This window comes from Saccopteryx bilineata, chromosome 3 (assembly GCF_036850765.1).
Source record: "Saccopteryx bilineata isolate mSacBil1 chromosome 3, mSacBil1_pri_phased_curated, whole genome shotgun sequence".
In the NCBI taxonomy this organism is placed as follows: Eukaryota; Metazoa; Chordata; class Mammalia; order Chiroptera; family Emballonuridae; genus Saccopteryx; species Saccopteryx bilineata.
In genome coordinates this window covers 190,169,138-190,313,316 of record NC_089492.1, presented here as the reverse complement: position 1 = coordinate 190,313,316, position 144,179 = coordinate 190,169,138, and the positions used below count along the sequence as shown (strand labels likewise).

At 42.4% G+C, this 144,179-nt stretch overlaps 1 protein-coding gene across 2 annotated transcripts; it reads right to left on the bottom strand.

The window, feature by feature from the left end:
• Nucleotides 1-64,360: 64,360 nt before the first annotated feature.
• LY86 (lymphocyte antigen 86) lies at nt 64,361-134,460 on the bottom strand. Of its 2 annotated transcripts, XM_066268427.1 has the most exons (5): nt 134,309-134,460; nt 94,793-94,879; nt 93,499-93,627; nt 72,242-72,294; nt 64,361-67,711 (listed from the first exon to the last, which is right to left on the bottom strand). In XM_066268427.1, exons 1-5 carry the CDS (start codon nt 134,433-134,435, stop codon nt 67,628-67,630), a joined length of 480 nt encoding a protein of 159 aa, XP_066124524.1. In that variant the 5' UTR covers nt 134,436-134,460; the 3' UTR covers nt 64,361-67,627. The 2 variants fall into 2 exon arrangements, with proteins under 2 accessions (XP_066124524.1, XP_066124525.1); XM_066268428.1 differs by lacking the exons at nt 64,361-67,711; nt 72,242-72,294 and adding an exon at nt 86,608-86,711.
• Between the last annotated feature and the right edge of the window lie 9,719 nt (nt 134,461-144,179).

Genomic DNA, 144,179 nt, shown 5'->3' with positions numbered 1-144,179 from the left:
GTCTGACAAATACGCTGTGATAGCTGCTTCCCAAGAAAACTCTTCCTTGACAACCTGCATCATCCCCATTGATCAACCTCCTTCAGAGATAGAAATTTTACTTAAGAAACTGAGGGCATGCCTGACCTGTGGTGGCACAGTGGATAAAGCATTAACCTGGAACACTGAGGTCGCCAGTTCAAAACCCTGGGTTTGCCTGGTTAAGGCACATACAACAAACAGTCAATGAACACTTAAAATGAGCAACTATGAGTTGATACTTCACTCCCCCCTCTCCTCTCTCTGTAAAATCAATAAATAAAATATTTTTTTAAAAAGAGAAAGAAACTGAGGGCATATCAACTGCTAACACCTGAGTCTGATAAAAGAAATAGAAAATAAACTGAATATTTTATCCACTAAGATGAGCTGTGGAGACACTCAGATGGTCACTTGGTCTCTATTTGGTTCCTCACCTGAAATTTTGTCCACAGCTCATAGGATCATACATCATGGCAAAGGAAATCTTAAAGGCATCCTCCACATGGGTGGGGATGCTTCTATCCTCACTCATATTGAGCAGGTAATCTCAGCTTTCCCTGTGCGTCAGAAATGCAATCCTGGTGAAAATGTAAAGATGGAGCAAGGATGATGGCCTGTTCCCTCTGTCCTTAGCAATTGAAAGTGCTCTAGAAGCCAGGCTCAAGAGATTGAGAAAGGCTTAGGAGAAGGTGGTGTTTGTGGGGCATACTGAGGACTGGAAAGCCTTTACTGAATAGAGATGAAGAAGGGACATTCTGGCCAAGAAAAGGCTCCATGTCCAGCAGGCAATAAAAACTGGGCTATGGGATCAGGAGAGCTTTGGGTACCAAGATGAAGATATAGGAATGATCTGCTTAGGAGTGATGAGGGACGTGGTTACGGGTTAATGAGTTGGCTCGAAAGGCAAAAAATATAGCCTACTTTTTCAAGAAGTGAAAGAATGGAGAAAAATAAGATAATTACTTAGGAGTCAGTAGGGTCATACAAGTGCCTAAAAATAAGTGTAATGGTGATATCCTTAATGTATTAAAATATATATTGAGCTTGAGTATTTTGCAGGCACTGGGCTAAGTACAACCTTATTTGATACTTTCCCAGACCTGCGAGATGGGTGCCATAACCATTTTTATGTCTGATGAAGAAATTAAAGCTCAGAAAGGTTAACAGGAACTTTTAGGATACAAAGCAACTTGAACTGTCTTTTATACACTGTGGGTGGAAATACGCAATAGTCCCTTCTTATTCACAATTTTGCTTTCTGTGGTGTCAGTTACCTGTGGTCAACCATAGTCTGAAAATATTAAATGGAAAATTCTAGAAATAATTCACTAATTTTCAATTGTGTGCTGTTCTGAGTAGGATGATGACATTGCACTGTTCTGTTCCATTCTGCCAGGCACCTGAATCATTCATTTTGTCCAGAGTCTCCACACTGCATACATTTCTCACCCATTAATCCAGTAGTAGTCAACCTGGTCCCTACCTTCCACTAGTGGGTGTTCCAGCTTTCATGGTGGGCAGTAGCAGAGCAACCAAAGTATAAATAAAAAGATAGATTTAACTATAGTAAGTTGTTTTATAAAGATTTCTTCTGCCAAACTTAGCGAAAATCCGACATAAAGTACTTGGTAAGTAATTATAATTATATGCTTTAACTTGCTGTAACTCTGCTTTATAAATTTTATAAAGTAAAGTTACTTCCCTACTTTTTAAATCATCATTACTGTGGAACCGGTGGGTGGTTACAAAATTTTACTACTAACAGAGATACAAAAGTGGGCGGTAGGTATAAAAAGGTTGACTACCCCTGCATTAGTCACTTAGTAAGTCTGATGATCAGATTGGTAATCAGAGGAAGAGAGAGAAAGAGAGAGAGAGCATAGTCACAGAATTTTTTAGTAATTATTTTTAGATTTTATTCATTTTAGAGAGAGAAAGAAAGAGAGAGAAAGAAGAAGGGAGGAGCAGGAAGCATCAACTCCCATAAGTGCCTTGACCAAGCAAGTCCAGGGTTTCAAACCAGAGACCTCAGTGTTCCAGGTCAATGCTATATTCACTGTGTCACCACAGGTCAAGTCATATTCACATAATTTTATTACGGTATATTGTTGTAATTGTTGTATTTTATTATTAATTATTGTTGTTAATCTCTTGCTTTACCTAAAATATATATTTTCAACTTTGTCATAGGTTAATCTATCTAGGAAAAAAACATGGTATATATAGTTTGGTGCTATCCATGGTTTCAGGCACCCAGTGGCGGTCTTGGAATGAAAGCATCAGCTGTGGACAAGGAGAGAGTACTATAAATTGGTACAATCACCTTTTTTAAATGGTTTGGTTTTTTTATACAGTATATATATAAAGTCAAACATACACTTACCATAAGACCTAGCATTTGTTCTCTGAGGAATTTATTCTCTCTAAGAGAAATGAAAAAAAAAAAGTGCCTACAGAGGCACCTGACCACTAATGTTCATAACGCTTATTCATAGCAGATCCAAACCGGAGTGAACCTAGTTGTCCTTCAGTAGGTAAGTGGATAAACAAGGTGAGTATATCCATACAGGGAGTCACTGTTTAGTGATAAAAGGGAACAAGCTGCAGAGATATGAAATCACTGTGGGTGAAATGTAAAGGCATACTATGAGAAAAAGATGCCAGATGCACAGAGTATGTCCTGCAGGGTTTTAATTATCTAAAACTTTTGAAAACACAAAACTAAGCTCTAGCAACAGGCAGCGGATGGGTTGCCACCCAGGGCTGAGCATGGAGAGAACTGTCTGGCGAGGAGCCTTACAGGAACATTTCTGAGGTGACTGAAATGTTGTACACCTTGATTGGGAGGCTAGTTAGAAGGTATATATTTGTCAAATAGGAGCATTTTATTGTATGCCAATTATATCTCAATAAATTAATATACATTTAAAAACAAAAAGAAATGAGTCATATGGAAAAACTTTAAAAACAGATCGCAGGAAAAAAACCCCAAATTATGTTAAAAATAATAAAACCTTAATCGCCCCCCATCCATGTAAATGCATGATGAAGGGTCCAGAAAGATGGCGACAAAGTGGTAACTGAATGCTACCCAGGGGGATAGGGGTGAGATGGAGGGGGGCTTTGCACTTGGGGTAAGTATAGTTTCACTCTGTGTTGTTAGGTTTTAATAGTCAGTATGTATGTAATGATTGTCTACTGGCTTTTTGAAAAGAAAATATCACACACATACACACTCACACAAACGCGTGCGTGTGTGCACTTTCTAATGAAACTGAACCCAGTCTGACCCCAGAGCTGGAAGCTTGGAGTCACTAGGTGTGGGGCTGTGCTAGGAAGGAGGACCAGAGGTCACTTCCCACCAGCTCCAGGGCATAGGACAATGAGCTGAAGGGGCATGGATGGTCCAGCGGCCACCTTGTGTGTCCTTCTGGGTTCGGGTCATGGTGGTGGCTCAGCAGGTCATGTGCAGCATAATCCAGTGTGAAGGAATGCCTCTCATTCTCCCATAATACTTGGCTACAAAGCCAAAATAATTGTGAACAAATTTTTCTTGTTTATCTTTGGTAAATGTTTTCTAATGACAATCAAATAATCCAGTGCTCTCTAGATCAGTGGTCTTCACTGGGGGCAATCTTGCCCCTCAGGGAACATCTGGCAATGTCTAGAGACACTTCTGGTTGTCAGAACCTGAGGGACGTGAGTGCTCCCAGCACCTAGGGGGTGGAGAGCAGACTGCTGATATGGCACAGCACAGCCCATGACAAAGGACTATCCTGCCCAAAGGGACAGCAGGGTGAGGTCCAGAAATCTGGACACAGACAATGCTGCTGCTACAACACTCTCTACTCTCATTAAAGAAATTAGAAGAAATCTTCCAGTTTGTTTTAGTAATGGAGGGTGATTTTTATAGTAGTGTTTTGTCTTTAAATGTTATGAGCTGTGGTGTGGAAATAGAAACAGAAGTTGTCTTTCTGTCTTGTTTCTGGACAAAAGCTGGTCTTGGGAAAATATACATGAAGGATGACTCTGGAAATTTAGGGATCATTCTGGGAGATTTCAGGGGGCACAGGGCATTGGGGCACAGGGCTAGGGATCTTACATGCACTTGCCGCGTGTCTTTGGGAGTACTGCTCTCTGGGGAGGGGAGCATACGTGTCCTCAGCCCCCCTCTGGCTCCAACAGTTTTCACTTTCTAACAAGTCCATGCATGAGTCAGTTTGGAGCGTTGCTAAAGCACAAGAAATGTAATGGAATAAGGAAGAAGAAACCAGGATGGCCTGCCCTTCCACTCCCAACATGTGCTCCCCTTGTGACCAGCTTCCTCTTTTCTTCTGAGAAAGGAGGAGGGCAGGCAAGCAGGACAACTGGCGGACTGGGGGTGAGGTCTCCTGTGGGGAAGGGTCCTGTGAGAATGGGAGGGGCAGAGGAAAGTCTAGGGTGTTTGTTTTCACAGTGGCGTCCAGGGGGACCCATGGCTTGTAAGTATTTTTTTTTTCCTCCACCAGGGGCGACGCTCTGCCCACCAGGGGGCGATGCTCTGCCCCTCCGGGGCGTCGCTAAGCGACCAGAGCCACTCTAGCGCCTGGGGCAGAGGCCAAGGAGCCATCCCCAGCGCTTGGGCCATCTTTGCTCCAATGGAGCCTTGGCTGTGGGAGGGGAAGAGAGAGACAGAGAGGAAGGAGGGGGGGCAGGGGTGGAGAAGCAAATGGGCGCTTCTCCTGTGTGCCCTTGCCGGAAATCGAACCCGGGTCCCCCGCACGCCAGGCCGACGCTCTACCGCTGAGCCAACCGGCCAGGGCCCTTGTAAGTATTCTTAAGAAAGAAATGGTAACTGGCCTCTGACATTTTTTTTTTTAATAAATTTTTATTAATTTTAATGGGGTGACATCAATAAATCAGGGTACATATATTCAAAGAAAACATGTCCAGGTTATCTTGTCATTCAATTATGTTGCATACCCATCACCCAAAGTCAGATTGTCCTCCGTTACCTTCTATCTAGTTTTCTTTGTGCCCCTCCCCCCCTCACCCTCTCCCTCCTTCCCTCCCCAACCCGTATCCATCACACTCCTGTCCATGTCTCTTAGTCTCATCCTTATGTCCCACCAATGTATGGAATCCTGCAGTTCCCAGTTTTTTCTGACCCACCCACCCCACTCCGTATAATGTTATCAAGATCCCACCATTTTGTTGTAAATGATCCAAAGTCATTATTTCTTATGGCTGAACAGTACACCATGGTGTACATGCACCACAACCTCTCCATCCAGTCTTCTATTTTTTTTTTTACAGTGATTAAAGCCTTTAAGCAAACTCTTGGCCAATACAGCAAGAATCCATAAAAGAGTAGTGTTCTTAACATGTTCACCAAGTTCAAGTTGGCACCAACACCATTCCAGATCCCTGCAAATGCAACCCAACCCCAGTTCAGTCCATTAGGAGCTGTCACAAGGAGCAAGAGTTCAGGAAAAGTCCACCTCCAGGAAAAGTCCGCATGGCACTGGAATTGTTGTTACAATTCTATACTTTGCAGCTCACATCCAAGTCCCAATGATCACTGCTTCTAGCTGGTAATGATTCAGGTAGACTTGAAAAGCCATCTGCAGCATGTGTGGAGATGGAGCTTCTCTTCTCCTCTGCCTGGAGAGATGAGACCAGGTTGCTTTTCCCTGGAGCTCTGTGACTGTGGCTTGGTAAAGAGAACCTTGGGATACACTAAGCTGGGTGGCAAAGGCGGCCTCTGACATTTTGATGTCATTCTTTGAAAAGATCTATGTTTTATTTTTTCTGGGATAAATTATAGCTCACTTTTGGTATTTCTTATTAGTATAACTCCAGAAGCTGAGTTTTTTTTTTTCTTTCTATTTTTATGAAAAGGTTTGAGTGTTTTTGTTGTTTTCAGGAACAAGTAAGACTAGGTGATTTATTTATTTATTTAACTGAATTTATTGGGGTGACATTGGTCAATAAAATCATATAGGTTTCAAGTGTACAATTCTACAATATGTACTCTGCACAATGCATTGTGTACTCACCATCCAAAGTCTAGTCTCTTTCTGTCACAATTTAATCCCTTGTTCCTCTTCTACCTTCCCCCTAACCTTTGCTCTGGTAATCACCATACTGCTGTCTATGTCCATGAGTTGTGTGTGTGTTTATTTATTTTTGCTTAATCCCTTTAACTAAAATAGGTAATTTAAAAATATATATACATAATAGGTCCTGGCCAGGTGGCTCAGTGTAAAAACTGTGATATTTTTAAATATAATTGTCAAATTTACGAGACAAGCATCAAGAGTGAGTCTTAGACAGATGTAACAGAGGGAATCTGGTCACTTTTAAACATCGACTGGACACACCAGGGGTCATGGGCTCAATTCCTGGTCAGGGCACGTATGAGAAACAATTAGCGAGTGCACAACTAAATGGAACAACTAAGTAATACAATGAATTGATGCTTTTCTCTCTCTCTCTTCGTCTCTCTCTGTCTCAAATCAATGGAAAAATAAAAAATATATATATAATCAATTCTTTTTATAGGAAATCTATGCACATGGTAAGAAATCTAAATATTAAAAGATATGTAGTGAAAAATGTCTTCTTCCCAGCTCTGAAACAGATAATCCTGTTTTCTTCCCAAAATGGTCTTGGGGGGACTGAAGCAGCTGGGGAGTTGCTGTTTTAGGGCCATGAACACCAAAGCAAAGAGACTCATTTCTTATGACCGTTCAGGAAAGGAAGACAGGGACACCAGCCTGAGGCCAGACGGAGAGCATCCAGGAAGATGACATCCTGTTCTGGACATTCATTGGATGATAAACTATTACACACAATCTAGGTAGTTGTTCTGCTGCTTTATTGATAAAAGAGGAGAACAAAATCAAGGGATAGGAACAAGGCAAGAAACTGAGGTTTTTGGAGTTGTAGGCTTGAATTTTAGTTGGTTTTCTTCTCAAATAGCCCATTCAGGTATACTAGCCGACCACTTCAGTCCTTCCTTGTACGTCATCAGTTTCAGAGTAAGTGGCTGCCTGCTATGGTAACACAGTAACAGTACAGGAAGTAACACAAGCTAGATAGAATAAGATAGGGTTCATTGATTGGTCTTTCGTGTTTTCTTAGAACTCTATTTTTTCTGTTTGTTCCAAGCAAGTTCTGGTTTGGACAGAAAGTGTGGTCCCACCGGTTGTGGATACCCCCGTTTGCCCAGAATAGTCTTATTGTACTTACCTTGCATCAGCTTTGAGTCTCTCTGGAGTCCCACTCACTGTGGGTCTGCTGGGGTTCTGTTCTCATGGGGCACCATGAGCACTACATATGAATAGGGCAGCAAGGAAGAGTGACATGCATATTGTGTGTATCTTCTCTGCTCATGTGCATGCCCCACTGTCCTGTAGAGCAGTGGTCCCCAACCTTTTTGGGGCCATGGACTGGTTTAATGTCAGAAAATATTCTTTCACGGACCGGCCTTTAGGGTGGGATGGATAAATGCACAAAATAAAATTATGCAACCGGTGTAAAAACTGTGATATTTTTAAATATAATTGTCAAATTTACGAGACAAGCATCAAGAGTGAGTCTTAGACAGATGTAACAGAGGGAATCTGGTCACTTTTAAAAATAAAACATCGTTCAGACTTAAATATAAATAAAACGGAAATAATGTAAGTTATTTATTCTTTCTCTGTGGACCGGTACCAAATGGCGCACGGACTGGAACCAGTTCGCGGCCTGGGAGTTGGGGACCACTGCAGTAGAGCTTCATTCACAAGACATAAGTTCAAAGATAAAACTATTAAGAATTTCAAGATGGTGATAGTAAAGCATTAAGCCAAGTATGGGGCCCCTCTGAGTCCAGGGCCTGGTGAAAGTACACAGATCGATGGATCGTGAAGCAAGCCCCACAGCTCTGGATCTGAAACCAGGACTGTGGAGGGGTCTTGAAATGATGAGCTGAGTTATCTGAGGCCAACACCAGTACCCGGAAGATGGTAGAGCCAGAGCTGGAAGGAACTTGGTTCCTGATGACATTGCTGAATCATGGTTTTAATCCCCTTTAAACTTGTTGGACTCCACTCGTCCCTTTAATCATTTGAGATAAAAATGTCTTTTCTTTTCTTTTTTTTTATTTTTATTTTTTTTATTAAATTTAATGCAGTGACATGGATAAATCAGGGTACATATGTTGAGAGAAAACATCTCCAGATTATTTTGACCTTTGATTGTGCTGTATACCCCTCACCCAGAGTCAAATTGTCTTCTATCACCTTCTATCTGGTTTTCTTTGTGCCCCTACCTTCCCCTACCCCCTCTTTCCTTCCTTGCCCCATCCCCTCTCCCCCCAGCCGCCCACCCCCGTTGCCATCACATTCTTGTTCATGTTTCTGAGTCTCATTTTTATGTCCCATCTATCTATGGATTCATATAGTTCTTAGTTTTTTCTGATTTACTTATTTCATTCCGTATAATGTTATCAAGGTCCATCCATGTTATTGTAAATGATCCGATGTCATCATTTCTTATGGCTGAGTAGTACTGCATAGTATATATGTACCAAAGCTTTTTAATCCACTCGTCCTCTGACGGACACTTGGGCTGTTTCCAGATCTTCCCTATTGTGAACAATGCTGCCACAAACATGGAGGTGCATTTCTCCTTTTGGAGCCGTTCTATGGTGTTCTTGGGGTATATTTCTAAAAGTGGGATAGCTGGGTCAAAAGGCAGTTCAATTTTTAATTTTTTGAGGAATCTCCATACTGTTTCACTTATTTATGCATTCACTATTTATACCTTTGTTGTTATTTTAGAGTGTACTCTTTCTACTTACAAACAAAGTTTGCTGTAAAACAGTGTGCTGTGTCCTAACGGCCACAACCTCATACCTCTCGTGTTTACTGTATCCTTTGATTGCATCATTTTCACTGTGCTTGAGTTAATCTAGTGTTGTTTTGTTCATCATATCCTGCAAGTATACAAAAATCTACTGCATTATTGTCAGAAGAGGCCAGATTGAATGATGGACCTGGAATAAAATTAAGTGACTAAGGACTGTAAAAGTGGAAGGTCAGTGATGGTTATTGCAGTCAGGCATGCCCCACTCCACCATCGCTATGACCTTGAAGAACAAAAACAAAGTGACAGAGCTGTTAAAAGATCTGCTTCCTTGAAGGCAGTGTGTCAGACAAAAATTTCAGAAGGGCCGCAGGCATGGAGAAACTTCTAATGACCTGGATTAAAGACCAGATACAGAAGCCCATCCTTCTCGCACCATGATGCTAATGTCCAGACCAAAAAGTTTGCAATGTTGAAAGAAAAGGTTGGACTTGACTACAATGTTGACTGCTAGCTCTGGGTAGTTTAATCATTATTCATTACATAATGTGCAAGTAAGTGGTGAGTCTTGGAGGGCTTGTGAAGGCAGCTGAAGAATTTATGGAAACTCTAGATAAACTGATTATGAAGGAAAATTACTTGCCAGAACAAATACACAATATGGATGAAATGTCCCTATTCTAGAAACAGATTCCTGAAAGGACTGTCATCGATAAGGCAACCAAGTCCCTGCCAGGTTTCAAGACTTTTAAGGACAAGAAAACAGTCTTGTGTGGGGGCGATAATGCAGGATGCTAATGGAAACCCTTTGTGATTGGGCCCAGTGAGAACCCAGGGCCTCCAAGCATAGTAGTAAGTACACAGCCAGTGTCCTACAAGAGCAAGCAGGAGTCAGGGATGACCCAGCTCCTCTTCCAAGATGACTTCTGAATTGCTATGCCAGAAAAAATGGAGAAGAATTACTTAGAGATTAATATATCTTCCAAGATTTTGCTTATTGTTCATAATGCTCCCAGACATCTGCCTTCTATCAGTAATATTTATCCCAATATGAAGTGGTGTTTCTCTCTCCAAACACCACTTCTTTGATCCAATCAATGGGTCAAGAAGTTGTGGCGGCATTTAAGGCCTAAGATCTGTGGACCTGTTTGCAGGCTGTAGCTGCAACTGAGGAGACACTGAGAGGACACTATGCAGTTCTGGGAAGGACCACAGTGTCTGCAACTGTGTCAGGACCTTCCTTGGGCTTGGGGTGATGTTACCAAGGATGGACACTCAAGAGGTTAGTTCATGACTTCAAGAAATTTGCAAAAGATCAGGAGGTTGCAAAAATTAACAAGGCTGTGATTGGGATGGCAAACAGCCTTCACCTGGGTTTGGATGAGGACAGCATGAGGGGTTCCTAGAGATGGTTCCTGGGGAACTGACTAATGAGAATGTGCTAAAACCGGAACAGGAAGGCAGAGCTGAAGAAGAGACAAGAGAAAAGAAAAATGGTGGAGAAGAAAGAGAAGAACCCTTAAGAAAATTCACAGTGAAGGTTTTAGCAGAAGTTTTTACAGACCTTTAAAAACTCCTATGAATCCCAACACCAAAAGGTTTTCATTAATAGAGATGTTTATGGTGCATGATCTACTTACAAGGAAATTGATGATGATAAAAAAAAAGTAAACCACCAGGAACGTATTTCTGAAAAGTGACGCCTCCTCAAAGAAAAGCCTCAGGCAGGTCCTCCAGGAAGTCTTCCCAAAGAAGGCATGGTTATCACAGAAGACAAGAGCTCCTTGTGTTTTGTGCCTCTAAAGTCCTTCCAGTGGGACCTGGAGGTGAAGACAGGGATCGTGATGGTCCTGGCCCTGTGTGGGTCTGGGCTAATGTGTGTGTTTGTGTCTTAGTTTTTAACAACAACAACAAAGAAATTTAAGAAGTAAAAAACTAAAAATAAAAATAAATAGAAAAAAAGCTTATAGAATAGGGTCTAAAAATTATTTTTGCACAGCTGTACAATGTGGTTAATGTTTTAATCTGTTTTTATACAAAAGAATAAAAAGTTTTTAGACAAGTTAAGGTTTCTAAAGTAAAAATGTTACGGTAAGTTAAATTTATTATTGAAGAAAAAAATTTTAAATAAATTTAGCATAACCCAAGTGTACCATGTTTATGGAGTCTATCGTGGTGTACAGCAATGTCCTAAGTCTTCACACTCACTCACTGACTGCAATGCCAGTGGCCAAGGCCAGGCAGGTTCACATTGGACTTGGGCAGATGGTAGAGAAACCGTGGAGCCAGAAAGCACTGGGCCATTCCCATTTAATAGAGACTCGCAATGTGATGAGCAACAGGCATGGGAAAACTGCTTTTTAGGCAAACAAACAGCAAAAATGGTCCCTCACAGTGGAGGGCAGGCAATCTGCAATCTGCCATCTGCCCTGAGCACAAGCACCCATAGCCTTACATAGACAATACACACATGGTGGTGCCACGTGCTCACACACTAATCAAGCAAAGTGCTTTCAGCTGGTAAACCAGCAAGCACTGGTTTACATAACCAGTGTTATGGAAAACATAACAGAGCTGTTTTTCCAATACTGACTCACTCAGACCAACTTCCAGTCCTGCAAGCTCCATTCTTGGTAAGTGCCCTCTACGGGTATGTAACTTTTTAAAAATCTCTTATACTGTATTTGTATTGTAATTTTTCTATGTTTAGATATGTTTAGACACACAAATATTTACTACTGTGTTACAGTCACCTACAGTATTCAGTACAGTACCATGTTGTACAGGTGTATAGCCTCGGAGCAATAGGCTATACTATATAACCTAAGTGTCTTGTATGCTGTACCATCTAGGTTTGTGTGAGTGCTCTCTGTGATGTTCCCACAATGTCATTGCCTATCGACATATTTCTCAGAATATATAGCCTCGTTAAGTGATGCACGACTGAACTGAAAGTTGGATGTCATTATTATCAACATTCTCAAGTGCCTGCCATTGTTTGACTCACAGATGTTTATGGCTGGAAAAGTCCTGTAGAGGTTACCTGGTCTAGCCCTACAGAGAGGTAATTGAGATGAAGGTATGATTCGCTCAAGATCAGCAGCTACTGTGGACCTGGGATTAGGTGTTTTGATTTCCTGCCCACCCGCACCCCACCGCTCTCTTACTGCTCACGCTAATTTATTGCAGGTCCTGTTTCTACAGCCTCCTCTAATTGGTTTATGTTCACATGCACTCTCCTCGGGATAAGATTACACTTTTTCCCCACATTACTTCCCTGTCCTCTCCCCTTCTCCCCTGATGATATAGAACGGCTGTGCTGAGTCTCCAGCTGAAACCAGTTAAAAGGCACTTCCTGCCAAGTGGCTTTCACCCAGGCAGTGGGTCTGGAGAGCTGGGTATTGAAGGAGGGCCTTGGGTGTATTTTTTCTAAGATGTGTTACCCATCAGCCTTGAGCTAATTCTGTCAGGCTCAAAAATGTGCCGAAGTTACTCTGTAAACACTCCCAAAGGTCAGCTTTAGAGATTTAGAATATAGCCCCTTGTAGTTCTCTAACTGTGCTCCAAGGAACCTTGATGTTCCTCAGGAGGGTCTTCCATTTGACCTCCAAAAGCAGATGGGCTGGGAGCTGAGCAGACCCAGATGTAAGCCTTTCTCCCCCGGCCCTGAGTTACTTTATTCAGTTGGGGGCTCTGTGTAAGATTTCTTGTGAAAAAAGAGTTTTGATGCTATACAATGTTTACAACTGTGGATCTAGTCCAGCGCTCTCCTTTTAAAAATGAAGAAAACAGAGGTTCAGAAGAAGAGAAGACTGTAATTGCTCTGTGCAAAGCTACCCAACTCATTAGTGACAGGAGCAGGGCTGGAACCTGGTCAACACTCCCCCAGTGCCTTGCAGGGATGAGCAGGCCCGTCTAAGAAGCAGTATTTTTGGTTTGATTGGGAGGCTGAGCTATTGGAGCCAGCTCTCCAGTGGCTGCTCATCTGGGAGAGGAAAGGGGGAAAAAAATCAATACTTTCTGAGTGACCACTCTGTAACAGACACTGAAGGTGTAGACATTCATTCAGAGCAGTCACTGAACACCACTTATGTGCCTGCCACTCAAAACAGGTCCTGCCCCTGCTTGTCCCTTGAATTCTTTCATGTAAACCTCACACCTAGGCAGCAGGAAAGGCTGTAACATGTTCCAGGGTGAAACTGCGGGGGTAAGTGACTTATAGGTTAGCACAGTGGGTAAGTGATAGAGCCCTATCTGAACTGACATCTATTGAACTCCAAATCCACTGTGCTGGGCCATGTCATGCCCTAACACACTGGTGATTTTTCTAAAGGCTCAGGAAGTCAGCAGCTGCCAGTTGTACGTGAGCCTTCCAAATGCTTGAAACTCGGTCAAACAAACAAGGACCTCAAGTTTTCCCTTATCTACTTGGTAAGTGGTAAATCTCACTCCGTGCCTTTGTACAGTGGAGTTCCCTCAGAGTCTTGATCTATCTCCCTAGTCTGACTTCCATGGCACCCACATGCAGCCTAGCCCGTCTCCTGCTGACAGTGGAGAACATTGCTCATTCAGCTGTTTGGTTTCAGACTGGGTCTTGAAGCAGCTGTCCCTTGGGGATATGGGTGAGGCCAAGCACTGTGCCCATGAACATGAGTGATGGGGAGATAACAGTCATGTGTTATAGAGGGAGAAAGTTGGCAAGCACTAGGGGACCAGCCTTCAGTAGTGCAAGATGTTTCCAACTATCCTTGTCTTTCAAGAGACAGTGAGTCTTCAGTGAGTGCCAGCAAGTTCTGAAGATATTTCAGCCCCATTTGTTTGGTCATACTTGAGGATTCTCCCAGCTGCCAGCCTCTAGTCATCGAAATATTTTTCACTGAGACCAGGAGTCATTTTGAATCAATTGGACTGATGCAGATGCCTGGAGGGGAGGGGGTGATGGAAAGAGTCTGGGAAGAAAAGCACGGATTTGTGCTGACTACCGGGAGACATGATGGCTGCCATCCATTTGAACACTGGCATTTTCAATTTTAGTACCTGGCATCATTTTACCCTTGTTCTCGGGGGATGTTGTTAAAGTTGTTGGCAGTGATGGTTTGATGTGCTGCAACTATAGAGGTAAACATGTTACCCCTCAATTTAAACATCAAATCACACATCTTTATGAAATTGTTTGACCTTAAACAGTAAGCTGAAAAAAGCATAAAAAATATTCCAAGTGAGCACAAAAATTAGGAAGAAATTAAAATCATAGCATCTTTTGGCATAATATGCATTAATTTTTAACTAGTTAGTAACTTATGATCATATTCTCTTTTACTGGAAAGAGATAATTTTCTTTTTAAGTGAGAGAGACAAACAGACAGACAGGGACAGACAGACAAGAAGGGAGAGAAATGAGAAGCATCAAGTCATAGTTGTGGGAACGTAATTGTTCATTGATTGCTTTCTCATATGTGCCTTGACAGGGGTGGGCGGGTTCCAGCTGAGCCAGTGACCCCTTGCTCAACTCAGCAATCTTGGGCTCAAGCCAGTGACCTTGGGCTGCAAGCCAGCAACGTTTGAGCTCAAGCCAGTGACCATAGGGTCACAACTATTATCGCATGCTCAAGCTTCTGAGCCCATGCTCAAGCCAGCGACTTTAGGGTTTTGAACCTAGCTCCTCAGTATCCCAGGCTGATGTTCTATCCACTGCACTGCCACCTGGTTAGGCAGAGATATTTTCCATATTACTTCTAAAAAAGAATGAAGCTCAGCATTTATTTTTAAGCAACTTTTTAACAAAGATACAAAACCTTCAACAGAGTCCCTCTGGGCAGGATATCAATGCCAAAAATGAGGCCTGGTGACCCTGGACAGCAAAAGGTGGTGGGGACTGCTGTGGTTTGGCCTGCAGAAGTAGCTGCTACTCACCAGCCCTAATCCCGTCTTCCATGTGAGGGGGGGGGGGGTGTCTGTAAGCCACCCCGACTCTCCCACCCTGGCCAAGCTCTGTACCTACGTGCTCACATAGTGGGGGTTGGGGCCGTGGGTCCTCAGTGTGTGAGCATGAGAGGAGGAGTGGAAGGGGCACACAGTGAAAACCACATTGTCCTTTCTGTGCTTCTTTTCGCTCTGCATATTCCCCTTGGAGGATGCCGGGTAGAATCCTGACCAGGACAAAGCAGGGCATTCACCCTGGGAGACAAATGTTACTTGGTAGTATTGAGACTCACTGCCAAATCCTTCCAATATCCATCCTCTGCTCATAATTACAGCAAATGCAAGTTTAGGCCAACATTAACCACCAGGGATGGCCATGCATTTAGGCCATGTTACACATGAGTGGGTTTTTCTTTGTTTTTATGGCGTTAACTCTGTTTTCCATGTGCTCTTTTGCCTTCTCTGCCTTGGATTCCTGTCTTTCCAGGAGGGCCAGGTCAGGTCCTAACACTCAAGAGCATTAGAGCGGGGCAGACCTGGGGCTTTTGGGGAAACATTCCTCACAACTCTCTTAAGAGTTTAGAGAAGTGGAACTGGCAGTGACTGATATAGTTCTGAGAGTTTGGTACCCAGCCAGGGTCCTGAGCACAGGGAAAGCCTTATTTAGCTCTATGAGATTTGGGTTAGAGAGTCCCAAGAAGCTGGTGTGGGGAGAGAAATGAACAGTGACCACCCAGTCACAGATGGCAGTCAAACAGATAGCTCTGAAGGGCCCAGCCGACAGTGGAGAGTCCAGTGAAGCAGCCTTTGACTGGCTTTCAGAGGAGAATGTTTTCCTCCTCAACTGCTCTGCATCTGCCTGGACGGCAGCCAGAATCTGGGAACAGTACAGCGCTGGTATGCTTTGGGTGAGTCTCGTGGCCATGGCAACAGAATGGGAGTGACCCGTCCCTGAGGATGAGAACAGTGGATAAGATACAGATTAGGCAGGAGAGGTGGGGGAGGAGAGGTAGAGGTCGGACCTGCCTGAGGAATGGAGCCATCTTATTGTTGCGGACAGAGTCCCCGGGCAGGGCAGCGCTTAAGGTCCATCTCAGACTCAGATTGGGGCTCACCGTCTCGTTCCTCCCCTTCAGTGAGCAGGGAGCTTGTTTGACTCTGAGACCAGGATCAGCCCTTAGACTTGTTCCCATTAAACAGAGTAAATTCACTGCCATGGCACTAATCGTGAACCATCGGCCTCCTATGGAGTAACCTTGCTGAAATATTTATATGAAAGGTGCTCTCCAAGGACGTGGTGCCCAATAAGAGAGTGCATGTGATCTCCCTCGACCTATTCTTCAGGAAGTCCTCTTCTCACACTGGTTGAAGGAAAAAGAATGAAACCCACCTTGTCTAGCAATGAGCTGCATGTGGGAAGCCTGCAGTTTGAGCTCCAGGCTCAGGATCAAGAATGGGACCCTTCACATGACCCTCTGTGCCTCATTTCCTTCATTCATAAAGTAAAGGTGGTGAGGTCATTTATATGGCCTTGCCAGCTCTGACTGTGTCTATGGATATAGAACAAAAGATTATAGGGCACTTTTTTTTTATTAAGTCTTCTTTATTTTCTATTTTTTAGCCATGGGCTGGAGTTGAGGACAAGTTTTAAAAATGGATAGGTTTCGCCTGACCAGGCGGTGGTGCAGTGGATAGAGCATCAGACTGGGATGCAGAGAACCCAGGTTTGAGACCCCGAGGTCACCAGCTTGAGCTCGGGCTCATCTGGTTTGAGTAAAGCTCACCAGCTTGGACCCAAGGTGGCCGGCTTAAGGGGTTATTCAGTTTGCTGAAGGCCCACGGTCAAGGCACATATGAGAAAGCAATTAATGAACAACTAAAGTGTTGCAACGAAAAACTGATTGATGCTTCTCATCTCTCTCCATTCCTGTCTTTCTGTCCCTATCTGTCCCTCTCTCTCTGACTCTCTCTCTGTCTCTGTAAAAAAATAAAATAAAATAAAATAAAATTATTTTAAAAATGGATAGGTTTCTTTTTCCACTGTCCCCCTATCTCTCCTTTCCTCCTCTCCTTTCTTTCCTTCCTTCCTAACTCTTACAAGTGTCACCTAGTCCCAACCCTGGATGGGAGTTTTGCTCAGGTAGGCAATTGTAAAAAGCCATGTCTCTTTTGTCTATTGTAAAGCCAGCAGCCACCATCGTGGCCATTCACATGCAGGTTCACATTGGATTCGGACAGTAGGTAAAGAAACAACGGAGCCAAAAACTGATAGGCCATTTTCTTTAATTCTAGCTTGCACCCGGCGGGCAAGTAAAACACACACACTGGGCTCCAAAACCCACTCACATTCAGTACTCACAAAGCCACTGACTTATCTGAGTTTCCTAGAATCAAAGGTTTCTAGCTCACCAGCCTTATTCTCCTCAGTTCCCCATCTCCTTCCTTATCCCAGATACAAACTCTGCACAAACTGGCATCTCACTCAGCACTCTGCCATCTTGGCTGCTTCTCCTGGCCACATGGCCTCTTTCTGCTCTCTGCTCTGCTCCCTCTGCTCTCTCATGGTAATCATCCCAGGAACCAAGAGAGCAAGCTCTCGTTCTGCCCCCATTTTATAGTGTAGCTTCACAACCTTTAATCCAATATACAAAATAAGGAAGTCTCTAATACAAAGTCACTTCTCTGAGGCATGATTGGATTGTACCGCCCCACATCAAAAAGGGTAGGAAAGGCTTAATCCCAAAACCAAGCCCCAGGCTATAACGATCCTGCCTGCCCACAGAGACACACATTAATATCACCTGGGCAACGGCCTCCACGTGGGCAGCAGTGCCATCTTTAACAAAGTGAGCATAATACATTTTATCTGCCCAACAATCCACCCCTATGCTCACTTTACTACCCACAATCTACATCACCGGCATCCCTGTGCAAGGAAATGAGGCACATTACACAAATTACAACAGCACAAGTCATACAATTTTAACAATCACAAAGGTACACTTCACCAGTCTCTGAGCACTTAGCCCAAAGCGCAAAATGTCCTTGGCCTTCTTTCTAGCCATGGAAAAAGCTTCCTGGGGTAGGGGAAGGGCCTCCATCAAAGCCACCCCCCACCCCCATCAGGGTATTTCATATTGTCCAAAATCCGTAATCCGTAAGTCCATCCAACAAAGAAGTCAGTGCCCACTCTGGTCGTAGTCCAGGAAATCAGTCCACGTACATGGGGCGTCAGCCACCCCCTTCATCCCTGCCATCCTCACAGGTCTTACACTGTCTCAAAGAGGAGCATGTGGCAATGGCAGTCAGCATTTCTATCTTGGCTCTGGAGAGCATGATAACATCCATCCTATGTCCCCAAAATCGCAGACCCACCAGGAGCATAGTAAGAACTCCTTGCTTCTGGGCTCTCACCTTCTGAAGACTGCGGATCACAACTCCAGTCCGATTCTCCTCATCTTCCAAAGAGGAACTGAAAACACCAGCTCCCACTGCAGGGTTCGAGTCCTGGGCTGCCACAGCCTTCTGCTTTGCAGATTTTGCAGCTCCGGACCCAGCCTTAGCCTCAGCCCTGGCCTCGTGCTGCTGCTGGCTCTCTACAACATCCAGGGCAAGCTGCAACTCACGAACTTGTGAATCCTTCTCCAGCAGCTGCTCCATTTCCAGGCGAATCTCGCAAACCTGGTCAGCCTCCTCCTCCAGCGCTTCCTCCAGCTCCAGGGTCAGCATCTGTTTCTCCCACGTTTGCTCCAGCTCCTTCCACTGCTCGGTTTGCAGGTCCCAGGCAGCCTCTTCCACAGAGCTCTCAGTTTCCTCACACATGGCAGTAAAAGTCAGCCAGCCTACAATCCCCAAAAGGACAGCCATGGGGAACCATAACACTAGCCAGTCCTCTACGCCACCACTCAAAGGCTCCTTGCCAATCTGTTTCGAATCCTGCCACAGACTACGCCAAATGTAAAGCCAGGAGCCACGGCCAGGGCCACCACTACAGCAGCCTAGCCCATGCAGGTTCCCATTGGATTTGGACAGTCGGTAAAGAAACAACGGAGCCAAAAACTGATGGGCCATCATCTTTAATCCTAGCTTGCACCCGGCGGGCAAGTAAAAACACACACTGGGCTCCAAAACCCACTCACATTCAGTGCTCACAAAGCTACTGACTTATCCAAGTTTTCTAGAATCAAAGGTTTCTAGCTCACTAGACTTATTCACCTCTGTTTCCCATCTTCTTCCTTCTCCCTGCACAAACTCTGCACTAACTGGCTTTTCACTCAACACTCTGCCATCTTGGCTGCTTCTCCTGGCCACATGGCCTCTTTCTGCTCTCTGCTCTCTAATGCTAATCTCAGGAACCAAGAGAGCAAGCTCCTATTCTGCCCCTATTTTATAGTGTAGAAATCCAAACCTTTAATCCAATATACAAAATAGGGAAGTCTCTAATACAAAGTCACTTCTCTGAGGCATGATTGGATTGTACCGCCCCACATCAAAAAGGGTAAGAAAGGCCCAAAACCAAGCCCCAGGCTACAACGATCCTGCCTGCCCACAGAGACACACATTAATATCACCTGGGCAATGGCCTCCACGTGGGCAGCGGTGCCATCTTTAACAAAGTGAGCATAATACATTTTATCTGCCCAACATCTATCTTATCTCCTCATCTCTTAGGTCCTTCGGTTCTCTTCTGCCTTCACTCTGTTCTCTGCCAAGTGTGGGTCCAAGGTCAAGCATTTCAATTGCTCACAGTCACCCCCATGCCCTGGACCTCCCACCACACTCCCCTGGATAGACTCTGCCCTCCCAGATAGACCTCACCCTCTGGGTTAGAACTCACCCTCATGGATAGATTCCACTCTTGGATAGACCCCAGTGCCCTAGTTAACCCCCACCATTGGTTTTCTTTGAATAGGCTTTCAGGCAGCAGAGTTGTTCTGTGAGAAGGGCAGTGAATGATTTCCCTCAATTTTACATTATCCAGCCTCTTACAGGCTCTTCATGTTGCTCAACAGTTCTTAAACTCATCATTTAAAAAAAACAAAAAACAAAACCTGCCTGTTGGGCAGATAAAATGTATTATGCTCACTTTGTTAAAGATGGCGCTGCCCACATGGAGGCCGTTGCCCAGGTGATATTAATGTGTGTTGGGGGCGGGCTGTGGGCAGGCAGAATCCTTGTAGCCTGGGGCTTGGTTTTGGGCCTTTCCCACCCTTTTTGATGTGGGATGGTACAATCCCATCATGTCTCTGATAAGTGACTTTGTATTAGAGACTTCCCTAATTTGTGTATTGGATTAAAGGTTTTGATTTCTACACTATAAAATGGGGGGCAGAATGGGAGTTTGCTCTCTTGGTTCCTGAGATTAACATTAGAGGAGAGAGGAGAGAGCAGAGAGCAGACAAAGGCCTCATGGAGGAGGCCAGGAGAAGCAGCCAAGATGGTGGAGTGTTGAGTGAGAAGCCAGTTTGTGCAGAGTTTGTGCAGGGAGAAGGAAGGAGATGGGGAACAGAGGTGAATAAGTCTGGTGAGCTAGAAACCTTTGATTCTAGGAAACTCGAATAAGTCAGTAGCTTTGTGAGCACTGAATGTGAGTGGGTTTTGGAGCCCAGTGTGTGTTTTACTTGCCCGCCGGGTGCAAGCTAGGATTAAAGATGATGGCCCATCAGCTTTTGGCTCCGTTGTTTCTTTACCGACTGTCCGAATCCAATGCGAACCTGCATGAGCCAGGCAGCTGTGATGGTGGCCCTGGCTATTGGCTTTACACTGCCTGATGTTAAGAATATGCTCAGGCTGTCCTCATAATAATGTAGATTTTTGGTCTTATTCATTGTGTGTGCTGACTCAGTCTCCAGGGGAGGAGGTGGGGAATCTGCATTCTGACACTCCCTTCAATTGTTCTCCTGAGGCAGGCTTGGGATATAGCCTGCTGTTACTCACCCAGGGCATCCTATCTTATGCCCCTGTGGCCACTGGGGAACTGTGCAGCCTCCCCCGCCCATTAGCCCTGCCTCTCACCCTCTCCACACCCCCAGCCAATTCAATGTTGCCTCCTTTTCCACTTAGACGATTAAACCATCTGCTCTGTGCTTCCTGAAGTCTTCCCACCCTCCACCCTCAAGCACTCTCCGCATTCCTGTCTTCCCCCTTGCTCCCTGGGACTGACTTCTCTCCCTGGATCTGGATGCAGGCCCCTTCCAGCCCTTCTCCTCTGACACACTGCCCTGGGGGACCCCCTTTCATGTGCAATGTTTCCATCACAAAAGGATTTCTTTTTATTTGAGCTTTATCTTCTCTCCAGGAAGTGAAACATCTTACAGTCACTTAATTTCTCCCTCAAGCTGCCACCCTGTTCCTGCCCTCACTGCAGCTCTCAGCCTGTGGGTTTTGTCTTCCTAATGTGCAGCTCTGTTCCCTTTCTCTCTCTGTGGTCCTTCGCAATGCTTCACAAGACCTCTGAGAGGCCCAGGGGACCACTGTGGCATTGCTGAATGGAGGTCATGGTTAGAACTCGGAGGATACCTGGCTGGCCCTTAGGCCAAGCAGCCACATGGGCTTTGTTCTACCTGACACTGCCTTGATCCAAAGCTCCATCCCTGGAATCTCTCTGCAAACACATGGGACCCATCTTTGTACAGATAACTGCAGGAGCCCAAGGAGTACGAGAAAAATGACTCCCCTGTGTGGATCTGGAGGACTGGAAGTGGCTGAGGCCAGCAGGTGGGTTTCTTTGCACAGACTGTAGTTAGGTCCCCAAAGGAGACCTTGGGAGTCGGGGAGACCTCTAGCTTATGTCTTGATCATTTACCCTCACCCACACCCACCAGTCTGATGGGAAAATTTTTTTGTTTTACTTAAAAAAAGTAATATATTAAGGGGAAATACACATAAAATAAACTTAACCATTTAAAAGTAATAATTTAGCAGCATTTAGTACATTCATGATGTTGTAGAAGTACACCTATCTAGTTCCAAATCATTTTCATCACCCCAGAAAGAAACCTGGGTGTAAAGCCAGTAGCCAGGGCCAGGGCCACCATCACAGCCGCCTGGCTCATGCAGGTTCGCATTAGATTCGGACAGTCGGTAAAGAAACAACAGAGCCAAAAACTGATAGGCCATCATCTTTAATCCTAGCTTGCACCCGGCGGGCAAGTAAAAACACACACTGGGCTCCAAAACCCACTCACATTCAGTGCTCACAAAGCTACTGACTTATTCGAGTTTCCTAGAATCAAAGGTTTCTAGCTCACCAGACTTATTCACCTCTGTTTCCCATCTCCTTCCTTCTCCCTGCACAAACTCTGCACAAACTGGCTTCTCACTCAACACTCCACCATCTTGGCTGCTTCTCCTGGCCTCCATGTGGCCTTTCTCTGCTCTCTGCTCTCTCCTCTCTCCTCCAATGTTAATCTCAGGAACCAAGAGAGCAAACTCCCATTCTGCCCCCATTTTATAGTGTAGAAATCAAAACCTTTAATCCAATATACAAAATAGGGAAGTCTCTAATACAAAGTCACCTATCTGAGGCATGATGGGATTGTACCACCCCACATCAAAAAGGGTGGGAAAGGCTTAATCCCAAAACCAAGCCCCAGGCTACAAGGATCCTGCCTGCCCCCAACGCACATTAATATCACCTGGGCGACGGCCTCCACGTGGGCAGCGCCATCTTTAACAAAGTGAGCATAATATATTTTATCTGCCCAACACCAGGTTAAGCAGTCCCTACCCCCTAATCCCTTTTCTCCCCAGCCCTGGCAACCACTAATCTGTTTAATGTTCCTACGGGTTTATCTGTTCCGGATGTTTCCTATAAGTGGAATAATGACTGGCTTCTTTCGCTTCAGTATAATGTTCTCAAGGTCCATTTGTGTTATATTGTGTATCAGTATGCATTTCATTCTGTTCTTTCCAGCGTTTTCCATTGGGGTAAAATACACACAACATAAAACTTATCACCTATTTTTAAGTATACAGGTTCAGTGATATGAAATTCAGTGCTGCTGTATAACCAGCACTGCCATCCAGTCCCATCAGTCTTCATCTTGTAAAGCTGAAACTGTCCACATTACACACCAACTCCCCACTCATCTCCCCCGCCCCAGTCCCTGGCGACCACCATCTGTCTACTTTCTGTCTTTATGGGTTTGACTTCTTTATGTAGCTCGTATAAATGGAATGATAGGCAATTCTTAAAGTGAAAAGAGACCCCAGTGTTATGCACAGGTGCTGTATGTCCTTAGACAGCTTCGTAGCTCAGTATTTCTTACATTTTGCCCAATGGTGAGAAAGCTGTAGGCTTGTATGACCAAGGATGACTGATGAGCTAGGAATTTCAAGTTAGGCCCTGGCTGGCTGGCTCAGTGTATAGAGTGTCAGCCTGACATATGGATGTCCTGAATTTGATTCCTAGTTGGGGCACATGAGAGAAGCAACCATCTGCTTATCTCCCCTGCTCTCTTTCTCTTTCTCCTCCCCTCCCACAGCCAGTGGCTTGATTGGTTCAAGCTTTGGCCCAGGTACTGAGGATAGCTGGTTGGTCTGAATGTCAGCCTCAGGTGCTAAAAATAACTTGGTTGATTAAAGCAGTGGCCCCAGTTGGGTTTCCAGGTGGATCCTGGTACCGGTGCATGCAGGAATCTGTCTCACTATCTCCCCTCTTCAAAAAGGAAAGAAGGAAGGAAGGAAGGAAGGAAGGAAGGAAGGAAGGAAGGAAGGAAGGAAGGAAGGAAAGAAAAGAAGAGAAAAGAGAAGAAAAGAAAAGAAAAGAAGAGAAAAGAGAAGAAAAGAAAAGAAAAGAAAAGAAAAGAAAAGAAAAGAAAAGAAAAGAAAAGAAAAGAAAAGAAAAGAAAAGAAATCTCATGTTAGTGGAGACTTCCAGCTGATTCTGACCGAGAACCAAAGGAAAACCCAGGAGAGCCCAGTGACTCCATCTTTCCCTTTCATATCTTCCCCCAAAAGACTTCTATTTCTATACAGTACTTTTAATGTGATCTATGCTGTGTGGTTGGGGAGCATTCTTTTATGAGGGGTTTATTACTACATCTTGATTCTGAAGTTAAAGCAGGCACGGGTGGACATTGGCCAAACAGTCTTTTCTCGTGCTTTATTTTGATAACTTCAGAGTAGGCTGTGGGGACAGACAGACATGAATTTCTCTTTGGCTTTGTACTAGAATCTTTGACCCATGGAGACCTGAGCAGAGAAGTTTAATCAGAGGAGAAGAAACCTGGATTGACAGGGTAGCTGAAAATCCCAATAAACAGGCCAGCTGTTCCTCTTTGTCACCTTTCTGATGAATCTAACAGGGAACACCAGTCTCTCAGTGTGCTCTCTGCATAGTCCCTTTCTATGTTCCTGCCACAGGACCCCTGACTAGCTCTATGCACTTTGCTACAAATTCTGACCTTGAGTGACACAGAGCCCAGGATGGTACATTATTCGTTTTTGTATCTATGATGTTTTTAGCACAACTCTTGTTCATATTAGAACTTAGTAAATGTAGTTAATAAACCTGGGGAAGAGATTTATTGGTTTATTTGTGTGGAGCCCCTGTCTACAGTAAGCAATTTAATTGATAATGTATTACAAGTCAATAATGTTGTAATAACTCTAAATGGTGCCCAGTGGGTACTGGAAATATTGGGAGAACACTTTGCAAAGTGTATGATTGTCTAACTACTATGCTGTGCACCTGAAACTAATACAAAATAATATTAAATGTAAACTGTAATTAAAAATAAAATTTAAAAAAATTTTAAAAATGTGTTTTCCAAAATTTATGGACACTTGTGAGGCATGGTGATTAATTATGAGAGAGAGAGAGAATGAGCAAGCGAGAGACAGACAGGAAGGGAGAGAGAGAGATGAGAAGCATCAATTCTTCATTGCAGCACTTTTTGTTCATTGACTGCTTTCTCATACATGCATTGATCGAGACAGGGGGCTCCAGCTGAGCCAGTGACTCCTTGCTCAAGGCAGCGACCTTGGGCTCAAGCCAGTGACCTTGGGCTTTAAGCCAGCGACCTTTGGGCTCAAGCCAGTGACTATAGAGTCATGTCTATGATCCCACGTTTAAGTTGAATGAGCCCACACTCAATCTGGCAACCTTGGGATTTTGAACCTGGATCCTCAGCATCCCAGGCTGACACTCTATCCACTGAGCCACTGCCTGGTCAGGTGGCATATTGATCAATTGGTTGATTGATTTAGAGTTATGGGTAGAGAAGAAGCACTTACAAATCGATTTATTGTTCTGTCTTTGTAAAGATTCTTCTTAGTGTCCAGATACTATTTCTTTCTGTTCAGGTTCAGGAACCATCTCTTTTGTTAAAAATCTTGGCTAATTGTGTATCTCTCATGCAATATAATTATTACTTATAACATTGGGGAACAAAATTTTTGTTGCATCCACAAAAACACTTGTTCTTACCTAATTCAAGTGTGCTGATCACAAATCTGACATTAGTTTTTCTCTGTAAGCTACAATTCTTTTTGCAATTTAAGATTTTAGGTTTTCATCTTATTGTAAAATTTTCAACATTTAGTTTAACATAATGAAGTAGAATGTCTTCTTGGGCATCATGTTTGTGAAATTATAATAATTTATATAATGCAGTAAATACACTAATACAGTAAAAGGTATGATTGCATCAGAATTTGTCTACAATTTCAAAATAGAAGCTATTAAAACACTTATTTTAATCATAAAATTTGCACAAAATTTATTTAAATTCTATTCAGGCAAAAATTTGCACTTGTAGCCTGACCTGTGGTGGCGCAGTGGATAAAGCGTCGACCTGGACTGCTGAGGTCGCCAGTTCAAAACCCTGAGCTTGCCTGGTCAAGGCACATATGGGAGTTGATTCTTCCTGCTCCTCCTCCCTTCTCTCTCTCTCGTCCCCCCCTCTCTTTCTCTCTCTCCTCTAAAATGAATAAATTAAAAAAATAATAATTAAAAAAAGTTGCGTTTGTAGCTCTTGCGTTTGTGTACTTGTTGAGGACAATCTCGTTTGATGCTCCAGCAGTAGTCTGCCATCATATTTCTGTCCCATCACCTTGATAATGCTCTTCCATCATCTTCAGATCTTCATGAAAGCGTTCTCCCTGCTCATCACTAACAGCTCCAAGATTTTCGAAAACTTATCAAGGTGACTGTTTAGGAAATGAATCTTAATGCTCTTGTTACATCCAATGTCGTGTAAAGCCAACAGTATCCTTTGAACCGGAAGTTTATAGTTTTCTGCTTTTTTGTTGCCAAGGAAGTTCTTTGTAATTGCCACAAAAGACTGCCATGCTGCTTTCTCTTCCTTATTCATCTTCCTGGAAAATTCTTCATCACATATGATGGTTCGAATTTGAGGTCCATCAAATACACCTGCTTTTATCTTTTTGAAAGACAAGGCAGGAAAAGCAGAAATAATATGTTGAAAGCATTCATTTTCTCTATTCAAAGCCTGAAAAAACTGCTTCATTAAGCCACGTTTGATGTGAAGTGGGGGAAAAATGATCCTCTCTAAATTAACTACAGGTTCATTCACAATATTTTGCATCCCTACTTCTAGAGCTTCATGTTTTGGCCACTCCTTCTATGTCCAGTGTTTCTCCCGAGCTTGCTGTCCCACAAACACAAAAGGCAAGGGTACTTCGTGAAACCTCTCTGTTGTCCTAGCAGGAAATTTACCATTTTAAGATCCACACAAAATGATCCAGTTATGCTCCTCATAATTCAGAAAGTCGAGGACAATTTTTATGTCATTATAATCTTCTCACAGATGAGTTGAATAACCAATTGGAACCACTGCATAAACATTACCATTGTATAGGAGAACACATTTCAGACTCCATTTAGAGCTGTCAAGAAATAGCCACCGCCCTGGCCGGTTGGCTCAGTGGGAGAGCGTCGGCCTGGCGTGCAGAGGTCCCAGGTTCAATTCCTGGCCAGGGCACAGAGGAGAAGCGCCCATCTGCCTCTCCACCCCTCCCCCCTCTCCTTCCTCTCTGTCTCTCTCTTCCCCTCCCGCAGCGAGGCTCCATTGGAGCAGAGATGGCCCAGGCACTGGGGATGGCTCCTTGGCCTCTGTCTCAGGTGCTAGAGTGGCTCTGGTCGTGGCAGAACGACGCCCTGGAGGGGCAGAGCATCGCCCCCTGGTGGGCGTGCCAGGTGGATCCCAGTCGGGCGCATGCGGGAGTCTGTCTGACTGTCTCTCTCCATTTCCACCTTCAGAAAAATACAAAAAAAAAAAAAAGAAAAAAAAAAGAAATAGCCGCCATTCTGTTGGACTGTCAGTGGTAACACCTAGCTGGCTGAGAAGACTACTGATATCATGACAGTAAACAAAGTGTTTGTCTTCGGAAAAAAAGTCCACAAAAATTTGTTCATGCTTCCTGAAACAGGATACTTTAGCTGACCGTTGAAGTACATTCTTTTCTTTAAGGCTGGAGGCTAATAACTCAGCTGCTTTCTTTGATAGGCCCAAATCTCTTACTAAGTCATTCAGTTCAGGTTGGCTAAACTGCTGAGGGGTTAATGACTGCTTGGCATCAGAAGAAGACCCTTCAGATTCTACAACCATTTCCTCATGCATCTTATCAAAATATACTTGATCATTGTGTTCACTTTCTTGGTCCTTAAAAGAAATAAAACCATTGAAAACTGGAAGCGGGAGTGTCTCAGAGTGTGGGATAGGTCATATTGCTGAAGGAATATTAGAATATGCAATCATAAGCCGTTTTTTCTTGCTGATGCCCTTTGTATGGATCTGACAGAAATAACAGTCACTGCTGAGGTCCTTAGGTTCACACCAAACCATGGGAATACCAAAAGGCATTCCTTTGCATCTTCCTTTTGTCCAGTCATAAAGCATTTTCTCACAACTATGACACACAATATGAGGAGCCCAATTCTTGTCTTGATCACCAAGGTGAACTTGAAAATAGGCAATATATGCATGTGTCACAAATGATGAAATATTGCGCCTTTAACATTGAAGTGTGTAACAGCCACATATATAACAGAAGGTGTCAGGACTATTCTTACATTTATGCCTACTCGAAGAAGCCATGATTCAATCTTAAAACAAAATAAGAGGGTGTTTTTATCAGATAATAATTTTTTACATTTAAGAACAACTACAATTATGTAAAAGTGATGTTTATAAAACATTAATTGCCTTTTGGTTATGTTCAATCCAAGAGTCGTTGCCCTTTAACTCCAATTTAAAAACCAATGCATACCATTAACTTTAACAAAAATAAATTAAAATTTTCTTAAAACTAGAGCATGCGCCAAAAAACGAATTTCATATTTGGAATCAGTGATACAGAGATATATAGAGAAAGTTCTAAAACCTCAAGCAACAGAAAATGAAAAAAAATTGTTCCCCAGTGAATCTATGGCTCTCCTGGACTTGTTGGGATTGAAATAACATAGCTATTCATGCCTCCCCAGCTCCCCAATACCATATTTTTATTGGTGGTCACATCATTACTTATGAAACTGCCTCATCTACCCTGCATCGATGTGTACTGCCTTCCATGGACTCTCAAAGTTCTTACTGTGCTTTGTTGATGAGGACTATAATTCTGGGTCTTACCTGTAGCATGCAGAAAAAGTGAACAGTAAATTATCCTCTAGTCATAAAATATACCATTCTAAATTTTATAGCATAGCAGGTCAAAAAGTACAGTGTTCTACTTATAAACTGACTATGTCATGGGGGTGTAATGTATAGCAGAGTGCCTCGAGTTAGTAATCCTGTAGTGCATATTTGAAAATGGCTAGGAGAGTAGATCTTGAAAGGTCTCAGTACAAAAAAAAATTTTTTTGTAACTATATGTGGTGAAAAAAAAAAAAGAAATATTTGTTACTTAATTTCTTTGTGAATTGATAGCACAAAGTAGAACACATTTTCCAGCTTTGTCTTCTTTTAACTCCTTAGGCTATCATATGACATCCCTGGGGTGTGTTCTCTTTGCATGTTGACTCCACCCCTGCCTTCATATACTTCCACTTGGAAAGATGAACTGCTGGATCTTCAGATTTGGAAGGTATCCATGGAGTAGATTGGCCACTATACGATGGTCTCTGTATCAGGGCCTCAGCAAAGTCTTTGTTGCTGGCAGGTTGAGCATTCAGAGGCAGCAGTAGACCTGCTATCTTGGTAGATGGGTCCATACAGCTGGGCCCATGCACAGTCTCCATCTCTGTCACTGTGGGCACTCCATCTGCATACTGATTGCACCTGTTCTGGGTTGGCCAGTAATGAAGGCTGGCTAATGTCAACTAGCCAGGGAATTTTATAAAGCTCTACTTGGACATTCAGGGCCTCTCTTGTGGATACTTTCTGGGGGGTGTCAGCATGTGGTACAAATATTTTCAGACTTCATGCCCATTTTTCTTTGTCCTTCCACATGCTGTACTAGTGATAATGGGTGCCCCTCCCAATCTGACCATAGATACAGGCTTGGTGAGGCGCCTTGGTACAACAGTGGTGGTAACACAGGGGGCAGGGCTATAGCTCATGCAACTTACTTGTGCCCTATGTGGTTCTGCTCAGGTTCTTAGATGTACCACTTCCATCTTAGGATGCATCTTGTACCACTAAAGACACCTCCAACCTCATGTGCCCACCAGATCATGTGGCTCCTGTGGCTGCCACATGATCTGGTGTGTTTCTGCTGCAGCCTGGACCTGCTACAGAGCTCTTCCCCACTCCAGGCTCCACTTCTTCTGTGAGCGTCCTTCTGTGACACCCAGTGTGTGGGCTGGTGCAATATTCCCAGGATGTGCTGCTTTAAGTCAGGTACCCCAGGCACTGTGTTTCTCCTCTCTGGTAAGCGATGTAGGATGAAGTGATTTGCATTTTGCTTTGGAGGCAACATTCAGGAATGCTCCTGACCATTGAACCATTAAAAACCTTATTAAAATACAAGTCCCTGCATCTTCATTGGGTTCATCTCCTGTCCTCTCTAGCGCATGGATCTTACCGGTCTCCAGTGAACAAGCCATCTATTATTTATTCTTCACAACCACCACAGTATTATGTTCTGTGGGCTATTCATGTGGTCTGTATATCTTCAGACTGTTTTATGACAGAAGGCCTGAGGCAAAGCTCTTGTTAAATAATCTTTTCCCATACAAATCCCACACAAATATAAATGGTTTCTAATCCTCTTTCTTGATTGGAATTGAAAAGATGTGCAAATACTACTAGGTAAATGAGTGCATGCCACAGGCCATGTTCAGCATAGCACCTGTGAACAGGGCTACTATTTGTTTAATTTGTTGTAGATTAGTTATTTCCTAGAATCTATTCAGTTTCTGTGGGGGCCAGACTGGTGAATTAAATGGAATGGTGATTGGTATTGGTATTTTGTACACTTGAGGTCTTTAATGGTGGTACAAATTTCTGCCCGCCCCCTCAAATTGCAATATTATTTTTATTTACCACCTTGGATGACGGAGGTATTTTTGGAGTTTTCTATTTGGTGTTTTTCACTATGATAGGTCTTATCTCAAGGACCAGGGACCCAATATTAAAGCTTAATCTAACTACCAAAAACATCAATTCCAATTTTGTACTTAGGAAACAAGGAACTGACCAGAGACACGTCAGTGGACTCAGCAGGATTACTGTGAGCTGGACATTAGCCAGGACTCCATTTATTGCTTAGCCCTGTAGGCCTCCACACTAAAAGAGGTTCCACGATGACACTTTGGATCTCCAAATGTCATTGTCAATGCAGACCCTCTGTCTAAAAGCCCTTGAATTGTCTGGGTCTTTCCCTTTCCCCAGCAACAACTCACCTAGTAAAAGACCTTTGGGGAAGGATTATTATTATGGTTGAATTGTGTCCCTCCAAAGAAGAGATGTTGAAGTCCTAACCCCTCATACTTGTGAAGGTGACCTTATTTGAAAATAGGATCTTTGCAGATTTAACCAGACTAAGATGACTGCAGTTCATTAGTATAGGTCCTAATACAATATGGCTCGAGTTCTTATAACAAGGAGAAATTTGGACACAAAGACAAACATCCACATGGGAAGATGGTGTGAACACATAGGGAGAAATTCATGTGAAGATAGAGGATTGGGGTAATACACCAAGGAATGGCAAAGATTGCTGGCAAACCACCAGAAACCAGAAAAAGAAGAGGAAGAATTCTCCACCAGATTTTGGAGGGAGCAAGGCCCTGCCCACACCTCGACCTCAGGTTTCTGGCTGTCAGAACTGTGAGAGAATATGTTTTTTTTGTTTTGTTTTGTAAACTACCTAATTGTAGTACCTTTGCTGCGGCAGCCCTGGGACACTTAACAACTCTTGTCACAGTACAGCTTGCCATGGTGTTGCAGATTTCTACCTTTTTAGTGATGAGTTTTAAATCTGAAGATTGACTCATATCTAGAAACTAAATAAGGGACCATGGCATTTCACTGGGGCAGCCTTATCATGCTCTATTTTTGCCTTGGTTGTTGTAGGTATTAAGCAGCTTCCTCCTTGGCTGACTGCTTATTTTGTTCTTGGGAGTACCAGGCTCTGTTAACGGTGCCCACACTCTCTGACAGTCATGCCTCTTTGGCAGTCTCTGTGCCCTCGCTGGTTGGTAGGGCATTTGCAGCCTCACGGCTTCTGATGGTTAAGCACAACCTCCTGGCTGCTAGTTTTCAGGGCCCACCATCATTCTAACCATGGATTTCATGAGCCCAGCTCTGTGGGCCCCCTTCAATGGTCAGCCTTTGCTTGCAGAGCAGAGCCACGCTGAGTATTTTGATAATGCTGGGAACCCTCACCAGCGCATTCCCAATGGCCTCGATGAAAGGTGTGTCCTAGGGCCTGCTGTGGAGACATATACTCTGATGGATCTTCTGTCCCACCCAGCACACCTGTTCCAGCATGCTCTCCACCTCCTCACCTCTCCCTCAGCCAGCCACAAGCGTGGAACTTCCTCCTTCACCCAGCACTGCCCACTGGTTCCTTCTGCAGAGTGTTTGTCCCCTGGAGTCCTTGCCAAGATATTAAATTCTAACTCCTGGAAAATGGCCATTGAGGCAATTTCTACTTTCTCCAGTCTTATATTCTGGCTCTCTTTATCAAGTCTCTCCAAAAACAGTGCCAAGAGTGCTCCCCTAGCTCCTGCCAGTAGGTATGGCTAATTCTTGCAGCAACTTGGTGTTTTATTTCTTTCCTTCCTTATCAGGAACAGCATAGCCCCAACCAGGTCATGCTGGGCTTGACTGTAGTTATCACCTAGGAGTGGAGCAAAGAGGCAGGGAGTTCCTGAGGGCCACCAGTTACCTGGTGAGGGCTACTGGGAGGACCCTCAAATGAGACGCAGGTGCAACCCCAGTGGAAGGCAGAGGGAAAAGAGCAGGTCTAAGAAAGTCCCACCAGGCTGGTGGATAGTCTTAAAGCCAAAGCCCTTCATTAAAGGAGTCCCACATCTTCCAGACACAGGCAGCCCCTTACTTCTGAGGCAAGGCAGACCTTAGTTTATGAAATGGGCGGACATTCATTGTACAGGAAGGTATGAGGATTGAATGAGACAATGCCTGAGAATGAACCCCTCTGAGGATGACAAAATATGCCACTTCCCTTTCCACATCCAAGGCAGATGTCACAAATTCATGATAGCATGTTTCCACCGGGAGGCCTGATTCAGCCCCTGAAACATTCTCAATATAATGTAGCAAGCAGTTTCTAAAATAGTCTTCTTCCCAAATAGGATCCAGGCACTGACCTGACTCTCTGTTCCCAGAAAACTCTTTGTTGGAAGTCCTTTTTGTGGAGACATTTTAAGGGCTTATTAAACTGGTAGCTATGCTTAATGAATATATTCTGTTAACTTCTAGGTACGTATTCCGTTAGAAAACTATTATCCACATAGTGCACAGCAGAACCTTGGTTCATGGTGAGGACATTCATTTCATTGAGTTCTTTGCCAGTTTCTGAGGTAGAAAAGTTGTGGGTGGGAGCTCTGGTAACTATGGTGTAGACAAGAGGGAGGACCATAAGATGTATGCCAGTCTGGATGCAGATATAGATGGGTGGTGTTGTGGACCAGGTTGTGAAGTGTCTATGTGCTTCACTGATGGTTCCAACAGGGGCCCAATTCTATGTAAACTGAACAAAAGTTTAGAAATATTGTGCTATGGTATCAAACCCAAAAGTCTTCTGTGTTTAGTAGAGTAAAGATTAAAAAAAGGGAAAAACTTTCTTTTCTCTACTTCTTTCTCTTAACTCTTCTAGTCAGATTGGCTTCAGGCAGCTTGGGAGGAAGTTGAAATGGATTCTCCTAAAAGTGGCTTGTGGGTCCTGATGAGATACACACATCTCCACCTTCACCTCCTCCACTTCCATGACTTCTACCTCAACCCCCATCACCTCCACCTCCACCACCTCCACCCTCACCACCTCACCTCCAGGCCCACCTCTACCACCTCAACCACCATCAGCCCCACCACCTCCACCACCTCTACCTCTACTTCCACCACCTTCACCAACTCCACCTCCACCTCTACCTCCATGTCCTCCACCGCCTCCACCCCTACTGCCTCCACCACCTCCACCTCCTCCACCACCACATCCTCCACCACCACCTCCTCCACTACCTCCTTCACCACCACTTCCACCTTCACCTCCTCCACCACTTCCACATTTACCATCCACCTCCACCGCCACCTCCTCCACCTCCTCCACCTCTTCTACCTCCACCTCCACTACCTACACAACCTCAAACTCCACCTTCACCACCTCCACCACCACCACCTCCTGCACAACCTCAACCTCCACCTCCACTACCTCCATCTCCACCACCTCCAACTCAACCTCCACCTCCACTACCACCACCTCCACCACCTTTACCACCTTTCATCCAACACCACCACCTCCAACAACTCCATTTCCACCTCCAACTTCACCTACACTACCACCTTCTCCTCCATCAGAACCACCTCCACCTCCACCACCACTTCTACCTTCACCACCTCCACCTCCACCACTTCCACCTCTACCTCCAACATGTATACCTCCACTAACACCTCCACCACCTCCTCCTCCACTACTTCCACCTCCACCACCACCATCTTCACCACCTATACCACCTCCACAATCTCCACCATCGTCACCTGCACCTCCTCCACCTCCACCACCACCACCACCTCCACTACCTCTTGCACAACCTGTACCTTTACCACCTCCACCTCCACCTTCATCACTACAACCTCCTCCATCACCTCCACCATTACTTCAACCTCCACCACCTCCACCTCTACCTCCACCACGTCCACCTCCACCTCCACCACCACGTTCACCTCCTCCACCACCTTCATCACCTGCACCTCTACATCCCCACCTCCAACTCTTCCTTCCACCACGTCCACCTCTACCACTTCTTCCATCAAATCCACCACCTTCATATCCACCACCTGCACCTCCACCTCACCCGCACCTCTACAACCTCCATCTTGACCACTTTCTCCTCCACCTCTACCTCCACCTCCACCACCTCCATTTCCACCACATTCATATCCACCACCTGCACCTCCACCTCCACCACCTCCATCTTCACCACCTTTACCTCCAACAACTCCACCTCCACCACATCCATCTTTACCACCACCTTCAGTTCCACCACCTCCTCCTCCTCCACCTCAACTTCCACCACTTTCCCCACAAAATCCACCACCTTCTCCACCTCCTTCACCACCTTCATCTCCACCACCTCTACCACTTCCACCACCTCCACCACCTCCACTTCATCCTCCATGATCTCTACCTTTACAATCTCCACCACCATCACCACTACCTCCTCCACCACCTATAACACCTCCACCTTTACCTCCATCACCTCCACCTCCACCACCACTTCCACCTTAACCACCTCCACCAGCTCCACCTCCACCACCTCCCCCTTCACCACCTCTATCTCTACCACCACCTCTACCTTAACCACCTCCACTTCCTCCACCACCTCCACCACCTTTATCATATCCACGTCTACCTCCACCCCCTTCATCTTCATTTCCAACCCTCCACCTCCACCTCTATATTTAACACCTCCACTACCTCTACCACCACCCCCTCCACCACCTCTACCTCCACCTCTACCACCTCCATTTTGACCTGCACCTTCACCTTGACCACTTACACCTCCACCAGCACCACCACCACCTTCATCACCACCACCTCCAACTCCACCACCACCTCTACCTTAACTACCTCCACTACCTCCACCACCTCAACCTCCACCGCTCCACCTCTATCTCCATTACCTCCACCTCCACCACCTCCACCATCACCACCTCCACCTCCACCACCACTTCCACCTTAACCACCTTTATTATTTTCCTCACCTCCATCTCCACCACCTCCATTTCTACAACCTTCACAAACTCAACCACCTCCCCACCACCACCTTCACCTCTACTACCTCCATTTCTACCTACACTTTCACCTCTATTACCTCCACCACCTCCACCTTAACCAATTCTATCTTCACCACCTCCACCATTTCCACCACCTCTACCACCTCCACCACCACCTCCTCCACCACTTCCTTTTTTACCTCGAGCTCCACCACCTCCACCTCCATCTCCACCACCTCCACCAATTCAACCACCTTCCCCTCCACCACCTCCATCTTTACCTCCTCCATTTCCACCTCCATCTTTACCTTCACCACCTCCACCTCCACTACCACCTCCACTTCCACCATTTCTCTACCACCTCCACCTCCACCACCACCTCCTTCAGCACCTCCATCACCTCCACCACCTCCATTACCTTCACCTACACCTTTGTTACCTTCACCTCCACCATTTCCATTTCCACCTCTACCTTGAACATGTTTATTTTTATCTCCACCACCACCTCCACCTGCACCTCCAGCACCACCATGTCCATCTTTTCCACCTCCACCTTTACTACTATCTGCACCACCTCCACCTTCACCACCTCTATGTCCACCACCTTTACCACCTCCACCTCCACCATCTCCATCTCCACCTCCACCTTCTCCATTTCCACCTCCACCTTCTCCATTTTCACCTCCACCTTCAACACCTTTATTTTTACCTCCACCTCCACCTCCACCTTCACTACCTCCATTTCTGCCTCCACCTCTAACACCTTTATTTTTACCTCCACCACCTCCACATCCACCACTTCTACCTCTACCATCTTCACCACCTTTATTTTTACCACCTTTACCAACTCCACCTCCACCACCTCTACCTCCTCCACTACCACCTCCTCCACCTCCACCACCACCAGTAGCACCACCATCTCAAATAGGATCAGCACCACCAACACCACCACCATTACCACCAGTGCTGATGTTTTCAGCAGTGTTTATTCAAAAGACATTGCTGGGAGGCTGGAAATATTTCTTGGGTCTGCAAAGCTCTGGTAGTGTCTGATAGTGACACTGTCTTCTCATTGTTTTATCATTTTTTTTAACCAATGGAGGAAATGGGTCACAGTCTCTTGTCTTCCTCCCCCCCTCCCCCAATAGCTGTCTACATGTACATTTGTCTATTTAACTTGGTTTCAGGAACAAATTATTATAACTTTCAGGCTTGTAAAGTTCTGCCTCTGATGCCTGTGTACATTTAAAGGCAATCACACTTGCTTTCGAACAGCCTTGGGAAATGGCTTGTCCAGGGCCCTAATTCATGCTCTGAGGAGCAATCTCGCCATGTGTACCTCAAGAGAGGTACTAAGAAGTGCAGCCTATAGGAGGCCAGGAGATTGTTTGTTTAAATTTGGGATTTCTATATTTTCTTTGTGGTTTTTTTTGGTTGTTGTTGTTGCTTGTTTGTTTTGCATCTTGCTCACTGTATGACATTGGCACATTCTTGCTTTTTATTGAATTTTTTTAGATTACTTCTGTATTTAAAGAGGCAAATGTTTGTTTGTGTGTGGGATGTGTGTGTGTCTGTGTGTGTTGAGAAGGGAAATAAAGGAAGAAAGAAGGGATAGGAAAGCAAATACAGGGGTAGCAATTGAACCCCTTTCCTGCCGGGCCAGCACCACTAACCAGTGTCATGGATGAGGAAACCTGTGAAGACTTTCCTAGAGCAGCGCTCTGGTGGAATAGGCAGGTGTGGCTGTCTGGCTATGTGGAGGGCTGGGTTGCCCAATTCTAGAAAACTCTGAGTCAGAGGATGGGATGTTTGCATTAGGAGGGAGAAGAGTAATGGAAGCTGCACGTGCAGGGAGTGCAAGAGTAGGCAGATTAAGGTGGGGTTGTGGGAGGCTCACTGTGGGAGGGGCAGGTATGGGCATGTATGTCTGTTGGAATTTTCCAAGGCAAAGGGAGAAAACTCTAAACTGTGATGGGGCAGGAGGAGAAGGACACTTCAGAGGTCTGTACACAGCCACTGATGGGACCAGGCGTCAAAGGAGAGGGAAGAGATGGAGACAGAGCCTCCAGAGTAAGGAGGGTATGGTTTGTAAGGTGGCAGGGCCTTCAAGGAAGCAGGCAGATCAGAGAGAAGAGGAGATTTTGTGTGGATCAGATGAGTTTTGTTTTATATACTTAGAACTAACAGTGCCAGCAGCATGCTTGGGAGGAATAGTCCCATTTGACACAACAAATGTGGGCCAGACCTTCAGGGGAGGAGTAAAGATGTGGATATAAGTTACATCTGCTTACAGGTAAAAATTGAGATTATAGGAGGAGATCAGACCCCTAAGGGGTCATGATTAACTAGAAAATTTAGATCTCTAAAATCCATGTTGACACATTTAGGATCTATCTATCATCTATCTATCTGCGTATCTACCCACCTGGATAGATAGGCATGTGATTATATTACAAGGTGGTGCAAAAGTAGGTTTACAGTTGTAAGTAAGCAAAATATAGAATTAATCTTGTATGATTATTTATTAATTATTTTCCATACAATCAACTGTAAACCTACTTTTGTCCCATCCTGTATACTATGGGCTGAATTGTACACCCCCAAATTAATATTTTAAAGTCTTAACCCCCACTACCTCAGAATGTGACTGTATTAGAAAACAAGGTCTTAAAGAGGTGACTAAGAGATGTGGACATAGAAAGAGACCCAGACACACATGCACAGATGAAGACCAGGTGAGGACTCAGGGAGAAGACAGCTGTATACAAGCCAAGGAACAAAGCTTTAGAAGGAATCAATTCTGCTGACACCTTGATACTTGACTTCTCTGCATATATACAAAATCTTTTTGGCTACAACAAAACAAAAAATACCTAATAGTACAGTTGTAAAGAAAGCTAAGTAGCACAGGCTCAGATGAACTATCTGGAGGCAGGTGATCTAAAAAGATCATATTAGCATTGATGATTTTTTGAATATGAAGGAAATTTAGATAACCCTTTTATATTCCTGTGCCAAAGGAGTTTTCTAAGGCCTAATGAACAGATCAGAAAGCATAGTAGATATATCTTCCTATGCAGGAACTCACTCCCTAAAATGTGTTATTATAAAATTAGATAAGTAGGGAAAAGAGAAGGAGTATGCCTGCCTAACATTCAGATTTGAAAACTCCCCAGATGTCTGCATTTTATGGGATCAGGAAAAGCAGTGGTTGAGGCAAAAATCTGCTGTCTTCCTGCCTCATCCTGATGTTTGGTGACCACTGTATCAGGGGCCCATATAAACAGTACCTGTCTTACGACTCACATCCTCCTTGGCCCCTGACTTAGGGACTGTAAGTGTGGAAAGAAAAGATGGATGCTATGTTACTGGTCAGGCTATCCACAAGCACATGGCACTGGGTATGTGCAGATGCTGAGTTGACAAGGTGACATCTCCATGGTTCCCAATGACCTTGCTGATTATACTTTCCTTTAAGCCAGGGGTCCCCAAACTACGGCCCGCGGGCCACATGCGTCCCCCTGAGGCCATTTATCCGGCCCCCGCCACACTTCCGGAAAGGGCATCTCTTTCATTGGTGGTCAGTGAGAGGAGCATAGTTCCCATTGAAATACTGGTCAGTTTGTTGATTTAAATTTACTTGTTCTTTATTTTAAATATTGTATTCGTTCCCATTTTGTTTTTTTACTTTAAAATAAGATATGTGCAGTGTGCATAGTGATTTGTTCATAGTTGTTTTTTTTAGTCCAGCCCTCCAATGGTCTGAGAGACAGTGAACTGGCCCCCTGTGTAAAAAGTTTGGGGAACCCTGCTCTAAGCCATCAGAGCTCTTCATGGTCCTTGGGAAGCTGCACGTGTGCTGAGATTACTAGGAGACCATGCACTGTAAGATGAGCACTTAGCACCGCACTCAGCACGTGGGAAGCAGTCAATCGGTTTTAGCATTAACGATTATTAATATACATTAGCTGTCCCTCTTACTGAAGCTATGTGAGGGAGAGATTGGTGTAACCTTGGTGTTTGGGGCCCTTAAACAACTTAACCATGGTAGCTTCAATAATGTTTGTGAAATGATTAAGAAAAGGACAACAGGAATTTTCTTCTTAACATCACAATGTTTCCAGTAGTCTTTGTTTTGCACAGGAGTGTGGGACTGGGCAGGCTGAAATTGTGTGAAGTAACCTCAATAATAATAATCAATAATCAATGAGATTGTTTCATAACTTCAAAAATTTTGTCAAAACATCAAGAATTCTCTTTTCGCTGGTTATAAATGTAGAAGAAAATATATAAAATAGCAAAACTAATATTTATTTAACATGCTATAAATTAAAACAATAGAAATATTGAGAAATCATATTTTATTTCTCTGTAAAAAAATTCAAGAGTTTTAAACAGTGCTTGCCTACTTGCTTTTATTGTAAGCTTACAATATGGACCAAATATCTTTTCTATACCTTGGTAAATTGTCATACTCCTTTACAAATTTGTGTCAGCTTCCAACATTTTAGTTTTGAATTTTTAATGCCATGAAATATCTCCAAGGGTTACTTTAATATGAACTGTAGTTTGCAAAATCTTTATTCTTCACTCATTTATTTCAAAGGTTCACTAAGTTCATCTGGCTGCACACCTAGAATCTCTCCTCCAGGCTCCCATGCCTGGGGATGACTCTACGACTCTGCTTTAAACTTTCAGTTTCAGTATCACTTTTTGCTTCTCTCTTTTTATTGTCCACTAGCTGTACCTGGCCACACGTTGCTGTGGCTGAGTCTGGTTAAATGGAAAAGAAAGAAAAGAGAAAGCGCAAGTTTCTAATATGTTTAATTTCACAATGCTTGTGGGTATACAATATTTTTTGTTGTTCCATTGTCTGTGCAGATATAGAGATTGTCTGGTTTGCTGACTCTAGAACACGCAACATATAATTGTCCATGTGAGAAGAAATCCGTGTCTAGATCTAAACCGCACAATTCTAAAAATTGGCCTTGAGCTTTGTTGATGGTGATTGCAAATGCCAATCAAATTGAGAAATGCAATCTCTGAAATTGAAATGGCATATCCGTTGGAATCATAGGAATGCGAGGAATGAGGACATTTCACTTTTGAAAGGTCCTGTCAAGATTGTTGCTTCTACGATGTTGCTCATTAATTTTTTTACTGCAAGCCACGTGCTGTTGCAAAGCTTTGGCTGGTTGATATTTCACAACATAATAATTGGCATGCCGATTTTCAATTGCAGTATGTGTGGTGGCATCCTTGGCAGATCGACTGAATTCAGAAGTTCTGTTGGATAATTAACCGCTTCATCTGCTTCCACAACAGTGACGACGGACTTGTATGTGACTGCCTCGCTTTGAATATTAGACTGAATAATATTGTTAAGTTTGTAGACATCTTTGTTCTTGGCCAGAAGAATAGCTCGTTCACTCAGCCAATCATGATTCTTATAATTGGTTTGAATATTGGGAAATACTTTTTCAACCAATGCTTCTTTTGCCATCACTAAATTGCATAAGTTATGAGGCAATGAAACTCATCCTGAGGTCAGTTCAACCGGCACCTTTCCATTCTCAATTTCCAGCAATTGATGTGAGAATATCGCAGTTTATTGATCGCTTTGCAGCTGGACACACATATTTGTAGTTAATTTTAATGTCTTTACGTGTCACCACAAAGTAGAGTATTTTAGGCAAGCGTTTATTTCATCTACTGGTGTTGATCTAGGAATTAAATCTCCTGCAAGCAGTATTAATGCATTCCCAAATGGTCTGATGTTTCCACACAAATCTTACAATGATTGATCAAGAACCTTGAATGATTTTTTTGTGTGCCATTGTGCATTCATCCCAAACAATAAGTTTGCATTTCTGCAATACTTTTCCCATGCTGGATGCTTTGGAAATGTTGCACATGGGAGTTTCAATGAATTGCATGTTTAATGGTAATTTCAAAGCGAATGAGCCGTTCTTCCACCTGGTAGTAATGTTGCAGCTATTCTGGAATATGCAAGAGCTAAGGCCATGTCATTTGGGATAAAAACATGTACATATTAGAATGCAACTTTGTTTCAAAATTTCAAAGCAATCAGTGAAGAACTTTTGGAGATTTAAGATTTTGAACAAACGAACATTTACATTTTTATTTATATAGATTTCTGTAAAAATGTTATGTGGGTTTATCACCGGGAGACAAGAAGACCACGCAACTGTAAGCTTTGCTGTCTGTGTGTGAACTGATAACAGATACACAGTGACCAGTCACTGACAGACTCTGCAGGAAGTCACATGGTTGGTCCCTCATCCTGGTGCACATCTGTATTTGATGTAGTGATCTGTGGCCTGAGGGTTAAGCCCCAGAGTTGTATTTGATGCAATCACTCACAGTTCGTGCACTGTAGTAACTGATACTGGAACTGTGTTGTTTGGGGGGGGGGAGCTGGTGTTATTTAATTTTCATTACCATTGAGTAACTGAAATTTGTGCATCTGGGATACGTGAAAAGGGAGGACAGCCTGTATATTCCATAATGTGATGTGTGCCTGATGAAATGGGGCATAGAATATCACTGACCTTTTTAATTATTCTTAACCTTCAATGTATAGAACTTCTTGTTGATGGCATCGTGCACGAACAAGCTTTACTTCTCAAAAAATGACATTTTCAATCCTCTTGTTTGAATCCATTGTACAAAAAGCAGCCGAGGGGGATGTGTTTACCTGCATCTTTCTACAGAGGCTTCCACGCTGGGCTCCTCAGAGTATGTTTCTGGATGGCGACTGAGCTTGGGGAACAAGGGTTAGAGTTAAATATTTTTCTCAGAGAATTTAACATGTTAATGTGCATTGTGATCCTCTCTGAGATCTTTCATGTTCCCCAGGCTCTGAACTGCTATTGTCTAAAAAGTGTCATTGGTTAATAACAGCTTTTCAGGAAATATCTTAGTCTGCTAAGACTGCCATAACAAAGTTCCACACAATAGTGATCTTAAACAACAGAAATTTACTTTCTCACAGTTCTGGAGGCTGAAAGCCCAAGGTCCAGGTGCCAGCGGGTTGGTTTCTCCTGAGGCCTCTTCCCTTGCCTTGAAGATGGATATCTCCTCTGTGTTCTCAGCTGGTCTTCCCTTTGTATACACACATCTCTTTGTGTCCAAATGTTTTCTTTTAGAGACACAAGTCAGATTGTATAAGGACCAATACCAACAGCCTCATTTTGACATAATCAGCTTTTTACAGGCTCTATCTCAAAATGTTGTCACATTACAAAGTACTGAGGATAAGGGCTTCAGTGTATAAATTTTTTGAGGGGGAACATATGTGCTTCATCTCAACTTGGGGTGCCTCGAGCTTCTTAATGTGGTTCTCCTAAACCAGGCATGGCCAACATAAGGCCCGCAAGCCAGATCCAGCCCACGTAAGGAGTTTATGTGGCCCGCAATTAAATTTTTAATATTCTCTGCTACTTTATAATCTCAGCTACTCAGAAGTGGAAGCATCTTTGATTATTGGAAATCAAGATATTTAAGAAGATAGTGATATGCAGAAAAGAATTCTGCATGTGACTAATCTAGGGTTAACTTTCAATAATTGGTCTAATGGATTTACAATACTTCATTTTTAAAAAAAATTCTATTATAAAGATTTACAACTTTTGTACTTGTCTGTACTCAATATAAACTGTTTGACATTTAATGGCGATTTGAAACCCACATTCTTTTAGGTGGAGTTTGCCAGTGCGTATCCAAGGTCAAACAATTCGTTAATTTTGTGGTCAAGTGTGCTGAAACAAGTGGCATTGTAGCATAGACAATAGCTGCAGATGAGAACTGAAAACATGTCCAGGCTGTTTGTAAAACAAAATCATTGTTTTATTTGCGATATAACCCCTTCAAGCTCATTCTATTAATTAAATATTGTTTTGATTGATTGTGATACAGTTTGGATATTTATATAATATGTAATTATACTTTTATTAAAATAATATTGTATATTAAATTTTTTCACTCATTTATTCATAAGCAAATTACATAATAAAATTTTGTTTACTTAAATGAATCGTTTTTGTATTTAACATTTTTTAATTTTAATATTTCATCCAGTCCGTGAAAAAAGTTTTCTTTCTAATCTGGCCTGGGAGCAAAAACTGTTGGCCACGCCTGTCCTAAACCTTCCAAAGGACATTTGTAGGACCTCCCCCAGCATTAAAGTACACTCAGCCTAGAAACAGGGGTCAACTGGGGCTGGGTGCAGGGGCCAACAGAGTAATGCTCCTGCCACTCATCCTTCAGGCCGAGGATTCTGAGATGCACCTCAGATACCTTAGCAAGATCTTTCTCCAGGAATCTACCTTGGTGGCCAATTTGATAACACCTGTTTGTGTTGACTTTTCCTCCTTCCTTCACCCCTACTCCTTGAACCCTTTCCCAAATAAACTACTGCATGGAGCACTCTGCTTTCTGGAAAACCCAGCCAAAGCAGATGGGGTCTTACACCTAGCCAGGCCCAAGTTCCAGGTCTTTGCTTGGGGCTCCCAGTTGGAGTGGGATAGGATGAGGTGCTTGGTTAGGGTGGGGCAAGCATGAGTGCCTGATGGGAAGGAGTGCTGTTTGCAGAAGCAGGGGGAGCTGAACTGCACAGGCCGGAAACAGGAGAGAGAGAGAGGATGAGGAGGGTTATTCACTATATAAAATGGCCTCATGTAGCGGTAGAAACCAGACCTCCAGGAACATGGTTTACTAGATGGCCAGGCCAGAGGTTCACCCACAGTTATGCCAATGTGGTATTTATCATTCCTTCTACGTTCCACCCATTAGAGAATATAAAAAAACCACATTTTCAAAAATTTTAGCCCTCAGGACACACTTGTAGAAGAGGTAAAATTACTGTTTTCATGTTAAAGATAGAAAACCATGGCAAAGTGATTAACTGATCTTCCAGAACCAGTAAAGAAAGTCAATGCTGAAGTTTTTTTGGATCAGGCTTGGGCTTCCTGCCCACAGCAACGCAGCCGCACCTTTTACTGGAACCAGCCCCTGGGAAAGTTTTCTGGGTTTCCTGGAAGGCAGAGGTTTGCATTTGCATGCCCTGTTCTGAGGCCTTTATCTGGGTGCAGCCAGGAGAGTGCCACAGTTGGTGTGCCCAAGGAAAGGGAGGGGAGGGAAACTATTCTGTGCAAGCCAGGCTGGAACTGGCTGTGTCATTGCTAACCACTTCCCATAACAGGACTGCCACTAAAGAGACGTGTCTCTGGCTCTGTCCATGGGCACCAAAGGGCTGAACGCAGCTCATTTCTCCACAGACTTGAGTCATGCTAACATACTGGTTTTTTTTTTTTTTAATTTTTACTTCTTTTTTCAGTAGTGGAATCCTTTTCTTTGAATCTTTCACAGGACCTCATTGCAGGCAGTGCCTGGGTTATGAACAAGACGAGCTTTGTAGGTTTATTCTTAGTTGAATCTGTATGCAAGTTGGAACATGTACATTTACCTATGAAATACAACTTAGATGCTTGTCTTAAGATAGTATTTATTTTTACCTTTTTGTGCATATAAATACTTAAAACATTTTCAAGACTACAGCATCTATCTTGTTTGTACTCCAGGGGCTGCCTCTATAGGAAGCAGATGAAAGTGAAGAGCGTTCACTCTCCAAATCCAGGGCCCAGGCTGGGGACGGATGTGTGGAGGAGAGGCATGCTGTGGTCCTTCGCTCCCGGTGCTCTGCAGTCCTGGTGCCACAGCCCCTGACTGCAGAGGATGCAGTACCGAGGGCAGGAGCTGTAGCATCACCTTCCTGCCCTGTTGTCCCAGCGTTTCTGCCTGCCTGCTGTGTTTTAGGATACCTCTGATTCCAAGATGAGGGCACTGAGGGAGATTTGCCCAAAGTGCAGCAAGTATCAATGGACAAAGTCGAATTTGGATTTAGGCAGCCTGAGTATGGAAACCGTGCCTGGAACCATTATGCCAGATTTTCTCGTGTTCCTTTCAGTTGAGTTTAGCTCCAGCTGTGAGATTTCTAGTTTAGGGTTCATATTGAGTCTCTAAAAAATGCCCAGATACAAGATGGGTGGGTGTGGAGAGGTCGCTGTGTCCTAGGTAGAGGGGATGTTTTGATTTTGGAGTGTCAGTGGTACGTACATGTTCTGCAGACAATCCTCTGGGGGCTGCGAGCTGTGCTTTCAGGAAAAGCCACCAGGAGTGTCCACTCTGGACACTGTCAGCCCTGGAAAAGAGTGGCAGGTGCCTGTCCCTGAGTGCCTGCAGCATCAGCGACTCCCACAGAGTGGCTTCCCCATGGAAAGCCTGATACTAATACTCTGCCCCAGCAGAAGTCAACTCTCTCATTGCATTTACTCCAATTTTAACCAATAAATATTTAAAAAATCAAGTTAGGAATGAAATCCCAATAACATACTAGTGTTTTAAAAGATCACTGTTTATAGTGAGATGCAAAATAAATTTTTTTGACCCCATGGTTTACTGTTATTTTTATGTGTTGGTGGAAAAAAAATATTTTCAGGGGGACTTGTCTCCACTCAAGAATCTGAAATACACACAAAACCAGTTTTGTTTTTTAATGGTGATTCTGCTTTCTTTTCAGTCCTGGAGTTGATGCCTGGGGTTGTATACTTAGAGAGGAATATATAGGGGATGAAAATGTATTTGGCATGTATTAATGGCATTTACATTGGTTACTTTCACCTCTGTAAAGCCCTGTGAGACATGTACTTACTATACTTGCCCTTTTTGCAGATGAGCAACTTGATGCTCAGAGAGGCTCCGTAATGTGAGCAGTGCTGGGCAGGCTGGCTGAGGAGCTGGCCTCAGCTGCTGGCCTGAGCTCCCCCTCCCTTGCCACCCTGTCCCAGCACTGTCTGGATTTCTCACCAAGCAGGCCCAGCTTCTTTCCTGCATCGCACTGCTGACTTGTGCAGTGAGCACGCTGCAGCCCTTCTGGAGGGCCGGTAGCCACAGAATCTCAAGTCATTAAATTGTGGGTTTGTCATGTTCTCTTACATGTATTTTCCCTCTAGTTTTTATTATAGATGTCAGATTTTCCTCCTTCCTCAAAAGTTCTTATCTACACACACACACACACACACACACACACCCCTCTGGAACTGGGTAGGAGGAAGTGAAAACAAGAGACAGCAAGAGCATGCTGAATCCGAGAGCCCATTTGTGTTCCTCAGGCTGCAGTAACAAAGCTCTGCAGGCAGGATGGTTTAGACACAACAGTTCTGGTTCTCACAGGTCTGGTGGCTAGAAGTCTGAGATGGGGTGCCGGCACGGTTAGGTGAGGGCCTTCCTTAGGGTCTCAGACTTCTCACTGTGTCTGCACATGGCAGAAGGAGGGTAAGAGAGCCCTCTTGGGCCCCTAGTATAAGGGTGCAGTCCCATAAATGAGTGCCCCATCCTCATGCCCTAATTATCCCAAAAACCCCACCTCCTAATACTATCATACTGGGGGTTAGTTTTGTTTATTTATTTCTTTGAGAGACACAAACATTCTGTGCATTGCACCCCATTTCATTGATTTTATGAGGAACATTTCACATGCTTTAACCATTCCAAAATCTCCAAGTCTGATACTAAGTAGCCTTGTTGTCACAGTTGTCATTGTCACCGTGTGAGCTTGTCAGAGGTCTCAGAGGTTTGGAGGAAAATCCTGAAGACAATTGTGGAGTACTTTTAAAGGAAACACAACCTTAACCTAACTCTCCTGAAAGTACTTGATTACTCATAGGATGATGCTGTCTGGAAAATCATGGATTTTCAAGTCCCTCATTAAAGCGTGACTCCAAAGAGGTAGATTCTGAATGTGTTTTAGTCATACCTTAACCAATTTGTTTAGCCTCTGTTTCCTTTTTGTATCTGCAGGAGAGTGAGTGATATATGATTTAAAAATTCTATGTCCAAATTAATAAAAAAGAACTCTTGTAATACATTTAAAATAAAAATTCTAAGTGCTAAGAGAGCACCGTGACAAGGATAGTTAGATATCAGCATTCTTGCTTTCTTAATGTTTCATGAAATGGCAGTGTATTTTTATTTTATACACGTGAAGTTTTAGGTTTTGTGAAATACAGTAGTATTTATGTTTTATGTTCAATAGCCATCAATCTGTTACTAATGTATTCACAGAGAAATACGTGAGCTGTCTTGCCATTAAACTATTTTCAAAATCTCATGGATAACTGCCAATGTTTTTTAAATTTAGCTAAGACATTCTCTTGCTCTTGGGAGGAGGAAGTTCCAATATTGTAAAGCTATATTTCTGGGTATATTTTGGGGTAGGGTTTTGTTAATCCTGGTGTTTGTCTAAAGAAAAAAATAAAATAAATGAAAGATAAGCAACATTAAAATACATTATGAAATATGCAGTCTGGAGAACAGCTCAGTTTTGCAAAGTTGGCTTTGGATAAAAGCATTTCAATTCAGAAGCCTTGCCTCTTTGTTCCTACATTGATGAACTCAAAATTAGAGATATGTGTGTCCTTGAGTTCCCTTGGTCATGCCCACAGGTTTATTTATCAATGTATTTAAGTAGAGAAATTTAACCTTACCACTGGAGTTGCAGATGTATTTATTTATAGTATCTTTGCTTTTAGCAAAACACCAATATTATACAAATATATCAGCCTTAAGTTACTTCACACATGCCTCAAGTTTCACACAGTTCCTAGCTGGGCATGAGGAGGAATCAATAGAGTCTGGCTTGAAGGGTAGTGGACTTTTGTTTTGTCACATTTGTAGAGATAACACGTCTCACATAAAACAGACCCATTCTTTCCATTCTGTGCCGTTCTTCCAGTCCAGGCACTGCCATGCAGTCATTGTGTCTGGCTGATAGCAGCTTCTAGGCTTGGAGGAAATTGCCCTTCCAAGAAAGCAGGATGCAGATGACCCCTAATTTGTGTGCACCTGCATTAAACATAGGTCCCACCAAAGCCAAGCTCCCTGATCTGAGATCTGGTGCCCTGATAACCTTTAGAACAAGCAATCTTCTCCCTCCCCAACTTTGAAGCTGAGGTCCTCAGGGTGCCCCTCCCTTCCTTCCATGGCTACTCTCCTCCCTGCTGACCTGGAGCCTCTGGGGATCCAGGCTGGGGCCAGAGTTTACTCTCCATGTCCCACCCAGCACCTTGTGGGGGAGAAGGGTTTCTGCCTTTTTCATCTAGCGGCTCCCCTGCTTAAAACCATGACCCTCAGGGCAAGGTCCCAAATCCTAAAGTGGCTTCTAGAATTCTTCACCATCTCTTCCGGCCTCTGTGCATCATCCACTGCATCACCCTCTCTTCCCTGGCCCTCCGTATCCACTCTTCTGCCACTCTGAACTTGGTTCAGTGGCCCAGACCAGTCAGTCTTCCCCTGGTGCCCTGGTCTCTGCACAAGGCTTACAAGTGGCTTGGAGTCCTGCAAATGCACTGCCCCAAACCTCATTGCTTTGAAGGAAAAACACATTCCAAAACAACTTTCAGACTCACTTTTGGAGCAGTCTGTCAGCTGCAAGCTGGAGCCTGCACAGATATTTTTTAAAAAACAAATGTAGTTACATCAGAAGTCTTAGGGCTTGGCAGCTAACCCCTCCTACCATAGGACCCCTTTTTAGAGCTTTGGAAGCTTCCACCTGGAAGTGTGACCCTTTATGTGCCTGCTTTGTTTGGCATGTGAAGGCATTTGGAATAGACCTGGGCAAATGCTGAACTCCAAGGCGCCTCTGGTAAGGAGGGCAAATTCCCGTGGGCCAGGGGGCAAGAGCAGCTGGCGCCCCCAGGCCCTGAAACAATGGTGCGTGACACACCCAGTCCACCTGCAAAAGATGTGTGGGGCCAATGCAAGCTCATGCTCAGGGTTAAGAGGGGTGACATTGGTATTTACAGGAAGCATTTTCCATTGCGTGGCTTCTGCGAGTTCCTGCCTTCTTTGTAACCTTGGCAGGACACCTTCCCTTCCCTGTAGTTCAAATATATGCCAGAGCTTTGGCTTCATCTCAAGGTTTCTGAGGCCATAAAAGCAAACATTTCTAGTTACTCTCATCAAATCAGCAGGTGGCTTTTCTCTGCCCACAGTGAAAGCAGAAGTCTGTCCAGGTAAGCCCTGGATGGTGAGCCAAAGTAGTCAGGATCGCCTCGGTGCAGCATCTGAGGGTGCCGAGCTGCAGGATGGGCTTTCTGGAAGCAACTTCGTGAGGCTGCAAAAGGCACATCTCTAGGTGTCTTGGTCAAAGCAGAGCCATGCCTAGGCAGACCCAATAGGTGTGAGATGGAGGAGCGCTCTGCCCGTGTGAGTGCACGCAGGCACGCATGTGTGGTCTTTATGGATGGGTGGGTATGCTGAGTCCCAGAGCTGACTTAAATCTATTCCATGACCATTTTTAGGTCAAGTCTCCTACTGTGATAATTAGTTTACCGAGTGCTAACTGTAACTCAAACTCCATCCTAAGGACTTATAGATGTGATCTCAGTTAGCCCTCACGTCCATCCCTGCACCAAGTACTAGCTCCTTATTAAAAACTCGAGAAAACAAAGTTTTGAGAGCTATGTGCCTTTTCCAAATCCTGAAGCCAGGTCCTTCTGATACACCATCCCACAAGCTATTTTGACCACCACATATCTTCCTGGGGACTATATGAACATGGGGGCCCCTTCCCCTTCAAAGACACAGTAGAGAAAGGTAACTAAGATCATATTGCCAGAATGTTCCTCAGCATTCTTCAAAATATATGATTAGAAATGCAATAAAAATGGGTGATGCTGAGCCTGACCAGGCGGTGGTGCAGTGGATAGAGTGTCGGACTGGGATGCGGAGGACCCAGGTTCAAGACCCTGAGGTCGCCAGCTTGAGCGCGGGCTCATCTGGCTTGAGCAAAAAGCTCACCAGCTTGGACACAAGGTCACTGGCTCAAGCAAGGTGTTACTTGGTTTGCTGAAGGCCCGCAGTCAAGGCACATATGAGAAAGCAATCAATGAACAACTAAGGTGTCACAACGAAAAACTAATGATTAATGCTTCTCATCTCTCTCCGTTTCTGCCTGTCTGTCCCTGTCTATCCCTCTCTTTGATTCTCTCTCTGTCCCTGTACAAAAAAAAAAAAAAAAAAAGAAAAAGAAAGAAAAGAGAATAAAAAAAAGGATGATGCTGAGATTCAGATAGAAAACCTATTTGAGACCTTCCTACTGTCTTCTTTTTCATTGCCACTCGAACTTCAGCCAGCCACTTAACTCCTTTGCTTAAAGCCTTTGAATGACACCCATTGCCCACAAGGACAGGTTTCAGCTCCTCCAGTGGCTTCCCAGGTCCTCCGGAACCCCTTCACAGTCTGAGCAGGCACATTGCAAAGATGGCAATAATACCATTTAGGTTAAACCTCTCTCAGGAAACACTACCAGACCCGTGTTTGCATGAGAAAGACACTTGGGTGTAGTTGCAGAGAAAGCACTTGGTTGGAGTAACTCAGGACTTGGGAACAACGCTCTTCCTTTAGTTTGTTATTTCCTGCAGAATGCTTCAGCGTGCCTGCCCAGTCTTCCTGGAGCTGGGACCACCTAGCAGCTTGGCTGGTCCTTCTTTACAGGCCTTCCCACCATCCCGAGGGCCGATCTGATCAAGGGCGGGGCTTCTCTAATGCGGAGTGTGCCTACTCTGCAACCTAAAAGCACTGCCCCGTTTTGCTGCTGGAAAAATATTTATTGAAGGTCTGGCTCTAGCTGGGATCATCTGACAACTTGTGAAGCACAAAACATTTTTTATCTGCAGGATGAGGTTAGTTTCTGTTTGGGCCTGGTGTTTTTGTAAGAAGGAAATCGCTTTCATAAGCATCAGGTTAGATCCAGGAAGAATCCGCAGGAAGGCGAAAGGCTGAGAGAGGCAAGAACATCAGGGTTTCTCATTGGTCACTACTGCCACCTCCTGGCAGAATCTGTTAACAACATAGTATGGGTTTCCTAGGGAAACCAAGATTATGACATAACCCCTCTCCACCTATTTATAAGCTCAGTGGGCTGCAAAAGAAAAAATGAGAAAAATTATTTATATAGAATATTTATTAATATTTTTAATATTAGAAAAATTATGGAGCAGACACAGGAATAATAAATAAAAGCAGCGGACTATTCTCATTTGAAGCAATAAGAAAAAGAATTCATCTGAGCAATTTATTATATCTTCTGACATAGCATTGTCCAAAGTAAGTGTTCAGAATTTCTAAAACCTCCTACCCACACTCTAAAGCTGCCATCTTAGTAATTTTAAGAAAATTTACTGATCATTTTGGAACATCAGTGTGAAATTAAGGACTTCAGTAAAATTACAATAAAAATTATGGTGTGTGAGCCATGTCTTTAAATTATGCAATAAGGCCCTGGCTAGTTGGTTCAGTGGATGAAGCATCAGCCCAACCTGTGGATGTCTTATGTTTAATTTCCGGTCAGGGCACACAAGAAAAGTGACCATTTGCTTTTCTATTCCTCCTTCTCTCCCCCCTCTTCCTCCTCTCCTCCTGCAGCCATGGCTTTATTGGCGTGAGTGTTGGCCTCAGGCGCTGAGGATAGCTTGGTTGATTCAAGCATTGGCCCTAGACCTGGTCAGGGTGCATGCAGGAGTCTGTCTCACTATCTCTCTTCTTTTCACTTAAAATTAATTAATTCATTATGCAATAAAAATATTAGATTTAGTATCAGTCCTCATCATTATTTCATATTAGTTTAATTCTTAGGGCCTTACTCACTAGAAATTTGAATTCTAAATCAGAAAAAGGTTTATTGTAGCATATTTGCTATATACATATTGACAGGGATAGAGGTGTTTTTCCAGTTATTTAAGTTATGTTTTTAGGGGGAAGTTGTAGTTTACCTTTAACATCAAATGTGCTGAGATCACAGGCAGGCAATCTCAGAACTGTATTGAGAATATTGAAAGAAACTTCTCAGAATTTTTTCTTCCCTTCTTCCTCAACAACAGAAACTGCAGATTCTCAGCTGGCTAATGGCCACTGTGTTAGTCTGAATGTTATGAGAAACAGATGCTAAGAAGGAATTAAACATACAAGGAACTTATTGGGGGGCATCTATTAGAGAAGATAGGGAGGGAGCTAAGAAAGACTGGCAGGGACAGCAGACCACAGGGCAGGCCTAACCCCAAGAGCAGGAGAGAAGGAAGGAAGGAAGGAAGGAAGGAAGGAAGGAAGGAAGGAAGGAAGGAAGGAAGGAAGGAAGGAAGGAAGGAAGGAAGGAAGGAAGGAAGGATCTTGAACTCTGATGTCATTCTAAGGAAAGTTCTGCAAAGCTGTCAGGGATGCCTGCAGTGGGCAGATTTCAGAGATGGCCCCAAACAGCCCTGCCTCCCGGTACCCATGCCCTGTGTAATCCCTTCTCTTTGAGGGAGGACTGGACCTGGTGACTGGCTTCTAATGAACAGAATATGGCAAAAGTGATGAAAGTCATTTCCATGATGTTGTTATGAAAGACTGAGACTTCCGTCTTACTGGACTCCCTCTCTTGCTAGTTTTGATGCAGGAAGCTGCCATGTTGGGAAGTTCCATGTAACAAGGAACTGAGGGCAGCCTCCAGACAACAGCCAGGATAGAACTGAGACCCTCAGTCAGACAGCCCAGGAGATGCTGTGTCCTGATAACAACCACCAGGTGTGCTTGAAAGCAGATCCTTCCCTGTTAGGCCTCAGCTGAAATCGTGGCCTTGGGCAACACTAATTTCAGTCTTACAAGTACTCTTAAAACAAAGGTTCCAGATAAACTGCATCTGGATTCCTGACACACAGACACTGGGATACAATAAATGTGTGTTGTTTTAAGCCGCCAAATTCTGGTAAATTGGTTATATAGGGACAGATAATTAACCCAATTCTCCAGTCAATGTTGCCCATCAATGAAGTCTTGAGGACTTCTGGAAATGAGCCCACGTTAGTATTCCTGACATAGTCAGCGGCTGGGCGCAGCCTGTCAGAAGCATGGTCTCATTGCACATGTGGTGGAGGGTTTCCTAGTGCAGTAGGTAGGGCCCTGGGACAGTCACAGTCCCTGCAGTCAGAGATCTGAGAGGCATCCTCTCATTGACTCTGTTGACACTCAGGACACAGATTACATTTCCCATCCTCCCTTGAAGCTTGGATGGTGTTGTGACTGAGTTCTGGTCAGTGTAGTATACGTGTAAGCCATATAGATACAACTTTCAGGAAGGTCCTTTTACAAAGGGGTTATTCCTTCTCTGCCCTTTCTCCTCTCTTGCTGGCTGGAATGTGATGAGATGACTGGACCTGGACAGACATTTTGGATCATGAGATAGTAGCCATCTGAGGAGGAGGATGAAACTACAGAATTAAACAAACAAAAGCCCCAGTGATCATGAACTGCCCAGGTTTATTAGAAAAATAAACTTTTCACTTGCATAAATCACTACTTGCATTTCTGTTCCTTGAAACAGAATTTAATTCTTTGTGAAAAAAAAATCACATTTTCTATGTAAAGTCTGAAAGTTAAAATAATAATTATTTTCCAGAGTATAAATCATGGCACAAAGAAAAGTTTAATTACCTAGGACCATTACTGGAAAGTAATAGTTATTTTATATGGTGAGGGTGGTAGTAGATAGATCTCACCTTCCAGTTGCTAGGAGGGTATCCCTTCTGGCAGGAACGAGAAGACGTGGGAGAAGCAGTCTGGTTCAGGTTCAAGGAGTGTGAGAGGGCCCTCCCAGTGCTAAGAGAGAGAGATGCTGCCCAAAGTATTTTCCTGGTTTTCCGTTCTCTTGCATCCCAGCCTCTAAGCAAGCCTGAGGTGGCTGCAGAAACAGGGACAGCAAAGGGGTCCTTGAAGAGCAGATGGAGGGACACTTCCTCTCTAGGTGGAGGAGCTGTGGCCCTAAAACCATGGGCTGAAAACATGTTGCTTTTTTTCCTGTGCTTAGTCCCAGACACAAACTCAGTTGCGGCAAGTGTGTGGCAGAGTGGGTAAATTATGCCCCAGCTGGACACTGGGAACAAGAGCCTCAGGGGACCAGAAACACTGGGGAGACCGTGCAGAGGAAAGAGCTCAGGGAAGCAACCTCATGAACTTGTTGGGGAATGCTTAGGCTCACCCTGCCTTGCACAACATGGATCTGGCCCTAGACTGAATGTCAGAGACACTGAGAACTGAACCATGCCATAGACCACAGTCCAGCACCCAGGCCACCCATTGAGTGACATGCATGTGGGACACATGGCACTGCAAAAGCTTTGAAAGTGACACTGACATTTAAATTACACAGACAGAAGACTGGTCAGTACTTGCAGCCTGAACCCAACAGCCTGCCTAAACAAAAACATCAACATTCTCCACAGGTTTGAAATAAAACCTAATGTCTTATACTGTAATATCCAAAACATCCAGAAAGTAGTCCAACATTACTTAGTATACAAAGAACCAGGTGAAGTTTAACTTGCATGAAAACAGAACCAACAGATGCCAAAGCCAAGGTGTCTCAGATGTTTGGATAATCTGATGAAGGCTTTAAGGCAGCAATTATAAGAATGTTCTAAGAACTAAGGGCAAATCCTGGCCAAATCAGTGGAAAGATAGAAAGTCTCAGAAAAAAATAAAAATTACTAAGTAGTAAAAGGAATCAAGTGGGAATTTTAGAAGTGAAAACTATGATAACCAAAATTTTAAAAGCTGATGGAAAAAATAGAGGAAAAAGTTGGTGAACTTGAAGACAGATCAATAGAAATGATTCAATATGAATAACAGAATATTCAGCTTCTGACATCCAAAATTGATTTTTACAGCCAGACAATAAGATTTGGTAAAGAAAAACACTTTCTAATATTTTAGCTCCTGTTTAGCATCCAAGCCTGGCAGGTGCTCAGATATTGGAGGTCTTGGCACGGCCCAGACCAAATGCCTGTCTGGGTTATGCACTTCTGCTCTGTTGAGGGAGGAGGGAAGGTCCATCCCTTCTCAAACTGGGAGGTGAAGATGGTAAGAGAAAAAGTAGTAAGAAAGAGGCAAGGGAGGCAGCTGGTTGGAAGTTTGATGCAAGTTTCTCTCTTTATGCTGGAGAGTGTCTGAGCATCAAGGTCTTGAGAACTGATTATTAAAATGTCAGGAATTTTAGAGGCTAATTGTTACTTAGTTGGCAGCTTGAAATGGGACCTGCTGGGAATATTTGTAAATGCTTCAAATCTGTGGAAAACTTTTTGTTAAACATAGTGGGTGACATGGTGGGACAGAGAGTGAGTCCAGTTAACACTCTCAACCCTATACCCAGTTTCTCATGTGGCATCAATGTGGAGTTGAAGGCCACTCAGTCAGACGTGGGCCCGCTGTGGTAGGTGAGGGATCCCACTGCAGAGCCAGGCCAGGGCACTAACTCAGCAGTCTGTTGACCACTGGGAGCTGAGGAAGGCTGAACCAAGGGGAGGAAAGAATGGGTGACAGGTTCATGAGGCACAATGTCATCAGCAGACTGGCAGAGCCAACACACAAGATCAGGTCAACTTTACCGTAGGGCCAGATAAGCCAAGGTGAGCATGGGGCTGAGGACAGTCCCTGGGTCTCCAAACCCCACATCCTACCTCTGTGAGATTATAGGAGACCTCCTCCCTTATACACCAGATACCATTTTGGAAGAGGTGAGCATGGTAGTAGGAGACTGAGATAGAATCCCCCAGAGAATGACTACCAAAAGGACGGTATAATTTACTGCATCTAGCTAAGGTCAAAGATGAATCTGTACATTAAAGATCTGCCTTCTGCCACCTGATCAGCGGGTACGCAGAGGGCAAACAGATCAGGAACAAACTAGAACTAACAAGACAAGGTTTCTTTCCCCTCTGGCTGGTAGTGTAAATTTGCTGCCCCGTGATACTCGGAAAATAAGCAAATGGGATAGTTTGTGCTTATTCAGATGTATAATTCATACATTTTTTAAAAGTGCAGTCATTTTTTTGCAAACTTCATCTGTATTTTTCAGATGTAAAAGAGGCCAGTGCTATCACATTTGAGGGCTTTGAAGACAGAATGACTCAACCTTGGACACCTCTCCATAAGGTGGGGGCCTTGTTTTCAGGCTGGTAAATCCAGAAACTAAATTGTACTGTTTCTCCCTGAAGTAACCACTTGTCCAGTGGCATTAAGTACATTCAGATTGTTGTGCAACCATCACCACCATCCATTTCCAGGACTTTTTCAACCTCCCTAACTGACACTCAGTCCCTATTAAACTCTAACTCCTTATCCCCAATCCCCAGCCCTGGCACCCACCATTCTACTTTGTCTCTATGAATTTGACTGTTCTAGGAAGCTCATATAAAAGGAATAAAACAATATTTGTCCTTAGTGTCTGACTTATTTTACTGGGCATTAGTCCTCCAGTTTCATTCAAGTTGTAGCATGTGTCAGAATTTTCTACATTTCTAAGGCTACATGATATTCTATCATATGTGTATGCAACATGTTGTTTATCCATTCAGCCATAGATGGACACTTGCATGCTTTCATCTTTGGCTATTGTAAATAATGCTGCTATGAACATGGATGTGCAAGTATCTGTTCAAGTCCCTACTCTCACTTCTTTTGAGTACGTACCCAGAAGGGGGATTGCTGAGTCACATGGTAATTCTGTGTTTAATTTTTTCAGGAGATGCCACGCTGTGCACAAACACTTTTACACTACCTCTGACCACTCAGACAAACCTATTATCTCTCTATGACTAACTGCAAATGATTCAAGGGTATCAGGGATTTTGTTACTTGGTGGCACTGGGTTGAAATGTTTTAATGTAACAAAGGATCCATTTTGTTTTGTTTTATTTTATTTTATTTTGGCAGACACAGAGAGAGAGACAGCGAGACGGACAGATAGGGACAGACAGGCAGGAAGGGAGAGAGATGAGAAGCATCAGTTCTTCTTTGTGGCACCTTAGTTGTTCATTGATTGCTTTCTCATATGTGCCTTGACCGGAGGGCTATAACAAAATGAGTGACCCTTTGCTCAAGCCAGTGACCCTGGGCTCAAGCCAACGACCTTGGGGTTGTCACAGCTTCAAGCCAGTGACAGTGGGGTCATGTCTATAATCCCACACTCAAACCAGCGACCCCAAGCTCAAGATGTTGAACCCGTGCTCAAGCTAGTGACCTCAGGGTTTCAAAACTGCGTTCTCCACGTCCCAGTCTGACACTCCGTTCTCTGCACCACCACCTGGTCAGGCTATCTTATTATTTTTTTAATGTGAAAAGAGTCTCACTGCAGCCAGCCTCTCCTTAGGGAGCTTGGCCTGCATCTCCTAAGAGGAAGGCAGAATAAGGATCCCAAAATGTCCCTTTCTCAATCCCCAAAACCTGTTACCTTAAATGACAAAACAAGCTTTGCAGGTGTGACTAAGGACCTTAAGATGTGGAAAGCATACTGGATTATCCAGTGGGTCTAATGTTATCACAGGGGTCCAAGGAAGTTGTGACTATGGAAGAAAGACAAAGAGAAAAGCAATGTTTTGAAGATGGAAGAAGAGGCCACGAGCCAAGGAATGTTGGCAGCTCCAGGCGGAGGAGACGCACTCTTCCCCAGAGACTGCAGAGCACAGTCCTGTCTTCCCCTATTGTCAGACTGGGGAGACACATCTCAGATCTCTGACCTTAGGAACTGCGTGCAAACCACCAAGTCTGTGCTGATTTAGTAGAACAGTGGGTCCCACAGGGCCCTGTGTCCACATTTGTACTTTCTCTGTAATTTCTGCCCTGAAAGCAGACACTGTACCAGCCTGTCCAGGCTGCGCCATGGCCTCCAGCACCGGGTCTTGGAGTGGGTTAATGAACACTAACTGAAGAAACACGGTGACGGGTTTGCAGTGCGCGTCAGCACAGGGGAGGCAGGACAAGCCAGGCTGCGCAGGGCGCCATGCAGTCCCAGTCGAGTGGTAGCGAGGCTGGACCTCTAAGGAGCTTCGAGGGCGAGTGACGCACTGCCCATGCGTACTTCTCATCTCCATACTTGGTCAAAAGCGTGGTTCTGCTGAGAATGACTCTCCTTAAATCACGTATGCTAGTTTCAATCATGGTAGATGGGTAATTCATTTAACGTCTTTGAGCCTCATTAAAACATCTTTTAAATGGGGGCAGCATTACTTCACAGGGTAGTGGTGCCTTTTAAATTACCTAATGAGGAAGTACCCAGCGCAACGCCCTTAAGAGCAGTCCCATAATAAGCACTTAAGGACTAATTAAGCCATTTCAGGTTAAATCCAGGGTCTAGGCGCTCAAGGTTACTGCTCCTCAGTGGGGTGTCATCTTCTGTTTTTACACCTTCTGGGTGGTATTTGAACAAATGTGTTTCTTTGCCTTGCATCTGAGATCCTCATTTCCTTCTTTTCTTCAGAAAAAGTAAAGAGGGAGAGGGTTGGTTGGAGGGAACTTCGCTGTTTTATGATTCTCAGGAGGGCCAGGATCTTCGCTTTCTGTATTTCTCTGATAAGAGGCATTTTCCTGTCCCATTAAGAGAATTTGAATCTGTTCCCGTCCTCAGTTAAAAAGACTGCCCCCCTTACAAAGAACAAAGCTTTATGAGAACAATTTAAACAATGCCTTTGAACACGTTGTTATAGTGTCAATGTCTGCCAAACTTTTAAGATCAAAGATTTATACAATGCTTTGCAAAAAAAAAAAAAAAAGTTAGTGAATACTTTGCAGAAAACTTAAATTTTCAGAAGGGCGTGTCAGGAATTAAATGTTCATGGTTCCCTTTTCTTTTCCTTGCCCACAAAATAAAATGGTTTCAGGATGAACTTTTTATTTTAAAAAAGTTTTTAAAAATGTTGTTAAACTAAATGTGATATAAAACTTACCCTTTAAACCATTTTTTAAAAAAGTTTTTAGTGGCATTGAGTATATTTACTTTCTTGTGTAAACATCACCACCATTTATCTGCAGAATGTTTTTATCATCTTAAAATCACCTTTGTATTTTTCGATATGCAAGTTGCATCAAGGAATTTAGAGTCCACATCTTCTTTTTGACTGTAGCTAGAATTGTTCTAATGTTCTATATACTGTAAATATCACATATTAGTTTGACTTAAGCAGTTAAAATAGTCAAGGTTTAGTCTAGCAAGCTAACTGGCAGGTAGTAATTTAACTAATGAAATGGAAATGGCATGGACCCAGATCCTAACTGTATAACAAGGTCTTCTTGGGCAGCCTTTCAATATATAGAATGGACTTAGTTTCAAAGAGAAAAGTACTTGGTCATGCAACCAGACCCAGTGCCATGCTGAGGACTACCACTAGGATTGATGAACTCTGTGTGCTTTGGAAACCAAAATTCTGGGTTGAGCCAGACGCAGTGGCATATGACTGGGCAAGAAGATGAGACCACATCTGGCTTTTGTAGAGCCTAAAGAGCAAAGGACACAAGAAAGTTAAAGGGGTAGGTTAATAAGAGTTAGTTATAAATATTGCCTGTGTGGCCTGGGCAATGTTCTCTACAAACTTGATTCTTGTCCTATGTATAAATGTCTAACACTCTGGAAAGTGTTCTGAGCGCGGACTTGCTTCCCGTCTGGACTGCACCACATACTTGCTTTGGGAATAAGGTAACTGGGTCTGCTGTTGGAGTTGAAGGGTGAGCTTCAGTCCAGAATATAAACAGACAATGGGTCCCAGTCTCATTGTCAGGAGGACAGTGAGGAAGGGACTCTGATCACAGCAGGAGCAATACATCCTGTCTGACTTCCAGCAGAAGAAAAAACAGTATCACGGAGACAGTGTGGAGGTTGCAAGGAGGTCCAGATGTCAGTGGGGGAAACAGAAGGAGCTGGGGTGGGAGCACTTTTAAGGAAACAGGATTCCTGTTCTGGTGTGGTAGGAGGTAGGGGTGGGCATGGGGAGGAAGACCTGCTTAGCAGCCAAGCTGGGATTGCTGAGTGTCAGCCTGTGGGTTCATGGGAAGACACTGGAACAACAATAATTAAATATCACTAACTTATCACTTTACTTGCGTATTACAGAATCTCTTCACACTCTTCTCACATTCTCTGCTGGTTATTTTTGGGCACCTCAAATCAGCTCAAGAGTTCTTTCTTATTTCACTTTTGGCACCCTCCCCCTGGGGCTGTTGTCCAAGCTCTTAAAGCTGCATGTAGGCAGAGTGCTGCTGCTGTTTCTGTGTGTTTGGGGGTGGGGGAAAGCATGGTGCTCATGCCCAGGCCTGGTCCTCCCTCCCCTCTTTGTGTTGGGTCCCCCTAGGTTTATTGAACAAACCATGCTGTGCTCTACTCTTTTGCCCCTCTACCACATTGCCATGGAGGTCCCACAAAACGCCAGTGATGCCCTGGGCTTTCTCCGAATCTCTGTAAAGTCTAACCCTGGCTCCACTTCTGGCTGCAGCTTCTTGCGCCTTGCAGCTCTGTCACACACCAAAGGGCTGGGTAGGACCACATGGTGCCAGGTCCTCCTTTCTGTCCCACCTCTGCCTGGAGGAGTTCACACCAGGTGGTGCTAACACCATCACTTCCTCCCTCAAAGTACCCAGAAGAGAGGGCATGTGTGCTTTGTTAAGGTGAAGATTGGTGTCCTTTTAAAATTGTGCTCATTTTTAATTCCTAATTTTTAGGGATGCTTTTCTAGCCTTGAGTGGCCTCTGGGCATGAGTTCCCTGAGAACAAGTTTAAGTGCCACCCAACTGTCAGAGATGGCTTCAGTTCCCAAGACTCTGGAAGCCTGAATGTCGCTGTAAAATATTAAAGTCAAAATGCATAAAATATTGAACAATAAAATCCAATTTAAAGAACTGAACAATGACAACAACAAAAAACTGCAACCAGACAGCCCTCAGGATAGAAAAGTAAAAGGGAGAGAAACAGCGACATGAACAACAAATAGTCGGTAGCTTAGTAGGCAACAGTGGGCAAATCCAATGTGATTATGAAAATTTGTGGCCAGAGAGAAAAGCAGGAGTGATAAGCACCTTTCTTTTTTAAATCACTCTAGGCATAACTTGACCCAGGCTGGTGGAGGCAATCCTTACTAAATGCTGCAGACCTGGCCAGCTTGGGTTTGACACCCATTGATCAACAGAGGAGTTTCTGCATTAAGAGGTCTTCCAATGCCTTTCATTTCATTATAAAGAAACATGAGAGGGCAAAATAAATAGAAGGGAGGGAGGTTTTTGTGTCCCACAAAGTTCATGGGTTGAAACCTAACCTCAATGTGATGGTACTAGGAGGTGGGACCTTTGGGGGTGATTAGGTCATGAGGGTGGAGCCCTCTCGAATGAGGTTAGTGCCTTCCTAAAAGACACCCCAGAGAGCTCCTTTCTCCCTTCTACCAAGTGAGGACAGTGAAATAAATATGTGTTGTGCATAAGCTCCTTATCCTATGGTTTTGGGGTTTTTTTTTGTTTTTGTTTTTGTTTTTTTTCATCGTAGCAACCTGAATGAACTAAAACAGAAGAAGAAATGATAAAGACCCTGATCCTGTCTCTGGTAAAAGTTATCGCTCCTGAGCATAATTTTGTGTGTGTGTGCGCGTGCACGCACGCCACATTGGGGTCTGAAAAATAGTGGTGGGAAGAAAGCTGAAGGATACAGGGTCCTGGTGCTGTCCGCTCCACTGTTGACGCCTCCCTGCCCGGGCCCATGTGGAGGCAGGCTCCTGTGGGCAGCATGTCTGCCTGGAGGGTTCAGCACCTCCCTCTCACCACCCTCAACACAGCTGCTCCCTTCTCCCTGTCCACAGCCCTCCATCCTTGTTGCTCTCACAGAGCACTTGTTCAGGTTTCGATGCTGCCTCCATGCAGACACCCCTCTCAGGCTGGCGTCCCCTCCTCCATCTGTCCCATCTCCATGCAACCCTGCATGAACCCCTGCCTACTGGCTTAGCCCCACACCTCCCTCCACCAAAGGGGGCTCAGGTAACTGAGTCATACGAGAAAAGAGGTGAGGGCATGCTCGATAAAGAGAACCTCTCTCCAGAGAGGGGTGCAAAGGACTTGTTCAGGAGGGTGACAAGTGGATCCCTTGGTGGGGGAGGGGCTGGAGTGAGACTGGGTCCACAGTTGTCCTAACTAAGCACTAAGCCTATTTGTTGAGTTTCAGGGATCATAAGTAAGTATTAACAGAACAGCCTGTGCTTGTGTGAAAGTTTCTTTAATCATACATTTTATTTCATCTAAAATGGAGTTCACTGTCTAATGGTAGCAGAAATGCAGTTTCCTTGGTCCTTAGGAATCAAACACCAAGGTTGATAGATATCCATAACTGGGGCAGCCCCCTTCATGGGCGCCAGGACCTCTACAGCCGTGTCTATCCCCCGAGGCCCAGTTCCTTTGCGCCCCACCATCAGGCCGACCTATCCGTCATCTCCACACCACCGGCGTTTCCTCCTTCTCTTGTTACTGATCACGGGCTGCATGCTAGGAGAGATTTTTAGTACCCTTTTCTTCCCTTTTTCTAAAATATCAGCTGATTTTGGGCAGGGATTATAATATATACTATTTATTTTTATATTCAATGCTTTAAATTTTGTATTCTGTTTAATACAGTGGTCAACAAGTAGTTGGTGCTGAAGAAATATTTACAGAAAGAAGGAAGGAAGGAAAGAGGGAAGGAAGGAAGGAAGGAAGGAAGGAAGGAAGGAAGGAAGGAAGGAAGGAAGGAAAGAAGGAAAGAAGGAAAGAAGGAAAGAAGGAAAGAAGGAGGGAGGGAGGAAAAACATAGGAAGTAAGAAAGCCAGATTATTGCCATCTGTTGTTCAGGTGAATTAGGGAGTTAATGACCAGAGGCAGATTTAATGGCGGGTGCACTGAGCGTGCGCCCTGGGCCCTGACTTCTGAAGGGCCCTGCAAAACCCCAACTTTACAGTTTTTTCTAATGACACCAAGTTTGGTTTCATATGTGCAATTTTAACATTAATAGTACATAATATTTTTTATTTATTTAAAAATATAGTTAACATGTATTTTTATTTTTTCTGTCTGCCTCTTTTTTTTAAGGGGCCCAATATTTTCTTCTGTACCTGGGGCATCAACTGACCTTAATCTGCCTCTGCTAATGACCACAGATTTTTGTTGTTGTTGAAGAGCATAATGTAATTCCTCCAAAACATGAATCTCAAGTCAAACATCCATGGGTCTTTCTTTTTTTTTTTTTCTTGCTGTGCTCTCATCAGTGAATTAAGCCAACCACTTTTAGGCTATCTTTGTTTTAGACCTGTTTGTTGCTTGACTTAAATTCTGCAAGCCCACAACTAAAACTATAAAGTGTTCCTTATTCTATAGTTTCCAACCAAACAGCCATGGCAGCTCAGCTAGAAAGAGCCTGGGAGGTAGTCCGATAGGTTTGAACCCCAGCTTGCTGAGCTCAGGAGCCCAGGGAAGCAGGGATCAGTCACCTCAATTCCCTAACCCCAACTTTCTCTTCTGTACCTGGGGTCGTCTCATTACCCACCCATAGGCTATTATGGAGATTAAGCATTGAATGCAGGTAAAATACCACACACGATGCCTGGCACCTAGCAAATGCTCAAATAATTGGTAGCTTTTAAAAAACTGTTGCCATTATTGTTGTCCTTCTGACTTCTCAGATGTTGTCTTTCTACAACTCATACTTCTTGATCTTTTTAGTCTACTTTTATGTGGCACCTTGTTGTATCCTTTTATCATTTCAATAGTATTCTCTGGCCCCTTCTCAAGTGTTCTCCCACCATATCTGAGAGGAAGACAGGAAGGGAAAGCAACAGTAAAGTGACATGGGTTTACATGGTATAGTTTTTTTCTTCCATCATTTTATTTTCTCCATAAAAATAACAGCTTGGGGAAGAATATATTGTTTTCAGCTAAAATCACATCGATGTATCCATTCTTTTTCTCAGCAGTGAGGAGATCAAGATACCGGAGGAGAGAATTTTGGTTGTCACACATTTTAAAGAAAAGCTGGGTTAGAGGAGAGGAAAAAAATTTCAGGCTGGCACATTTGAAGGCAGCTGTAGATTTCAGTTCCAAAAGGAACAACTGAAGTTATTTACTAACTAGATGTAAAATAGCTCTTTTCCAACTCCTCTGAGCCACTGTGTGCCAGATCAAGTGGTCAGGAGATTGGACAGAGGAACTTGTTTTGCTGACTGAAAAAAATGTCGCTTATTCAAGTCTGAAACTGAACTGTTGACTCGATCAGCTCTCTCTTCCTCACAGGTTCCCCCCCCCCCCGCCCCCTAAAATCAGAAGTGGCCCTTTCCAAGCTCCACTAGCTATTTTGGACTATTTTCCCTGAAGACAGACATAATTGTTAAATTTGCAGATGTTACATTTGTTCTTCACATCTTGGATGTGTCGTGGTTATTTTTTTGTTGTTTGTTTTTAATAGAAAACAAATTTAAGAATTGTACACATTTTTCTTTTGTAGGCCCTTTTGGCCTGGTTATAATGTTTCTATTTGAGGGAGTACTTGTACCTGAATGTTTCCCTTAAATTCTTTTTCAAAATGATAGTCCAAGCATATAGCCTTGATCTTGAACTTTCCAATCCCTAGAACTGTGAGAAAAGTAACTCTTTGTTGTTGCTAAGTCACTTGGTTTATGGCATTTTTGTTAAAGCAGCCAAAGAGTCTGGGTACCACCTTACAATAGTAACTCACTTTGGTAGAGCCATATGGCAGGTCCAGTTCATGCACCTCACATCAATTTCCCCACTGGACTCACAGGGTTTCTGGGAGGTGGGTGTTAGTACTGTCACACTGAGGCTCAGAGAATTTAAGTTCCTTGCTGGGAGGGTAGGTTAGAACTGAAAGCTGGCTTGTCTAATTCTAGATGTGTTCTGGACTGCTAGTTCTCTCTCATTTTCTCTTTACCCCTTCACATCCCTTCATTTCCATTTAGTGTGGGTCTCTGTGGGATTAACTTCAGTCCAGCTCTGGGTGGGTCATGTGACTTTGTCTAAGCCAATCAATGCAGGGCCAAAGGGATTGGTCTGGAGTGGTCACATGACCCAAGACATTGCACTCAGAATGAATGGCAAGATTTTGAGATAAAGTTGTCTGTTATTGGACAAGTGTGAAATAATTTGCAATTATAGGAAAGACTGTTTGAAGGAGAAGCTAGTGTTCAGGGAGGTCAGAGGTGAGGTGCTGATTGCAGTGTGAACCTCTGCAGCAAACCATGGCTGAGGCCTGACTCAGGGGCTCAGCAGTCACAGGGGTCAGTGGGGTCCCCAGATGTGTGAGCCAGATTGAGTCAAATCTCTGTTTCTTATAGACCAAACATTTTGCCTGATGTGATCACACCGTCCAAATAAATCTTCCACCTGCTGCCTGGACCCTATATTGGAAGAGCTTCCCTTAGGCACTGGCATTTCCTTTAAAAAAAAAATGTAAACAGAGAGGTTAAGATTTCCTTTAACATCTAGGGGAGGTCTTGTGGCACCAAAAGGAGAGGAGTTGGCTGGTTTCCGCAGAGTTTTTGGTTTTGGGGGCATAGTATAATCTTGAACCAAACTGATCTTATTTAAATTTTTTTTTTAGGGAAGTTTATTGAAGAGAAACTTTTAGAATACTTGATAACAATTTTGAAACAGTAGCAAGCTCTCTGTAGGAGGAAATGAGAACTAAATGGTGCTCTCTGTCTGTGTACACTCACCCCTCCTCTTCCAGAGCTTCCCTGGGCTTGTCCACCTTCCCCACACCTCCTGCTTCTTGGGTAGCAGTTTCAAACGTCATCCTAGTTACCGTGTTCTGCCAGAGTGTTCAACAGTGACAATGATTTAGGCTATTTTTCCTGCCAGGACTGTTTGTATTTTCATAGGCTTGCAAACAGTGAGCACTCTGCTCAACTTATAAGAATGAAACTCACAGTGAAATTTAAGGCCCCTGGCAGGACACTAAGCACAGACATATTCTGGGCCAGAGAAGCACTTTCTTTTTCTTTCAATTACAGCAGCCTTAGTGTAATTGCTGTGCACTTGGTCATAAAAATGCTTGTTTAGCATCGGAAGCTCTCAGTCACACACACGTACACATACTGTTGAATTTTTAAGAAGAGGACAAAGAATAGGAAAGGGAACAGCTGAGTGGTAGAAAAATAGAAAGTGCTTGTCCTCGGCCTGTCTTTGGGGGCTGTGACAGCTGCCCTGTGCTGTTGGAACACATGTGTACCCAGAACCCATGCAGGGCCTTGGCCAGAGGAGAGGTGTTACTGAAGAGGGGGCAGGGAAGGAGTCTAGTGAGAGGGAACAGTGAGGGGTCAGAGACTCGGTTTATCATTTGTGTACATTACAGTATCGCCCTATGTGTGGTCAGAGGGTTGCTCCTGAGCCTGGCACGGCCACAGCTGGCCTCTTCTCCTGAGCATTTAGGGGCACAGGTGAGGGCACTACTGTACCTTTGTCTCTCTGTAACCCAGAAGACCTTGAATTCTGGTTTTAATGTTTTGATTAGCCAGGTATTTATGGGCTGCTATTCTAGATTGTTTAATTATTTATAGACAGAGATTAATAGTAACAAACATTTTGAAACTATTGATTCTTTTCCTTTTAATCTCTAATATAGTGGCACTTTGATGGATATAAAGTACCTGTAAATGATAAAGACCCAATCCCAGCCCCTTAGTAGAAAGATCAAGGTGCTTAGTAAGAGATGCTGGGTCCAGGGACACTGGAGAAGAGGGTTGGGGAGGAGGACGCAGGACGGCAAAGGGCCTGTGGGACTACCAGTCAATTCTGCACATCCTAGAACAAGAGAAGACAGGGAGGCCAAAATGGCTTTGACAGCAGACAGGTGACCTGCCTGTTACGGATGTTTGTGTATATAAATAAATGTGCCCACCAGCTGACATGTGGCTTTTTGACATTTCAGAGGACTCAAGCTTCATGAAGCCAGGATCCATGTCCACCTTGCTCCTGGGAGTATCCCAGGGGCTGAGCCCAGGGCCTGATACACAGTATTCAGCAGTTGTCCATCAAGTAAGACTTTGATGTCACTGTTTAGGAGGTTCCATTAGCTTCTCCATGCTTGTGATCCAAAGGTGTAGGGCTTGCCCGAGAAAGGGATAGATAGACTCACTTGCCCACACTCTCACGGTAGCAGGCCACCATCCTCCTGAATCTCTAAGAACTACGTATGCTGCCCCAACTCCTGGCACTGTCGGGAGGAGATCACATTATAGCTACAGTGCTGCACTCAGATTCTCTGAGAAACCATGAGGAACAATTGTGGGCCAGCTTTCTTTATTCCAGGTAACTGAGGAAGTATTCCTAAGGAGCTGAAAAGCAGGGTGTTTGGTGTGAGGTACCACTTGGAGAAGAAGGATGGACCCTTGGGCCTGCTCAGTGTCTACCAGGAGGCTCCGTAGAGGCTTGGGGCCCCTGCACTGGGGCTACTGTTAGCACTTGCACCTTCACAAGCCTTCTCGTAGAGAGGTTCTCTTCATAGTCGACTGGTTCTTCCTATGCAGTAGAATCAGTCTGAGGCATTCAGAGTTCCCATGAGAGAGATTGCTGTGCTTTGCTGCTCAGGAGCAAATGACAGTCGCGTTGGCACAGGCCACCATGGAATGGTTTTCATTATATATTTGCAACAAAACCTGGTATTCTCCCTGAAAGGGACACAGGGAAAGCATGAGAGTGTGACCCATGGAACAGTCAACCATTCAGTAAATAGTTACCGAGCACCTTCTATGCACAGGCACTGCTCCAGACACTGGGGATAAAGTAGAAGCAGACAAATGAAACCTGGCCCTATGAAGCTTACGGAGTTGTTGGAAGAAACAGACAATGCACGTGGTAATTAGCTGTGTACGTGGTGTGTCACATGCTGGCGTTACAGAGAGAACAAGCAGGGAAGGGGTGGATGAGAGTGCTGGGCAGAGCAGGGCAGGGTGGGATGGGCTAGTGCTGGCTTGCCACTTTAAGTAGGGCCCCGTGGACAAGGTGCAGGAGCAGGAGTGTGCTTGAGGAACAGTGAAGAGGTCAGTGGGGCTTCAGATGGAGGAAACCATGGGAGAAGAGAGAGGAGACAATGTCAGGGTTGGTCTCACTGGCCATGGGGACACTGTATTCCACTCTGAAAAGGACATGGGTTATGAGAGTGTTTTTCCCAGAGGTGTGGTCTGACCTGATGTGCATGTTCATAGGATCCCCATGGCCACCTCTGACAAAAGGCTATAGGGAGAAAAGGTGATGTTTTTGGTAAACAGGCGGGGTTCGTGTTTGCCAAGTTCCTTTTGCTCCTTTTAATCTTTCCCTTGGTTGCACACCTATGTTGGGTTAACAGATCATTATACAAGGGGTTTATTTTTTGTATTGGCTTAATAATTTGTTAACTATCAGTGAAGTATTCATTCTGATATACACTTGTGCTAGGAGAAATTATTCTTGTTACTCATATTAACAGTATTGCTTCTATTTAATAATAGAACAGTCCAGTTTAGTATTAGGAGTTGTTAAGTATGTTTGTAATTAAGACAGGGAGGTTGTTGAGCTTGAACGCTTTCTTAATGGGTGGCTGCTGTAGCAGGATGGTCAGCAGGATGAGCAGGTGACTTCAATAAGCCAGGTACAAAATGATGAAGATTTGAAGCAGATAGATGGTGAAGAGGGAGCTGGGGTTGGACTCTAGATAGATTTTGAAAGAAGAACCAATATAATTTGCCAAGGAAATCAATATTGGGTGGGAAAGAAAGAGAGGGGTTAAGGGTGACTTCAAGGAGAAAGTGTCACTTGTTGAGACAGCGAAGACTTCTAGGGGAGCAGGATTCAACTGCATGGAACCAACATGTCCTATCAGGAAAAGTGTCTTAGACTTTCAGGGTTCCTTTCTGGCAACAGCACTCCACAGAGGAATGCTTTCGTCTGTGCTTAGTGGCTGGAACACAGGCCTGTGTGAAGCTGCAGAAAGAACCCAGGGGCTGGCCACATCTTGTGCTCCCAGCAGAACCCCTGCCCAGCCCCCACAAGCCCCCACAATTTCTGTGGACTCAGCAGTCTGGAGGAGTAAAACTCAGGGTGGGCAGCGGCCATGCCAAGCAGGGCAAAGGGCCCAAGAGGGAAGTATGCACAGACTGCTGGCACATCAAAGATGATGTGCGTGTCACCGCAGGAAGGAAAGGGGTCTAATCTGTAAAAACCAGAGGGAAGGGATAAATCAGACTGCTGGTTAGAAGCTGGATGAAAGGTAGCTTTTGTTAGACAAGAACAACTTCCTAGCAGTTAGTGGAGGTCCAGGAGCAAGCAGGTTCCCACCACTGAAAACTGTATTGGAGACACCCAGGTTCTGCTCAGGATGGTGTCTTGGTCATGAGGACTGATTAGAGCACCTCAGGCATCTTTCAACTTGAATATTCTGTAACGTGTAGGCCCCCGGGGGTCAGATTGCTCAAATACCGAGCAGCTGTGATTTCAGAAACAGTGTAAGGAATTATGAATAAAGGCCAGCTCAAATTTGTATCTGATTGTTTTAATCATTATTATCTTTTTTCTTTTAACTGTCCATGTGCATTTAAGTACATACCATGTAACATTATTGAAAACAAATGAAGTTTCTATTATTGCTTTAAAAGCCTAAGAAAATATGTAATATTGGAAGGAAGAGTTTTCAGATTATGAATTGCAAGATAGACATACTCTGGTATAAGAGGAAAGAGTATTTGGGCAACTGTGCTCAACTCTAGGCAGGTGGAAGGACATGTAGGAAGACGGGAGGGGCAGAGTAGGGACAAGGGACAGAGAGCAGTGGCTTTCTGCTGTAGAGATGATCACTGGGTTTGTGAGTTAGGAATTTGTAGTTCTTGGCACTTATGCATGGGTACCTACAAGTAACCCATGTTCTTTGGAAGCCCAAGGATCCCAAATTCTGATTTAGAAAACAGCAATCATAGACAGATGCAGGGCTCCCGGCAGGCCTGCCTTCGGGGCCAAGGCACTGGTTACATTAAAAAGTAAAGAATACCAAGACACTGAAGATTGACTGCTGAGTGGAAAAGTTCTGAGCCAAGCATACAAAATTAGCACAGAGCCCATCTCTGTGGGATTTGATGGGAGGAGGGGCTCTTTTAAGACAGAAAGACTTCACACTGTCCCATATTAGGAAACAAAGTCTTTGAGCCTGGCTAGCCACTGGCCAGGGAAGCCTGAGCTGCCTGCAGCTGGTCCTCAGCCAGCATGGGAACCCATGTGGGAATTAAGGCCTCCAGCTGCCTCTGCTGCTTATGTGACAGGTCGCATGTGTCCCACTTGGGTTACTTCCTCCATCAGGTGGGAAGTTGTCAGCAGGTTGGGGTGGGGGCAGGGCTGGCTAGGTTTCTGCTTCCCTGGCCCAGGGCCCACAAGGGAAAGAGGAAGGATTTAGAATGCTGACAATAAAGGTTTTTACATCTCTCATCAATTTTCTTTCGAAGGGACTCTATGACTAAAATAAGTTCTTTCCCCCTTGATTTCATAGCAATTGCTAAAGGGAACTGGCTTATTTTTTTTTTTAAAAAAAGAGGCTGATAATGCAGGATGAAAATCAATTGTCTGTAAATTTTACAAGTTGATCTCCTGTGTGTGTGTGTGTGTGTGTGTGTGTGTGTGTGTGTGTAAGAAAGAAAATGGAGAAAGAAAAGAAATCCAGGTTCTGCTAGTTTGGCTCAGTGGTAGAGTGTCAGCCCAGCATGTGGATATCCTAGGTTCAATTCCCAGTCAGGGGACACAGAAGAAGTGACCATCTGCTTTGCCACCCCTCCCCCTCTCATTCCTTCTCTCTCTTTCTCTCTCTCTTTCCCTCCTGCAGCCATGGCTTGATCACAGTGAGTTGGCCCTGGATGCTGAGGTTGTCTCCATGGCCTCTGCCTCAGGTGCTAAGAAGCACTCAATTGCTGAGCAACGGAGCAACACCACAGGTGGGCAGAGCATCGCCCCCTAGTGAGCTTGCCAGGTGGTTCCCGGTTGGGTTGCATTTAGGAGTCTGTTTCTGCCTCCTCTCCTCTCACTGAATAAAATAATAAAATAAAAAATAATGATAATAATAATAAAAGAAAAAGAAAATAATTCAAATAGCAAATATTTAAACAAAAATTTATCTTGAGAGCTTAGGCCCCACATTCTAGAAGTAGAGAGAGTTTGCAGAACTTGCATTATACTGAAAGGCTTGTGGAGAAAGCTTTGGGGAGGAAAACCCCACGAGGAGAAGGGAAGGTGGGAAAATTTCCAGCTGCCTGAGAAATGCTGGTGGAAGGCCCAGATGATCTAGAGACATGATGGTTTTGATCTTAGGTCCTCATGGCTGGGATAGAAAGGAAACATTCTAGAGAAATGAAACTAAGTTAAACAAAATTTTTATGGAGAAGATGACCCTTTTCCAGAGTCACACACAGGTTTTGAAGGACAGAAAGAATGATGTTAAAAACAAAAATAAATAAATAAAACTATTACATTCTTTGTGACTCTTTTTACGTTGTGTGGTATAAGATTCTCTCAGGAATATCACACTGAAAATGTATTACTTATGCCAGAGCTGCTTGAATCCAGCCTTCTAACAAAGTCACATGATTTTGAGAAAAATGCAATGAGTGGAAAATCCTTCTCTTAGCTGTGGGGCTCATGGGGAGTGCTCAGACTGGGCTTTGTATTTAGTTGGTGGCAGCCCAAGAATGAGAGTGTGAGGGTGGTAACTGGGAGAACCTGTAAGCCCTCATGGTTGTTTGTTTCTTCCTTTCTCTGAATGTCCAGCCTTACTGAACGCTAATGACAGCAAGCCTGTGCCCACCTCCCACACCCGCAGCAGCTCTGGTATGGCGCCCCCACCCCAGACAGAGACACAGCAGTCCTGCAGGGCCAGGATGCCTGCATCCCCCAAGGTGGGAGGTGTCTACCCAGAGGGTCCCCAAGGGTATGACTTGACGTAAAATGTTCAATACCAAAGTGACAAAACGGATGTGTCAAACACTTTCAAGTGCAGGCTATGAGGTATCAGCTTTACCAAGAGAGGGTTTTCTTACTGGGAAGAAAGAAATTGTGGGAAAGGTTGAAATTGTTTAATCTCCTGTTCCTCCTCCCCCCCCACCCCACCCCTTCTTCTTGTTCTCCTTCAGAAAACTGCTCAATATAATAATTAAATAACAAAACCAAATAGAAAACCAAAACCTTACCTTGGGAACTTCAAATCCAAGATTATTGACAGGACCAGCATAATAAATCTTCTCTGAAAAATACACAAAACTGACATAGTGTTATTCAGCCATTTAAAACAAAAACAATTTCTCCTGTTTCCTGTGCTCACTAGGCCCTGGGGATCCAAGGATGAAGGAAAGCTCTCCCTGCAAACATTGTTTATATTCTAATGAGGAGACTAACAGCCCACAAATAGCTAAACAAGACAGTAGCTAGGTTATAAAAAGTGCTGGAAGGAGACACCCAAGTAAGGTGAATGAGGAGGATGGTATAATGGTTAAGAGGCCAGGCTGGTGCTGGGCTGCTCAGGATTTAATCCTGACACCATCTCTGACAACTGCTTGATCTTGGGCAGTTATTACCTCTTTTTAGGCTCAGTTTTCTTGTTTTTAAGATGGGTATAATCATTACAATAACAGTGCCTACTTTATTAAGCCTTGAAGAATGAAATAGTGAATCAATGTAAAGCACTAATAGCAATGTCTGGAAGTACTGAATAATGTTTGATAAATTAAGAACTGGGAGACACCATCTTTGATAAGATGGCGGGTCAGGGAAGGTGTCTCTAAGGAGATGACCTTTGAGCTAAGCCCTGAGGAAGGAGAATGCAGTGACCATTTAAAGAGCTGGGAGAACAGGATTTCAGGGCACCAGAATAGGACAAAGGCTCTGACATGGAGAAGAATTTGGGAAGAAAGGACAGAAGGGGCGTGACTGTGCTGAAGCATAGTGAGCAGAAAAGCCTGTATTGAAAAGAGACTAAAACAATTGAGGGGAGACAGATATTTCAGGACCTTGAGGACAAGGCAAGGTGAAAGGTGGTACAAAGTCAAGTGACAAATATGTGGAGGCACCTCGAGTGGAGGTCATTCAGTGGCTGACATGAGTGATGAATAAGGAAGCCTGGAGATGGTGATGGGGAAAAATGAGTAAAATCTTGACTGTACTGGGAGATACAACTCACTGATGAGTCGCATATGAAGAGTGAGGGCAAGGGGAAGTTTTGGCTTGCACATTCATGTACATAGGGGTGCCATTTACCAAGATTTACTAAGAGCCTGGGGAGGAAAGAGATTGTATGTGTGTGGTGGGGATGGGGAGGGAGAGGGGAGGGGATGGTGGTGATTAAAGAGCTCTATCTCTGGAGGGTGATTATTAAGGGTTCTTGAGAGCAGTTGGGTATGTAAATGCGGAATTTTGGAGAAGAGGTAGGGATAGAGCTATGAATATTGAAGTAATTATCATGTATTTGGTGATAAGGCCATGGTACATTGTGAGACCCCCCCAGGAAAAGAAAATTAATAAGTACGGGAGAGAAAAGGGCCAGAACTACTCCTGAGGCCATCTAACATTTGAGAGTGGGGTAGAGAAGGAGAAGCCAGTTGAGGTGACCAAGGAGGAATGTCTTCGGAGGCAAAGACAACAAGGAGTGGGATCAAAGAAGCCTGGAGATGAATGTTCTTCAAAAAAAGAGGGTATGAGCAATTGTGTTGAGTAATGCTAAGGGTCTGTTTAAGAAGAGGATGAAAATGTGCAGTAGATTTGACAGCATGGCTCTCATTTAGTGACCTTGATAACATCACTTGGAAAGTAAAAACAAATACCCAAATGAGGTGGGCTGAAGAGTGATACAGAGGAAGTAAGAAAGTTTTCCTAAGACAGAAACAGAAAAAAGTGAATGACAACTAGAGGAGGTTGTGGGATTGAGTGGTTTGTTCCAGCTGGTGACTGCCTCCTCTGTGGCTCCCCCGCACTGTGCACTTGACGGATTATATGCAGAGGCTTAGCACACAGACCATGAGGCCAGACTATCCAGCTGAGAATGAATCTTGGCCCCTTTTCCTAACTGGGCAAGTCATTCAACCTTTCTGTGCCTCATTTTCCCTACCAGGAAATGTGGGTGATAATAACAGCCACCTCACAGGCTTCTTGTGAACATCAAATGAATGAGTTAATAGATATAAAACTCTTATCATAGCACCTGGAACATGGCAAGCACTCAATACATGTTAGCAATTAATATATTCACCCACTAGTCCACAAAACTGGAGGTCCATTGACACCAGGGACTGTTCTAGGTGTTGGATGCAATGGTAGACAAGAATATTATGTGAAGAACTATTTGAATTATTGACTACCTGAAATTTTAATTATTTGTTCACAGGGTTATTTTCTTCACTAGAGCAGGTTATTGTGTCTTCCTGTTTTCATGGTTCCTGGCACACTGCACAGAGTCTAACACATGGCAGGGTACAATGTATGATTACTGAACGAGGTTGTTGAATGAGCAATCCAGAATCAGGACATGTGTCTTCCAACCAACTTCATTCTTGCTCCTGCTACTGTAATTCTCTACCTGCTGTCGGGTTCAGGCCTGGGGTGTGCTGACACAAAAGAGTGGATTAGGGACTGGGCCACTCTGAACAGCCAACCTGGTAATGAGGGGGGGAGGATGAGGAGGATGGAGGTGAATACATGCTTATTGGTGCTAGCTACTTAGCTCTTCTAATGACACAGTGACTTCCCACTTTGTGCATTTCCCACTCAGTAACATTTGGAGACAAACCACTCTTCACACTGAAAGGGGCTGTGGGCCAGGGACAGCGTGGCTGGTGTAGGAGTAGCCATTCACGTGGAACAGTACCAGGAGCACAAAGAGGATAATCTTCCTTTAAAAAGGCCTCCCCAGGGCAATCTGAGACTGAACTACCAGGAGACTACTCTTAACATAGACTTTGGCTTCTGTTAAATGCCCATGCCCTCAACATATCTATCCTTCCTTCCACGATCAATTCTTAGTACCTTGCAAAGATAAAATAAAAACATAATGGGTATCAAATAGCCCATGTTCCTATTTTATTTCACTGTATGTACTGGTCCATTCATTTTTAAAAGAAAATATATATTTGGTTGTGGATATAATGAGTTTTATTGGAAATGACTACTCTGTGTAATATGGTATTAGAAATAGAAATGTTAACTTTTTTTTTTTTTTTTTACAGAGACAGAGAGAGGGATAGACAGGGACAGACAGACAGGAACAGAGAGAGATGAGAAGCATCAATTATTAGTTTTTCGTTGCAACACCTTAGTTGTTCATTGATTGCTTTCTCATATGTGCTTTGACCATGGGCCTTCAGCAGACTGAGTAACCCCTTGCTCAAACCAGTGACCTTGGGTCCAAGCGGGTGAGCTTTGCTCAAACCAGATAAGCCCGCGCTCAAGCTGGCGACCTCGGGATCTCAAACCCAGGTCCTCCACATCCCAGTCTGATGCTCTATCCACTGCGCCACCGCCTGGTCAGGCAGAGATGTTAACATTCTGAATTCTATTCTCTCTTTTTTTTTTTTTTTTTTTTTTTTTGAGAGCGAAAGACACAGGAAGGGAGAAAGAGAGGAAGGAGAGATGAGAAGCATCAACTTGTAGTTGCATCATTTTAGTTTTTAATTGATTGCTTCTCAGACCTGCCTTGACCATGGTCTCAAGCCAAGCCAGTGACCCCTTGCTCAAGCCAGAAACCTTAGGATCATATTGATGATTCCACACTCAAGCCAGTGACCTCATGGTCAAGCTGGATGAGCCTGTGCTCAAGCTACCAACCGCGGGAGAGTGTCCAAGATTGATGCTTTATCCACTGAGTCACCACTGGTCAGGCCTGAATCTTATTCTGAAGAACTTTCTGGTGCACTTGGAGAAGATGCCATAAGTAAGCTATACAGAAAGCTAATGGTGTACAGAATGAGTGGTGTGTGTGGGCAGTGTATATAACAAGCGCAGAGGGTTCTGAAGAGCTGTCCGGGGTGCATTTATACTGCTGGTGTGTTGTACAATCTGAGGATATATCTTTCACATTATAATCTATGGCGCCCTTTGGAGTTGGATGACATAGTACCTTAACTACCAGTACGTGATTTCATGTTAGGCAATTACCTCTTGCCCAATGGATACTCTCTGACCCAAACCAAGACAAAGTGAGCAGAGGGACAGAGAGATCCAGGGCCAATCTATTCTGTCAAGAGATGGTTTATTTTATTTCAACTCACTAGTCTCTAGAGCTGCTCTCTTCCTGCCTAGCCAGCAGCCTTCTCAGTAATTCTGTGACTCCTTTCAAGAAAATGCCTCTGCTTTTATTGACTGGAGTAGGTTTCTACTGCCTGCAACTCAGGGACTTGGATTACTATGGGCACTTGGAACCAATCAAAGTCACTTGTACTGGCCATCTGGGTATGGGACACAGCGTGGCTCAGGAACAGGGTCCAAAGATGAAGACTGATTCTCTAGTTAGACTGGATTCTCCTGAACATGTGTTACACCCACTTTCTGTTTCTACTTACTGTTCCGAGGTGGCATTGTGCAAGTGACTTAACCTAGGAAGCACACAGATTTGGGGTTGGGACCCACCTCTCTTACTTGCTAGTGAAGTGCTAGTGGGTGATTTGCTTAACCATCTTGTGACTCAGCTTCCTCACTTTGCACAATAGAAATAGGAGTACCTGTCCTGCAGGGCACTGAGAGGATTTAGGAACTTGTATGCAAACTCACCAAGCAAAATGGGGTCCCCAGTAAGGGTAGTAAGAGCAGTCATTGGTTGTATTATTATTCACTGGACATGACAAAATGAGGCTTACTGGGTGGGTGCCGAGGAGCAGACCTAGAGTAGGTTTGGGGACCTTTTTGCCAAGCCAGTGTGCACAGCTGCTAAGATCTTGTGCTGACTTTTTGTTTTTTAATTTCTGCTTAAGAAAAATGGATGAGTATGGCTCTTTGAAGAATACCATTGGAATGATATCAAACATTTTGTTATGCTCATTTAACGTTCAAAGGGTTGCTAATTTGTGCTCTTCACTATTATCAGGTTTTTTACTGGGGTGATCAGGTGTCATTAAATCAAACACTTTACAGTTTCAACAGGAGATTTTCTGGGGGCCCACGGGTCCCTGAGAACTGCTGGAAGCAATGTATGAAACTGTTATTTTTTTCTTTATCCTGATGAAACAGCACCTAAAATTAAATTCTTGCTCCTTCCTTCCTCAGATCCTCTTCAGTTCTGAGATTCCTTTAATTAACATTCTCACACTTCAGTGCTATAAAAAGAGCCCTAGAATATTTCCCCTTACTTCTTCCTTTCCTACATGTAAAATCTTTTATCAGTTTTTAATATGCAATGGATTAAAGAAACTCACTTGCCTGGTTCTGAACACATGAAGTCATTTCTGAAAATCACTTTTTTTTTTTTTGACCCAGCTCTTTGTATGGTCGGCACATAGTGTCTTTTAGAGAGGAAGTCAATTTAAAAATTGTGGAAGTAAGTTATCCCAAAGGGTTTTGGGTTAGACTGACATGAGCCTTGGTCCACAGCTCTGGCCCTTTGCCCCGAATGACCAGCACCATTGCTGGCCATTCCACATGCATGGATCTGTGAGGCAAACTTTATGCCATTTCCTAGCTCTGGCTAGTGTGGTATTGAAATTCCCTCTAGATATCCAAATTTATTACAAAACTGTTCCGTTTTTAAACATTATGAGGGTGCTTGCCAGTATAAAATACTGTATCATAAATAGGCTGTATGGCCAGTAGTCACGGCCATTGCTGCCAGGCAGGTGCAGGTTCCCATTAGATTAGGACAGACAGTAAAGAAACAATGGAGCCAAAATATGATGGGCCATTCCTTTATTAACTGACCTGCGAGAAAGCACACACAGGGAAAAACACTTCCCTCTTCATTCATTCAGAGCTCACAAAGCTACTGACACATTATCTGGTTCCACAACTAGGAGAATCTTCTCTGGTTCCTGCTAGAATCAAAGGCCTCACCAATCCCAAAGCCCCTCTACCTCTGGTTCCCCATCTGCCAATATAGCTTCTTACTTTGCAAAACTGGCTTCTCTTTCTTTCCCTGCTATCTTGGCTTCTCTTTCCTTCTCCTTCTCCATCTTTAAAAATTTTCTGGCAGGAAACCCCCGCCTCCAGCAACATTAGCATAACAATAGCCCTTCCCAAGCACTAAGGTAATTTGCAATTTCACAGATCGTATGCCTGGTGCTGCCCAGCACCATTTTTAACAATAAAATTGAGCAAACTCAGACATCATATTTTACAAACTCATTTACCCAACATAGGCCAATTAGTATATTCAGGGAAAAAAAATTTTTTTTATTATAATTTATTTATTTACTCAGCATTTTGGCCTCTTTCCTACCTGTCTGGCCCAGTGGGGGCCTAGGGGACAGTGAAGACATAGAAGAACACAGCCCTCACCCTGCTCCCCAGTGAGGGAAGACTTTAGGGTCTGGAAAGGCTCCATTATTACCACAGCTCCTGTGGACAGTGGTCCCAGAGTGAGGAGGGAGGGAATGTTCCTTGCGGAGGAAGAGTCTCAGTTTGGTGTGAAAGGAAGTGAGTGCATTCATTTTGGTGAGATATAAACAGTTTTCCTTCCACCCCTGGCCTAAGATACTTCCTTAGAGACCCAGATCTGGCCGGTGGTGGCCTGCACCCTGCTCCTCATCTCCTCTCTGACAGGAGCTCTGCCTTTCTCAGCCTCTGACCCTGGAGGGAGTTATATTTCTCTCACCCAGGTTTCAGAGCCAGTTGTTGGTTAGGACATCATTTAAATGAACTCGCTAAGGGCTGGGGACTCAGAAGTTTTCCATTGCCTCTGGGGCAGATGTGCCTGTGGATAGCATCCCCATGCGCCAGAAGACCTTGAGGTTTCAAGACTTCAGTGGATTCCAGGAGTGTGAGTAGATAGCTCTAGGCCAGGGGTCCCCAAACGTTTTACACAGGGGGCCAGTTCACTGTCCCTCAGACCGTTGGAGGGCTGGACTATAAAAAAAACTATGAACAAATCCCTATGCACACTGCACATATCTTATTTTAAAGTAAAAAAACAAAACAGGAACAAATACAATATTTAAAATAAAGAACAAGTAAATTTAAATCAACAAACTGACCAGTATTTCAATGGGAACTATGGGCCTGCTTTTGGCTAATGAGATGGTCAATGTGCTCCTCTCACTGACCACCAATGAAAAAGGTGCCCCTTCTGGAAGTGCGGCGGGGGCTGGATAAATGGCCTCAGGGGGCCACATGTGGCCAGCGGGCGGTAGTTTGGGGACCCCTGCTCGAGGCTAAGCCCAGGCCCACTTTCTATTTTTTATTGTATATTTTTTAGGGTGTCCTAATTTGTCAGTTTCTCCATGGCTATTTTACCTGTTGTTCTCTAGAGCAGCTGTAGTCCTTTATCCTTCCCAAAGGGAAGCCACCGGAGGACAGGAAGTGTCATAGGCATGCCTATACTGTCTCAAAAGTGATCCTGCAGACACCACACTAAGGGTCTGTTACACAGACCAGGCCTGACGAGGGGTGAATGGGAGCAGAAATCCAGTCCCTGCCCACTGGGCCAGGCTGTTCAGGGCCTGCCTGCAGATACTTCAGTCATCCTGTGCACACTGTTTGGCCACTGGGAAGTCACAGCAGCCATGGAGAGCATCAGTGGTGCTCCATACGTTGTCCCTGGTTAGTCCTGCTCTCTCCATCCACACTTGCTTGCTGCAAAGCAGCCTGTAAGGGGGGAGGGGGGCAACTGGGAAGCACAGGGACTTTATCTCCTGGGGAAGCCATTAACCTAGAAGACTTGGAATCAGGGATAAATGCCACAGACTTCTGACCTTCAGAGGAACAATTTTGAGACATGCACTACAGTTCCTCAAAGGCTCCAGTGGGCCACAGCCCCAGGTCTCTAGACTAGGGACCAGCTTTTTGACATCCCTCCCTTCCTGGCCCTTCCTCTTGCCCTGAGCTCCTTCTGCTCCTGGTGAACATCCCAATAAACTATCGCACCCTAGTTTCTGTCTCCGACTTTGCTGGGGGGACCGCAAACTAAGAACACTTCCTGGTAGGCCAAATTTTTTAAACTTAAACTATATAGGTAGGTACACTCCTTATCGAGGTAGCACCCACATGTGGTGTTTTGTGGAAGAGCCACAGTCAAGGCGCCAAAGAGCTGTATGTGGCTCGCGAGCCATGGTTTGCTGACCAGGGTCTATGCTAACTGTCCATTTGAGCAGGGTGGAGAGATTCTTTTATGGTCTTTCACTACTAGAGAAACTTAATGTTATGGAAAACATTCACTGAGTGCATATGATGGAGCATTTATAACTATCAAATGAGTATCCTTCCAGGGCTTGCTCACTTATGATCCTGCTGCTTCCACCTCTCCAGCATAATCTAGGATTTGAACAAAAGGGAGGTACTTGGGCCTACTCTGGCCTAAAGAGTAAAATTTGTAACATCAACTTATATGAACGAGTTCAGGACAGGCTGGGCTAGAAAGTAATTTTTTTTTTTTTTTAGTGTTCACGTATGCACAAGAGAGAGACAGACAGGGACAGACAGACAGAAAAGGAGAGAGATGAGAAGCATCAACTTATAGTTGTGACACCTTAGTTGTTCATTGATTGCTTTCTCATATGTGCCTTGACTAAGGGACTCCAGCCAAGCCACTGACCCACTGCTCAAGCCAGCAATCTTGGGCCCATGTCAGTGACCTTGGGCTTCAATACAGTGACCTTTTGGTTCAAGCCATTGACCATGGGATCATAGCTATGATCCCATGCTCAAGCTGGTGAGCCTGCACTTAAACTGATGACCTGGGGGTTTGAACCTGGGTCCTCAGCATCCCAGCTCAATGCTTTTTCCACTGCACCACTGCCTGGTCAGATGAGAGAGTCAAAGTTGTAATGCAAATTTATATGAATGAGTTGAGGATACTCTGTTAGAAAACACTGAGAACAATGTAGAAGCCGGGAGGTGGGTGCTGTCTTATAGAGCATTCTACAAAGACAGGGCTTTTCTGTATTTGCACCATCAAATATGGTGGCCACTAGCCCCATGTGGCTATTAAGAACTTGAAATATGGCTAATGTGACTGATGAACTGAATTTTAAATTGAATGTAAATGTAAATTATTTAAATAGCCATGTGTGACTAGTGGCTACCATCCTGGACAGTACAGCTTTAGGTTAGCATTGTCTAATAGAAATACAGTGTGTCCGTAAAGTCATGGTGCACTTTTGACCAGTCACAGGAAAGCAACAAAAGATGAGAGAAATGTGAAATCTGCACCAAATAAAAGGAAAACTCTCCCAGTTTCATATCTACTCAGTGCAGTTCGATGTGGGCTCACACACAGATTTTTTAGAGCTCCTTAGGTAGCTATCCCGTATAGCCTCTACAGACTCATCACTGACTGATGGCCTACCAGAACGGGGTTTCTCCACCAAACTGCCGGTTTCCTTCAACTGCTTATCCCACCGAGTAATGTTATTCCTATGTGGTGGTGCTTCATTATAAACGCGCCGATATTCACGTTACACTTTGGTCACAAATTTGAATTTAGCAAGCCACAGAACACACTGAACTTTCCTCTGTACCGTCCACATTTCGACTGGCATGGCCGTGGTCTGCTCCTCTGTATACATGGTGTTATGTCATCATCTGCGCATGCGCACATGCTGCCACATCATCCTACAGAAACTGGGAGGGTTTTCCTTTTATTTGGTGCAGATTTCACATTTCTATCATCTTTTGTTGCTTTCCTGTGACTGGTCAAATGTTCACCATGACTTTACGGACACACTGTATAATGTAAGCCAGTTAAGTAATTAAATTTTTCTAGTAGCCACATTTGAAAAATAGGAAAAAGAAACAATTAAACTAATTTAATAATATATATTTGAACCCAAATATTTAAAATATTATAATTTCAATATATATCCAATATAAAAAGTTAGATGTTTTAAATTATTTTTTGTATTTTTTTTTGGGGGGGGGGACAAAGTCTTCAATCTAGTGTGTAGTCTACATTTAGAGCACATCTCACTTAGGACTGGCCACATTACTGGTGTTCACTAGCCACATGTGGCTAGTGACTACTGTGGAGGACAGTACAAATTATTTAGTCATTGAGGAGGAATTGAGAGTCAAAATTGAAATGATTTGTTTACAACTTTATTCCTCCTTCAAGATCTTTTTGTCTTTACTTCCCAGGTTTCTTTTGAGAGATACATTACTCTGACAATAAAGAGAGAAAGAGAGTTTCAGTTTTTTCTCTACCGAACTATTTCTGGATTGCTGTGGATAAACACTTAACATAACTCTCAAAATACAACTTGTGAATTGATGGGCTGATTGGATTCCCAGAGATGGACATGAAAAGCTAGTGGTGGGAGGAAAGAAGAAGCAGCTTGGGTAGCCTCAGGGAAGAGCAATGTGATTGGAAATGATGAAATAGACATTACATAGGTGGCCTTTTCGGATTGGGCATCTTGGGGGCCCATATATATCCCAGCTCATGGGATGCTTATTAAATGCAAATACCAGTGATCCACAGGATCAGAGCTTCCGTGTGATATGGGGGAGCTGGGAGGCAGCATCCTTAATTAGATTTCTAGCAATTATTACATATAAGTATTTGACTCATGGAGCCAGACTTACAAAATTCCATAGGAGACCAGAAGTTTGCGAAGGAGCTTGAATTATGTTAGCAAATTAAGAATGCTTCTGGTCCTAGGTCATTATTAGTCTCAATAGGCTGAGCTTTAACTAAAATAAAGACTTGACTGATGTCACAGGGCAGTTTCACCACATTATTGGCCCTTAATAACAGGCTTAAATTTGAGGGTGGAGGGAAAGTGCCCATGGCTATAAGATTCCTTAGTAGGCAATGTGTTTCCTTTTATGATTTTTTTTCTTTTCTCTTTTAGCAAGAAAAAGTCCTCTTTGGCTTGGTCATTGCTAGTGCCCCTCCTACGGTGACTATTGTTTCTAGTTCTATTTTGCAATGCAAGTGTGAAAGTTTTCTGCTAATTCAATACTAAACCACTGTTTTCTGTTGATTCTCCGTGAATTTGCAGCAGTGGCAGCTGCCCAGTACTCACAAACAGGAATCCACAGCTGCTTGAAATATTTTGAGGTATGAAGACAAAGAATAAACATGAAGAGAAAAAAGGCTACACAGGCCGAGGAGATGGTGCTTCCAATTTCCAATTCCATGAGAAGGGCAGGTGGGGCTCTCTCCCCAGAGAAGCAGCCGCCCATAGGGCCCCCACTATGTTGGCCACAAGAGAGTACACAGCTTGGACTAAAGTCAAGTTTCTGCTCCTCCGAGAAAAAGACCTTAAATTTCTAAGCCTCAAAAAGCTGTGCTGCCTCTCCAGGCTTTGTAAAAATGCAGATTTCTGCTCAGATAAATGACCTCAGGGGCTCAGTGCCCTTGCTGGAGAAATCCCTAGTTGGCTGCATAAAGTAGCAAGAATTTCTCACTTACTGAATGCTTACCGTGTGCCAAACTGTTCTAGCAGCTTTATGTATACAATCCCATTTCATCTTTCTAAAATTCCTGTTAAGGCAACTTGTGTTTTTCTTATTGTACAGATAAAGAAACTGAGGCTCAGAGAGAATGAGTAACTTGCCTAAAGTCACATAACAATAAGTGGCAGTAAAGGTCCAGCTCTGTTGGTCTAGCTTTAAACCATGTGCGTATATGCTAGAGGGATTCCCAAAGTGTGGTCCCTGGACCAGCAACATCAACTTTGGCTGGGGCTCGTAAAAAATGCAAATTCACTGGTTCCTCTCCAGATGTACTGATTTGCACACAGGGGGAGGGGCTGATAGTCTGTGGCTGAACAAGTTTTCCAGGCGATTCTAATGCATGCTTAATTTTGAGAACCACTGGACAGCACTGGGCCTGTGCTCTCCAAGGCAGCACTGCAGTGCGACGTGACTGGCAACAGAACATTCTTTAAGAATAATATTAGTTTTGATAGCATCCTACCTGCAACTACAGAGCAGCAGTGTGATGAGGATGGCAGGAGAAACTGCACTTTCCAGGTGGCAAGGAGCCACCACTCCCCCTACAGGTCTGTTGACCAACCCATAAGAAGTGAAGACACAAGTTCCCACCTAAGCCACATTGTCATGGGGACTAGGGACTATTAGCAATGGTTGATGAATGACAGAACCAGAAGCTGGGATGGAGAAAGGTTGAGAATAAAGGCAGGGACCAGTGGAGCAGAAAGCCTGAAGCAAATTAGTTTGTAGAAGCCGATGGTCTAAAAATGGCCCAGAATTGAAAGGTGAACAAATAGGTAGGACAGAGGTGATATCTTGGTGAAGATGTGTTTTAAAATTGAGGCCTTGGTTAAAGCCATGTATTCTCCTTCTCTGATAGCAGAAACCAGTACCCGCACTTCTGAGTGGGCATTTGTAATGCCTGTGTAGTAGATATAAAGCAGATGGAAAGCGAGGTCCACTAAAGGGGTGCATCGCTGTGGGGATGCTTTATGGATGTTGTCGGGTCATCGGCATAGATTAATGGTGGAGCGTCCTCCAGGTAAGCACTCTCCTGGAAGGTGGCTTTTGCCCTGTCTTTTCCTAGAGCAGTGCAATGTATAAAGCATTTTTCGGAGAACATTTATAGGAATTCTTCAAGGCAATTTCCAATTTCTCTATTTTATAGGCCTCTGGAAAGGAGCACATAGAAACAGAGAGCTAGGGCAATAGAAATCTAGCCAATGAAACATGAGTTGCTATTAGGACTGAAATTTGAATAGTTGCATATGGTGAAGTTGAGAAGGCTCAGCAATTAATGATACTTCCAGGATGTCCAGACACTTGTTCAGCATGAACCAGGGGAGAGAAACACTCTTAACTACTAAAAGAGAGGAAGGACAGGTAGCCAGCCTGAGTGCCCACTATGCTTTTATCTTTGTCTTATTTGTGTGTGTATAACCAGTGAGTATAACTGCAGAATCACTGAGCTGCTATCAAGATAATAACTGCCTCATGGCCAATGTCATGAGACTTTAAATACAGTTCTCAGGAGATATATTCTGTTATACATTAAAATTCATCTAATTATGATGTATTCCCCACTTTGGACAAACACTTAAAGTAGAAACGTTTATATTTACACAAAAGATGAATCAGGGAGCAATTATTTTCTCAACTAAAGAATTCTTCAGACTGAAAAAGGTGTCACTGTAATATTTAATTACAAGCTTTCCAGACACATTTAAAAGTCCACAACCAATTTTTTTTCTATAGCTTATATGTTGCATGAAGTAAAGTGTATTTCATAATAGATTTTGGTCTTACTAGAAGTGATTAGTGAACACGTACAGGGGTGAGTGCACAGAGCATCGGCAGTTCTTGTGGGCCACTGTCTCCTGCACCTCCCTGGGATTCCAACACACATGAAAGATCAAGTCCTCCCGGGTTTTCATTGTGTTTCAACCACGTCAATCACAGCTATCAAGGGATCAAAGAAGAGTTCTTGGCCTACAGATCTCCTAGACCTACTTCATGATCATACTACACACCCAATGTATGCACACACACACACACACACACACACACAATTTACTTATTTAACTCCCTCAATAATTTATTTTAATTTCAAATAAATCATTTTTGAGAGCCAATTATTACTTAGTGCTATGAAACCAATGCCTTTTATCTAGGTTGACCATACCTGGGTTAGAACTCATAGAGACTTGGGCAGAACCAAGTTTAATAGTTGATATGTCTTTTGTCCTCAAGAGTGAAAATCCTGTCTTATTCCATTTACTTTATGGCCTTAATCTGGGTCTTTGCCCAGATCTCCAGGTTCATTTCTGGTTGAGAATCTCCTTTCTCCATACCCCACACAATCCATTCTAGACAGCCAAGATACCAGCCAACCTGCTTCTCTGAGTAATTCCCACCTACATGTTTTGTTTGGAAGTAGACATTCTCATGGTCACTCTTTCTGAAAGGAAGTCAAGCCAGGGTCAGAAAGTGAGAACTTTAGGGGCTAACCTTAGACCAAAGTTAGAAAACAAAACAGCACAGAAAGACAAAAGAATAAAGGACTTCTTCAGCCACCAGTCAGGAAACCCTGGGATCCTGAGCAGGTTGTGTGAGCATTGGGCCAGCTGGCCCCGGTTTCAGGTGAGGTGGTGTGAGTCAGATCCTCACCTCTGGCTCATTTGTACAGGAGACTCTAGGCCACACTTATAAAGTGGCGCTGCGTTACTTAAGCTGCTCTGCCCTCTGCCTCAGAGTCCCTCAGATAGGGGAAGAGGATGAAAGACATGCCTTTGCCATGCTTACTGCATGCTTTCTGACATGCCAGGCATTTCATACCTCTTTTCATAGTTAGTTTTTCATTATTACCCAGTAAAGAATTATAGTTACTTCTATTTTATACCTGAGAATCAAAGATGAAATGATCCTGCCGAAAGAAGGGCCTTTGTCCTATCCTGTAAGTGGCAACTGTCTGGAGGAGCAGACCATCAGTCCTGCCCTCTGGCTTTTTCACAAGGTGCTTTCTTCCTGGCTAGCTGCCCCTCTCATCAGTCTTTGTGTTAAGTCCCCTTTCTTTGCTCCAAATCTGGTTTGTTTGCACTGGAAAAGCATAGTGAAAGCAAAATTGTTAGATTTTTCTGAGTAACCTGGATCTGATTTTTTCCTGAACCACTGAAAGCCAGAGGGAACCTGTACTCAGTGATTTTGGTTTTGAGCCCTGCTTCTCACTTACCCAAGAGCAGTCATTCTCAGATGTAAATGTGCAACAGAACCACCTAGAGCAGCGTTGGCAAGCTATGGCCTGTTCCTGAGTGGTTGTACGCTAAGGATAACTTTTCCTTTTAAAAGGTAGGAAACATTCAAAAGAAAAAAAATATTTCAAGACATGAAAAAATGATATGAAATTTAATTTCATATAATAGCATTCATAAAGTGTTGTTGGTGCACAGCCATGCCCATTCATTTCCATATTATCTGTAGCCCCTTTCACATGATAACAGCAGAGCTGAGTAGAGATGATATGGTCTGCAAAGCCTAACATATCTACTATCTTACTCTTTACAGAAAAAGTCTGCTGACCGTTCACTTTTTGGGCTTGATAAAATACAGAGTTCTAAGCCCCAAACCTAGAGTCTCTAATTCAGTAAGTCTGGGCAGAAACTATAAATTCACATTCCTAGTAATTTCCTGGATGTTGCTGACATTACTGGTCTGGGGACCACATCTGGAGAAGCATTGCCTTATATAATGATGGGTTATGCCCAAAGACGATGATTTACGTTCTATAATTTGGTCATGCCTTTTAAATCCTTTTTCAGTCTTCGTGGAGGCTAAGATGAATTATACTTCTTCAGCAGAGGTTCCCCTATGTTCTTTGTGTTCAAGGAGGGCATGCAGCAGACAAGTTAAGAGTAAGTCTCGGCCCTGGCCGGTTGGCTCAGCGGTAGAGCGTCGGCCTAGCGTGCGGAGGACCTGGGTTCGATTCCCGGCCAGGGCACATAGGAGAAGCGCCCATTTGCTTCTCCACCCCTCCGCCGCACCTTCCTCTCTGTCTCTCTCTTCCCCTCCCGCAGCCAAGGCTCCATTGGAGCAAAGATGGCCCGGGCGCTGGGGATGGCTCTGTGGCCTCTGCCCCAGGCGCTAGAGTGGCTCTGGTTGCAACATGGCGACACCCAGGAGGGTCGCAACATGGCGACGCCCAGGATGGGCAGAGCATCGCCCCCTGGTGGGCAGAGCGTCGCCCCCTGGTGGGCGTGCCGGGTGGATCTCGGTCAGGCGCATGCAGGAGTCTGTCTGACTGTCTCTCCCTGTTTCCAGCTTCATAAAAATGAAAAAAAAAAAAAAAAAAAAAAAAAAGAGTAAGTCTCTAGAGCCCAACTTCTTGGAGAAAATCCAGCTCCACTGCCTGCTGGCTTTGTGACTTAGGGTAAGGTACTTAACTTCTCTGGGTCTCAACTTTTTCATCTGTTAACATGAAGCTAATAACAATTATTTATATATGTCATAAGGTTGATGCAAACAGTAAAGTAGTTATTACACGGAATGTATCCAGAAAGGTCCCGGGCACATATTAAGTGCTGTGATAATGCTGGCTGTTATTGTGCAATGCCTGGGTCTAAGGTGCTCCTCAACCTTGGCTGAACATTGAAATCAACTGGCTTGGGTCTTACCTCAGAGATTCTGATTTAATTTGTCTGGGGTGTGCAGTGCTGTGATCTTGAAAATTTTAAAGGAAGATTGTAATGCCTTATTGTCTAGTAGAAACACAATGATGGTGGCATGTATAATTTTATGTTCTTTTAGTAGGCACATTTAAATAGGTAAAATATATTTTAACAATATGTTAATAATATTTTTATTATTGATAAGTGTATTAATAATATATTTAACTCAATAGAACCCCAATATTATAATTTCAACTTATAACCAATATAAAAATTTGAGCCATTTTGCTTTTTTTCATATTAAGTCTTTGAAATTGATTCCATGTTTTACATTAACAGTACATTGCAATGTATTAATATACCAGATGTAGTTAACTAGGGTGTAACCAGACAACAGTGTGGGACTAACTAATGTGTAACCAAGATCGAGCTCACATGGAGAAAGGGCACAGCTAGTGATTGTGGATAAGGCCAGAGCTAACTAACCATCCCGAGGATCTATCAGCATAACCCGTCTAACTTGAGTATTGAAATAAGTTTACTCTAGCTTCCTTCCTTAGGGTTAGTAATTAGGTGTGGTCGATAAGGACATCCAATTTAATCCCAATGTAATGTTAAAAGTTGATGTGGAGCTGATGGAGCCAGTTTAAAAGCACAAAAAAAATCAAGTAAAGCAAGTTCACCTATATGAACAGCAGAGAAAAGAGAAAACTAAACTAGCATGAATGGAGTAGGAGGTAAAACAGTGGCCCACTTTGATTCCTTCTCAATGAACCTGAGTCCAGGGGCAGGGATCTCCCAGAGAAAGGGTATAGAATGGGCAGTAGATGGTCCCTTGACAGTCTGTGTAAGTCTTTGATCCAGAACTTTCTGTTAAATTCCAAATATTATTAAATATTAGGTAGGTTATGATTTTTTCAGAACTCTTATTTACAGAGAAAGAGAAGTCATCCTTGCAGTCTTTTCTATAACTATCAACTAAAGGAGTAATCATGTAAATTTATCATAAAAGCAAAAGAGATTTTAAGAAAGACAAAAATAAAGATCTGTAATTTGAACATTTAATAATAGTCACTCTGAGCATTAAAGTGTATAATATTTAAGAGGGGGTCTTTTTTTGGTGTATACACTACACACATTTAAATAAAAACAGAATGCAGTAGTGATTGTTCTTTTATAGCAAACTTCTTTGTCACTGACTAGTATTCTTATGAGTTTGTTTTCGTGTAATTTATTAATCAACACCATTTAAATGCATAGTATATTGGACCTTTGTTTGGCAGAACAATATTCTACTTAGTCCCCTATGATTGGACATATAACCTCTTTCCCTCAAATTACCAATTACACCATGACTGATAATGCCAAAAGAATATGAGGTGGTCTTCAAATCCAATGTTCTCCGCCTTAGAGTTAGCTGGGGACGATGCAGAGGAAAAGAGAACATTTTATCCACGCAATCTCACTAAACATGACCCACTTTATAGAGTTATCTGGCTAAGGTAACAGTCGGTGGAGGTGCAGTTTGCAGAGGCTTGCATTGTAATGCTGTGGAAATATCAAACAATTCAGCCACAACTGTGAAGGTGGACGTCAAGTTTCCTTATTGCTCTGCTATGAAAGACCTGCAAACCCCAGAGGGACCTGCTTCCTACTTAATATGTCAACAGCAGCTTGTGCTTGGGTTTGGATTGATTTCAGTGCTCCTTGGTGTTGAGTTTTTCTGTTAATCCTGGTGTTAGAATTCATCACTTCTTTTTAACAGCACCATTCCTACAGTAGGTTGGTGGGTGGGTTAAAAAATGTAATAACCCTGGAAGCCTCTGAATTTAAGGCTTTTGTTTCTCTGGGTTAATAGTTTACAGAATTATTTGTTCTGGCAGCATTTGTATGTCACTTTTCTGATCGTTTTATACTCTATGACATTTCCTGGCAATTTCCCAAGTTCTGGCTTCTCAGCCTGCCCATGCAGCTATCAGCTCCATGGCAATAAAGCTAATAAAATACCTGAAAGGCTGCCCAACATTTGAATAAGGGAAATATCCAGCATTTTTGAGCTGCTAAACTGAATTGAACACCTTAAATTGGGGGGACAATATCTCTCCTATTAAAAACATTCACAGAAGAATAAACCTGGAGGATCCAGATAATTTACTGTTAGCTGGGATTTTGATGTGCTTGTGTCTTTGTGGCATGCATAAGCATCATTAGAGAGTCACTTTGGAGGTGGTATATTTGTATTCAATCTGTTACATGCAAATTCAATAAAACTAGTATTTATTGCATTGCTACTCTGTGCCAGTATTTCTTTGTCTGCAGATTTTGCGGAAACAGAGAAGAGCAAGAAATAGTACTGCCTTCAAGGAGTTCTAGATTTGAAGTGTCTGCTTTCAAGAATACACACACACACACACACACACACACACACACTCTAACTGTAGAATACAAAATACAGTATGGCTGAGGTAAGTGGAAGTGTGATACTCCAAGGACATTCAGAGGGAGCAGTTTGCTGGCTGAGAGTTGGAGAAGGTTTCTGAGCAGAAGTGATACTTACATGAGGTCTGGATAGAAGAGAGACGGGAACAGGCATTAGAGGCTGAGAGAAACGTCATAATAGCATCATGTGTGAAAACACAGGGTGTGGTCAGAAAGTGGCAAATGATTTGATGAAGCTGTTGCTAAAGGCATGGTGGGCCAAGATGGGGCTGCAGAAGCTGGTTAGAGTCAAATCTATGATGAACTGTGGTCACTAAAGAACTTAAACTTTGTTCTATAGAGATAGGAACCCTTGGAGTCTTTTGGGAAGGGGGAACTGTATTTGAGAAGACTACCCCCAGCAGCAGTAAGGAAGTAGGGAAACCAGTTAGGAAGTCATACCATCTTCCTAATATAGGGACTGTTCATCTGGGGAATAGAAGGAAGTAGGAACAAAAGAACAGCCGAGTATGTATTCTTTCCTACTAAGCTGGTAGTACTCCCAAGCATACCTGTTTCCATATTTGGGTTCAAAAATACTTATTTGGAGGAAAAATTCAGAAGATAAAAGCAAACACAGGAGATAGGACTGTAGATACTGGCTATAGGTGGCAGCCTATGAAGTTGTCAGTCTTTCCTGGGGTTATTATCTAATTATCAGTGTAAGAGGCTTTGAGTCCCTGTAACAGACTTTCAAATAAGGCAAACAAGAAAATAATTCTAATTAAATTCCCCAAACTTTCCATATTCCAACAGATTGAACCTATTGTGGATGAATGCTACCTCTCAAGTTTCCTTGTTTTTTTGATTATTATCTATTTAATGCAGACAGCACACACAGCAACTTGGGACAGTTGTTTAGTGGCTCTCTGATTGCCTCTGTCCTTAAAAACAGAAATCATTCTTGGTTCATCTCTGGTTCCCCAAAGTGCTTGGCACAGAGTTGGGACTTAGTGTTGAAGGAAGGAGGAAGGGAGTGAGGAAGGAGAGAAGGAAAGAAGGAAAGAAAGAAGGAAAAAGCAATTGATTGTGGGGTGAGGAGTTTGGGACAGGAATGGCTGAGGGCAGGTAGAAAAGGTTACACAGAGACCAGCTAATGAACAGCTCAGCATGTTAAGGAAACGCACGAAGGTGCCTGGTCAATCAGAAATATTTCCAGTAAATTCAGAGAAGAAAGATGACTAACCATTCTATGGCAGGTTAGCTAAGAAGAACAAAATGTCCCAAACTGAAATAAAATCAGAGTAGTGATTAGAAAGAGTTTTTAAATGCTGATTTTAAAATAAACTCCTGGCCAAAAAGCACATTCATCCATTTTCTTGTTTATTCTTTGCTTTTTCTTTTCATTCGGTAGAAATTGAGATGAAACTCTCTGTGCCTCAGTTTCTGCATCTATAAAGTTAAAGTAGTCATAGTGCTAACCCTAAAGTTGGGGTAGGGGTAAATGACTGACTGGATATAGAGCTCTTAGAATAGCACCTGGTATGAATGTTTAGTAGCGTTAGCCTTTCATTCTGCATGTTTGCTGTACTTAGCACTCCCTATATGTCAGGTACATTCAAAATCCTGGGAATAAAAAGATGATGATACTAACCATTATCCAGAAACTGATAGTCTACTGGGGATGACAAGTGGAAATAAACAATTATAGGCCAACATGGCAAGTGCTATGACCAAGTTATACATACGTTACACACTTTTAGGGAGAAGAGAGGAGGGTGAGGAGAAAGGACTGAGCTGAAGTCGGTCATCTATACAGCACAGCAAAGTACATTGGCTCTATCCAGCCTCTGCTCCCTTACAGTCCTTGCTTCCTTCTCTGGCATGGACATACCTCCTTTGTCTGCTATGGGTGGGGATCCCAGTTTCCTCTATAACCTTTGTTTAGAAAGCATAGCTGGATGATTTTCCTCTAGCTTCCTTGAATGGAGAAATAGATGAGTGAGTGTCTTTGACATGTGGGGTTAGGGGTATGTTCTGCTTTGGCCAATGAGAATAGGCAGGAGACCCTGGGAAGGAGGAAGAGAACAATTTCTAGGGGAGGACAATCACAGATCAGACCCAACTTTTGGTTAAATAAACAGAGGCATCTCAGGGCCTTGGTGAAGATGTTGGGTGAGGACAAGAAAAACAGGAGAGGTAGAAACAGGCTGGGATGGAGTCCCTGTGCTCTTCTGAGGTATGTATGGCAGGCTGAGGGGCTAGTGATTGGAAAAGGAGGGGAGTAATATATTGGGTTTTATACTCTGTCCTTTGAACCTAGACACCTAATGCCCCATCAGTCAATGACTCAAATGAGGAAGTCCACAGTAAAACGCTGACACTTAGAAAGCTTCACTTTCTTTTCTTTTACAGAATCCATTGCTATAGTGATGAGATCCTGCCAGTAAAGAGATCGCTGAGGGGAAACTTGAAAACACTTTAAATGGAAATAATTTGGAGAAATTACTAGTTCTTTCTGTTGCCAGTCCTTTATTTTTTATATAGAAAGTGCAGCTGCTGACACAGTGTTTTGTTTGTAAAGCACCTCATAAGCACGTTTCATTTGATTTTCATACCTTGGAGTAAGGCTTAGGATTATTTTTACAAGACAGCACATGACACAGCACTTAGGTGCTGACAAGTGATGGGAAGCTTGTCCACAGGTGAGAGACAGAGCCCAGACTCCAGCCAGGTGTCCTGACCTCAGCGGCAAGCTCTCATTCCTGGGTCTCAGTGAACAGCAACCTAGACAGAGAGCTTACCCCCTTTCCTCCTTCCACAGAATAAAAACTTGGGTAGATCCTCTTCACAGATGGGATAGGAATAACTCAAAATGGACACTCCTTCACTGACGAGGCTTATGTCAAGAAACAGCTCTTTGATATCCTCTCCTAAAGTGAAAGAGAAGATCAGCTTTATTCTTAGTATGGGTTTTGCTGTATACCAAAGCATTAAAAATTTATTAAAGTATGAGCCTAAAGAACTTTTATTTACAGAAGTCTGTGCTGTATAGGTAACAGTTCTCTTCTTTTCTTGGCAAAACAGTATTTAGCAGTGCTACAGGGGTGTCAACCCTGGGTAGGAGATGAGAACCTTCCACAAACTTTATCTGCTTGGAGCAACATAGTGTATCTGCTGCACTAACCTGCCCTGATGCTATGGCCCCTTAACTTGATGGCTGCAGGTCTGGCTGCTACCACTTTTCAGCCACATAGCATTAGACATCTCCCTGATAGCGCCAGGGTGTGGTCAAGCCTGCATATCCCCACTGTTGCTAGGCAAATATTGTAGCATTGTCATACAGGAAGCTTCTGGATGCTCTACAGAGTTGGCTTCCAGTTCTTTCTCAAATCATTTTTTTCACTCCTTCCTTTTATGTTCTTATGCCTCCTTCCATTCTGCATTTCTCTCTTTCTCTACCCAAGCATTTATTGAGCTGCTGTTGCTGTGGAGTCCAGATATTGTGTGAGGTTTTGGAAATACAAAGATGCATGAGAGTTCTTGGACTATGGCAATGTTCTCTTCATTTCTCTGGAGTGATACCAAATGCTGAGTTTACCAAATCCTTATGCTCTAGTTTTGATAAAACTCTTTTAGAAAAGAGATACTCTAATAACTATAACAATATAGTGACTAATTATAATGGCATGACCATATACATACAAACATTCAGAAAGCATTCTAGATCATTGATTGGGATAAAGTGAGAAGATATGACATGTCTTTGCCTGCATCAAGGTTTAAGAACTTACATTAGCTATTTGAGAAATGAAATAATGCAAAGACAAGCCATGTTGCTGGTAGTGGACTTGTTTGTTGCTGACATAACTAAACAAAAACTCTCTCCTGAGCAGAAACAGCATTAAATTAAAGTTCTACTCTATCTGGATATTGCCCAGAGAGAGAACTGATGATGAAGGTAGAAATAGAGTTAATTCCAGGGAGTGATGGGAAGCAGTCGCTAAACCAGCCACTACAGTTAATACAAATAATTGGGTGTATGAACCAGGAAGAGGCTGTGCAACATCTTATTTCACGCCAATAGATTTTACTTACTCAGAATGATTCCAAATCTAATGATGAGATTTTCTTTTAAATGTTTAGAACACTGGTCCACAGAAAAGCCGAAATCTTGTAATGGATCTGCCGAGAAGAAAACAATAGATGAGGTGTGAGTACTCTATATACTCTGCAAACTCGTCTGCAGAATCCACACCAATATTGTTATTTTTTTCTATATAAATCACTAAAACTGATTCAAAGAACCTACTGCCCCACACTTTTTTTTGGATAGGTCCCTGCTACTTTCAACAGCCCCTCCCGTCTCAGCAGAGTCAAGGCTGGTCAGTGCCGTGTTCAGTCTGTGAAGTGAGCGCCATGTCTTGTGGGGCGGAGGGGGGGGGGGTTAAATTTTTCTTCACTTGGTAAATTTTTATCATTACTTGAATTTGTTTCTTTCCTGAACTTAGACTCAAAATTGCTCATTGCACAAAACATTTCACAAGGTACGTACTACTCTAGGTAAAACGGGAAATATATGCAGATTTACAAAATTCAGACCTGCTTTTCAAATTCCATCACATCCCATTCTACCCTATTTCATGTACTTTCCCCCAAAATATTTTACTATAAGTAAGGTATAGTGTCAGATATGATAAAAACTACAAAGAAAAGATTTTTTACACATAATTTCTACTTATTCAAGAAGTTCCAATGGCTTTATCCATGCTTAGAAGACAGTCAAAAATTGTTCTACTGGCCCCAGCTTCCGTCCTCCATGTCACAAATCCACCCTCCGTTTCTGCAGTGTAAACACCCAGGGTGTTCCCTTTGTGTTTGAGTTGTGCCTGTGCTTCCTCCCATTTATAATGGGTTCATTCCTTGGACCATTGTCTAAATACTAATGTGTTGCTCATTCCTATCTTCTTTGTGAAGGCTTCTCTGATAGTCCCCAAGATATTGGTTTGCTTCTCTGAATTTTTAAAACAGTTATGTCTGAAGTACCTTTTAAAGTGTACAAACACATATGACTATGTACTTTGCTCTCTGACTTCTCCCACAACACTTAACCTAAACACAGCCCTCCTGAAAGGCAGGAGCTGGTGTTGTGCTGTGTTTGTTTTCCATTTATTTTTCCTTTATGTTTCCCAATGGGTTTATGTTGCACCAGTCGCTGAGCTGTGCATTTTATATGAGAGTTTTTAATTTAATTTTTCAGCCTCCCCAGCACCTAGAAGAGAGCCTTCTGGTTGGACACTCGATAAGCACTCCATCAATGCACATCAGAAATGGATGAATGGGCCATGGACTGAGCTACTGTCTTTTGACTCCAAACTCAGCCTTCTGAACTCAGCTTTGTGAAGCCGGATCTCTCTGCAATCACATTTCCCCTTTGCCACTGCCTGAGAGGAGCCAGCAGGAGACTGAGGCTGAGTGAGAGGAGGGACTTGCCCCTTCTTACATACTTGCGGGTACCTGAGGGTGTTACCTGGTGATGCCTATTGCCCTAGCAGTGGTAGTTGGTTCCTGTGTTCAGCTTTCTTTTGCACTTTCCAAGAATCAGCAGTTGCTTAGTTCTGTGGGCCCCTATACTCCTGTGACAACAGTACCCCAGAAGTGTCACCCCTGCCCTGGCAGTCTGTGTCTCAGCTCCATAGGGCTCTCTTTCAAGTTTCTGGGTTCTAATATCTCCAACATCTGCCCTCTGCTTGCCCAGCCTTTGGGGTGGTAGCTGCTTCCTCACTGACTTTTTTTTCTTTTTGGTTCTCTAACAACCGCTTAACCACTTCCCTATATTAAATTCTCTGTTAAAATAACTGACATGGTACTGTTTTCCTGACCAGACCAAGACTTCTACAACAATAAATAACGGTCTTGAGAGAAAGATATATTATAATTTTCCCCATTTCATATAGGAAAATATAGACTCAGCGAGGTGGTATTAACTTGCAGAGTCAAGACTGAAACCAGATTTAAAAAAACAAACATTTAAATATTTGCCATCTACTCTGACCACTGGGATAACAGAGGACTCAGGTTCGAAACCTCGAGGTTGCAGGCTTGAGCTCGGGCTTACCAGCTTGAGCCCAAAGGTCACTGGCTTGATCAAGGGGTCACTCGTTCTGCTGAAGCTCCCCTGTCAAGGCGCATATGAGAAAGCAATCAATGAACAACTAAGGTGTCACAATGAAGAATCGATGCTTCTCATCTCTCTCTCTCCCTTTCTATCTGTCTGTCCCTATCTGTCCTTCTCTCTGTCTCTTAAAAACACAAAACACACACACACACACACACACACACACACACACACACACACACACACACATATGGCCGCCTAGTATTGTGCAGAGGCATTCCCAAAGTAGAGCCTCAAAGATGTATGTTAATTATTTGATTTGCAAGAGCATGCCTGGAATATTTTGGGCACAGGCCTGTGGCATCTGGTAGTTCTCTTCCATAACTGGTTTCAATTTCAGATTAGTCATGAGCTCACATTTGTCAATGATAGCATTCTAGATGATTTTATCACCCAGAAGATCCGTAATTGTCTGTGGTTTCTGCCGTGGAGATGATCACTAGGTAGTTTCAACCTTGCAAATCTGATCTAGTGTACAACTGTTTGATCAAACATCCTTTAATCTGGTCACTAACTTTTCTGGGGTAAAAGCTATTTTTTCTTGTGCTCATATGACTTCTTCATAATCATCTTTGTGCTGTCCCAGAGCTTATTTCAGCTTGAAAAATAGGAGTAGGGGTACAAATGCAACTGTTTCTGTTACATATTTGGCACTTAGTATTGAAAAAGAGAGTCCAACTAACAGATGTTGAAGAAAATATATCTTCAGTTTGTGAATAAACTTAGGCTGCTATCTAAGGAAAGACAAAAGAAGCTAAGTGCAGAAGGCTTAGCCAATTAGCAGCTACAGAATTATACTGTATGTCTATCTATTTATCTATTATCTATCTATCTATCCATCTATCTATATTTTAGGTGAGAGAAGAGGAGATAGTGAGGCAGACTCCTGTATTCTCCTTGACCAGGATCCACCTGGCAACTCCCATCTGGAGCCGATGCTTGAGTACTAAGCTATTTTTAGTGCCTGAAGCTGATGTGCTCAGAACAACCGAGCAATTCTCAGCACTCAGGCCAACGCTCAATCAATTGAGCCACTGGCTGTGGGAGGGAAAGAGGAAGAAAAGGGAGATAGAGATGGGGAGAGAAGCAAATGCTTGGTCACTTCTCCTGTGTACACTGACCAGGAATCAAACCTGGGAAGTCTACATGCCGGGTCAATACTCAATTCACTGAGCCACTGGCCAAGGCAAGTTTATCAATATTTTAAAGGTAAAGAGAATAAAGTAAAGGCAAAAGAAGAAAATAAAACATCTCTTTGATACTGAAAAATATTGTTAGGAAGATAATCTTAATAAGGAACAAAGTCACAAAAGAAAGTTGCTTCCTGATGATGTGTTTATGAAAACAGAAAATGAGATTGCTAAGAAAGTGCTGAGGGTTTGGGTGATATTTCCCAGCAGTTATTTCAGTTTGATATCTGAGAGTGTATACGCAGTGTACTATCATCTTAAGGAAAGTGACATCAGTTCTCCCCTTCCCCAAATCCATCCTTGCAGACTCAAACCCTTCCCAACTGATTTGCATTCACACTCAGGCACTTAGCATGCCCTGCATTGTTTTATATTCTCTTGTACACCTCTACCATTCCTCTACTAGGTGCTGAGGCAGGCTCCCCAGCCTCAGGGCCCAGCATAAGGTCTTAAATTATACTAGGGGAGGGTTACATGTAGATTATTTTTCTGTGAGGCTGTCCTGTCCATTGTAAGAGGCATCGTTGGCCTCTACCCACTGGATGCCAGCAGCACTCCTGCCTCCAACTCGAGCTGTGACAACCAAAATTGTGTCCACACATTGGCAAATGTACCCTGGGGGACAAGCTCACCTTTGGTGGAGAATCACTGCTTTAAAGAATTGCTTTTCTGGCCCTGGCCGGTTAGCTCAGTGGTAGAGCGTCGGCCTGGCGTGCAGGGGACCCAGGTTCGATTCCCGGCCAGGGCACATAGGAGAAGTGCCCATTTGCTTCTCCACCCCCCCCCCTTCCTCTCTGTCTCTCTCTTCCCCTCCCGCAGCCGAGGCTCCATTGGAGCAAAGATGGCCCGGGCTCTGGGGATGGCTCCTTGGCCTCTGCCCCAGGCGCTAGAGTGGCTCTGGTTGCAGCAGAGCGACGCCCCGGAGGGGCAGAGCATCGCCCCTGGTGGGCGTGCCGGGTGGATCCCGGTCAGGCACATGCGGGAGTCTGTCTCTCCCCGTTTCCAGCTTCATAAAAATACAAAAAAAAAATTGCTTTTCAGCCCAGGCTGGTGGCTCAGTGGATAGAGACTGGCCTGGCATATGCATGTCTTGAGTGTGATTGCTGGTCAGGGCACACATTAGAACTGATGGGCAGGGGCAAAGGGGAGACTTTCCCCTGGGCACTTGCCTCAGGTAATTTTTAATACGTATAAATGGGATCGTTTAATATATATGAATTAGAATGTTAATGAGAATTGGTGTTCTTAGGCTTTGAGGGCAGAGAGAAATGTTTCCTGTAGACCTTTCATTATATAGTGAGTGGCAAACAAACTGAGGAAAGAAGCAGAACTTCATGGTGAAATAGTCAATCTGTTCATTCTAACTATCTTTTCTCAGAGTTTAAGTTATATGTTGACATGTACAGCTTCCACCCACGGGAAAATGGTACCTACAGTGAGGGAGCCCAGCATGCCCCCAGATTGCTCTGCTGCCCGCACCATCCTGGGACATGGGTGCTTGGAAGGAAGGCCCCTTCAGAGAGCTCAGAGCCAGACCTGCTGGGACTGAGGAGGAGGCTCCGGGAAAGAAGCCCTCAGCATCTGCCTTGCTTGCTAAGTCATGTGCCCTGGAACTGTCTGTGGAGTAGACCAGACTTAGATAAACAGTGGGGGCTGCACATGTGCTGGCTCTAGCAAACCTCAGCTCCAGAAACACTCTCGTGCCGTAAGCTCTGATGGTGGCCTGTGCTCCCTTGGGCTAGGATAGAACTGGGTGGTCATCCAGGAGAAGACGGGCTTGCCTTAGAATTTTCTAACCAGTGCTGGGGTCTCAACTGGAATCAGGGAGAAGAAAACAAACCCAGTGGCACAGCTTCTGGAAGGGCAATTCCCCACAGAGGACAGTGGGGCCATGAGCCTGATGGGCTCTGAGTGGTCTGAGTGGTGCACTCTGCTAGGCCCCCGGCCAGTGTGGTCTCAGGCAAGGTTTCATAAAGTCCTGGAGTCCATGGCATTGCTGGGCGCCCTGAAGCCTGTGCTGCTGGTCGGTGGTTTGAGGGGTAGAGTAGGAGGTGCTCTCATGTCGCTAGTGCCACTTTTATATTTGTTAGCCCTGTTAGAGGGTTTTTATTCACTTCATGTTTTGAAATAATTATACATATTTTCACAGAAAGTTACAAGAGATAAAGAGAGATTTCAGGTACCTTTTATTCATTTCTCCCCATAGTAACATCTTGCATATAATATAGCACAATATCAAAACTAAAAAATTGACATAGATGTAATCCTCAGAACTTATTCCATTTTAGCAGTTTCATATAAACTTGTGTGTGTGTGAGAGCTTGTACACATGCATGTGTGCACTCACATGTGTACATACATGGCTTACAGTTCTACTGCTTAGCTTTTAAAAACTGTTGCAAAGTGGGCGAAGCATGGGCTTTCCTGCTCCCATAGGGGTGGGGGGTGAAACTCTTATAGCAGCGCCACCCTGAAAAAGAGCTGACATTCTTCCAGCCTCACCTCCACTGGTCTCTCCATGTTCATATCCAGACTTTCCCCAAGCTTGTCCATGTCCTTCCTGCTGCATAAAGTTTGTCTCTCTTCTGTTTCCATCTCCCACTTCCTACCTTCCTCCTTTCTTCTTCTCCTTCTTCTCTGTCTTCTCCTTCTCTATCTCCCTCTCCATCCAGCCTCTCTCCCTCTTTCTCCCTTCTCCCTTTTACTTCTTTTCTTCCACCCTCCCTTTTCCTCTCTCTTTTTCTCCTTTCACCCTTACAGTACCTAGATGGATGACATCCCGAGATCCAGACACAGACTTTTCTCCTAAAGTACCTTCACCTCATGTTTCATTCCCTGTAATGCACATTACTTTAGGGGCTGGCATTGCTTCCTGCATGCTCTGGGAGTGGAATAGGCTGACCCCAGGGGTGTTAGAGGTAATGAAGCCTGTTTATAGCATGCTTCCAAAAGAGGTACAGCTTAAGGATGGGAGGGAAGATCAGTAGAGAATGGAGAAGCCTTACCATTAATGCACAGCTACGATTCAATGGCAAGATCAACTGTGACAGTTTATGGAGAGAAGAATGTAAGTGAAGCTTGTTTGCTTCTGTCTGCTTAATAAAATAACACCAGGTAGCTTCTTGTTATTTAATAAAATGGGTATATTAGGGTTCTCTAGACAATATATCTTTTCTATTGTATATGTATTATATATATGTATGACCTAGAGAATATATATAGTGAATACATATATATCTAATATACCTATCTATTTATCTCTCTGAGAGATTTATTATAAGAAATTGCCTCAATTACACAGATGGCAGCAGAGTAGGCGGATGCACAGACACCCAGCTCTCACCACCAAACTGGAATACAAATCAATTTAGGAAAAATCAGTGTGAAAAACCAACTCTGGACTACAAGAACAGCTCTTAAAAACCAAGGAGCAAAGAAGCCACAACAAACCTGGTAGGGAGCGCCTGAATCTCCTCTGCTTACAGGAATGGAGGGGAGGGAGAGGCTGAGAGCCCAGAGGGGATCTCACCCAAGGGAAAAGAGCAGAAAATACTGCTCACAGCCACTTGCCTGGTGACCAGGGAGCAAGGTGTGTTGAAAAGACCAGCTTATCTCCCAAGTGGAAAGGACAGGGAGAGGGACAGACTGTGAGGGGCTAAGGAATGCAGGAAACAAACTAAAAAAGCTGACTCATCTGTGCTGGAGGTGGCCGTAGCTGGGGGAGAGACTGAACCTTCCATAAAACAGTACTGAATTGCTTCCAGATCAGAGATCTCTGGACATCTCTCCAGCTCCAATCAGCGCAACAAGACACAGCTGAAAACAAGAAGTGGGAAGGAGGGACAGTAACTCAGGTCTCCATGGAGATCTGAAATACACCTCCCCCTACTGAAGCTGAAAAAACACCCTGCCCCCAGAGAGATTAGTTGGCTGAAGAGGCCTTCAGAGTCTCAGGTTACACCCATCGCATTCCTGGATACACTTTCAAGGAAGCCCCCTGCTGAGATCAATAAACAAGATTATCACCTATTAAGAAAACAAACAAATCAAGACTTCAGAGCTGCCCAAATCCGACAGGGGATTACAAATAATAGCTGATAACAACCCAAGAAGACCTAGAAATAACACAACTGAAAACTGGAGGCAGGCAACACCAAACCTAGACTCAACCAACTCTACAAATAAAACACCCAAACACAATGAGAAGACAAAAAAGTGCAATCCAAATGAAACCACAAGAGATACCTTCAGGAGATGAACTGAGTGATATGGAAATAATCAAACTTCCAGATGCGGAGTTCAAAATAATGATTGTAAGGATGCTTAGGGATCTTAGAACAACAATGGATGGTCATTATGAACACCTAAATAAAGAAATAACAAGTATAAAAAAGAATCAGACAGAGAGGACAAATACAATATCAGAAATAAAGACCACAATGGAAGGAATTAAAAACAGGATAGATAGAGCTGAGGATCGAATCAGCGAGTTGGAGGACAACTGCAATCAAGGCATGAAAGCAGAGAAGAAAAAAGAAAAGAGACTCAAAAAGTCTGAGGAAATTCTTAGAGAGCTCTGTGACAACATGAAGAAAAATAACATCTGCATCATAGGGGTTCCTGATGAAGAAGAAAGAGAACAAGGGATAGAGACTTTGTTCAATCATATCATAGCTGAAAACTTCCTTAAATTAATGCAGGAAAAATTCCCACAAGTTCAAGAAGCACAGAGGACTCCATTAAAAAGAAACCCAAAGAAACCTACACCAAGACACATCATAATTAAAATACCAAAGCTAAGCGATAAAGAGAAAATATTAAAAGCTGCAAGAGAAAAAAAAGCTATTACCTACAAAGGAGCCCTCATAAGGATGACATCTGACTTCTCAACAGAAACACTTGAGGCCAGAAGGGAATGGCAAGAAATATTCAAAGTAATGCAGAACAAGAACCTACAACCAACACTACTTTATCCAGCAAGACTATCGTTTAAAATTGAAGGAGAAATAAAAAGCTTCCCAGACAAAAAACAACTCAAGGAATTCTCTACAACCAAACCAATGCTGCAGGAAATGTTAAGGAGCCTGTTGTAAACAGATCAAAGTGGGAAAAGAATATAGCAAAAAAGGAATACAGTTTTAAAGAATAAAATGGCAATAAACAACTACATATCAATAATAACCTTAAATGTAAATGGATTAAATGATCCAATCAAAAGACATAGGGTAGCTGCGTGGATAAGAAAACAGGACCCGTACATATGCTGTCTACAAGAGACACACCTTAGAACAAAAGATACACATAGATCGAAGGTAAAAGGATGGAAAAAAACATTTCATGCAAACGGAAATGAAAAAAACCCTGGGGTAGCAATACTTATATCAGATAAATTGGACTTTAAAACAAAGGATATAGTAAGAGATAAAGAAGGCCACTACATAATGATAAAGGGAGTAATCCAACAAGAAGATATAACTATTATAAATACCTATGCACCTAATATAGGAGCACCTAAATATATAAAGCAGACTTTGGTGGATTTAAAGGGCGAGATCAACAGCAATACTACAATAGTAGGGGATTTCAATACTCCACTAACATCACTAGATAGATCCTCAAGAAAGAAAATTAACAAAGAAACAGCAGACTTATTGGACACACTAGATTAACTTGATTTAATAAATATCTTCAGAACCTTTCACCCTAAAGCAGCAGAATATACATTCTTTTCAAATGCTCATGGTACATTCTCTAGGATAGACCACATGTTAGGGCACAAAAGTGCTCTCCACAAATTTAAGAAGATTGAAATCATATCAAGCACTTTCTCTGATCACACTGGCATAAAACTAGAAATGAACCACAACAGAAAAGCTCAAAAATTCTCAAACACATGGAAACTAAATAGTAGGTTGTTAAATAATGAATGGATTAGAAATCAGATCAAAGAAAAAATAAAAAAATTTCTAGAAACGAATGATAATGAGCATACAACTCAAAATTTATGGGACACAGCAAAAGCAGTACTGAGAGGGAAGTTCATAGCACTACAGGCACACTTTAAGAAGCTAGAAAAAGCTCAAATAAACAACTTAACCCTCCATCTAAAAGAACTAGAAAAAGAACAGCAAGTAAAGCCCAAATGTAGTAGAAGGAAGGAAATAATAAAGACAGAGCAGAAATAAATGACATAGAGGCTAAAGAAACAATACAGAGGATCAATGAAACTAGGAGCTGTTTCTTTGAAAAGGTAAACAAGATTGATGAACCTTTAACTAGACTCACCAAGAAAAAGAGAGAGAGGACTCAAACAAATAAAATTAGAAACGAGAGTGGAGAAATAACAACTGACACAACAGAAATACAAAATATTGTAAGAAAATACTATGAAGAACTGTATGCTAAAAAACTAGACAACCTAGATGAAATGGACAAATTCCTTGAAACAGGCAATCTTCCAAAAATCAATCTGGAAGAATCAGAAAACCTAAACAGACTGATTACACCAAATGAGATCGAAACAGTTATCAAAAAACTCCAAACAAAAGTCCAGGGCCTGATGGCTTCACAACTGAATTCTACCAAATATTCAAAGAAGAACTAACTTCTATCCTTCTCAAACTATTTCAAAAAATTCAAGAGGAAGGAAGACTTCCAAGCTCCTTTTATGAGGCGAGCATAATTCTGATTCCAAAACCAGGCAAAGACAACACAAAGAAAGAAAATTATAGGCCAATATCTCTGATGAATATAGATACTAAAATTCTCAACAAAATATTAGCAAACCGGATCCAACAATATATGGAAAAAATCATACACCATGATCAAGTGGGATTTATTCTGGGGAGGCAAGGCTGGTACAATATTCACAAATCAATCAATGTGATTCATCACATAACAACAAGAAGAAAAACCACATGATAATTTCAATAGATGCAGAAAAAGCATTTGATAAAATTTAGCATCCACTCATGATAAAAACTCTCAGCAAAGTGGGAATACAGGAAACATACCTCAACATGATAAAAGCCATCTATGAGAAACCCACAGCTAACATCATACTCAATGGGCAAAAATTAAAAGCAATCTCCTTAAGATCAGGAACAAGGCAGGGGTGCCCCCTTTCACCACTCCTATTTAACATAGTCCTAGAAGTCCTAGCCACAGCAATCAGACAAGAAGAAGCAATAAAAGGCATCCAAATTGGAAAAGAAGAAGTAAAACTATCATTATTTGCAGATGATATGATATTGTATATAGAAAACCCTAAAGTCTCAGTCAAAAAACTACTGGACCTGATAAATAAATTCAGCAAAGTGGCAGGATATAAAATCAATACTCAGAAATCAGAGGCATTTTTATATGCCAACAATGCACAGTCAGAAAGAGAAATTAAAGAAACAATCCCCTTCACAATTACAACCAAAAAAATAAAGTACCTAGGAGTACACTTATCTAAGGAGACTAAAAACTTGTACTTGGAAAATTACAAAGCATTGATAAAAAAAAATCAAGGAAGATACAAACAAGTGGAAACATATACCGTGCTCATGGTTAGGAACAATAAATATCATTAAAATGTCTGTATTATCCAAAGCAATCTATAAATTCAATGCAATACCAATTAAAATACCAATGACATACTTCAAAGATATAGATCACATATTCCAAAAATTTATATGGAACCAAAAAAGAACACGAATAGCCTCAGCAATTTTAAAAAAGAAGAATAAAGTGGGAGGTATCACACTTCCTGATATCAAGCTATACTACAAGGCCATTGTACTCAAAACAGCCTGGTACTGGCATAAGAACAGGCATATGGATCAATGGAATAGAACAGAGAACCCAGAAATAAACTCACAGTTCTATGGACAACTGATATTTGACAAAGGAGGTAAAGAAATGCAATGGAGTAAAGACAGTCTCTTTTACAAATGGTGTTGGGAAAATTGGAAAACTACCTGCAAAAAAATGAAACTAGATCACCAGCTTACACCACTCACAAAAATAAACTCAAATTGGATAAAAGACTTAAATGTAAGCCTTAAAACTATAGGCATATTAGAGGAAAACATAGGCAGTAAGCTCTCTGACATTTCTCTGAGCAATATATTTGCTGACTTATCTCCACGGGGAAGTGAAATAAAAGACAGGATAAACAAATGGGACTATATCAAACTAAAAAGCTTTTGCACAGCTAAAGACAACAAGAACAGAATAAAAAGACAAACTATACAGTGGGAGAACATATTTGACAATACGTCTGATAAGGGGTTAATAATCAAAATTTACAATGAACTTGTAAAACTTAATACCAGGAAGGCAATCCAATCCAAAAGTGGGCAAAAGAAATGAATAGACACTTCTCCAAAGAGGACATACAGATGGCCAATAGGCATATGAAAAAATGCTCAACATCACTAATCATTAGAGAAATGCAAATTAAAACCACAATGAGATATCACCTTACACCAGTCAGAATGGCGCTCATCAACAAAACAACACAGAATAAGTGCTGGCGAGGATGTGGAGAAAAGGAACCCTCCTGCACTGCTGGTGGGAATGCAGACTGGTGCAGCCACTGTGGAAAACAATATGGAGATTCCTCAAAAAATTAAAAATTGAACTGCCTTTTGACCCAGCTATCCCACTGTTAGGAATATACCCCAAGAACACCATAGCACTGTTTGAAAAGAAGAAATGCACCCCCACGTTTGTGGCAACATTGTTCACAATAGGGAAGATCTGGGAACAGCCCAAGTGTCCATCAGAAGACGAGTGGATAAAAAAGCTTTGGTACATATATACTATGGAATACTACTCAGCCATAAGAAATGATGTCATCAGATCATTTACAATAACATGGATGGACCTTGATAACATTATATGGAGTGAAATAAGTAAATCAGAATAAAACTAAGAACTATATGAATCCATACATAGATGGAACATAAAAATGAGACTCAGAGACATGAACAAGAATGTGATGGCAATGGGGGTGGGGGGTTGGGAGGAGGGGGAATGGGGAGAGGAAGGAGAGAGGGGTTGGGGGAGGGGAGGGGCACAAAGAAAACCAGATAGAAGGTGACAGATGACAATTTGACTTTGGGGGAGGGGTATACAGCACAATCGAATGTCAAAATAATCTGGAGATGTTTTCTCTCAACATATGTACCCTGATTTATCAATGTCACTGCATTTAATTTAATAAATAAATTAAAGAAAAAAAGAAATTGCCTCACATGTTTGGGGTGGAGGACATAGCTGACAAGGCTGAAATCTATGAGACAGGCCAACAGGCTGGATATTCAGGCAAGAGCTGATGTCTGCAGGGCAGGCCAGCAGACCTAGAAACTCAAGATTGCATGTTACAGTTTTGAGACTGAATCACTCTTTCTTCAGGAAACCTCAGTCTTTTTCTCTTAGGTCTTCAACTACTGCACAAGACCCACACACAGTATGATGGATAATCTGCTTTACTCAAAGTCTACTATTGTAAATGTTCATCACAAATGCCTTCACAGCAACATCTTAACCAAACAGTTGGACACCAGAGCCTGACCAAGTTGACACACAAAGTTAACAATCACAGGGGCCTTTTGTGTTATATTGCCTGAATCCTCAACATTTATTCCTTCCAATTGCGTGTTCACTCCTTCTTGTTCTCATATGGTCAGTAGTCAGCTCAAGGTTCAAATACCTCTAAATGACTCCATGTGTTTGTGGGATGAATTTTCTGAGCCACCACCAGTGGCAGGAAGTATGCCAAGTGCTTGGGATACAGAGATTAGAAAACGCCAACTTAATTTTAAGGAGTATTATCTGGCAGGGAAGATACCATGATCACGAAGGAGTATTATGAATAGTGATGCCCTGGTTCTGAGGAAACACAAAGGATGAGCCAATAACTTCCCAGAGATCCCATGATGATCATTTTAGAGCAGTGGTAGTCAACCTGGTCCCTACTGCCCACTAGTGGGTGTTCCAGTTTTCATGGTGGGTGGTAGTGGAGCAACCAAAGTATAAATAAAAAGATAGATTTAACTATAGTAAGTTGTTTTATAAAGATTTATTCTGCCAAACTTAGCGAAAATCCAACATAAAGTACTTGGTAAGTAATTATTATTATATGCTTTAACTTGCTGTAACTCTGCTTTATAAATTTTATAAAGTAAAGTTACTTCCCTACTTTATAAATCACCATTACTGTGGAACTGGTGGGTGGTTAGAAAATTTTTCTACTAACAGAGATACAAAAGTGGGCGGTAGATGTAAAAAGGTTGACTACTCCTGTTTTAGAGGGACAGGGCGATGTGATCTAATCTGTGATCCCATTGGCTACAATTATTTCTCTCCCTCCTTTCTATCCAAATCCTGACCTCTGTGGGAAATGTTACCTCGTCCCACAAGTTTCTTCCTTTTCATTCTTATAAATTTATGGTGTAAACCAGTTATTTAGCATGTAACAGATGACACTGTGGAGTTACTCAATATTTTATAGGGTAATGCCTTGCCTCCTCCACTACTATCTAGTCCTCAAAGGGCAGGACTTTTCTATTATATATTATTATACCCTCTTATATATTTTTATTGTTTCTCCCCTTCTCATCGTGTCTGACATGTATCTGTAATGGCAGGCGTTAACTCAGTGTTTGCTGAATAAATGGTTCTTGCTTTAATTTTCTACTTCCAAAAACAGTTTTATCTCTATCTGCAGTGTAAAAATCTATCTGGACAATTTACAGTAAGTGTCATGCAAGAGGTTAAGACAGTGGTTCTCAAAATGTGCGCCAGGGTGCACTGGTGTGCCCTAGAAGATTTCCATTTGTGCCCTATGTGATATTCCAGAGAAATATGTGCCTGTTGAGGACCAAAAAGCCAACAGGGTTTCTGGAATTTAGATTTTTGGGGGACAGAAGTGTGGGGAATTGGCTGTAAACTGACAGTCTGCCCAACCCCCACCTCACTTGCCTGATTAGGTTGCAAAAGGCTGTTAAGATGTGATGCTGGATTGTTTACACTACCCCCCATGTTCCCCGGAAACACTGGAGGCAAGTTTCTTCTATCCTTTGTTTGGTGTAAAGTTAAGATGATATGTATGGTGAGGGGTTTTGGATTGATGATTAAACATAAGGAATTGTCTCTTGAAGCCTTTTGGATTTCTATAAAAGAAGAATATGTGGCAATATCTAAAAAAGCTTTGAACATTTTACTACAAGTTTCAACACCCTACTTATGTGAATTAGCATTTTCTACCCTCAACACATTTAACAGTAAAAAGAGAGGAATTCTTCAATGTATTGATGAGGCAATGAGTTTGCCTTTCAAATATATGCCCAAACATTGAAGAAATCGCTAGGATACATCAGGCTCATGTTTCTCATAAACACAAGAATGAAAGAACTTAACACATTTGCACTGGGACCTGCCAAATTTACTATATCTTACTAAGAATGCATCTATGTATATAAAAAGATAACTTTTGTCTTTTTAAATTTTTTAACCCCTCTTTTTTATGAATTCTAGAAAGCATAACTCAAAAAATGTAACATAAAAATGTTTTTTAATGTCAGAATAAATTTAATTTTGTTGTATTTATTTTATTTAGTTATAAAAGCATGCTTGGACTTTATATATATATTTTAAATATTTGACTTAATTATTATAATATATTTCTCAGAAATTTGTATCTAGTGCACCTACAATTATTTGTAGGATTTTAAATGTGCCCTGACTTCAAAAAGTTTGAGAACCACTGGGTTAAGATCTCATATATGAGAAGTTTGATCGCCTGTCTGCAACGTTTAGTACCTTCACAATCCAGCTCAATCACACCTCCTTCAAGCTGCAATCTGTGCTTTTCTTTTCGGTTCTCCTCTGGTCTGTCACGGCATGCTGTGCTACCTTTATTATACCTTTATTATCATGAATGTGCTAAGTATTGCTAATTTGCCTCTCGTGTAGAATATATTAGGGTGTCAGCTGTGAGATGTTAGGATATGTTTTATTCATCTTCAGAATACCAGTGTCTACTCTAGTGGATGTGCCTCAGAATGTCAGCTGTTCAGGTAAGTAGAAAAAAAGAGAGAGGCTAGCTACTTTAATGATAGAAGAAGGGAAGCCGAACTTTTATTTGTAGCTTTGCTGGATGCCAGCAGTCATTTGGGAAGCCTAAGTTGTGAGACCACTCACATGGATCTCTCCTCACATTTGGAAGGCTGTCTGAGAAAGGGTTAGTGCATCAGCTTCATCGTCATAATAGTGGAAATTTGCTTTGCCACTCAGGATAGAGTTTCTGAGTGGGTGGAAAACCTAGTCCCAGGTCAAAGGGTAGCAAATATTCCTCTGTCATCTTTCAAAATTATTTTCCAAATAAAACGCATAACAAACAGACCTTGCTTCAGACATTATCCTTAGGTTGGATGGTTATCAATTCTACAGGCTTGCACTCTGTTTACAGTACAGGTCTAGTTGTATATGAATCTGAAAACTTGCCTTTTGCATGGCTATATTTTGAGTGAGATATTTTAATTATTTTGTGTAATTCATAAGATAACATTCAAGTGTCACTATGAATTCGTAAAAAGAGAATGATGAGTAAGGCTTCTGTGAGATGCCATTGCTGAGAAGTCATTACTATAAAACCCCCAAATTAACTACCCTCTTGTCTTTCCTTGATGTCACTGTGGTATGTTCCTTCCCTGACTTTGAAGAGAATGCAATGACTTCTAATATAGCATATGTATTCTAACTGTGTTGTTCTGTTATTTCCTGACCTCTTCTTTTTTTCATCTGTCAAATCTTATCACTACAGAAATAACACGGCAAAGACCCCTGATGGGTCACTATTTCTAATAAGAGTAGTTTCATCCCCATTTAAGTATTTTTGGTTAATATTGCATTGGGAATACATTTACACATTTAAAGTCAGATATATGGTCTGGCTTCTTGTTTATTCAAAATGCTTAAATACGTTCTCAATATTGACTACAACAAAAATGGAATGGGCAATATCGCCATAGATAATCTATTTTTTGTAATGTGAGAAGGTCAGAACTCGAATACCTTTCAGGCTGTCTGGTAAGCTTAGTGAATGCATTATTGAGTATGAAGATATGTTTGGGCTGCCAAATTCAAAACCCTAGATCCCTCAGTTTTTTGCTTTTAACTACTAAATAAATGGAATCCAATGGAATTCATTATTGATGGAAAAGGGGTATTTTGCTGCATGGCCCCCTTGGCCTCTGAACTTCACTTCCCCAGAATAACCTCAATTTATCTTTCATCGGCTTATGAGAAGATGGTTTTTGTATCAAAATGTAAGTATTAGAAACCATAAAGAAATAAATGGCAATGAAGATGAGCTTTTATCCAAAATACCTTGCCAAACATCTTAAAAAAATATAAGGACCCATTAGAGGCCGTTATACTTGATCTTTTGCATCTTGGGAGTAGATCTACAATGACTACTAACTGCGCAGTTTTATTGTGTGTTACGAAGAGTGCACCGTGGTGCCACACAACACAGATCTTGACATGAGGATGAGAGAAAACGTAAACCTGTGTTCAAGGTGATGGCTAGTGGCTTGAGAAGGGGAATTCCAACTTCGCTTCTCATTCATTTCACTGCATATCTGACATTTGGCAGGAAAAGCACAAGACCTTGGGAGTACAAGGCCCGATCAGAAAATGCATCTGCTCCCATCTGGATTTCAATGCCTACATCTTATTATAATCCTACACAACTGAATGATAGACTCATCAAAAGTGCATGTATACATCAGTCTCTCATTTTATAGTCAATGCAGAGTTAATGTTTTTTGGTCTTCTCTGTGCAAGGTGTGTCTTCCGTGGACTCACTTCACTATACCTGGCTTGGCCCCTTTTCTGTCTTAGTAACAGTGCTGCTATTCACTCTTTCAATAGTATTTATTAACTGGGTAGCATGTGCCAGACACTGCTAGCTACTATGGAACCAAGTGAGGCAGGAGGCTCTTGGTTAAATAGTGATAAAACTACAAGAGTTCCCCCAAGTCTAGAAACATCCAAGGACTTTACCTATTCTGTGTGGTATTGATAATTATTTCACTTTCTATTACTAATCTGGAGTTAGTCCATGTGAGATAGAAAAATTGATAAAAAAAAAAAACTAGCTGTTCTGTTTGTTTTGTCTTTCATGGAAGAGTAGAATTCAGAATGTGTGTCTTCCCTGCACTTAGAGGTGGGGCTTTGGGTTTTACTAGAGGACAGATTCCTTCCCTGGGAGGGAGGGGGTTTTCATGACTCCCATGCTTAGCAACAGTGGGAACCATGGCAGTATCTGGTGACATTGAGACACAACCAGGTACACCTGTCCTATTTCATTTCTGCATTTCATGCAAATCTGCTCATCTTCTGACTGGGGGTGACGGGGTCATGATGTGCAAGGTGACTGGCTGTGTGTGTGGTTGTGAAGATGGGCTCCAGGGTGTTTTGATGATACTGGAAAAGCTGTAAAATCCCCTCCTGCTTCTGGAAGTGATGGACTGGGTGTGGCTTTTTCTACTTATTTTTTTAAAAAGCTAAGGTGTTTGTCCTTGGTGTTTGGTGTATGGAATACAATTCACAAGTGACAGAAACTGGTAAACTGGCTGGGAGTTGATATCTGACAGCACCCTTGGCTTCACCCATTTAAATAACTGGATTTGAGCCCAACACACTGGGAGGTTCTACAACGTACTTGAATCATTGATTCTGTCCTGATTCTTATGAGTGGCCAGGGCATCAGGCATTCACATCCCCAGCATGTGATGAAGAGGCTGAGATTAAGGGCAGCAATGAGAGGGTGACAGTCCCCCCAAGACTCAGACTCCAGTGTTTGCAGCACTGCTCTGAGCTTCTGTGGCCCTCCCTCACACTGCCACGTGGGAGAGACCAAAGGCAAGTGAGGACGCTAATTAAAAGAAAGAAGCAGAGCTTTGACCAGAGGCAGAATGAGCCCAAACACATGTGCCCAGACCCTACTCCTCTTACGCTGCAGTTCGATCACAGGACAGAAAACCCAGCTTCCCTACTTTGCTAGGCTTTTTCGCTGGGGTCACCTAAGTCCCTGTTACTCTGCAAATGGGCAGCTGTTTCTCAACCCAGGAGACACTGGCATAGTACAGACTAAAACACAAAGGCATTAGAAGGTTTTTGTAGGAATTAAAAAAAGTAAAGTTTATAAAGCAACTAGGCCAGTACTGGGCAAAGTAGACTCAATAGTTGGGTAAAAAAAAAAAAAAAAAAAAAAAAAAGGTAAATTCTGATAGAAGGGCAATATTGACTATTTCTGTTGTAGCTGTAGAAGATGAACTTCTTTAGAAAATCCTCTTTTTAGCATCAGAGAACTTAGGTTTAAAATAGTTTATTCAAGTTCAATAGATATTTCTTTTTTAAAATTCATTTTTAATTGAATTTATTGGGGTGACACTAGTTAACATAATTATACAGGTTTCAGGAGCTCACTTCTACAGCACATCTCTGTACCCTGTATTGTGTGTTCACTGGCCCCCCAGCACGTCTTTGTTCATCACTATTTATCCCCTCTATTTCCTCCTCCACCCTGACCCCCACCCTTGGAAGTCACCACATTATCGTCTGAACCAAAACCTAGATGTCAAAGAGGGCCTTCCAGCCCTTGGGATATAAATAGGATGGCACTGAACACAATACATGGTTGGGGATGCTTGCCACCACTGCTCTATTTTCTTTTTGTATTTTTTCTTTTTTTAAAAATTTATTGGGGTGATACTTGTTAACAAAATTACACAGGTTTCTGGTGCACAATTCTACAACACACCATCCCTACACTGTATTGTGCCACTGGTTCTCAAACTTAACTATATTGGGATCACCTGGATGACTCTAAAAATGTCAATGCCTGGGTCCCACCCTAGAAATCTGGGTGCTGCCTGGGCATCGAGGTCGTTCAGTGCTCCCCAGGTGATGCTATTGCTCAACCCCAGCAGAAAACTGCTGCTAAGAGCCACACCGAGTTCTGTGCACACTCCCTGGTGCCCAGATCTGTGCTGCATCCCTCCAGGCTTTAAACATTTCACCCCTCCACCCCCCCTTCAAAGATTTCTTCAGAAGTTATCTTACAAATCTATTCACAAGTTTTATAGAATTAATGAAGATTGGGGGTGTTTCAGGGAGGCATGCCCCTCCCCATAAGCTACCTGTCACCGTATTCCGGCTTCCTCCCTCTCTCTCTTTTCATCATCTTTCTAACTTCTTTCTTTAGAGAAGCAGCAAAACATTTCTCCTTCCTGTCTCAGTGCTAAGGAGAAAAGTACACCAGGCCCCCTGAGGCCTCAGCAGCTCCCCCAGTGACTTGTTAAGGAATTCTTTCAAGAAGGCAGAGCTCTGATTAGTTAGAATTCTTCTAACAGCCCCAGAGAGAATGTTTTTATTTCACTTCAGGATTATTGACTCTTTGCCAAACACTAATGAAGGCACAGAAAGGGTTGAAATGGGTTCCAGGGATGAAGAGGGGAGGGCTAAACAATAGACACTGAGAGCTGCTGTGGGTTGGGGACATAAAACATGGTGTCCATGACAAACTCCAAATGTGCAGAAGAATATGTAAGCGGAGCTGTCTTGGCGCACATGAATGGAAGGTGTGGAACGGGGACAGTTGGGGCTGGAGGAGCCCCAGGGCCTGTGAGGGAGCACTGGCCACTACAGGGGCTCAGGCAGACCTCTGTGCTAAGGTGCAGAGTGATCGCTTATGGGTGGGGTCAAAGCAGTTTCTGAAATTAAATTAAAATCAGACAGCCTGTGATTAGAAATAAAAGACAGATATAGTTAGGAGACAACAGCATCTTTGCAGCCTTAGCCACTTTGTCTGCCTCTGTGCTCTGTTGTTCATGGAGACCGCCAAGGTTTACAGACTGGGAATCTGGGTACCCTCCTTTCCATGGCAGTGACTCGGGTGCAGTGTGTTGTGCTGTGTGTGTCCAGTGTCGCTCCACAAACCTCCCGGACCTTTGGGAATAGAATATCAGCTCATCCATCTGCTTTTTCCCCGGACACTATTTGACCTGTTGAGAGACTGCCTCTGGTCCTTAGCATAGGCTACAGAGAAAGAAGGAGAGGTAGAGGGGTTTAAACTATAAATTCTCCAAACAATAGCTCCTTAAGAGCTTGAGAATAAAAAAATACAAAACAAACAAACAAACAAATAAACAAATAAATAAACAACAACAAAAAACCCCTCACAGTCCCTTGACTATTTCTGAATTCTCCATTCCAACAACACCTTGTTTGGCTCATTGCACTGTGATAGATGATAGGTAAATGTTTATGGAGCAAATAAAGGAATATAGATCAACAATCAGACAGGGAAAGTAAGGAACTATATTTCCTTAGCAGTAATTGAACTGATTTTGAAAATAGCCTGCCTGCTTCTTACTTCCTCAAGTGTTTTGTTAACACATTTCCTTTTTTTTTTTTTTTTTTTTTGTATTTTTCTGAAGCTGGAAACGGGGAGAGACAGTCAGACAGACTCCCACATGCACCCGACCGGGATCCACCCGGCACGCCCACCAGGGGCGACGCTCTGCCCACCAGGGGGCGATGCTCTGCCCCTCCGGGGCATCGCTCTGCCGCGACCAGAGCCACTCTAGTGCCTGGGGCAGAGGCCAAGGAGCCATCCCCAGTGCCTGGGCCATCTTTGCTCCAATGGAGCCTTGGCTGCGGGAGGGGAAGAGAGAGACAGAGAGGAAGGAGGGGGTGGGGGTGGAGAAGCAAATGTGTGCTTCTCCTGTGTGCCCTGGCTGGGAATCGAACCCGGGTCCCCCGCATGCCAGGCCGACGCTCTACCGCTGAGCCAACCGGCCAGGGCAACACATTTCCTTATTAATATGTCAATTAACCCTTAAATACCCTTAGATTGCCCTCTCCTCATACAAGGGGATATAAAGATTATTTTTCCCTCATAGTTCTCAGTCCTCAGATGGGGGAAAATGTTTTTTTCAGTTAGATTTTGTTTGAGACATATATTTGAAGTCAGAGCAGCTCTCCAAGCATGCCGACAATTTGATTTTTCCTATTTTTGGTAAATGCAGAGAAAACGGAGTGGGAGATGCATCTCTGACAGAGAGACAGGAAACCGGATCCCTATTGTTTATTGATCTGATCACAGACCTGTTATAGCACCTACTAAGTGCTAGCACTGAGTGACCTGTATGAATACAAAGATGATTTAGCTTTAGGCAACGACTCTGATTTTTCAGAACGTAGAGAGTTAGAAGGGCAAAAGAAGGTAAGCACAATTGCTACACAAAGTAGCCACAAGATGCCATGCGTGGGTGATCGGGGACAGCCAAAAGGGGAAGTGAACCCTGAGCTTAGTCTTGCAAGCTGCAGAGGACCCAGGAGAATGTGATGGGTGTGGTCACTTTTATAGTTTGGAGCACATGCACGTGCTATCCTAAGCACTATACATTTACTCACTCAGATTCTCACAAAAGCTTTAAGAGAGAAATGCTATTATTCTCTCCATTTTAAGACTCAAGGCAGCTGAGGCAAAGAAGGCTTAAAGAAATTGCCCAGGGTCACCCATCTGGGAGGGTTGGAGTCTGAACGCAGGCCGACCGTCTGTCTTCAGAGTGTACACAGACCGTTCCCTGTGAGTGTTGGGGTAGAGAGAATAACAGACACAGAGACTGAAGCCCTAAAAAGGGTGTGTAGTTTCAGGGAACGTCATGGTTGCCGACAAAAGCCCCTGGTGAAACCAAGGCAGTCCTAGGCCTTTGATGTTCACTTCAGTGTTGTCAGTGCAACAAGATGAGGTTCTTCTTTGAAGACTTGAGGTCCGAGGTGGCTGGTGTTTGCAGAAACATGTGCAGACCTTAGAGATCCTAGAGTCACCTCTGGAAGGATCCTGAAAACAACTTAATATTCTTTCCTCTATAGCTTAAAATGGCTCCAGAAAGGTAGATTTCTGCTTTCCTCCTATGTACTTCCAGAGGAGACCTGCTGCTGAGATTTCCTGTCGCTGTTTGCTGAGACGATACCAGCATTGTCATTAGCCCACACCTTGCAGGGAAGCTCTGGCCTTCTCAGCCTTTTTCTGACTTTGCTCATCATCTGCTTCTCCCAGGAATCAACTGTCCTATTAATGCCCAAAGTTTTTCCTTTGCAGCCTTTTAACACACACACACACACACACACACACACACACACACACACACACACACACCTTAGAAATACAAAACCCCCAGCCCTCTCTCACTTTGGCCTTCGAGGCTCACCATTTTAGGGCCCTCCTTGTTGGAGTGGTACTAGGAAGAGCTGCTTCCACTTAGCTCAACTTAAATTCGGCTGACAGCTAACAATTGCCTGGACTCACTGAGCTTCTGTCTCCTCACCTGTATAAGAAGGAACCTGGTATCACTTTAGGCTTTACACTTTGTTCTGGTTCCAGCTTCTCAATTGCCCTAGTGGGCAGGGCTGTGGAACTGCATGGTCACGGTACTGGCACCCCCCCCCCCATTTGTGATGCAGAGAGTTAGCCCAAAGCTAGAGGCCAGGTCTTTACTTTTTTAATTAACTTTTTATTTTGAAATACATAATAACAGACTTATAGGTAGTTGCAAAAAGTGCAGGGAGGTCCTGTGTGTTCCTTACATACCTCCCTTCATGGTAACATCTTACATAACTGGATGTCAAAGCCAGGACGTGGACACTGGCACAGTCTTCAGACCAGTTGTTATACACACTCTGTGTGTGTGCATGCATGTGCACATGCTCACATGCAGTTCTATGCCATTTATTTTCACCTGTAACCACCACTACAATGAAGGCACAGATACAAAGTCTTTTTCTTATGCTGCCCTTTGATAATCCCTCCCTCCCCACCCTTTCCCATCTTGACAGCGTTATATCAGCAGAACCATATAGTACGTAACCTTTTGAGACTGGATTTTTTTTTTAAATTTTTCATAATGCCCTTGAGATCCTTCCAGGTGGTGTGTATCAGTAGTTCATTCATTTTTATTGTGGAGTAGTATTCACAATGTGAATGTACCACAATTTGTTGAACCGTTCACCTGTTGAAAGACATCTGGCTAGTGTTGGGCTATTAAAAATAAAGCTGTTATCATTTTTTTCACTTACAGTGTTTTGTATAAATATAGTTTTCATTGCTCTGAGATAAATATTCAGGATTTAGATTGCTGGGTTATAAGGTGCGTGTTTAGTTTTGTAAGAAACAGGGCGACAGGGTTCCCAAGTGGCTGTGCATTTTACACTCCCTCCAGCAATGGAGGCAGGCCCTTCTGAAGAGAAACTTGTCAGAGATGCTTGTTCCCCAGGGAGAAATCAGGATCGCACCTTACAGTTCACTGTGGGGTTGACGACTTTTATACGCACTCAGCCCTGGAGGTTCTAGAGAGACTTCCTCCATGACAGGAGAAGGATTTTCCCAGAAATGACTCAATCGCTAGGAGCTGTAAAGTGCACAAGCAGCCGTGGTTAACTCTCCTTACTGCCTGTACAGGGGAAGGGACGACTTACTGCCTGTGACAGGTGTTTCCTTACTTAGTCACCACCCTTCCTTCCTAATGCTGCATTCAGAGCCCCACGACACAATGTTGGCCACACTCAGCCACACACAGTTCTCCAGAACAAGTGCCAACCCTTGAGATTTGTCCCTGATGCTTTCCAGTATGGATCTTGATATATTTTTTCTCTCCCTTGAGCACTGCATATAATGAACTGTCCATTGCTGCTTTCGATCTCCCATCAGACTCACAAGGGAAAAAAAAAATCAATTTGTATTTTTCCTAGGAAACAGGCCTGTGGATAAATGATGTGTTGCCTAACAAAATACCACAGCTGAGGTGGCTTGAACAATAGACATTTATCTCTCAAAGTTCTGGAGACTGGGGGAGCCCAACATCAACAAGCTGGCTGATTCAGTTTCTGGTGAAGACCCTGTTCCTGATTTGTAGATGGCTGACTCCTCCATGTAAACTCACATAGACAGAGTTCTGGCCTCTTCTTCTCAAAAGCACAGTAATCCTATCATGGAGCCCCACCCTCATGACCTTATCTAACTCTAATTACTGGCCCTGCCCCCAAATACCATCACATTGGAGTTTAACAGTTCACCCTGTAAATTTTTGAGACAGACATGTATACAGACCCTCCTCTTGAGGTCAGGAAAGGGGTCAAAGAGTGACACTGTGTCTCAAAGCAACCACTCAGATTCAGAATGAGTAGAAAAGTGCCCCCACCCAGAGGCATTTGAAGGAAGAGGAAGTGTTCAAAAAGGGTCACAGACTCATTCATCACCAGAGAAGAAGAGGCACAGTATCTCTTGGGCATGGAATTGACTCTTCCTAAAGATACCATGGAGATCTCCAGAGGAGGTAGGGGGGTGCCCAATGGGAGTTTCTACCACGATGCCTTGTACTGAAATCAGGAAAGTCGGTTTCCTTATTTCTAAAATCTGTTCACCATTTCTTTCTGCATCATTTACCTCGTGACAAGGAGCCAGGATGGGTTGGGTCCCCTGGATGTCCCAACTCTGCAATAGAGCTGTTCCTGATGGGAAGGAGAGAGATGTTTCTACGGGAAACCTCAAACTGCTCCTTTGCACGTTGTCATTTGTGTAACATAGACCACCTGGGAATAGAATCCCATGGCATGAATAATACAGGACAAGCCCTTACTGGTTGGTGCTGGAGGAGACAGAACCAGCTTCCTTCAGCTTCTGCCAACCAAATTCCTAACCAAGTAAAGCACTCGTTTCTCTACTTTCTGAACCAGCACAATCCTAGTGTTTCCCCTCTTGATTGCAGGATTAAAAATACTTTTGCTAAAAACATAAAAATTATATGGGACAATGGCAAACTGACATAAAAAGTAAGATGAGGGACCTGACTTCAGATTAATAAATGAGAATCATGCACCTGCCAAATAACCACAACCTCCCTGCCCCCACCGGCCCTGCACAGACATTAAACACAACACATGAATAAGCTCATCGCAGCAAATTTTCAAGCTCACCCCTGCCTCAAGCCTTTACCCTTCTCTTTCACACCACTGTTGTCACCACTTGAATATTGTTCAGCCTTTTCTTGCCATCTGTTTGTGTTTTCAGAACATAACATTTAAAACCTGTGATTATATGGAAACATGACTAGACAAAACTGGTGAAACTAAAAACAGTTCTAAACACCTTTGCCCAGGCTTCAGCTTCAGACACCTGGAAAGAAAAGCCCTGAGCTGAGAAATTTTTTTCTGACACAAGAAAACATAAGTAAAATATGTGTACAAGTTTGTAATTGTAAAAAATTAGAAGCAACCTAAATATTCATCAAAACATGGATGGATACAATTGTCATCTATACACATAATTATATACTCAATAACCATAAAAATAAATTAACCAAAGCCACAGTGGTATCTCCTGAAATAATAGTATATAAATTGGTCCCAAAATAAGTTGTTAAATGTAAACTCTCTTATTAACTCCAATAATTTTTAGATTAGGTTTTTCTGCATAGACAATCATACTATATGTATATAATAATGTTTTTGTTTCCTTCCTTCAAATCCTTAAACGTTTTATTTTTTCTTGGCTTTCAATGCTGGCTATGGCCTTCAGTGCAATGTTGAATAGCAGGGGTGATGGTGGGCATTTTTGTTTCATTCTTAGTTTTAAAGGTATTGCTTCCAATGTTTCACCAATAAATGTGACGCTCACTGTTTTAGGTGTATTTATGTAAAGAGCGAGAGGACATATTTTAGAATTCTACCTGGCATTCTTTCTTCTATCAGATTATTCTAATCAATTTATTTTTGTTAAAACTTCTAACACATTTATAATTATTTCTAATTATTTTTGGGGTTTTCTTTCTTTTGTGCCAGATCTTTCTGTGTTCCTTTCTCCTTTTATTTCCAGCATCTTTCAGGATTGATTGGAGTGCTTTAAAATCGTTTTAATTTTTTTTTACTAATTTGAAAGTTATATACTATATTTTTAGTTTTTTAATAGTTGACCTTGAATTTCAAACATGAATGTTTTACTTAATAAAGCTTAAAGTTAAACATTTTCTTTCTGAAGTTGGAAACGGGGAGGCAGTCAGACAGATTCCCGCATGCACCCGACCGGGATCCACCTGGCATGCCCAGCAGGGGGCGATGCTCTGCCCATCTTGGGGCGATGTTCTTCCGCAATCAGAGCCATTCTAGCACCTGAGGCAGAGGCCACAGAGCCATCCTCAGCGCCTGGGCAAACTTTGCTCCAATGGAGCCTTGGCTGCGGGAGGGGAAGAGAGAGACAGAGAGGAAGAAGAGGGGGAGGGGTGGAGAAGCAGATGGGCGCTTCTCCTGTGTGCCCTGGCTGGGAATCGAACCTGGGATCCCCGCACGCCAGGCCGACACTCTACCACTGAGCCAACTGGCCAGGGCCTAGTTATTTTTTTATTGTGGTAAAAAGTACATGACGTTAAATCTATCTTAATCGTTTTATGTGTACAGTTCTGTAGTGTTAAGTATATTCACATTGTTGTGCAACAGATCTTTTCATCTTGCAATACTTAACATTATCTTTCTGGTCTCCCTGAAAAATGCAAAAACAAGGAATCAGAATGCGTTCTGTTCCTCCACGTCTGTTACTATCCTGTAGTTCTGTTCTCTTTTGTGCCCTGTGGTGGGCAGCCTCCAATATGGCCACCAATGAATCCTCTTAATTCACATCGTTGTGTATACCTCTCTCCTTGAGTGACGCAGTCACTTGCTTCTAGGCAGTAGTAGAAGATGGCAAATGTATTGGGGTGTTGCTTCTGAGATCAGGCTACAAAAATCTGTGTCCTATGTCTTCCTTGCCCTCTCTTAATCTCATTCTGAGAGCCCTCACTCTGGAGAAGCAGGGCTACCATGTCGTGAGTAGCCCGTGGGACAACACTGTCCATTGAGAGCCTGAATTCTGCTAACAGCTATGTGAGTGAGCTTGGAGTGGACCTTGGGGGCCTGCTTCTACTCACATGAGTTTGGAAGCAGATCATTTCCAAGTCAAGTCTTGTGTTAGCCAAGTGAGAGACCCTATATCAGAGGGACCCAATTAAGCCACACCCAAATTCCTGCCCAGAGAAAATCTGTGAGATAATAACACTTGTTGTCTTAAGCTGCTGGGTTTTAGGGTAATTTGTTATGCAACAATAAAAGATAAAACATTGCTGTTTCAGATTAGACATTATCATCATCCTAACCTTCACTGCATATTTAAATTTACTGATTGTTGCATCTCAGAACTTACTTCTGGGATCATTTTATTTCTTTATGAGGTATCCTTTAGAAAGTTTCTTTTCTGAGAGTCTTTTGGCAGCAAATTATAAATTTTGTTTGTTCAAAAAATTTTTTTAATTTCCTCTTATTACTGAATAACAATTAGCTATGTATATCATTCTAAGTTAATTGTTATATTGCTGTTACTCTTCAGAAATCTGATATTAGTCTAAATATAATTTCTTGTTAGTTAATTTCTCATAACTTAAGCCATTTTTTGTTTGTTTGTTTGCTTTTGTTAATTTGTGGTTTTATTCTCATTACTCTAGATGTAGAATTTCTTTTAGTGTTTAGGATTTGTGTTTAGTGAATTCGAAGACTCATGTCTTTCATTAATTTTAGAAAATTCGCTAGAATGTTTCTTCAGAAATTGCTTTTCCTTCATTTTATCTATTTTGTTAAGCTATAGGACATATTTTTCATCTCTTTATTTTTCTGTGATACATTTTGAGTCTCCAGACCTTTCATCTATTCCTTAGTTCTCTCTTCAGCTCTTTTGAAATCTGTGTTTTAACCTAGCAATTTTTTATCTCAGCAATTAAATATTTTATTTTAAGGAGTTCTATGTTATTCTTTTTTAAATCTTTCTGATCTTTTCTTTACATAATATTTTTCCTTTCTCATGTTTTAGATTCCCTCTTTTATTTCTTTATTTTTATTGCTTTTTATTTATCTAATCTCATGATTTTTTTTAAAATTTTTATCAAGTGTGCCATCAAATATATCTCCCTCCCCCCACCCTCATGTTCCCCTTGATACCCTCTTTGACTCTTCCCCCCAATGCCCTCCCCTCTTCCCTTCAGGATTTGCTGTCTTGCTCTCTATAATGCTGTGTTATGTATAAGATATATATAATTTCACCAATCTCTTTCCATTCTCTGATCCCATTCTTTCCTCCCCTTCCCTCTGATCACTTTCCCTCTGGTCCCTTTGATTTCACCTCTGCCTCTATTCCGTTCCTCAGTTCACATTGTTCATTAAATTCCTCATATGAATGAGATCATATGATATTTTTCTTTCTCTGCCTGGCTTATTTCACTTAGCATAATAGTTTCCAGGTTCATCCATGTTGTCACAAAAGATAAGATTTCCTTCTTTTTTACTGCCACATAGTATTCCATTGTGTATATGTACCACTGCTTTTTAATCCACTCATCCACTGATGGACACTTGGGCTGTTTCCAGATCTTGGATATTGTAAACAATAAACAATACTGCAATAAACATGAGGGTGTGTTTCTTCTTTTGAATCAGTGATTTGGTATTATTAGGATATATTCCTTGAAGTGGGATAGCTGGGTCAAAAGGCAGTTCGATTTTTAATTTTTTGAGGAATCTCCATATTGTTTTCCACAGTGGCTGCACCAGTCTGCATTCCTACCAGCAGTGCAGGAAGGTTCCCTTTTCTCCACATGCTTGCCAGCACTTATTCTGTGTTGTTTTGTTAATGAGCACCATTCTGACTGGTGTGAGGTGATATCTCATTGTGGTTTTAATTTGCATTTCTCTAATGATTAGTGATGTTGAGCATTTTTTCATATGCCTATTGGCCATCTGTATGTCCTCTTTGGAGAAGTGTCTATTCATTTCTTTTGCCCATTTTTTGATTGGATTGTTTGCCTCCCTGGTGTTGAGTTTTACAAGTTCTTTATATGATAAATTTTGGTTATTAACACCTTATCAGACATATTGTCGAAAATGTTCTCCCATTGTGTGGTTTGTCTTTTTATTCTGTTCTTATTGTCTTTGGCTATGCAAAAGCTTTTTAGTTTGATATAGTCCCATTTGTTCATCCTGTCTTTTATTGCACTTGCCCTTGGAGATAAATCAGCAAATATATTGCTGTGAGTGATGTTGGCAAGCTTACTGCCTATGTTTTCTTCCAAGATGATTATGGTTTCACAACTTACATTTAAATCTTTTATCCATTTTGAGTTTATTTTTGTGTATGATATAAGTTGGTGGTCTAGTTTCATTTTCTTGCAAGTACCTGTCCAATTTTCCCAACACCATTTATTAAAGAGACTGTTTTTATTCCATTGTATGCTTTTACCTCCTTTGTCAAATATCATTGTCCATATAGGTGTGGGTTTATTTCTGGGTTCTCTGTTTTGTACCATTGATCTATATGCCTGTTCTTATGCCAGTAACAAGCTGTTCTGAGTACAATGGCCTTGTAGTATAACTTGATATCAGGAAGTGTGATACCATCCACTTTATTCTTCTTTTTTTAAGATTGCTGAGGCTATTTGTGTTCTTTTTTGGTTCCATATAAATTTTTGGAATATGTGTTCTATATCTTTGAAGTATGACATAGGTATTTTAATAGGAATTGAATTGAGTCTATAGATTTATTTGGGTAATATAGACATTTTAATCATGTTTATTTTTCTATCTGTGAACACAGTATATGCTTCCACTTGTTTGTGTCTTCCTTGATTTTTTTTTATCAATGCTTTGTAATTTTCCAAGTACAAGTCTTTAACCTCGTTGGTTAAATTTACTCCTAGGTGCTTAATTTTTTTGTTGTTGCAACTGTAAAGGGAATTGTTTTCTTAATTTCTTTTTCTGACAGTTCATTGTTGGTGTATAAAAATGCCACTGATATCTGAGTATTAATTTTATATTCTGCCACCTTGCTGGATTCATTTATAAGATCCAGTAGTTTTTTAACTGAGACTTTAGGATTTTCTATGTACAGTATCATGTCATCAGCAAATAATGATAGTTTTACTTTTTCTTTTCCAATTTGGATGCCTTTTATTTCTTCTTCTTGTCTGGTTGCTATGGCTAGTACTTTCAGAACTATGTTGAATAAGAGTGGTGAAAGGGGTCACCCCTGCCTTGTTTCTGGTCTTAAGGGGATTGCTGTTAATATTTGCCCACTGAGTATGATGTTGGCTATGGGTTTGTCATAGATGGACTTTATCATGTTGAGGTATGTTCCCTGTATTCCCACTTTGCTGAGAGTTTTGATCATGAATGGGTGCTGGATTTTATCAAATGCTTTTTCTGTGTCTACTGGTTTACCATGTGATTCCTTTTGTTTATAAGATGAATTACATTGATTTGTTTTGAAAATGTTGTACCAACCTTGCCTCCCCAGAATAAATTCCACTCGATCATGATGTATGATTTTTTCCATGTATTTCTGGATCAGGTTTGCTAATATTTTGTTGAGAATTTTAGCATCTATGTTCATCAAGGATATTGGACTATAGTTTTCTTTCTTTGTAGTGTCCTTGCCTATTTTGAAATGTGGATTATGCTTGCCTCATAAAAGGAGCTTGGAAGTCTTCCTTCCTCTTGAATTTTTTGAAATAGCTTGAGAAGGATAAGAGCTAGTTGTTAGGATATTTGGTAAAATTCACCTGTGAAACCATCTGGCCCAGGACTGTTGTTTGTTGGGAGTTTTTTGATAACTGTTATAATCTCATTTGATGTAATCACTCTATTTAGGTTTTCTGATTCTTCCAGATTGATTTTTGAAAGATTATATGTTTTGAGGAATTTGTCCATTTTGCCTAGGTTGTCTAATTCTTTGGCATATAGTTCTTCATGGTATTTTCTTAATTTTTTTTTGTATTTCTGCTGTGTCTGTTGTTACTTTTCCACTCTCATTTCTAATTTTATTTATTTGAGTCCTCTCTCTTTTTTTCTTGGTGAGTCTGGTTAAAGGTTCATCAATCTTGTTTACCTTTTCAAAAAAACAGCTCTTGGTTTTATTGATTATCTGTATTTTTTTTAGCCTTTATGTCATTTATTTCCACTCTGATCTTTATTATTTCCTTCCTTCTACTTCCTCTGGGCTTTTGTTAATTGTTTCTTATTTTCTGGTTATTTTAGATGTAGGGTTAGGCTGTTAATTTGGGCTTTTTCTCACTTCTTTAGGTATGCTTGTAATGCTATGAACTTCCCTCTCAGGACTGCTTTTGCTGTGTCCCATAAATTTTGAGTTGTTGTATATTCATTTTCATTTGTTTCAAGGAAATTTTTTATTTCTTTTTTATCTCATTGTTAACCCATTCATTAGTTAATAACATGCTGTTTAGTCTCCAAGTGTTTGAATGTTTTTCAGTTTTTCTATTGTAGTTGATTTCTAGTTTTATGCCATTGTGATCAGAAAAGATGCTTGATATGATTTCAATATTCTTAAATTTATTGAGACTCATTTTGTGTCCTAGCATGTGGTCAATCCTAGAGAATAAACAATTAGCACTTGAAAAAAATGTATATTCTACTGCTTTATGGTGAAAGGTTCTGAAGATACCTATTCAATCCAGTTGATATAGTGTGTCCTTTAAGTCTGCTGTTTCTTTGTTAATTTTCCTTCTTGAGGATCTATCTAGTGATGTTAGTGGGGTATTAAAATCCCCTACTATTATAATATTGCTGTTGATCTCGCCCTTTATTGCCATCGAAATCTGCTTTATAAATTTAAGTCCTCCTGTATTAGGCACATAGATATTTAAAATAATTATATCTTCCTATTGGATTGCTCCTTTATCATTATGTAGTGACCTTCTTTATCCCTTACTATAGCCTTTGTTTTAAAGTCTATTTTGTCAGATATAAGTATTTCTACCCCAGCTTTTTTTTCATTTGCATTTGCATGAAATATTTTTTTCCATCCCTTCACTTTCAGTCTGTGTGTCTTTTGTTTTGAGGTGGGTCTGTAGACAGCATATGTACCAGTCCTGTTTTCTAATCTATGTCTTTTCATTGGAGCATTTAATCATTTACATTTAAGGTTATTATTGATATGTAGTTGTTTATTGCCATTTTATTCTTTAAACCTACATTCTTCTTTTTCTAGATTTGTTTTCCTTTTGTTCTGTTTACAGCAGGTTTGTTCACATTTCTTGCAGCTTTGGTTTGATTGTAACAAATTTCTTGAGGTGTTTTTTTTTTGTTGTTGTTGTTGTTGTTTTTGTCTGGGAAGCTTTTTATTTCTCCAGTTTTAAATGATAGGCTTGCTTGATAATGAAGTCTTGGTTGTAGGCTCTTGTTTTGCATTACTTTGAATATTTCTTGCCATTCCCTTCTGGCCTCTAATGTTTCTGTTGAGCAGTTGGATGTCATCCTCATGGGGGCTCCTTTTAGGGAATTTACTGCTTTTCTCATGCAGCTTTTAGTATTTTTTTTATCCCTTAATTTTGATATTTTAATTATGCTGTGTCTTGATGTAGGCCTTTTTTGGATTCTTCTTTAATGGGACTCTCTGTGCTTCTTGAACTTGTGTGACTTTTTTCTTCATCAATTTGGGGAAATTTTCAGCTCTGATTTCCTCAGTCAGGTTTTCTATCCCTTGTTCTTTCTCTTCTCCTTCAGGAATCTCTATGTTGTGGATATTGTTACTCTTCATGTTTTTACAGAGCTCTCTTAGTGTTTCCTCAGACTTTTTAAGCCTCTTTTCTTTTTGATGCTCTGCTTCCATGCTTTTGTTTATCTTATCCTCTAAATCATTGATTCAATCCTCTGCTTCACTCAGCCTGCTTTTAATTCCTTTTAGTGCAGTCTTTATTTCTGATATTGTTTTTGTCCTTTCTGACTGGTTCTTTTTTATTATTTCCATGTCCTTTTCGATACTTGCTATCTCTTTATTTAAGTGCTCATTTATGCCCATGTATTGTTGCTCTAAGATCTTTGATCATCCTAATAATCATTATTTTAAACTCTGCTTCTGGTAATTTGGTTATTTTCATCTCATTCAGTTCTTTCTCTGGGGGTTTCTCTTGTTGATTCATTTGAACTGCATTTCTCTGTCTTCTCATTTTATCTATGTATAGACTCCTCCTCTGGGTGTGTTGTTTTTGTAGCTAGCTGAGTCTACAGCTAGCTAACTGTAGCTAGCTAGGTTGGTATTTTCTGCCTCCAATTTCCAGTTGTATTGTTTCTAGATCTTCTTGGGTTGGCATCAGCTGTTGTTTGTAATCCACTGTGGGCTACTTGTCTGCTGTCACTGTTCTTTTTGTTATTTGTGTCAGCATTTTCTATGTCTTAGCTGGGTCAGGTGTGAGGAGCCATTCCTTAAGATACTACTCTAACAAGAATTGTTAAGTCTTGAACTGATGCTCTCCATATCTGGCTGCTGGGTGTGCCTTCTCTGGACCTCCCTGGCCGAAGCCTGGCACAGATCAGTGGGGTCGCTGCCTATGACTGGCCTTATCAACCTTTTTGGAGCTACTGGCGATCTTGATCTTGTGGCTGCCTCTTCTGGGCCCAGGTGCTATTGTAAATATCTCCTGCACTCTTAGGCTAGCTTTTATCTACTCTTGACTTGGGGGAAGTTCATTTAAAAGTTCAAGTTCCCCTGAGATCCACTTGTGCCGCCTCTTATTGCTGGCTACTTGTTGGGCTCAGTACTATAATTCAGAGATTAGGTATGGTATTGGATGTAGCTTTCCCCTTAGCCTCAGGTGTCATTCTATCCAGACTTTTTAAAATTTTTATTTATTTTGTTTTATTTTTTCCTTCTTTATCAGCCCTCAGAATGGTGTGGCCACAGAAGTTCAGTGGGTGTGGCCTCTGTGTTCCCTATGTGTGGTCTCTCCGCCGGCCCACCACCACTGCTGCCTCCGTTTTGGGCATTTGGGCTCGGTTGCTGCAGGCTCCAGCCTTCTTCCACTGCCACCACGGCTTCTGCCACTGCAGGCAGGCTTGCGCATGCACCCTAAGGCTGCCCCAGCCCCTTCTGCCATGTGGGCCACTGCCAGCCCGCTTGCCTTCTGGTGAGTACTCAGCAGTGTGGGGGGAGGGTGTAGTTCAGACCTCAGCACTCACTACTTACTGCCAGAGATAAGGCTCCTTGCTCTGCGCCCCTCCCCACTCACTGTCTTCTCCATAGAGAAAACTGCTGGCAGGTGTGGGGACATGGGCTTTCCCTATGGAAGAAGCATGTCAAATGCACAGAAGGGCTCTGACTGAATGACATGGATTACTGAAAAAAGAATAGTAGATATCATTTTAATTTTGTAGATGTTATTTCCAGACATCTTTGCAAAAAAGGAGAACTTGGTACACATAGCTGAAAAATGTAGATGTGAGTGCTTCTCCTCGGGCTGCTGCGGGTCCCTGATGCTAGACTGGTTTGGCTCTGCATGTGTGCAGAGAGGGGACGGCTCGAGTGGGATATGGTCAGAGGGACAGTCTTTAAATCAGAAAATTAACCTCCTCCTCCCCTCATCCATCCCTATAACAGTCCCTTTGAGTAACCCAGACCTGTGAGCCTGCATTCATGGTAGGTCCCACTGCAGCCCACAGCAAAAGTGATCCTGAGCTACATTTTAGTAATGAGCTCTTGGTTTACATGTAGGACATGAAGAGAAACAACAAATGTTAATCACTATGACATCTCTTACTGACATGCTATCCAGGATGCCAGCTCTCCAAGGAGAAATTCCTCTCATAGCTCCCCCAGGTATCAGGAAAAGTGGACATATCCTTAAAAACTGGTTTTACCTTGCAAATAATGCAATTTTCTTGTTTGATTTGGTTTCAAGAAAGGTCACAGTAAAATACACCTCTAGTGACTGTAAACTGTCTTATAAATCATCATCAGCAAAGATTATTGAGCATGCAGTATGTGCTCAGCACCTTCCATGCAGTTCTCTCCACCTAATCCTCACTCAGCCCTGAGAGGTAGGTTAACTTTTATCCCTTTTGAAATGAGATGAATAATAACTTCCAAAGATACCCAGGCCTTCTTGTTACTTTATTTGGCAAAAAAGAGTTAGCAATTGTGATTAAACTAAGGGTCTCGAGATTTTCCTAATCATATGTCCTCATAAGAGGGAGACAGAGAGAGATTTGGCACAGAGGAAAGCACTGTGATAGCTGAAGCAAGATGCTGTGTTGTTGGCTTTGAAGATGGAAGAAGAAGCTGTGAGCCAAGCAATGTAAAGCATGCTGCTGTAGAAGCTGGAAAAGACAAGAAAACAGATTCTCCTCTACAGCTTCCAAGACAGTGCGGCCTTGACTACAGGAAACTGACTTTGGATTTCTGACCTCCAGAACTGTAAAAGAATAAATGCATATCATTTTAAGCCAGCAGGTGGTAACTTGTGGCAGCAGCTATAGGAAACTCATATACCCTCTATACAATCAAGGAGAAGAGATTTTAAGAATATTGTCCAAAAGTTGGAGATCTGTTGATTCCGGGTCCCAAGATCTTAACCCTTACACTGCCTCATCTTTGGTGAGCATTCTGACTGCCCTGGCTTAATTATCCCCTTGTTTTCCCTCCCCTTATCCTGCTTCTCCCACTACCAGTTCACCTTCTCATCATGTGTTCTTCTGTAATCTACCTCATGTCTTGGTGTGATAGAGGCAGCGTATAAATACATTGGTGGACATCTGTGGTATGTGCATGGGCTGGAGCTCCTGGGCTTTTTGGAGGCCTGCAAACTGTCATGATTTAACTGGAGCAAGGCCCCTGGCCTCTCTATTTCCCTGTTTGCTTTTGTACAGAACGTTGCTCTCTCCTTTCCTGTCGCACTAACGGTTGGACAGATCAGGACTTCTGCATTTTCAGAAAATTTTGCTCATTTCCTGGTTAGTATTCAGAGCCTAGTCAGTGCTTATGATGCAAAACCCCTTCTCAAGGGTTTTGTAGTATTCAGATCAGTTTATAGCCTAAGCTTTCCCCTTCTCACTAAAATTGTAAAACAAAAGAGAAGGGGAAAATGAAACAGGAAACCCAGAAAACAACGGATCCTTTGTTTTGTCAGCTGATCCTCTCACATGCATACTGGAATTGTTAAAGCACCTAAACACCAGGACCAGGCAGGATAGCACACACTAGCCCTTGCAGTATGTATGGATGTGAAGGCCTTGGGGGTGGGATGGGGGACTGCTCCACTGCGAATCCAGCAGGTGAAAGGGGACCACGTCCATGCGGGAAGGGCTGTGCAGCCAGCTGGCCTCTGAGACACGAAGCAGGGCCCATCTCTAGAGAAGCCCCCAGGACCCTGCTTTCCCTTCTGCTGACCCCAGTCTACCAAGGGGCCCTTCTGACAGTCAGGCTCTTAAATAATGCTGGGTAATCTTTTCTTTCTTAAATTATTGATGCCATAGGCTACAAACCCTGCCTCTAGCCCCAAAAGGCTTTCAATCAATTTTCCATGCTGAGGAATATTTCCAAAGGCATTTTCCTCATTGCCAGAATGATACAGCCCAACCTTGTCTGGGTCTCCTGGTGAATTAGTCTAGGTTCTCCAGACTAATGGAATTACATATATAAGTTATGTATAATACATATATATTCTAGAAAGATTTATTATGAGGTATAGAATTATGATTATGGAGGCTAAGAACTCCCACAACCTGCTGTCTGGCAACTGGAGATCCAGGAGAGCTGGAGGTGTAGTTCGAAGGCCTGAGAACCAGGAGAGCAGCAAGCAAGAGCTAGAGCCTAGTTCAGCAGTTGGGTGGAGGGTGAACTCTCCCTTCTTTCACCTTTCACTTCTACTCAGGCCCTGAACAGATCAGATGAGGTCCACCCACACATTAGGGAGTATAGTCTGCTTTACTTGTCCATTGATTCAAATGTTCATTTCCTTTAGAAACACCCTCACAGACCCACCCAGGGATAATTTTTAACCACCTATCTGGGTACTCCCTTACCCAATCAAGTTTACACATATTATTAATCATCACACTCAGGCTCTGCCAACATTGCCTACCCTATCTCTGATGTCCTGGTGTCTCAGCCCTTCTGCAGAGCTCTGAACTCTATGCCTGGGCATACCTCCCTCCTTCACACATGCCATTTCTTCCTTCTCCACCTCTATTTCATTTGCTGTCCAATGCGGACCAAGCATTAGGCAGCAGAAGGTCAAGAGCAAAGGCCGTGGAGTCTGATAGGCCTCAGACCAACTCATTGTAAGTGCAACATATATTCACTCAACAGTGTCTCTGTGCCACTGTTACTTGTGTGGCCTTGGAAAACTTACCTGACATCTCCAACCCTCAGTTTACACATCTGTAAAATAACACAGAGAAAGCACTTGGCCTGATGCCTGCACCTATATGTCTTTCATGAACATGAGATATTGTAGTTATTATGTGTGTCTTTCTTCAAGGTTGAACCCTTCCCCAGGCAGATTTGTCCCCAACCTCACCTTCTCCAACCAGCATGTCCTCTAGTGCACTACACCATCTGCTATTCCAGTTCTCAAAACAGAGCATTTATCCTGTTACTTGTTTGACCTCCACCACTCTTAGATGGGAACAGCGTCTCCTCCACCCTTTATTCCTGAGTGCCCAGAGCAGGGCTGGTGTCAGCATTCATGAACTCCCTATGGCAGAGGGAAGAGTCCTTCCTGCTGGGCAAGTTCTCTGCCTACACATCCACCTCTCTTGCCTCTCCTGGCAGTGACTTGTAAGGCTGTGCCCAGCTTGGCTGTAGGCTGAAGGCTGGTCAGGGAGATGGACCAGCAATGGCAACTTGTATGGAAAGATGAGGTGGGAAAACAAATCCTGAGCAGTTCCCTTCATCTCAAGTCGTGCTTTTCATCCTGCACCAGAAATGAAGAGACTCACAGGGAGCATCCAGCCCCATGAGCAGAGCAAGAGTAATGAGACAAACACACTAATGTCTTTAATGTTGCATATTTCTTTTTAAAGAAATAAAGTTAAGTGGGAGCTGCTCAGAGAGGTCCAGACGGTCAGCTCCTCGGGCAGCAGCTGCAGGGGTCAGTCATCTGCCCGAGGGCGACACCACCCCCTGTTCCATAGCTTCCAGTAAGGCCAACACAGATGCTTAACAAGCACCTCCTTTCCACCTCCTTTATTCCAAACAACATTTTGCCTGCTATCTATCTCCAAAGTGTCATATTTCACAATGTCATGACTTTTCATGAGCCTATCCCTCCATCTTTATTCAAGGTATGGTCCTGAGACTCAGTTTCCTTCTCCCACGCAGGCCCCCTTAATGGGCTGAACTGTGTCCCTCCCCCAATTCATATGTTGAACCCCTAACCCTCAGCACCGTAGAATATGACTTTATTTGGTGATAGGTCTTTTAAAAAGGTGATTGAGGTTATATGAGTGAGCCCAGCCTAATATGACTATTGTCCTCATAAGAAGAGAGAGATAGACTAGTAAAATATGGGCACAGAGGAAAGATTATGTGAAGACACAGGGAGAAGACAGCAAGTCAAGGAGAGAGGCCTCAAGAGAAACCATGCTGCTGACACCTTGATCTTGGGCTTTTAGGCTTCAGACTGTGAGAAATAAATTTCTGTAGTTTCAGCCACCATATTCCATTACGGCAGATCTAACAGACTAATATTACAGCAGTTCCCTGCATTCTGTTCATTAGACTGCAATTTTGGTTTGTTTATCTGTTTGCCTTATTGGGGTAACCACCATTGTTCACCCCTTTCTGCTATGTCTAGCACTGAAGAAAACCCAGGCATTACCACCTGCAGGGGAAGCACTTGCCTAATTTGGGAGCAATGCAGCACAAGCTCTAGACATGTCACGAGAAGGGCCGGAGTCTTCATTTTAGCACAAGTGAACTTTCCCTCAACTTGCAAACCAAGTAAACTATCCAAGGCTACAATTTTGAGGGGGGGTGGTTGGAAGCATCTTTTTCTGATTTTGAACAGGCGAGGTTTCATGACTAGTAGACTCAATGGTTGTTGGGTTTTTTTTCAGGCTCTGTGACATTAGTGAATTGTTATATTTTACACGCTCAGTGTCTTTCCCTGTCCTTTTTGTCACTCTATTCAGGCTCTTTCCTACCTCAGCCTTCCTTCTCCCAAGGGCTCCAAATGGCCCTCATGACCTGTTGCAAGTGGAACACGTGTTCGACCTCTGCCCAATCACCCTTCACCCCCCAACTATGCACTACAGCAGCCCATATTGGTGGGCCTCAATCTCCCCCAAGACGCAGATAGATATTTTCAAAGACCTTACCACAGCTCTGGTAAAGCACTTCCAAGCCCCCATCCTTGCAGGCCATGTGTGTGGGCCAGGCTCGGCAGCCGCCGCCATTGGGAGAGGTCAGAGTCCAGATGAGGAAGGCAGCAGTGAAGCCCTTCATGGTGAGGGCCTGTGCGTGACCAACAGAAAACTGAGCCCAAGAAAGGGCCTTTGGGTGGTTCTTCTTCTCCCCTTATTAATAGGTTGGCGTGTTCGGTTTCACTTCTCATATTTTATGTCCTAGGGAACTACTCTGAGAAGCAAAAGGCAGTTAGCAAGGGTATTTGAATACAATTCCCCTGGGACCTTTGGCACTTGAACCAAGAAGGTGAGGTTGGTCTGGGTTGGGGTGGCTAAATGTTGACTTTCTGCATTCACAGGAAGAAACTAGCAAGTGACACTTGAACTTCTGACTCAGGTCCTCAAATACAGTCCTTATAAGAGCCCCCTGCCCAGGTAGAGCAGGAAAGGTAGCCACAGGACCGCAGGTGTTTTTCATTTGCAGGCCCCTATGTCTCTGCAGGCCTCTGATGCGGGCTGTGGACCAGCAACCGGACTGGGGCTGGCAGGCGGCATTGGGCGTTGATAATCTGGAATGAGGCTTTTGCCCTATTGGCATTTTCCTTTCCCCTGGTTTCAGCTGCACTCTCTGGATAAGAATGTCAGCAGTCTCTGTGTAGCTGCTAGCACAGGGCCTTTTTCTGTCAGCAGCAAATGTGATCTCTAAAGATGAGGTGGAGGGAGTAGAGCTAAGAAGTGGTCTGTGTCCTATTTCTGGGCTCAGCTTGGTGGATGAGGTTAGGAAGAATGGGGAAGTCAGGGCCTCCTATTTAAGAGCGGGGTTTTAATTGTTTCTGTCATTAGCAGGATTGTTAATGTTATGTCCCACTTTCTTTTTAGAGCCAAGATCTTGTTCCCCTATTCCACTACTGATGTCCCGCTTCGAGACAGCAAGGGTTCCGGGTTTGGTTTTCCCCTGTTTACCCTGCTGCACCTTAGCCGGTGGGCACTGGGCTCGGGGCCAAAGCCGGCAGGTTTTATTTTATTTTATTTATCTTTTTAATTTTATTTAGAAAATAAATTTAACAGGGTGACATTGGTCACTATAGTAGATTCTTTTTTTTAAATTTTTATTTATTTATTTTTATTAATTTTAATGGGGTGACATTAATAAATCAGGGTACATATGTTCAAAGAAAACATCTCCAGGTTATCTTGTCATCCAATTATGTTGCATACACATCACCTAAAGTCAAATTGTCCTCTGTCACCTTCTATCTGGTTTTCTTTGTGCCCCTCCCCTCCCCCCTCTCTGTCTCTCTTCTCCCTCCCCACTACCCTCAGTAACCACTACACTCTTGTCCATGTCTCTTAGTCTTGTTTTTATGTCCCACCTATGTATGGAATCATATAGTTCTTAGTTTTTTCTGATTTACTTGTTTCACTCCGTATAATGTTATCAAGATCCATCCATTTTGTTGTAAATGATCCAATGTCATCATTTCTTATGGCTGAGTAGTGTTCCATAGTATATATGTACCACATCGTCTTTATCCAGTCATCTATTGAAGGGCTTTTTGGTTGGTTCCATGTCCTGGCCACCGTGAACAATGCTGCAATGAACATGGGGCTGCATGCAACAGAAAACACTATTTCCCCAGGGAGGAAAAGCATTTCTCTGCACACACTAGGTAAATTGACTATTTCTGCCAGTGGCCAAATAAGAATTAAAATCACCTCAAAACATTCTTTTTTGAAGTGGCATGTATTTCCAATAAAGACAAATATATTGATTGACTCAATTGAATCAATTAATGGATTCTTTGCATTTCTTTGGAACTAGTCATTTGGGGAAAGGAGAGAGGGGCAGTATTAATTTTCATTTTATTTCTTTTTTTTAAAATAATTTTATTTTTTTTAATGGGGCTACATCAATAAATCAGGATACATATATTCAAAGATAACATGTCCAGGTTATCTTGTCGTTCAATTATGTTGCATACCTATCACCCAAAGTCAAATTGTTCTCTGTCACCTTCTATCTAGTTTTCTTTGTGCCTCTCCCCCTCCCCCTTTCCCTCGCCCTCTCGCCCCTCCCCCCCCATAACCACCACACTATTATCAATGTCTCTTAGTCTCACTTTTATGTGCCACCTACGTATGGAATAATGCAGTTCCTGGTTTTTTCTGATTTACTTATTTCACTTCGTATAATGTTATCAAGATCCCACCATTTTGCTGTAAATGATCCGATGTCATCATTTCTTATGACTGAGTAGTATTCCATAGTGTATATGTGCCACTTCTTTATCCAGTCATCTATTGACGGGCCTTTTGGTTGTTTCCATGTCTTGGCCACTGTGAACAATGCTGCAATAAACATGGGGCTACATGTGTCTTTACGTATCAATGTTTCTGAGTTTTGGGGGTATATACCCAGTAGAGGGATTGCTGGGTCATAAGATAGTTCTATTTTCAGTTTTTTGAGGAACCACTATACTTTCTTCCATAATGGTTGTACTACTTTACATTCCCACCAACAGTGGATGAGGGTTCCTTTTTCTCCACAGCCTCTCCAACATTTGCTATTACCTGTCTTGTTAATAATAGCTAATCTAACAGGTGTGAGGTGGTATCTCATGGCAGTTTTGGTTTGCATTTCTCTAATAACTAAAGAAGATGAGCATCTTTTCATATATCTGTTGGCCATTTGTATTTCTTCCTGGGAGAAGTGTCTGTTCATGTCCTCTTCCTATTTTTTTATTGGATTGTTTGTTTGTTTGTTGTTGAGTTTTATGAGTTCTTTGTATATTTTGGATATTAGGCCCTTATCTGAGATGTTGTTTGAAAATATCATTTCCCATTTAGTTGGCTGTCTGTTTATTTTGTTATCAGTTTCTCTTGCTGAGCAAAAACTTCTTAGTCTGCTGTAGTCCCATTCATTAATTTTTGCCTTCACTTCTCTTGCCTTTGGAGTCAAATTCATAAAATGCTCTTTAAAACCCAGGTCCACGAGTTTAGTACCATGTCTTCTTCTATGTACTTTATTGTTTCAGGTCTTATGTTTAGATCTTTGATCCATTTTCAGTTAATTTTAGTACAGGGGGATAAAATGTAGTCCAGTTTTATTCTTTTGCATGTGGCTTTCCAGTTTTCCCAGCACCATTTATTGAAGAGGCTTTCTTTTCTCCATTGTGTGTTGTTGGCCCCTTTATCAAAAATTATTTGACTATATATATGTGGTTTTATTTCTGGGTTTTCTATTCTGTTCCATTGGTCTGAGTGTCTATTTTTCTGCCAATACCATGCTGTTTAGATTGTCGTGGCCCGATAATATAGTTTGAAGTCAGGTATTGTAATGCCCTCAGCTTCATTCTTTTTCTTTAGGATTGCTTTGGCTATACAGGGTTTTTTATAGTTCCATATAAATCTGATTTTTTGCTCCATTTCTTTAAAAAATGTCATTAGAATTTTGATGGGAATTGCATTAAATTTGTATATTGCTTTGGGTAATATGGCCATCTTGATTATATTTATTCTTCCTATCCAAGAACAAGAAATATTCTTCCATCTCATTATATCTTTTTCGATTTCCCTTAACAATGGTTTATAGTTTTCTTTTTTTTTTAAATAAATTTTTATTAATGGTAATGGGATGACATTAATAAATCAGGGTATATATATTCAAAGAAAACATGTCTAGGTTATTTTGTCATTAAATTATGTTGCGTACCCCTCGCCCAAAGTCAGATTGTCCTCCGCCACCCTCTATCTAGTTCTCTGTGCCCCTCCCCCTCCCCCTAACTCTCTCCCTCCCTCCTTCCCATGTCCTCCCTCCCCCCACCCCTGGTAACCACCACACTCTTGTCCATGTCTCTTAGTCTCATTTTTATGTTCCACCAATGTATGGAATCATGTAGTTCTTGTTTTTTTCTGATTTACTTATTTCACTTCATATAATGTTATCAAGATCCCACCATTTTGCTGTAAATGATCTGATGTCATCATTTCTTATGGCTGAGTAGTATTCCATAGTGTATATGTGCCACATCTTCTTTATCCAGTCTTCTATTGAAGGGCTTTTTGGTTGTTTCCATGTCTTGGCCACTGTGAACAGTGCTGCAATGAACATGGGGCTACATGTGTCTTCACGTATCAATGTTTCTGAGGTTTTGGGGTATATACCCAGTAGAGGGATTGCTGGGTCATAAGGTAGTTCTATTTGCAGTTTTTTGAGGAACCACCATACTTTCCTCCATAATGGTTGTACTACTTTACAGTCCCACCAACAGTGAATGAGGGTTCCTTTTTCTCCACAGCCTCTCCAACATTTGCTATTACCCGTCTTGTTGATAATAGCTAATCTAACAGGGGTGAGGTGGTATCTCATTGTAGTTTTGATTTGCATTTCTCTAATAACTAATGAAGCTGAGCATCTTTTCATATATCTGTTGGCCATTTGTATTTCTTCCTGGGAGAAGTGTCTGTTCATGTCTTCTTCCCATTTTTTTATTGGATTGTTTGTTTGTTTGTGGTTAAGTTTTATGAGTTCTTTGTAAATTTTGGATATTAGGCCCTTATCTGAGCTGTTGTTTGAAAATATCATTTCCCAGGCCCTGGCCGGTGGGCTCAGCGGTAAAGCATCGGCCTAGTGTGCGGAGGACCCGGGTTCGATTCCCGGTCAGGGCACACAGGAGAAGCGCCCATTTGCTTCTCCACCCCTCCGCCGCGCTTTCCTCTCTGTCTCTCTCGTCCCCTCCCGCAGCCAAGGCTTCATTGGAGCAAAGATGGCCCGGGCGCTGGGGATGGCTCTGTGGCCTCTGCCCCAGGCGCTAGAGTGGCTCTGGTCGCAATATGGCGACGCCCAGGATGGGCAGAGCATCGCCCCCTGGTGGGCAGAGCGTCGCCCCTGGTGGGCGTGCCTGGTGGATCCCGGTCGGGCGCATGTGGGAGTCTGTCTGACTGTCTCTCCCTGTTTCCAGCTTCAGAAAAATGAAAAAAATAAAATAAAAAAAAAAAAGAAAAAAAAAAAAAGAAAATATCATTTCCCATTTAGTTGGCTGTCTGTTTATTTTTATATCAGTTTCTCTTGCTGAGCAAAAACTTTTTATTCTGATGTAGTCCCATTCATTTATCTTTGCCTTCACTTCTCTTGCCATTGGAGTCAAGTTCATAAAATGTTCTTTAAAACCCAGGTCCATGATTCTAGTACCTATGTCTTCCTCTATGTACTTTATTGTTTCAGGTCTTATATTTAGGTCTTTGATCCATTTTGAAATAATTTTAGTACACGGGGACAGGCTGTAGTCGAGTTTCATTCTTTTGCATGTGGCTTTCCAGTTTTCCCAACACCATTTGTTGAAGAGGCTTTCTTTTCTCCATTGTGTGTTGTTGGCCCCTTTATCAAAGATTATTTGACCATATATATGTGGTTTTATTTCTGGGCTTTCTATTCTGTTCCATTGGTCTGAGTGTCTATTTTTCTGCCAATACCATGCTGTTTTGATTATCGTGGCCCTATAATATAGTTTAAAGTCAGGTATTGTATTGCCCCCAGCTTCATTCTTTTTCCTTAGGATTGTTTTGGCTATTCGGGGTTTTTTATAGTTCCATATAAATCTGATGATTTTTTGTTCCATTTCTTTAAAAAAATCTAATAGGGATTTTGATGGGAATTGCATTAAATTTGTATATTGCTTTGGGTAATATGGCCATTTTGATTATATTTATTCTTTCTATCCAAGAACAAGGAATATTTTTCCATCTCATTGTATCTTTTTCGATTTCCCTTAACAATGCTTTGTAATTTTCATTATATAGGTCCTTTACATTCTTTGTTATGTTTATTCCTAGGTATTTTATTTTTTTTGTTGCAATCGTGAAGGGGATTATTTTTTTGAGTTCGTTTTCTAATATTTCATTGTTGGCATATAGAAAGGCTATGGACTTCTGTATGTTAATTTTGTATCCTGCGACCTTACTGTATTGGTTTATTGTTTCTAATAATCTTTTTGTGGAGTCCTTCGGGTTTTCGATGTATAGGATCATATCATCAGCAAAAAGTGATACCTTTACTTCTTCTTTTCCGATATGGATGCCTTTTATTTCTTTGTCTTGTCTGATTGCTCTGGCCAGAACTTCTAGCACCACGTTGAATAAGAGTGGAGAGAGTGGACAACCCTGTCTTGTTCCTGATTGAAGGTAGAAAGTCCTCAGTTTTATGCCGTTTAATATGATGTTGGCTGATGGTTTATCATATATGGCCTTTATCATGTTGAGATATTTTCCTTCTATACCCATTTTGTTGAGAGTCTTCAACATAAAATTGTGTTGTATTTTATCGAAAGCCTTTTCTGCGTCTATTGATAAGATCGTGTGGTTTTTGTTCTTTGTTTTGTTGATATGGTGTATTACGTTAACCGTTTTGCGTATGTTGAATCATCCTTGAAATTCTGGGATGAATCCCACTTGATCATGATGTATTATTTTTTTAATATGTTGTTGTATTCGGTTTGCCAGTATTTTGTTTAGTATTTTAGCATCTGTATTCATTAGAGATATTGGTCTGTAGTTTTCTTTCTTTGTGCCATCCTTGCCAGGTTTTGGTATGAGGGTTATGTTGGCCTCATAAAATGTGTTTGGAAGTATTGCTTCTTCTTCAATTTTTTGGAAGACTTTGAGTAGAATAGGAACCAAGTCTTCTTTGAATGTTTGATAGAATTCACTAGTATTACCGTCTGGGCCTGGACTTTTATTTTTGGAGAGATTTTTAATAGTTTTTTCTATTTCCTCCCTGCTGATTGGTCTGTTTAGGCTTTCTGCTTCTTCATGACTCAGTCTAGGAAGGTTGTATTGTTCTAGGAATTTATCCATTTCTTCTAGATTGTTGTATTTGGTGGCATATAGTTTTTCATAGTATTCTACAATAATTCTTTGTATATCTATGATGTCTGTGGTGATCTCTCCTCTTTCATTTTGGATTTTATTTATTTGAGTCCTGTGCCTTTTTTCCTTGGTGAGTCTTGCCAAGGGTTTGTCAATTTTGTTGATCTTTTCAAAGAACCAGCTCCTTGTTTTATTGATTTTTTCTATAGTTTTTCTGTTCTCTATTTCATTTATTTCTGCTCTTATTTTTATTATCTCCTTTCTTCGGCTGGTTTTGGGTTGTCTTTGTTCTTCTTTTTCTAGTTCCTTAAGGTGGGAAGTGAAGTGGTTTACTTCGGCTCTCTCTTGTTTGTTCATATAGGCCTGAAGTGATATGAACTTTCCTCTTATTACTGCTTTTGCTGCATCCCAGAGATTCTGATATGTCGTATTTTCATTTTCATTTGTCTGTATATATCTTTTGATTTCTGCGCTTGTTTCTTCTTTGACCCATTCATTTTTTAGAAGTATGTTGTTTAGTTTACACATTTTTGTGGGATTTTTTTCCTCTATTTTGCAGTTGAATTCTAGTTTCAAGGATTTATGATCAGAAAATATACTTGATACAACTTCGATTTTTCTGAATTTGCTGATGTTGTTTTTGTGGCCCAACATATGGTCAATTCTTGAGAATGATCCATGTACACTGGAGAAAAATGTATACTCACTCACTTTGGGATGAAATGTCCTGTACATGTCTATCATATCCAGGTGCTCTAGTGTTTTGTTGAAGGCCACTATATCTTTGTTGATTCTCTGTTTGGATGACTGATCTAGAGCCGTCAGTGGTGTATTGAGGTCTCCAAGTATGATTGTATTTTTGTCAGTTTTTTGTTTTAAGGTCAATAAGTAGCTGTCTTATATATTTTGGTGCTCCTTGGTTTGGCGCATATATATTAAGAATTGTTATGTTTTCTTGATTCAGTGTCCCCTTAGCCATTATGAAATGGCCATTTTTGTTTCTGAGTACTTTTGCTGTCTTGTAGTCAGCATTATCAGATATGAGTATTGCTACGCCTGCTTTTTTTTGGATGTTATTTGCTTGGAGTATTGTTTTCCAGCCTTTCACTTTGAATTTGTTTTTATTCTTGTTACTTAGATGAGTTTCTTGTAGGCATCATACAGTTGGATTTTCTTTTTTAATCCATTCTGCTACTCTGTGCCTTTTTATTGGTGAGTTTAATCCATTTACATTTAGTGTAATTATTGACACTTGTGAGTTCCCTATTGCCATTTTATAGATTGCTTTCTGTTAGTTTTGTGTCTTGTTTGATTTTTCTCTTTCATTTTTCTATCTTTTGTTTTTATTTGGTTGTATTCCATACATCTTTCCTCTGTTGCTATCTTTTTTATCTCATGTGCTTCTGTGGTGGTTTTTTCAATGGTGGTTACCTTTAAGTAATGAAAAGGGTTCCCACCCTGTTCATTGCAGCGTACTATTTTGTGAGTACTTTTGCACTCCATCATCCTTTGCTACTGTTAATCTCCATCCTCTCCCCCCCTTTCTTTTTGTTGTTGTCACAGTTTAAATTTGGTTTTATTGTGTTCTTCTTGGAGCTTTTACTTGTGGCTTTGTTTTTTTTTTTTTTTTGTTCTTTGTATCTGATTGGAGAACCCCCTTTAGTAATTCCTGGAGTGGGGGGTTTTCTGATGATAAATTCCCTCATCTTTTCTGTATCTGTGAATGTTTTTATTTCTCCTTCATATTTGAAGGATAGCTTTGACGGGTATAGTATTCGTGGCTGAAATTTCCTCTCTTTCAGGACTTTAAATATTGGAGTCCACTCTCTTCTAGCTTGTAGAGTTTCTGTTGAGAAATCTGATGATAATCTAATGGGCCTTCCTATATATGTTGTATTCTTCTTTTCCCTGGCTGCCTTGAGAATTTTTTCTCTGCCATTGGTTTGTGCCAATTTCATTATGATATGCCTTGGAGTAGGTTTGTTGGGGTTAAGAAAACTCGAAGTTCTGTTTGCTTCTTGAATTTGAGGCTTTAGTTCTTTCCACAGGCTTGGGAAGTTCTCATCTATTATTTGTTTGAGTATGTTCTCCATTCCATTTTCTCTCTCTTCTCCCTCTGATATACCTATTATTCTTATGTTATTCTTTTTGATGAAGTCAGATAATTCCTGTAGGGCTATCTCATTTTTTAAAAATTTTTGAGTCTCTTTCTTCTTCTCTCTGTTGTGCCTCAAGTTGCTTTTCTTCTATTTCACTAATCCTACCTTCTATCTGGCCTGTCCTATTAGCTAAGCTTGCTACCTCATTTTTCAGCTCGTGAATTGAGTTTTTCATCTCTGTTTGATTTGTTTTTATAGTTTCAATTTCCTTGGACATATATTCTCTGTGTTCATTGAGTTGTTTTCTGAGATCCCTAAATTGTCTTTCTGTGTTTTCTTGTATATCTCTGAGTTTTTTTAGGATTTCTATTTTAAATTCTCTGTCGTTTAACTCCAAGGTTTCCAATATATTAAATTTTTTCTCCATAGATTTTTCCTCATCTATCTGTGTTACTCTCTTTCTTTTGTATCCATGATATTAAATTTTCTCTTCCTTAATGGCATCTGAGGGTGGTTTTGTTGATAGTATTAATGAGATTTAATGAAAAATAAAAAGTTAAAAAAATCAAAAATCAAAAAGAGTTGTTTTTCTTAAATTAATAATTAAATAAAGAAAAATAAAATAAAGTAAAATTTTAAAAAAAGGAAATTATTTCCCTCCCTTCTTTTTTCCTCTCCTCTCCTCTCCCCTCTTTCTTGAGAAAATCTTTTGATAAACTGTGAATTATATTGTACTAAATAGAACAAACAATGCCTCTAATGGAGGGCCTCAATTGGGGAGAAGTAATAAAAGGGCAAAAAAAAAAAAAAAAAAGAAAAAAGAAAAAAAAGGGGGTATGGACCCACAATAAGCAAATAAGGAAAAAATTTGGGTCAAGAAT

What these genes read in the sequence shown, in the direction of transcription:
- LY86 (XM_066268427.1), bottom strand. Translation starts at nt 134,435, where the DNA reads ATGAAGGGCTTCACTGCTGCCTTCCTCATCTGGACTCTGACCTCTCCC. An exon ending in TAGATTTGGAATCATTCTGA is followed by an intron (nt 93,628 to 94,792) that starts GTAAGTAAAATC and finishes CTTTCACTTTAG; the next exon opens with GAGAGGATATCAAAGAGCTG. An exon ending in CTGTGGAAGGAGGAAAGGGG is followed by an intron (nt 72,295 to 93,498) that starts GTAAGCTCTCTG and finishes TGTATTTTTCAG; the next exon opens with AGAAGATTTATTATGCTGGT.